The 144,179-nt window shown below is 39.7% G+C and overlaps 6 protein-coding genes across 19 annotated transcripts in view; 3 read left to right on the forward strand and 3 right to left on the reverse strand.

Annotated features, from left to right (window-relative positions):
* Positions 1–8,364: 8,364 nt before the first annotated feature.
* LOC122968508 (electrogenic sodium bicarbonate cotransporter 1-like) lies at positions 8,365–40,951 on the reverse strand. 3 transcript variants are annotated; one of them, XM_044333801.1, is made up of 26 exons: positions 40,433–40,951; positions 35,723–35,796; positions 34,488–34,664; positions 28,864–28,996; positions 27,207–27,367; positions 26,924–27,103; positions 26,598–26,693; positions 25,942–26,018; positions 24,902–25,059; positions 24,707–24,794; positions 22,867–23,021; positions 21,822–21,938; positions 21,231–21,405; positions 19,279–19,412; positions 17,843–18,105; positions 17,289–17,341; positions 16,944–17,129; positions 15,992–16,105; positions 15,119–15,280; positions 14,263–14,441; positions 13,605–13,677; positions 12,763–12,831; positions 11,890–12,063; positions 11,638–11,802; positions 10,954–11,027; positions 8,365–10,810 (listed from the first exon to the last, which is right to left on the reverse strand). In XM_044333801.1, exons 1-26 carry the CDS (start codon positions 40,450–40,452, stop codon positions 10,717–10,719), a joined length of 3,351 nt encoding a protein of 1,116 aa, XP_044189736.1. In that variant the 5' UTR covers positions 40,453–40,951; the 3' UTR covers positions 8,365–10,716. The 3 variants fall into 3 exon arrangements, with proteins under 3 accessions (XP_044189736.1, XP_044189735.1, XP_044189734.1); XM_044333800.1 differs by lacking the exon at positions 26,598–26,693 and adding an exon at positions 11,381–11,474 and having other exon boundaries at positions 8,365–10,819; positions 40,433–40,944; XM_044333799.1 differs by lacking the exon at positions 26,598–26,693 and adding an exon at positions 11,381–11,474 and having other exon boundaries at positions 8,365–11,027; positions 40,433–40,945.
* Positions 40,952–41,613: 662 nt separating this feature from the next.
* On the reverse strand, positions 41,614–48,169 carry dck (deoxycytidine kinase). Its single transcript, XM_044334311.1, has 7 exons — positions 47,960–48,169; positions 47,515–47,630; positions 44,545–44,738; positions 44,240–44,387; positions 43,937–44,052; positions 43,436–43,535; positions 41,614–41,825 (listed from the first exon to the last, which is right to left on the reverse strand). Exons 1-7 carry the CDS (start codon positions 48,054–48,056, stop codon positions 41,799–41,801), a joined length of 798 nt encoding a protein of 265 aa, XP_044190246.1. The 5' UTR covers positions 48,057–48,169; the 3' UTR covers positions 41,614–41,798.
* A 587-nt stretch (positions 48,170–48,756) lies between these two features.
* On the reverse strand, positions 48,757–63,017 carry LOC122968821 (MOB kinase activator 1B). Of its 2 annotated transcripts, none has more exons than XM_044334313.1 (6): positions 62,932–63,017; positions 56,022–56,188; positions 54,124–54,217; positions 53,479–53,612; positions 51,023–51,186; positions 48,757–50,926 (listed from the first exon to the last, which is right to left on the reverse strand). In XM_044334313.1, exons 1-6 carry the CDS (start codon positions 62,940–62,942, stop codon positions 50,849–50,851), a joined length of 648 nt encoding a protein of 215 aa, XP_044190248.1. In that variant the 5' UTR covers positions 62,943–63,017; the 3' UTR covers positions 48,757–50,848. The 2 variants fall into 2 exon arrangements, with proteins under 2 accessions (XP_044190248.1, XP_044190247.1); XM_044334312.1 differs by lacking the exon at positions 62,932–63,017 and adding an exon at positions 58,223–58,532.
* On the forward strand, positions 61,000–83,084 carry tnpo1 (transportin 1). 5 transcript variants are annotated; one of them, XM_044334307.1, is made up of 25 exons: positions 61,001–61,158; positions 61,277–61,396; positions 62,990–63,065; positions 63,722–63,871; positions 64,802–64,908; positions 69,519–69,652; positions 70,309–70,390; positions 70,908–71,030; positions 71,277–71,395; positions 71,727–71,787; positions 72,668–72,836; positions 73,078–73,230; positions 73,349–73,574; positions 73,721–73,892; positions 74,183–74,269; positions 74,391–74,498; positions 75,256–75,414; positions 75,503–75,590; positions 75,678–75,776; positions 75,901–75,996; positions 77,919–77,994; positions 78,971–79,070; positions 79,163–79,237; positions 79,533–79,672; positions 79,808–83,084. In XM_044334307.1, exons 2-24 carry the CDS (start codon positions 61,292–61,294, stop codon positions 79,638–79,640), a joined length of 2,673 nt encoding a protein of 890 aa, XP_044190242.1. In that variant the 5' UTR covers positions 61,001–61,158; positions 61,277–61,291; the 3' UTR covers positions 79,641–79,672; positions 79,808–83,084. The 5 variants fall into 5 exon arrangements, 4 of the variants coding, with proteins under 4 accessions (XP_044190243.1, XP_044190242.1, XP_044190241.1 ...); XM_044334306.1 differs by having other exon boundaries at positions 61,002–61,158; positions 61,274–61,396; XM_044334309.1 differs by lacking the exons at positions 61,001–61,158; positions 61,277–61,396; positions 62,990–63,065 and adding an exon at positions 64,053–64,171 and having other exon boundaries at positions 63,781–63,871.
* Positions 83,085–86,363: 3,279 nt separating this feature from the next.
* On the forward strand, positions 86,364–133,307 carry fcho2 (FCH and mu domain containing endocytic adaptor 2). Of its 6 annotated transcripts, XM_044333335.1 has the most exons (30): positions 86,364–86,620; positions 97,147–97,238; positions 103,227–103,301; positions 103,417–103,558; positions 105,938–106,090; positions 107,254–107,358; positions 108,497–108,595; positions 112,171–112,267; positions 115,734–115,778; positions 115,974–116,043; positions 116,141–116,165; positions 116,429–116,485; positions 117,411–117,468; positions 117,690–117,865; positions 120,578–120,602; positions 121,221–121,265; positions 122,038–122,077; positions 122,300–122,385; positions 123,458–123,541; positions 124,219–124,728; positions 125,167–125,282; positions 125,381–125,510; positions 126,093–126,152; positions 126,701–126,812; positions 127,786–127,941; positions 128,733–128,865; positions 129,759–129,958; positions 130,054–130,118; positions 130,217–130,381; positions 130,467–133,307. In XM_044333335.1, exons 1-30 carry the CDS (start codon positions 86,588–86,590, stop codon positions 130,487–130,489), a joined length of 3,177 nt encoding a protein of 1,058 aa, XP_044189270.1. In that variant the 5' UTR covers positions 86,364–86,587; the 3' UTR covers positions 130,490–133,307. The 6 variants fall into 6 exon arrangements, with proteins under 6 accessions (XP_044189270.1, XP_044189272.1, XP_044189271.1 ...); XM_044333337.1 differs by lacking the exon at positions 126,093–126,152 and having other exon boundaries at positions 86,366–86,620; XM_044333336.1 differs by lacking the exon at positions 121,221–121,265 and having other exon boundaries at positions 86,366–86,620.
* A 7,821-nt stretch (positions 133,308–141,128) lies between these two features.
* The window catches only part of tmem174 (transmembrane protein 174), a 15,080-nt gene continuing 12,029 nt past the window's right edge, over positions 141,129–144,179 (forward strand). The window contains exons 1-2 of one of the 2 annotated variants that reach the window (XM_044332710.1): positions 141,148–142,619; positions 144,021–144,179. The exon at positions 144,021–144,179 is cut by the window's right edge and continues 413 nt beyond it. In XM_044332710.1, coding sequence (XP_044188645.1) covers positions 141,976–142,619; positions 144,021–144,135 — 759 coding nt within the window. In that variant the 5' untranslated portion in view covers positions 141,148–141,975 and the 3' untranslated portion in view covers positions 144,136–144,179. Of the gene's footprint in view, positions 142,620–144,020 lie in introns of both variants that reach the window. The other variant, XM_044332709.1, reaches the window with a different exon arrangement.

Genomic DNA, 144,179 nt, shown 5'->3' on the forward strand with positions numbered 1-144,179 from the left:
ATGTTGTGTAAATTGAATTATATATATATGTGTGTGTTGGAGTATGCACCAAGGATTAGTCAGTGGTTGAGTTGCAGCACCTGCTGTGCTAATTTTCGAGTGGCAGTCTTTTTTTGCAGTTTCTGCAGGTGTAGTCTGCACCTGACTCTGTGGGTGTTGATTCTTCTAATTGTCACACTGTGCAATGACTCTGTACAAATGGGGGGGCAAAGGTTGGACGTCATCAATCAGGCAGATAGGTGTTGGGGAATCTTAGACCAACTCTTACGAGGTGTCAGGCCTCCTCCTCAGTGCTCACTCCTGCACTAATCAGGTCTTCCATGAGTCAAGTCTCACCACTCACCCTTCACATCTTCACTCCTTCAGAGTGGAAAAAGTGAAGTCTAAGTGCTGCACAGAAGTGTCTGTAACTGAATCTGTTTTAATTGGTACATGTCGACTAAAATGCCATTAATGCAGGCTGCAGCACGCCCCACAAATTAAAGGGTGCAACAAAGATACACAATATTGCAAACAGAATTTGTGTTTAATGGCATACATGAGAGAAAAAATTGGCTCAGAAGGTAAAAACAGAGGGATGATGGGTCGAGGGATTAGAAGCAGAGGTGAGACTTAATGAAGGGGCAACACCTGATCAATGCACAGGGGTGAAAGGTAAGATGAAGAGGTCAGGATTAATCGTGCAGGGTGGCCACTGTGCAGTAGGTTGAGGAGGAGGTTTGATAAGTAGATGACTTACATTTGACCTGAGTAGAAATGAAGATAGAAGGGCAAGAAACAACAGTTCAATTAAACCCTTTAAACTACTGCAGTTGCTGTAGAATGCTTAATTAACACGTTGAAATGCCTTGAGCACAAATCCTGTCAAACTGTTGGGATTCTTAGCTCAGGGAGAGGTGAGAGGGAGGAAACGCACTGTCAGCTAGAGTTTGTATGAAGTTTGATAGACGAGGCGTTTTAAAAATAGAGCTTTCAGTGTGTACTGAAATTTCTAATGGTTGTCATGTTAAGTTACAAGAATTATGTTGTGATTGATTGTGTGTGTGTGTGTGAGAGAGAGAGATAGAGATAGAGAGAGAGTGTGTGTATTTTTGTGTGAAGGACGTGGAAAATCAAGGATGCAAAAATGATAATAAGCTCCCATCAAAAAATTCACTCTCAACTTTTCTCATCTCTGCAGTTTTTTGGCTCATTGCCTGTTGGCTTAATTAGTCTCAGGCATTGTTAAACAGCACTAATTAGAAATGTTCTTTCACACACGCATACACACACATATAAAATAACAATAAGACAATGATTTCAAGCAATGCCAGCAAGTTATTTTATGGTCTAATTATGTATTTTTTTCACTTCATCTCATTTAATGAAAACATTGAGAATGTTGTTTTTGTTGTTATGTTAATACAGAAAGAAGGACAGAGAGAGAAAGTTACACCTGGGTCGAGTAACACATGTAACCCTGTCCTACAACAGTGAAATGTTATTTATTTATCTAACCATTGTTTGACCAGGTAAGTCCTATTGAGGTTGGAAGCCACACTAGCAGCTCTGTGAAGCTGTACTGAGGCACAGCGGTGCTTTGAGCTAAATGCTAACATCAGGGTTGCCAACCTTTGACTTCAGCTTGGAGTGAGATTTGTCCCTGGGGGGATGGAGGTTACTCTGAACAGCATGCATGAGAATAAATTACAATATACTCTAATAGATTTGTGTATATTACTGGCTTTCCCCCTGATGGTCTGATTAACCTTTGTTTCATGGTGCTGCTGTTGCGCTGTGCTGCTCTAACTTGTCTGTCCGTGCGCTGTCAGTGTCCTCTTTTCGTGCCGCAACGTTATCAGTTATGAATTTGTTTTTCTGTGTGAGAAAATGGACGTGTGGCGTGAGAGTGTGTGAAAATTGTCAACTGCATGAGTCTCACGGTCAGTGCATGAGAGTTGGCAGCCCTTCTACTAACATTAGCATGCTAACATGCTACAATGATGCTAACATGCTGATCTTTAGCAGGGGTAGTGTTTACCATTTTCGTTGTCCACCATCTTAACTTAGCATGATAGAATGCTAATATTTGCTAATTAGCACAGAACTCAATCTACAGCTGAGTCTGAAGGGAATGTCATTAGTTTTGTATGTATTTGATCATAAACTAAAGTATTGGACAAATTGTAATTTTGACCTGCAATTAACCCTGAGAGGATATATAAAGTGTGTACCAAATTTCATGGCAATCCGCCCAATAGCTGTTGAGATATTTCACTGAATAAGTGAACATTTTGACCTGCTGGTGGTGGTAGAGGACAAATCAGGGGATCACCAAAGACCTTGGGATTCATCAACTGGGGGTCATGAATGTCTACACAAAATTTCATGACAGACCATCCGAAGGTTGTTGAGCTATTTCAGCCTGGACCAAAATGGTGGATCGACTGATCAACAGACAGACTGACATTGCCATCTATAGAGCCATAGTAGCAGCCTTGCTAAAAACAGATAACAACAATACTAAAAAATACTAAAAATAATCTATGGTGAATTAATAAATGGTGCATTTAGCTGGGCCTTCAATTTCTCCGACAAATGCGTGTTAATGATTGCAAGACTATTACATAGTGATCATCAAAAATGATAATTACAGGCAGTTAACAAAAAGTGTTCATGCTGTAGTTTGCCTTGTTGGTTTCTTATTCACAGTGACTCAGTGAGTTAATAATGAGTGATGATGATGAATTATTTAAATGTAAAAAAAAAAATAAAGTAAACTAAAAATAACTATCAAGCAGAAATTGTCCATTAAGGGATTAAATAATCCCATTGCCCTTCCTCCTCTCCTTGCCTGAGGCTATTGGCCAATCATATTTTCTAACAGTGCTCTTTTTTTTCTTCCATGGCTGCCTGCACTCATCTCTCCAGGCAACATTTCTGCTTAGTGTCCTTATATCTTGTCCCCCCACTTAAAAAATGCATGTTTGCAACTCATCATTACCTTTCACCGAACTGACCTCTGCAGGACTAGTGATCAATAGTGATCAATAATGGGCACAGAACATTTTTCATGTGTGTCAAGCTTTTTCATATAGATATTGAAAAAGTATAATTTAATTATGTGATACAGTATATCAAGAAAAGATAATTGAAGTACAACTGCTTACACAAAAGCAATAACTAAGTGGTGCACAAACACCTGAACTTTTATTGAAAAGTCCTTTGTTCAAAATCACATAATCTTAATTTAATTATGAAACATGATTTTGAGTGTAACCTTATTGCCTGCAGATGACACAAAAATTCCATGAAATACAAAAAAATGGTTGAACTACATTACATTACCATGCCTCTTCAGAGCAACATGAATATGAATATAAGTATGTCCTGAGGTGCAAATCCACAAAAAAGTAGAGGGCGAGAGAATAGAGAATAGAAGAGAATAGAGACTTTTATTTTCTAAAACTCACAAGAAGATATGACAGGATTTTAAAACATGACTAATTTGCATTCCCCTTCTGGTTCACATTAAAAGTCTCACAGCAGTTCTAATTCTAGTTCGGCTATTGTCTATTTAGGGAAGAGAGAAAGGAGTGCATTACCTTACTGGTAATAAAAAAAAAAATACATTAGCCTTTCAGTGTTATCTGGAGAGAGAAATATATACAACCTTTTCTATATTTCTGTCATGAACAGCAGTTTTTGCTATGCCTCTAATGGGCTTTTCAAATTTAGTGTCAATGTCGAAACCAAAAACCATACTGAGAGCATTGTCTCCCCATTTGTGCACCTTGCAAACGAATGAAACCCACTAAAATGAGCTATTTGTGTTTTAAAATGCATGGCTTTGTATTTTAGTTTTCAAAAAAAACTGCAGTCTGACATAAATGTGTGTGCCAGTTGGAACTTGGTTAAAATGCAAAATACATGCAGTAACTTTAATACAGCGCACACTAATTCAAAAATGTACAAAAATACATTTTTCAAATGGATGCATTTAGACATATGGCCTGATTAATTGAGTGACCCTTTCTCACAGCAGGAAGGCCATTAGTTTGAATCTGCCATCTAGTTGGGTTCTTTCTCTTTGGACTTTACGTGCTCTTACATGCTCTCTCCATGTCTGTGCTGGTTTCCTCCCACAGTCCAAAAACATGCAACTCTAGTAAACAGGAAACTATATTGCCCATGCTGTAAGTGTGAATGTGTTTGTCTATATAGCTGTTTGACACTGAATACATTTACGGAAATAACCACGTGTTTGTACGATATTTGGTATCGGGTGTGCAAGGGGGAGCAGTGTCAGTGCTGGAAAAGTAATGATATAAAGGAAGAAGAGTGTTTGCTGTTCTCACAACAGTAATAGACTATAAAACTTATTTTTCTGTTAAAGTTTTAATTAATTACCATCATGAGTGTGAGGCACAATCTCCCTTCCTGTCTTTGGAAACCCATTTGTGCCATGAAAAGAAAAAAAAAGATGAAAATACAGGGTAAAAAATAAAAATACTCATGATAAAGTCAAAATCTTGACCTCTTATCTCACAAATTTGACTTACTGTAAGCATTTTTGTTTTCATCATTTTTAAGCATAAGCAGTTCAGAAATCATATTTTTACTGTTGAGTTTTGAATCAGCACTCTGTGCTGGTAAATGTGTATGGTTGGCTTACAATGGAATTCTCTATTAAGAAAGTCATGCATTTAAAATTTTACTTAAAGGATAAGGCTGGCATTTTTCTATATCCTTCTTATTGTTAACAAATCTCACCTACAGAGCCAAGTATTGCATGTGTATCCACATCCTGATATATTGTATTCTTCTGTGCCGTAGACCTCCGTTGTTGTACAAAAACTATTAAAAACACGTCGATGAGCCACATAGTTGCACTGAGTGACCTGTTCCTTCACTACAAAGATTACAGGCATGTTAATTGGTTTAGAAACAGCTCCAAAGACTTAAAACAGCCGTCAAGTCTTAGGGTCTCCAGAGAGTAGTTCAGTGTAAGGCAGACACCACTGCACCACTGGGGAACATAGTTACGTTTACAGTGCTACATTAGCTTGTTTTGCTACATAGCACAACCCCTTGACTTTTTACTTAAGTTCTTTGAGAAATTTACAATGTGGTTGAAAGTAAAAAGTAAAAGAACAGAAAAAACACTTAAAGTATCAAAGGAACTCATTATGTAGAATGGTCCAATCTAGAGTTGTATATTGCTGTATATATTATAGCCTACTATTGAATTATTATCACTAATATTTGTGCTAATCAAGTTTGAGCTAATTTTGGCTGCTTTATTTCCTGTTTAGTAATGTAATCTATACGAATGCATCACAATTTATTAGATGATCATATATTTGTTTGAAAACTCTAATTGTAAAGTAACTAGTAACCAGGCCTTTAGTTGTCAAATAAATGTGGAAGAGCAAAAAATATAATATTTCTCTCTGAAATGTAGTGCAGTAGAAGTAAAAGGAGCATAAAATGGAAACACTCAAGTCCCTCAAAACTGTACAGAAATTGAAAAAATGTACTTAGTTACCTCCCACAACAGCATAAAAGTCATTTATCAAACAATTTTGAGTTAGTAGTTGTTACTGTTATCGATCAAAATACTAAAAAAGACAAGAAAGTGTTATAATCACAGTACAAAATAGTGACCTCATTTTTTGTTTTCAAGGCTCAACAAAAGAAGGCGGGACACTGCACATTAACTACAACTAAAAATCTGGGTTAACAACACGACATTAAATAGAACAATAATTACAGGCCTCATGAGTCAAAAAGAAAATATGTTGCAGTGTCATTAACCTCATTATTAAATTGTCTACCAAAAGTCCCACCCCTCCTCTTATTATCCCTCTGAGAGCTAACTGTAATACGTTTTCTCTCAGTATCCATTGCTTTATTTGGATCGTACGTATATACATTTGCTTTTGTTTTCTTTTACGCATTGTAATGATAGTATAATTAGCATAATGTAGCATTCTTATTGTCTTCAGATCTCACAGTGTGACAGGGCAAAGACAGGGCCATTGAAACTGCATGAGCTGCACAGTTTGTGCTGTGGACCCATCACCCTGATGCCTGAGATTCAACACTTTTCCAACATCATGTTCCTTGCCTGAGTTGGAACATAGGAATATTAATTAAGAGACTAATTATAAATCCATGATTGCCTTCGCTGGTCTAAGTGAAAGACATTTTATTAAGAAAAAACTGACAGTATGGCCTTGATGAACTGCCTACAACGCCCAGAGGGAAAACACGCTAATGGCTCCTCTCGACTGAGAAATGACACAGTGAGCAGAGTCTGGACAGACAATCACAGGACATTGTTACGATCCTTGGAGACCATGTCATGGGAGGGTTGTACAGTACGTGTTGAGAGCCAGCGGGTGCACCGTCAGTTTATTAAGAGTGTTAAAGCAAAGGCGGAGGAAGAAGCTTCAGAGCAGAATGTCAATTTCTATCCCTGCATATGCTGATTGTTTTTTTTCCCCCAAACGTTTAGTTTCCACATCTCCAAATCAATTGATAGCATCCTTTTTTTTTACATTATTTCTATGTAGTATTTCTAGTCTGACCAGGCTGACAAGACTTGAATATGACACTTGTGTCATAAGAGTTATGCTGTCATTACCCCTGCATTCAGATGTGCTGTAAATGTCTCTTGTATAGAGAGCTGTACAAGACCTTATTTCTGTCCAGATATGCTTATAAGCACTCATCTTTTCTTGGTTTCAAATTAGCACAGTTATGCAGACGTTGCCTACGCTGCCTCTGTGATTTCTTGCAGAACATTTCCAAGTGGCAATGCATTTAGGCGAACAAATCAATCTTTTTGAGACTGCTCTAGTGTCTTTATATTAAGGCCGGCATCGAGTGACTTGTTGTTGTAGCAGACTCCTTTAAAATACAAGGTGTTCTCATCTTCTAAAAAGGTAGTAGATATTGTAAGACTATGGTGTTATCATGCCACTAAAATGGATTTTAGATGATGGTCTATTAAAGATACTGTCTCAGCAAAATGTCAACTTTGAAGAGAAGCTGTTGCAAAAGCACTTTTTACCCTGTACACTATAAAAGCAGTTCTTCTTCCAGGACTGGAACTGGAACAACCTTGCACTGCCTCACAGTGGTTGTTTGATTTTCAATGAGTTTCTAAAAGTGTGGAGAAAAATATTAGAAACACCTTTAAGTTGAATCAACAAGCCCCCAACATAGTGTCAAACAAAATGCATGTTTGACAAAGGTATATTACAGTGATATTGGATTGGATTTCATCACACTGCACAGGTTTTCCCATTTTTCTCACTTTCAGATGTTGTTGGATGCCTTAACAACTGATGATCCAGCAGCTGATTTGAACAGTTGAAGTTCAGGTTTCTCAGGGCTCATGTTTGTCACCTGCATTGCACTCCTACAGTACAAGTGCCTTTTTGGAAAGAGTCACTACTGCCCCCTTGAGCCAGAATACAATGCAGTTTGGAAATATATTGTACACCATGCGGACATTATCTGAGCAAAGATAAACCAACACATACATACATTTAAATAATATATTTGCTCATTTTTGTTTACATAGTGAAATGTTTAAAGTGTGAACATGATATTGGCTGGGATGTTACTGGATTTATCACACTTGTCGGAACTGTCTGCGGTTATGTAATCGACACATGCAGGGGTTTCAGGATGTTACTCGTTTGTCTAACTCAGACAGGTAATCCCTTCCTGAGCTTTGGCAGTCATACTGTCATTCATATCCAGTCACTCGGGCAAAACCTGTAATATCTAATAGCGCTAACCTGAGCGGATGTCTGACGTGCTCTCCCACACAGGATTTCATTATTACACATATCTTTCCTCCCAGCAATGACAAGAACCCGGTTACTCACAGTGATGAGCCAATTAGTTTCATTACAGCCAAACGCATGTCCTGTGATCGTGGAAACTATGCAGCCCTAATTTCTCATCTTTGCTGTGAGACTGAGTACTTACAGCAGGATGTGGTGATTGTGTGTACAGCATTTAACCCAGATGATTCCCTTAAAAACACATGTGCAATCCACATGTGCAGTCCACGTTTGCATCTCCCTAACCAGATAATTAATACCCTAATCACATCTTATCTTTATGAATTTCAGATTCAATTTGCTGCAACAATCCTATTGTTGTACTTAAAAATAATAACAGGCACTGTAAGAAGTCTAAAACACTTTGTGACTTCTTAACTGGCCTTTTGTAAAAATGTATATTCACAAGATAAACTCTTTATTCACACTTATTTTGCACAGCATTGTTTCAAGCTCCCTTTGTGATTTGAAACCCCACCCATTAGCAGCTGCGTGGGCTAGAAAAACACACCACACACAATCATGCATTTAAGAATCATTTGGACTGTTTTATTGCTCTCAGTCAAAACACTACTCCATAAAAAAAAAACACTGAGTTCTGCTTTCTTCTGAGTAACCTATGGTTATTGAGCACATAAGATGCTTGTATAAAATTGGTTTCAGAGTTAGAACATCAAAAATATGACATTAATTGAGGAATCAGAAGTCAAAAAGTCAACATATACAGATTACACAACAAAGACGGAAGACAAAGTGGTTTCAGATTTTTGGTTTAAACAGTCTTGTGCTTCACATTTCGACAGCATAACGATGTGATTGTGAAAGCATTAATTAAAGCCCTTATTTGCATTACACATCAAGCAGCACTGATTGTGCACCTTCTCTTCAATCATGTGTGATGGATTTCAGATGACTGAGATGTATTACATTCAGATATGCATTAATATCCTAAGTTTACTGAATCAGTTACAGTAAATACTTCATTCTGCAAAAAAAAACAAAAAACAAAAAAAAAACCCAGCATGATCAAGTCATTAGAGAAATACACGAAAATTAACAACTGGTGCATTTCATTTCTTATTAAACTGCCACTAAAATGGATTTTAGATGATGATCTATTAAAGATACGGTCTCAGCAAAACGTCAATTTTGAAGAGAAGCTGTTGCAAAAGCACTTTTTACCCTGTACACTATAAAAGCAGTTCTTCTTCCAGGACTGGAAGTTACAACCTTGCATTGCCTCACAGTGATTGTTTGATTTTCATTTTAAAAAAAAAAACAAAAAAACAATAACACATATATTACATAGTTTTAAAAAAATTACTAAAAGAATGAAAATTTCTCACATTAACAGCTTTTGAATATGATCACATTGTAAAAGGAAAATTTAAATAAACTCTTAGGCTGAGTTCATGGTGAAGCATGTGAGATCATCAAACTGCATTCATTGTTTGAGATGGGTTAAAAAGAATAGGCCATCACTCCCCCGCCCTACCTACAGTACAGGAAACGTCAAGGGAAAAAAAAAATCAGATAATTCAATTTTCATGTTTGATTTTCCCTGTATCTGTAGAGATCATTAAAATACGTAGCATTTTTGGTTTTGAAGGAAAACCCTAACAAGTAATTTTGATGGAATTACCCTTTAAAAACACTGCAAAAAAAAAAAAAAAAAAAATCATACATATTTCATATTGACAAACAAAAAAAACAAACAAAAATACAATATCTTAAGTGTCACTGAACAAAAAGGAACTCAAAGTGAAGATTCAGAGATCCTATGCAGTGCCAGTTGAAGAAAAATCAGTGTTTGAACACAAATAATTGCACAACAGATGTTTTTAATATATAATGCCTGGCACCTACAGAGAAATAAGAGGTAGAGCTACATACAGATATAATACATCTATATCTCCCTAAAACAGGGAAAAGACAGCTGAGTGGATACAGACCACTGAGAAAGAATATCTTCAAATTTGCACAAATTGGGAAGTTAAGTGGTAAAAGCCATACTCAAGATTCAAATGGCAAATTATTTTGCCAAGACTTTAAATATAATAAATATAGGGAAAAAATGGAAGAAAAGGAGGATAAGAAAACATAAAAATAAGATTGTTCCAGTTTGTATGGTGATGAACCATTTACTTCTTACAAAACTGAAACAAACATGGTATTCTTACATTATCTTCTGGATGTATTTTATGAATATGCAGCCTTAGATGGATGCTTGATAAATAATGAATATGCCCATGAATACAAAATGAATGTCCGCTCATGACTGTGCATAGATGACCTTTTGTTCACTACAAGAAAAAGGAGGATTTTTCATGTGTGTCCCCTGAACATGCAGTACCTCCACTATGTTTTAAACTTAAGACTATAAAAACAGTACTATCAGATGAGAGGGCTGGTTATGTTTGGTGTTCTTTGGAATAATATATAAAAACTGCGAGGAACTCCTCCTAATATGTACAGAGTGAAATAAAAATTGGTCTGGTTGGTATGAAAATTATCTGCATTCTACTGTACAAACCCATCCTGGACGTCTTTACTTGGACGCTCGATAAATTATTAGCATATGCATTAATAAGACATTAATGTCTCGTAAAAACTGCATACAGATGACCTTTTGTAGCCCTTTTTTTTTTTTTTTATGCAAGCAGTCATGCAGATGAAGAATGATCAAACAGATCTTGCCACCCCCTCATTAAAATTCAGTACCGCCAAAGCGTTTTAAATTTTAAGACAAATATTTCCAGCCATTTTGATTGAAAACCTCACATGAGGAATATTAAAAATACCGTTATGAAGTGGTACTACAGTAGAAAATTATGTTTATGTTGTGCTGGTTCTGCTGTATCTTTGGATAATTCATTCACAGATCAGTTTCAGAGCCCTTCTTCCAGAAGAAACCATTGTCCTCAAAGTCTCGGTCTATTCGAATCTGAGGCATGCCTTTATATGAACCTCTGTCAAGACTGAAAGAGCAAGAAGAGATATAGTGCGATATAAACGTGGTGTCGTGTGAACTCAAAATCATACAGCATGAAGTCCTTGTGCATTTCCTTCCACGGAAAATGTGTGATGTGAATGCCAGCTGATATTCACTTACTCAGCCACTGTGGGAGAGTCAAAGTAGCGCTCAGCACGGCGAATGCGTGTTAAGGAGAGTCTGGGATTGATCTCCTGAGGGAGAAGAAACAGAAAAACACTTTTTTTTAAAAATACTTCACTGTCACTCTGAATTTTCAAATGGACTAAGAGAAAAGAAAAGTTAAGACAAGAAAGCAAACGCTGCAAAGCTGATTTTAGGAGTTAGAACATCTTTAACAGTTCAAAGTGGGAGGTTAAAGCAGCATTAAAAGAACAGTCAGAAAAGCACAGTGATCCTTTTAGATGTTAAATTTGATAAAGCGCATGCAAGAAGGACTAGTGTGACAGAAGAAAATTGTGAACACGAAGCCTTTAGAAGCAAAGTTTTGATCAGCCAGCATGAAGCTCGTGTAACTACCGCAAAGCAAACCCTGGCTGGTACTCACTATCCAAAGATTTATCCCCCAACATGGGCTCCTGCTCCATCATATCCATAGAGATTTTTATACTGGGGATCTTTTCATGGTAGGGATAGTCAGACTGTGGGAGGAGGGAGGGAGAACATTAATACGTTGGGACTTTCTTTTAAAAAGGTGAGGATCTACAGGAGGCTGTAGACAATCACAAGACATTACTGGACATACATACATCTACATATAGAGACATTTGGAAAGATTTAGTTTTAAAGAATTTTTTTACTTACAAACTCTATTTCACTGTCGATGCTTCCCTTCTTCTTGTTTTTCTTTTTCTTCTCATCCTCTTTCTTCTTTTTGTCCTTCTCTGGGATGACGTCGTCCAGGTAGCTGAGGTCATGTTGGGAGAACAAGTAGTCCATGGCCTTTCGGACCGCAACCAACGCCAATATCTGTAGACCGGGAAATTGTTTTATGAGCTTTTATCGATCTCTATGCTTTTGTGTTCAGTTACGTGAGTGACTGCAGCCGTTTCTCACCATGACAGGGAAGATGATGGCAGCCACTGTGGATTTGAGGATCCAGAGGAGAGCCAAACACAGGCCCTGGATGAAGGTGAAAAGGTGGATGCGTCTCTGGGGGACGTGCCGCAGGTAGATGAGGTCCGGCTGGTGCTTGGCTGGCATCAGGAGCAGCTGCAGGCGGTCCATGAACTGGCACGAGCAAAAAAGACACACAGGGGTCAGATAAGACTGGAAACTGGAGATGCTGCTGTCAAAGCTTTAACAATATTTGGATATAATGTAGAACTGTGTTATTTATATGCAAGATGCTGCAGACATCTTCATCTTCATATGAGCTCATTATCTCTTTAGGTTATGGTTGTTACTGTAAGTAAGTGAAAAGTTGTACAGTAGGTTTTAAAGCTATAGTGCGGAACTTTTACATATAAATGAATGTCCGTTACATTCAAGCCATTGCCAAATGAGTTCACACAATGCTGATCAAGCCCATCACTGCCAGATTAATCTCTCTGTATCTCACAGTATACAGAGTTTTTAAATCTGGTGTCTGTGGCTACATTCCCGCACTGGCCAGATGAATGCATACTGTGCATGCTCTATGGGCAGGGCATGCGCACCAGAGACATACAGTTTTGCACAGGAGGCGGCTTGTGGATTTTGGCCCCATCACTTACATTATAAAGTACATTATGAAGTGATCTTCTAATCGCCAGTATAAACAGAGGAATGATTATGGTAAGAAAAACTTATTTCAATGTGTCTTATTTCAATTTCTCAATTGTGAACCTGTCTTCGATGAATACAATGTAATGAGTAATTAATTATATTTCTTTCAAGTACTTTTCCCAACACTGGATAGCAAGCACTGAACAGGTAAGACTCACTCACCTGGACACCATTGAGTGACGCCACACCCATGTAGAGGAACACACCATATAGCACAGGCATGGGGATGAACTGAAGGACACAAAGCAAAAACAGGTTTTAACGTGATGTGTAACTGGTAATTTCGTCAACATTGGTAGTATATATTCTTGGTTTAAAAATAGTTCACAAGCAGCTTTTCTAAGAATGTTCTTGTAATAGACACTTGCAACACTTGGCTGCCATTTCTTCAGGTTGTATAAGTGTTACTCAAGAATTATCACTATGGAGTCTTGCATACACACTAACAGAGTGGAGAAATTCACTACAAACTGGCAAGCAAATGCAAAAATATGCCATCTAAATAAACAGGCAACATTTAAGCCAGAAGTAGACTAAATTTAAAATATGACAACAACAGGGAGAATCAGTCTTACTTTACACTTATCACTGTGTACCTTTGTCATCTTATACTATTGTTAAAGCCATAACAATAGTATAATATGACAAGCCAGTCTAGAAATAAAAAATCTCTTCAAGTCTCCACAGAACCAGAAGCGCAATATTCAAAATGTCCACAAGGGGGAGTAGCAGCCCCAACAATCCCCCCTCAGTGATTTAACAGCCATGGTGGGCGGCTTAATGAGGGAATGGAAACTAGAGAAGGCACTCAGCTGCAATCCGATCTTAAGCCCTGATGAACATGCTTATTTCACATCACATTACTTCAACTATGGGAGTTCCTAATCGGATGAATTAAAGATTTGAAATTATTTTAAATTTAAGAGGGGTGACAGGAGTTTGTCCTAAAAGAGGCGGACAGTAATCCATATTTCCATGGAAGAATTAAGAAATTTGAGCACTACCTTGAGGATAGGGGCCATGAACACAGAGAGTCCCGTCAGGATGAACACAAAGATACCGGTGACTCTTTGCTCCCTAGATTGGGGGGAGAAAAAAACCCAGCAAAAACACAAAATTAATCAAAAGATTTGAGTCAATGCTGAAGAACAGTTAATACTATGTGTCAATCTGCTGCTTCAAATTTACACCACATGTAAAACTTGTAGAGCTGTAACGTAATGAGTCGATTAATCAATCAACAGAAAATTCATTGCCAAATATCTTTGGGTTATGGACTGTTGGTCAGGACAAAAGCAGACTTTTGAAGAGGGTAGCATGGAAATGAGGCTCGTCCACTTATGAACATTTGCAAATTGATTGAGACAGATTTTTTTGGCGTATGCAGTTTTGTCAACATGTAAACTTTTGGTGTGGATTCTACACACAACTTTATAAATTAGGCCTTAAAGACCTGGCCCCCGTGTGTTAGTCTGAGGGATTTATTTACACCTGGGAATCCAAAATGAATGCAATTAACTACTTGGCCCAGTCAAAAGCCAACAACACTCTGGGAAAATAGAGAAAGGAGTAGAAACTTCTGCTCTAGCCCGAAACTGTAAGAAACAATTTAATTTCATCATCCAGATGACGTCACTGTGTCCTGCAGCTGTGTTAACTTACCTGACACCCAGAAATTTGGGCTGTTCCCCGGGGGCCGATGTCTCGGTCTCCATTTTCAGAGAATCAATGTGGGCAATGGAGATGACAGTGGCAGCCACATACCAAGGCAGGCCCATGAAAGAGCAGATAATCATCAGGATGGCCACCCAGAACAGGTCCAAGTGATACCCTGCCCCTTTCTGAGGAGAGACAGCAGAGCAGAAGAATGAGCTCATAAGGGATTAAACCACAGGAGGAGAGATTCTCACAGTGACCCAAAGTACAAAGATTTAGTGTGCATCAAGATGCACTTGTTTAATGACGATTTCTCCAGACATCAAAATGACCTTGTGATCATCGTGATCATGGTGCCCTAAAAATGTAAGTAATAGTGCAGTAATAGTGACATAGCTACTAGCATGTCCCGAGTATTCTTTCAGGGAATTTATGAGTTTTACCAACCTTAATGAGAAAACGTTTACATTCTACAATTACATGCAAATATAATACAGTATAAATTACAAAATTACGTTTGACCAAAATTAAGCCAAAAACAAATTCAGATGAAGGGATTTTGTATTTTTCTACCAGGAATTTGCCGCCATGTGTTCCTGGCATTGTGGGGAAGGCTTTGAAACCTACAGACTATCCAACAGGAAGGCAACATTTTCAGAAGATACACATTTCTTTTTATTTTACAGTTTAATTAATACAGAAAGACACATTTAAAAACTTTTTTGGGCAGCTAGTCAACATTTCTTAAATCAGGGCAGGGTTACACGGGATGAACTTTGGACTTTTGACATCATTACGAATATCTAAAAATCTTCAGTACAGCCCTCTTGGAATGGATAAATCTTTGAGGTAGAGTACTGACCTTGAGTTTGTGCTCTTTCCTGTTGACAATCACAGCGGTGATCTGCTGATCCATAAATATGAGAATGGTGACCAGCAGAGCGGGAAGTGCGGCTGCAAGGTACACCCACCAAGGGTTCCCTCCAAAAGGAGGAATAAACCAACCCCTCTGTGGATGTGTGGGCTAGAAAACAAAAACAATAAGAAAAAGATTGTTAAAGTGAGCCATTACAGCTATAGAGCTCAAAACATGGAGACGCCTGGCTGGTGTTGTATCACCTCATGTCTGCATATGTACAGTCCACATCTCCTAGACATTAAATAACATCTCAACTAGAACAGAAAAAAAACACCTAATTTGAAGTGTTACTTGATTACCCTTTCAGTGAGTCTTAACACTGAGCTGAGGCTAAAATTACCTGGTGCATCATTACATGACAGAATTGTGAATTCAGTCTCTGTGGTCAAACAAAGCTGGCTCTGTACTTGCAACTATAAGACCGTCTGTGTTCTCACATCACCTATAATCAAGGTGTTATTTGATGAAGGTTCCTGCTCCTCTAACCCCATCATTCCCTTCTTTTATGTCAGGGGGGAATCTTAAGGCTGGCTGAGGAACATTTGAGCTTAGAAATCTCAAAGAATGACTCTGTCTTAGTTTCAGGTAATGTGTATCGCTTACTGGGCAAACTACAAAGAAAGCATTCTACTGGGATTTTAAAGAATTACAGTCCCTTTCTAGCAGAAACATGGATCATTATCAGAGTAATGAGAAGGAAACTGCACCTGGCAGTTCAACTAAAAAACAATTCAATGCAATGAGATGGCGAGTAGTTTTCTTGTGGATGTGCATCACTTTTCTATTAGAAGTACTTCTTCCATATGTGTTATGTACCTTGAATTCACTTGGCACTATGAGCTTTGGAGTGCCCACACCGACAAAGGCATCCACGCCGCAGAAGAGAAGAATGGTCAAGATGATTGCAAAGTCGCTGATGAGCTTCCTCACCTGGAATGGAAAAAGCAGGTTTGACAGTGTTTTTCAGCTTGCGGCAGTCTTACTGGCTCTTGTGTAATTTTTCTTCATATGTTTGGCAAAGGACTACACCCTGTTAAAATACATGTTTGTGGGTAAACAAACACTGGCAGATATTACCATGCTGAGTGCGTGCTTTTACTACTGCAAGAGTACAGCGAGTGCAATAATAAATAGCATTTATAATAAGTAAACACATTCGCCCAGTAACTGGGCTCCAATACTTTCTAACCAGACAAGAGGCTAATAAAAAGGTAATTAAATTATTTGCTAAAAGGATAATCATGTAAATGGTAAAAAACAGTCAAATATACTGGTCAATACTGGGTTTATATTGGACATGCTAGAGGCATGGCTCTGGGGAAGACGATGTCTGTTGGTGAGTCCACCATTTTGGTCCAGACTATTGGATGGATTGCCATGAAATTTTGTACAGACATTCATGGTTCCCAGTCCATGAATCATACAGACTTTGGTGACACTATTACTTCTCCTCTAGTGCCACCATGAGTTTGACAGTTGTGGTTTTATTGAAATGGTTTGGTTATTTACCAGACAAGTGCTGTTACTGATTTGAATAAAATGCAAATGAAGTAGCAGTAATGTATGAATCTGAGCTGGAGCCTCATGCCGGCTCATTTCAAACACTGTTAACGTGAAAGCTGACCTTCCCACACTGACTCTCTTTGACCATTGAGTTTGTCACCAAAACTGAGAATTGCTAGTTAACTTTTGTTTGGTGAACAAGCCAATTGTTTCAATCCTCTTCACCAAGATTGGAAAAACTTAAGTGACAGTTGCTATCACTCACTTTGGTGGGAAAGAAGCGGCTTGTCTTGAACTTCTTCAGAGCCATGGAGCAGGTGTAGGTCCCAAAGAACAGGATGAAGGACATCAGGGTGATGTCAGGCACGTAGCCACAGGCCTCTCCGACCAGCTGCCCTCCGTACGTCTTACACTGCTGAATGCTCAGGGACGCCCAGGTGGCATTTACTGGCTGCAGAGATGAGGACAAAGAGGTTCTTTTAAACAACAAACAACAATATTTGGGGAAAAAACCCCAACTCTACCAATGAATGCAGCAAAAGTTTTGAAATTTGAAATCTATGCTTTGATGTTAAGCTATTAATGTTACAAAAACAGGAACATCACGTACCAGATCAGTACTGTTTGTCCAGGCAGAGAAATCATTGAGTTCTGATGAGTTGCCTAGTAAAGAGAAACAATATCTAATCACCAAAACACTTCTCTTACATGCAGTATAACACTTGCCATTTTGGATCTGTGTCAACGTCTCTTTCACCGACAATCCTGCCAAGTCATTCGCTACACAGAGACTGATAGGGCTGTTGAGAAAGTAAACAGTGGTATCTACAGGCTGACGCATATTAGTATCATTTGTTATCTCCACTGTAAACACGGAAAAAATAAGTTGAAAGCTTTGTTTAACAGACAATAGTAAGTTGGTGCCAAATGGGACAAAACTAAATAGGACTGGTCATCTTTCACTATCTGGTATCACTGGTGATACTGAGATTCTGATGGCGCCCTGAAACAACATCAACAATGAAGAGTTTTTAGGGTAAAGATGTTTCAAGATTTCGGAGTGGTCCTATCACACACTGCCCGTGTTACTGGATATAGCGAACCACCTCCTGTAATCCATCTTATTTGACCATTCCAACAATTTCAAGAGCGATGGCTACGTACCAGGCATGCAGTGGCAGTCGTACTGAGTGATGAAGTCTGGATCATATTCGGAGTTAATTGGGTTGTGGTGCGCCAGCTTTATCATCTTTTTGAAAGCGTCATAAATGAAGATGAAGCTGATAAGCGCAGAGAAGCCTTCCTCAGTGAAGCGTGTGAAGTACTGCACCAGGAAGCTGGCATCTGTGGCGACCAGCACCAGACAGAATAGACCCGACCACAGGCCGATCCACAGCCGGAACTCAAGGTAGTTGAAGCCGTTGTCTCTGAGGAGATGCAGAGGGAATGGTTAATCGTGTATTCATACACCTTTATGTATTTTATTATAATTCCTCCAAGAATTCACTGTACTTCCTGTTATGCCTGTCTAGCTCGAATTCTGTGAATTTGGAAGCTGTGAAATGATTGCAACCAGAGTCGTCAGCAGGCTGTTATATGGATAAGATGCATCTGTCGTATACATATACACAGTACAGTATGTATCCCAGCAGCTGCGGATGGACAGGCAGCTGCCACTGACTCAGCAACCATTTACTCGAGGAGGCATGGAAACATTTGGAGGACACAGAAGCCACAACATTCTTCACTCACAGTGTGAAATTAAATGAGAGTGAATTATTAATAATGGAACATAATCAGCATGGTGTTTGGTAATGCTAGAAGACTCGCTGGGAGAGGAAGGGAGTACAGTGAGGGAGGAGAGAGAAGTCAACATTTCGATGGCTAAATTATTATACATTCAGTGTTATATATATATATATATATATATATATATATATATATATATATATATATATATATATATATATATATATATATATATATATATATATATATATATATATATATATATATATATATATATATATATATATATATATATATATACCCTTATGTCCTTTTTTATAATATACACCCTATTATACATGTCCTTATGACTTATTAAGACTACATTTTCCCTTTGTTCACTATTACAGGATGTAACGTCTTTTGTTGAATGTGCTTAATTTTACTTTCTCCTGCATCTGGTTCTACACAAGTATGTGTGTGTGGTGCAGGTCTTGTCCCCAAGTCCATTTGGGACAGGAAGTTGACGGCAAAAAATACATGGAAAATTAACAGTCAGTACCCGGGACAATCTGTTACTGCCCAGAGATTTACAGTAAGCACAAGAAGTTCCAGCGAGATATTGTTCAGATAAGTGAAGTTGCCAGCCTGCTTATTTATATGTACTCATTATGTTTGTATTTTGATTGTATTTATAGTAGGAGGGCGGGGGGGATACCGTTTCTGTAAATGCACAAACATCTGACCTTTTGGGGGAAGTCTATAAATATCTACCAGGATACTGCTGCAGTTTTTTTTAGCTTTATTTCACCCTTGCAAAAATATTCATTGACTTTAAAGTGACTGAAGGAGTTTGATCAATTATCACTCACCGGCTGAAGTTGAAGAGGAGTCTTTCAAAGACAAGCACTGGACCTGTGCTGCTGAGAATAGTCAGAGGCTGACCAGCCAGCAAACAGAACACAGCTCCTGTCAGTGCCGTACCCAGGAAACTTTCCAACACTCCCTACAACACAGCACACATGGAAAACACACACACACACTTTAAACAGAGCTCATGAAGCATGTTAGGCCTAGAAGATACGCAGAAGACATGAGACTGTGCATTCATATAATGAGCATCCCTATTAACTATCCTGAACAGAAATTGTTAACAATTCTTTAAGCAGTACTAAACATATTTTCACTTTCTTTGTTTTCTGAGCTACTAAACATCAATGACATAATTCTGCTTACTCAGCTGGAAACTTTGTTTTCCCTATACACACACACGCACACACACACGCACGCACACACACGCACGCACACACACACACACGCACGCACACACACGCACGCATACACACGCACGCACACACACGTTCGCACACACACGCACACACACCACAAAGCTGCAGGGCTGGCCCATCAGGACAGGCCTGTTTTATTTCCAGCCGTGTCGGTAGTTCATACTAAGTGTATTTTACAAGCCTAATGCTACATACAGTAGATAAAGTAAATAAATGAGTGGTTGACAAGTAGGCTGCACTTCTAAGACTTGCACCAAGAAAGGTCAGGTGAGGGCAGGGATTCCCTCTGCGGTGCTCAGAATGGAAAAGGGAATGATGGAGGATTGAGGAGCACTGTTGGTGGGGGTGGGGAGGAGGGGGTTAGTGGAAATGCAGCCATGACGAGGCTGCAGTGGCTGAGTAATCTGGATCTGTGGTTATTTACAGCTTGGGCAAATCCCTGAGGCCCGTGCTCTGCAGGTCTGCAAGGATGCAGCTCTTTGCCAGGATAGAGGCTAAAGCATGTAACTCAGTCAGTAGACAAACTTATACACTAAGGTGTCAGAGGCACCAGTATGGATGCAGAAGTGTATGCCATTATAATGTAATTGTACAATTCTTCCATATGCAATCCTGCCAACAGCCGGTACAACAGATGGATGCAGTATGAGCCTCTGAGCTCCAAATTAGCATGGCTTATCAGCTGAAGTGAACTCTTTTTGTTCATTAGTTTGTAACTAAATAGGTAGTGGATACAACAAAATATTTTTAAAAAAGGCACATTCAAACCCATACCATTAAGGCTATATAGTGCACATACAGTGTGTGGCCAGCTCTTGGTCACTATATTCCATTTTGGTCACATTAGGAAAAAAGCAAAATGTGCTTTGTGATTAAAAATAAGAGAAAAGGAAGAGAGACATGCTAAAAATTTGTTTAGTACTGAGACATTACAGCTATACAAGGTCATCAGCTCTTTATTCTAGATACTTTCACATCACATGTGACCACAATGAAGAAAAAGAATCGCACTTCCGCAAAATACAGCCTACTTGAGCATTAGAATCCGTTTAGAAATTATGCAACAATATGTTATAGGCTGTTTAATTTTAACCTTTTAAATCTCATAAGGGAAGTGCTGTGGTAAATGTCATTCATAGCTGTTAATGCGTTACAAGTTATGCCACATGTTTGTTTTGACATTTACAAGTTAATAAAATATCAATATGCAGTATAAACTATTGTTTGATTCAGTTCAGTGCAAGCTCTGTAGGTGTCAAGGCCACCTGAACCCAAACTGGATCAGCCTAGTTCAGGCCCAGCTTTTGTGAGTGGTCATATTTAGGTCAAGGCTCATCTTTTAGGCATCATGTTAAACTGGTTCAAGGTTAACAGGAGGCTTGTTTTGTCTTCAAGTCAGCTGTAGAAAAAACAGCAGTGTGGAGCTTTCCCTTTTAATGTGCAACACAATCTCTCTACAGAAACAAACCTTGCTCATTATAGATATAGTAAAACCAAATACCATAATTAAAGAAAGAGATGGGGGGGGGGGTTACCTGCATGTTTTCTGTGGCATCTCCAAGTAAGCCTCCAAATGTGATTGCATTGGTGACCGTGCCCAGGTAGATGAACAAGATGGTTGACAGAGACTGGATATTTAGTGCGTCATAGAAGTCACTGGCAAAAAATGGCAGCTTCCGCTTGATATCCAGGATAAGACCTCCACAAAACCTTAAAAGCCGAACCATTCAAGTTAGTTGGTACAACACTAATCCATGTCATAACTTTTTGTCTTCAGCTATATAAATGACTCATGATGTGCATGAGGTGGGAATAAAAGATTAATTTGGAAATGTTTTTGTCAATGTTTCCAAAGAAAGGAAAACATCTTTTGAATAAAGGAAACAAAAGGTTACGCAATAGTGAAGTGCTTTCATTGTTCTTTAGTCATGTGTGGAACATTTCCTCATAGGGAGACTAAAACAATATTTTTCTAAGTTTGTTTTCACTCCATGATACATATTTTCATAACCAACAATCACATTTCCATAAAGGCACATGTATTCACCTAATAGTATGAAAATCACTGCAGTGTTAGAGTGCAGAATTTGCAACAATTTGATGTAAGAAAGTGAAATCCTAATTACTTTCTGGTGCACTGAAGCTCCTCTCCAACCTGGTGTCCTCCTCCCCCTCCATGTCCTGCATCATGAGGAGTGTCGCCATTCATCTGAGGTGGGTCTAATCCAGCGTACATGTTCTTCCTTTGGATAGGAGGTCAGACAAACACGGTCACAAACCACGAGCCATCAATAAATTCAAGCAGGCAGAGAAAACAGCATGAAATCTGAAGCTTTGTCAATGAGAAATTCTGTCTAACTGTATACCCCAACAACAGATCTGTGGGGTCACACACACATCAAATCATTTTTACAAATACATCTTGTAAAACATTACATAAATCTTTCTTTTGAAAAACATTTAACACTGTATGCACTGTATGTCACATACAAGCCATTAAGTCTACAGTATATATAGATGAAACTGAAAACAACAAACCATTTGTCTATGTAAGAAAGATCAGCCATTTCCAATTATGCTATACAGGCAAAACATATCAATCAAATGTAATAAGGAGAGTAGTGTTCTGTGCTGGTGACACATGTACAGCACATAATATTGTAACTATGCAACAGTCTACATGTTTAATGCGGCGGAGTCATTATTTACACTTGACTAAAAGTGAAACTTTAACTTTTGAGAGAGGAGATAACACTTTCTTCCTCTTATGAATGAAAGGCTGAATTCATAAGTGATAAAACACACCACAGCCCAGTTCAATACACTCCGAGGTTTTGCTGCTACAGCTTTACTTGGTAACCAGCAGGTTATGATGACTAATGTTGGCAAACTTTAGGTAAATATTAGGTCACTTTGCTGCCTTTATAACTCCACTTGTGCCACTGTTATAAAAAGCTTTTTAGCCATTTAGCTAAATGCTAAGCAGTTTTGCACTTAGCAGCATCCAATAATTGACATTTCCTACAAAAGTTACATGGTCTTGCTTTAAGAAAGAGAGAATGAGACGATAAACGAATGTTCATGTGACACACTTGATAGATTAAAATAGATTAATGAGCAGTGACATCACTATCTCTTAATTTGGATTAGGTCGTATGAATTAGAGCGGACCTCTTGTCCGAGGAGGGCAGAGACTTGGGTGGCTCTATCCTGATGTCAGGGTCCCACTCGCCAGGAGGCAAGACGATGACCTCATCCAGAAACTCCTCAATACCAGCCAGCAGGTCCTGCCTGTCCTTCGCTTTATAGGCGATATCATGGAATACCTGCCAGCAAACAAACATAACAAACCTATTAGTAATCAACCAATCAAAATGCAACATGTCCTTAAGTTATTTATCTTAGGCTTGAGGGAAAAACCACAAAATGTGCAATTCAACGGCTCAGTGGAAAACACTGAGTACTGGGACACAGAGTGCTGCACGTCATTGAGAATGCAAATCATGGCAACCAACCTAAACACTACATTACTGACAACAACCAAGTATTTTCTAAACTGTTTCACAATGTACACAAAAATAATGATTCATTATCCGTATTCATGCCAGGACCGCAGGCACAAGCAGGTAGAGCGCTACGGGGCAAAGAGGCGGCTGATGACTCAAAAACACAAACATCTGATAAACCTGTGGTACAACTGTCACGAGAGAGCTGGGAGGGTAAAGTTTAACTTGAGGAAATCCTGGAAAAACACTTCCTGTCATGTTGACATACGAGGGTTATACTGGGAAGAGCTGAGGCCTGTGGGAATTTGCGGGCCAGATGCTCTCAGGGTATCTGAGCCGTGTGTTAACATTCCTGACAACACAGAGAGGTTATTCAGGAGATGTGAAGATACACACCAGAGACACAAGGAAGATAGATGAAAATATGAGGAGATACATTTACTACAAGAAATAAGCTAATAAATGATATAAAATGTATATATTAACAGCATATGATGCAAGATGTATTGTACGCTTTATTGCATCATAGGCACCAAAACCTGTCTCCCACAACACACAGCTTAACAATTAAGCTCTAATTTGGTCACTGCCAACCAGACTGGCCAGGCCAACTGCTGTGATGATTAATACAGCAATATCCAGAGAGCTGAGAGATTTGGCTGCAACTGCAGAGAACAAGCAGTGGTGGACAGCCCGTACTACACTGGTACAACTGGATCATATAAATACCAAGATAATGAGGAAAAATTATTACTGATAATGCGTCATCTGGTCATTTTTAGTCATGCTTGTAGTGTTGCTCCAGGGATGGCAATGTCAAGCCAATTGGTTGGTCCATCACTTTGGTCTAGTCTGAAATATTTCAACAGCTACTGAATGTTGAATGTGAAATTCTGTACAGACATTGACGATCCCCAGAGGATGAATCCCACTGACGTCAGCGATCTCCTGACTTTTCCTCTAGTGCCATCACAAGATTTCCATTTGTGGCTTTGAATGAAATATCTCAGCAGTGAAATCACATTTGTCATGAAATTTGGTACGGACATTCATGTTTCCCACAAGTGTAATAACTTCACAATTCATCTAGCGCCATCAACAGGACGAAATTTCAGCTTGTCTAGAACTTCAGTTTATCAACAAACACCTGGAAAACTATTGATATTCTCATTAACTTTAGCTATATTTTGTTTTTAGCACTAATTAACACATGTTAGGAAGTTAAAAGATGGGTTAACATGGTAAACATTAAACCTGCTAAACATCAGCATGTTAGCATCGTCAATGAGAGCATGTTAGCATGCTGATCTGTTAGAGTTTTAACAACCCAACTCATTTATCATTATTGTAAAACTTGAACCATTAAACATGATTTTTTTGAATGCAGCACCTGTTACTTGAGGTTGAGCTAATACGTCTGCCTCACATCCAAATTAGGGCAGTTTCTCTGTCCCAGCTCAAAAGTAAATGTTGGACAAATATGACATAACGTGATCATAACGTACCTCATCTGACATCAGGGTGGCAATGGCTCTTCCAATCTCATGGTAGGACTTTGCTTTACCTTTGGGGCCCAGCAGCACAAAGAGAAATCTAGGTAACAATGAGAAAATGAGAAGAAAGGTTATCAATGAAATCTGTGTCTCTAGCATGAGCGCCTGTAATCTTTTTACAGTTAATGATGCAGCATTTGTGTCTACCTTGTGGGCACGGGGACCTCGGTGAGAGCCCCAAGCATGACGGCGTGCTGCAGACGAACAAACGCCACAAAGGGAGTTTCCAGGAAATCTACCTCTCCAACCAGCACGTTTGATGCCTCAGCATCTCGGGGCAATTTTTTCATGAACTTATTCTTCAGCTAGTATGAAAGAAGAAATGAGGTCAGAGTCTGTATGAAAACATCAGGCAGCATTGTAACAATAAACTCTTGCTCCTTTTCTCAGTCACAGGCGTTATGATCAATGATAAATGTGACATTTTAAATAAATATGCTGATTAAAATGTAGCTATAACAAGACTGGGAGACTGACATGGTGTTTTTACTGTCTCTATATGCACGTAAGAACAGGTAGTACACGCCCTTTCCTACAATTATGTGCTGTACAACAGCTTGACTTTATGCCACCTAATAAACGCGCTTTACTAGAGTGTCTTACACTTAACAACTGACTTGTAAAGTCACACACATTTTTACACTCATTTTGCATTTAGCAAAGGAATATACAACCATGCTGTGGATGACAGAAAAAAAAAAAACTTGCAGGGAGATGATTAACTAAGACCTTGCTGTTATGTCAAAGGCCAGGCCATTGTGACAAATCCAGTTTCATTAACTGTTGCTGGAGCGTAATTCCATTTGTTACAGTTTAACTGCTCCTGTGATCTTTTATCTCTGTGCAGTGTTTCTGTAAACCACACCGCAAATTTACAAGTTAGCCACTCAATCATGAGTCATGACAGAGAGAGAAACTGCATGTGTAGATGATAGAAACCCACACAACAAAAAAATGGGAGACAGTGAGCTTTTGTTGCACAGAGCAGAGAGAGCCAGGGATCTTATCTATCAGTGTGTGAGGCTCACAAGCTCATGCATACATACGGCCCAACACATGACCCTGCATAGTGCTGCTTTGTGAATGTTGACCTTAAGAGTTGTCTGTTAGGCTGCAGAATCTCTTGCAAAGCTCAAAGCAATTCTTGTTTCCAATGCAATAACACGGGGAGAGACAAATATATTTACCTGATCCTTCTCTGGTTTGTCAGAGAAGTCGCTCAGGCTGTTGGAGGTGAGGTTTCGATGGGCAGTAGTTGGGCTACCTGCAGAAAGGTAAGACACTGTTAGGGTCTTAAGAAGGCTGGCAAGACTGCAGAGCTTCCAATTAGACATTTTTGGCTGTGAGGGAAGACAAATCCCAGAAAAGAAAGTAGATGAAGAGAGCCAGAAACATCAGGACCTAGCTAAATGTGGCAAGGCTTAAGCTTTAGGACTAATGCCAGATGGTCATTCATTCAGGCACTCCAGAGAGAGAGGCCGTCTTAGGTTTGCTTCTTACACGTCTGCAGAAACATGCTTCAGCAACTAGGGGCAAATAAGTGAGAATGTAAACTTTGGAACTTCGATACGGCCCATTTACTCAGTCACTGCTGCTGACTATGTTAAGAGGACAGAGTCTACAATAGTTTAACTTTCTGTGACCAAAAAAATATTTGGTTAAGTCCATTAAGAGTTATTAAATGAAGCTATTCTATTTTTGTTCCTACACTGATTTACTTCCGTTTGTAGCACAAATAAACACACTTGTTATATCAGTGGAAGGAAAGGGGAATTCAACAGTTTTCTGATTTTTGGCTCAACTCATATTTGTGGATCTCCATGCGAGCTGTGACCTCACTTACAGAGGTATCCCATGCTGGAGCTCCTCATGACCTCGCATGGTTCCTCTGAGTCTTGTGGGGTTACACAAGGCACAGGGGGCTCAACGGGGTTGCGTGCTATAACGCCCCCGGGTGCAGGAAGTCAAACCCAAAGAGAAGGAAAAGAAGGTTGAAGAGGAAAAGAGGAGAAAAGACAAGAAGGAAAATAAGTGAGAGTTTGTATTAGGAAAGGGAAAAATAGCAACAGTAGATAGCGTCAGAATGGATTTAAGAAATAAGAAATTGGAAGGCAAAGAATGAAAGTGAGTGTATGGGTTTGGAGTGATAAAAAATGAAGGCTTTTTTACCATTTTCCTGGTTGGAAAACAGCCTACTTGCACTGGAAACACTCTTGCCAATGTCTGCAAGGGAGCGCAAGTTGGACTTCTTGGTCTGGTGGCGATGCTTCCGTAGCAGCGTGTACATGACCTTCTCCTTCAGCTCTGCCTTCAACTGACCAGTCTCAATCTGGCTGTCGGTGATCATCTCTGTTAGAGGGACAACAAAAAAAAAAAAATCGAGTCATCCTCAAGTTTTTTTGGTTACCTTCAAGAGTGTGCTGGAATTCGGGGTATAGTCAAACACACTTACCGACAACCTGTGGCAATGTGGAGGCCTCCAGGTCCAGCATGATTGTGCCCTTCTCGATGCACGTTTTGAGCTCCATCAAGCTATGTAAGGACAGCGTGGCCACGTGAGGCTTACTCCAGCGCTCGCCGCCTTTCTCCACTTTTTCCTCAAACTTGATCCATCTGAGCCGAGCATGACAAAAGACACGGACGGAGAGAGAGAGAGAGAGTTTAGTTGTTTTTATAGTTCTGGACTGGTACTGCTGTGTTGGACCTTGCCAGTAAACTTGGTGTTCTTGAAAAAGCCCAGATGCCAGAGTGTGTATAATCATTTTTTCCCCCCCTCTCTCTTTCAGACATCTTCCTGAAAGTAAAAGCTCACTGCAGAGTATAAATAAAAAGTATATAACAGTAGCTTTATAAGTTTCTTAACAAATACGGGCAGCAAACAAAAGGCGCCGAGATGGGTTCTCTTTTCTTTACAAAACAACCCCACTGTGTTGTCAATTGGTCACAGTTTGCAAGGCCAGAATAGGGGATGCAGGACAGTGTAGAAATAAAAAATAAGTCACTAGAGTTGAGGAAATACATGACATGCTGGAAGGGCGACAGTCTTCCGTAACTATCAGACCACACATGTCTAAATCTTGCAAAACGAGACTTGGTTACTACGGATAAGCTTAGCCTTGAAGGAAAGACTGGGGACAAGGATTCTTTTTAATAATCATGCCTCACATGTCACCACTACAAAAGAGCCATTCTCCTGAGGCCTGAGGATGGGGTTTCCTCTGGGGATAGAGTATCCCTCTGGCTATGGTCCACACGTCTGTGACCAGCCGTCTTATTGGGAGGGGCAGCGTGGCCAAAGAGACACCATCGACCTCAAGGAGTTCATTTAACTTCCCCTTCATGTAAACCCCCCAGTTTCACTTCCAAAAACAGAACAAAAGTTATAAGTACTTGCAATAAAAAAGAAACACTTATCACTAGTCTGTAAAGTCCAAGAAAGGCAAAAAGAATGCTATGAAGATGCAACTTAATCACCAGAAATGTGATTGACAAACAATTTTAGGCATTTTGATGCCTTTTTTGTTGCTTTTTAAATATTTCCTATTTTTCATGCATCTCATGTAACCTGAATGACCAACATTTAACTTTTTTATCTGCAATATATTCTTACAGAACTACATAAAAGGCCACTTTGCACATTAACATAAGGAACCATTAAACAGTTTAATGGATATCCACATTTTGATGCCCTTATTTCATGTGCTCCAGACCTACTTGTAACACTCATTCTTGTTCTGACCATGTGGGAGTTTCTGCCTTTTCCTGGTCTCACAGAGCAGGTACTAGAGATCTCAATCTGATAAGTGCAGACTGGGAGTTCACTGAAGTACGGCCTATTTCCCTACGCACACAAAACACGATTATTCCTGAGGGATTGTGTTTCGCTGACTGCACCATTGTGTAGCAGGAAATATTTGACCCGTGCATAAACACTGCCTACTGCTTTTAATGTAAAAGTTCCTCAAATTTGGTCATCCTTAGAGTGACACCTGACTGTGAACGACCTCGGGCATCGTTACTCATTGTGAACACAAGAGATAAAGTTGGAGGTGGGGTGACAGATTGCACGCTTGATTGACTTTAAAAAGACATTTGGCTTTGTGGCTCACCTGGCAGTCTCCTTCCACTCCATCTCCTGCCCGTCCACAGCCAGCAGCTCGTCCAGCTCGGTGAAAAGCTGAGGAGGTGGGGGGCCATCGTCCTCCTCTCCCAGGATAAACCTGATCCTTTCTGCTGGAGAAACTGAGGAGAGAAAGAAGCAAGTTATGGACCAATGCATGTGTATGAATAAACCTGAGGCAGGAAATAAGCCATCCGGTTTCAGAATCTTGATTGATTTCTTATGTATAACACAATCTGAACAGTTGTTCATGAAGTCATGTCATCATGTAAACACTCTGATTCAGTGATTGCCCTGACACATCTATCAGGCTCAAACACAGAGGGTGTTTCCCCAGACTTGAATCTGGCTGTAAAAATTGAACCCTTGAGATATAGTTCAGCTTCACACTGCTATATATTTATAGGGTTTCTTGAGTAGTGTTACATACAACACTCATCACCTCTGCAAGTAAGTACATGAAAAAGTCAAATATTTAGACAGTATCTCACTAGCACTACCGACAGTCACAACAATGGATTTTATTGTCTCAAGAATAATTTAACAATGATTCAACAGTGATTAACTATTCAGGAAAACATGGCCATAAAGGTCATGTTATACTGAAATAGAACAATGAGCAACATTCTCTATTAGCCTTTAAAATAACCTCAAGAAAGTTGAATAATCTGAGTCATAGTCGGCAGATCAAAAGCTGTGTTTTGAACAAACAATGAGGTAGATACATAAAGGCAATGCAGGCATCTTTACATGCGAGTTACTTTTTGACCATCTTGATCTGCAGGGAAGATAAAAACAGCCTCTCTAAGCAGTAAGACAGAAGTCTGTTGACCAGCTTGAACCCATGAATAGATCACTTGTGTTCGAACCAGAAGAAAAGACTTTGGCAACACGCCCTCAAAGGAGGAAGAACTTTGCCTTGGCATATAACTTTTACTTCCTTCTAAGTATTTGTGATCAGATGTTGTGATGGAGGGTGTGTCAAGATTGTTTAACTGATCTGTGAATACTGGTATGCATCACTTAAATGTTTATCTTCCTGATGCTCTCCACTTTTCAGAGATTATAGACATACAAAGATATAGTGACAACCTCATCTCCATGTCTGGAACCCTGATAAAAGTCCCACTTATATAACAATAGGGAGAGCCTCAATGTTTTATTATGCTGTATATAATGGATTATCCATTGTCAGACTTTTTATTCTTGTAGTTACTTCTAGGAAAGTTGTGCAACTCTGAAGTGATGCGACAGTGGAAGTCAGGCGGTAAGTCACAGGAGGCTATTTTTGCAGCTTTCACTTGTACCAGTTGCAGTTCTACAGGTGAATTCCTCAACAACGTAACAGTTCTTCTCACCTTTTAATCCTGACATTGCGCACTGAGCTTAATTTAGGATGCTTGTTTTTAAAAATAGTACAGTGGGAACTCTTCGACTGTAGGCAGAAAATATAACAACAGTTAAGCTACATGAAGGTCAAGGTCTATGTCTTAGAAAACAGCTTTAGGATACAGAACTCCTTGTGTCTCCTCATCTTGTATATCAGCATTATTGCGCAGTACAGACATCAATGTCATCCGACAATGACCCAAAACAGAAACACAACAGATTGTTCCGTTTTCCTCCAATAGGTTTGTCCTTTTGCTGGCTGTCTTACTTGCAGAACTTGACTTTTAACGTGACACTTCCTGACGCCACATGGTGTACACAACACCATTCACCTCTTAAGTCTCATAACTGGTGTTATCAATGAAAACCAGGCCTTTGTTGTGGTTACACACAACTTTTAAGTGGACAGCTCCACAGGGTTTGCCAGAATCAATAGGATTACGGGGATTTGGATGGAGGGCAAAACAGCGGAAAATCCAACAAGTGGAGGGCTCTGTATGCACTGTCAAGGAGTGTGTGTGTTTTGAGTTGGGGCTTTGTTGTTGGCACATGTCAGCCTGAACGCTACCCACACATTAAATTTTGACAGTCATCTTGCATGATGTGTATGTTTACACAATTCCTCAACATGTCCTTTGCACACATGCTGCCATTAGGGAACTCTTATCATCACTTCAAACCTTAAATACACATGCCAATACAAATCCATTATGCTCCGCAGTTATTCGTAATGAGCTGGGGTTGGAAGCAGGGATAGGAGAAGGGTAAAGGCAAGTTGTAGGGCAACAGCAAGAGGCAACATGCCCTCTTATTAAATAAAGGGCAAAAAGCTAATATGAAAATCTTTGCAGGGGGTCACTGAAGTGGTTTACTGCTCAACAGGAGAAAAATGTTTATCCCAACAGTGGCTCTAGCCTCATCATACAGTTGAGTCTGCCCTCTCGTTCAACCTTACAGGACTGTTTACTGTTCAGATCTTCTACAGAGATACAACAGGATGAGAAAGAAGTTGGAGTCTGTGGCCATGTGTGTGTGTGTGTGTGTGAGAGATAGGGGGGTAGCATTTAAAGTGAACCACAGTTCAGTTAAAAACCAACTCCTGTGTTTAGTTTGGTTCAACTTCTGTCCTGCCACCGCTGCCGCCTGATTTACAGTCTGATGGATGAACATCATCATTATTTGCATTTACACACATGTTGCCATGTTTGTACTAAACACATAAAATGCTACAGGGTTAATGAAGGGCACTAATTTAAGACCCCAAAGATGTGGAGAGGTCATTATGGAACAGGCCATATCTTTAAAGCTGATAGCTTCGGAGTGCCACTGACCTTGAAGTCACAATTTATGACGAGCTACGCAATATTCACCGCTACTGTTCTGGTTAATAGAGCAGTAGATAGTTGTAAAGCTGTTATCAAATCAGCAAATAATTTTTTTTTTGATGGTTCTTCCATTACCGCATAAGGGATGTGTAACTATTGGAAAAGGCAGTAATTGATAGAAAAGTACTATGACAATGAAATTTTACTTTTACTTTGGTGACAGGGCTACAGTGTGTAGCTAAACACTCAAACTTTGCATGACTGGTACAGTAATCAGATAGGGCCTACAACATTCAGACAGAGATTAATGTGAGCAAAACTCTTATCATATCATGGCACCTTTGGATGACTAAGCACACAGGCTGGTTTACATCTGAGCATGAGGTGCAACAAAGGAGGATTACAACGTCAGAGGAGCTAGCAGCATGAGGGGATTACTCAAGTGGTTGTCTGCAGTGTAGAGGTTGCGAACTGACAGCTTAATGTGGCGCTGGCATGATCAACAAAAGGTATGATCGTACAGTAGGCGGGTAAATGAATCTAAGGTGTAAAGGATTACATTTTATTCCTGTTTGATATGATAATGCTTCATTTCTTACATTATTATCACCTTTTCATGCTGTTTTATTAAAATCCTGACTAATTCTGCCCATTACAGAGCTTTTAACCAACTGTTACCACACAAATGATGTGGAGGCATCTACAAGGCCCCCCTCATCTGTACTGATCTGGATCCGATTTGTGAAAACAGACCTTTGTGTGATTGAAGTCCTGAATAAACGTTGAGTTAACAGTTATATGTCATGATACCAGGTTGTAACAGTTGCTGCAAATATTAAGAAAAAAAAAAAAAGTTGATAAATTCCTCCTGATACTCCTGATGCTCGATACTGCAACCCCACCCTGATCTGTACCACACAGTGTCCTCCTATTTCTAAACTCCCAATCTATTTGAAGTTCTCCTTGATGATTTGATTTTTGCAAATATTCATTTTTGAATCATACGCCCATATTTCATTTATTTTTTTAAACTACGTGCTTCTGTCTCTGAGATCACCCGAGTGGATCCAGCATCCCCCTCTTAGCCTGAGAAACTATTTTGGCATGCCTCATGGTTTCATGATGTATCTGCTACACTAGCAGTTACTTCATCTATGGGTGTTGCTGAAAACTATGTTCCCACAGCATTCACCTTAAGATTTATCTACTGTATCTCCACCAAAAAAATGCCTATTGCTTAATACACACTTTGTGTCTTTGAACTCTTGTGTGAAGCATTTGCAGTGGTGGTTTTGCCATTAGTCTATCATTATCTCCGCCAGGTGTAAGCCCGGAGGGGTTGCGTATTGGTGTGTGTGTGTGTTTATCTGTCCACAGCTAATCTCACATACTATTGGACCCATCAGCCTAATATATTTTGTGCACATTTATGACTGTATGCTCAAGGACCGCAATTGTTGAAAAACCTATTTTACAGCACAGTTGACTGCTGACAATTGGCTGGTAGGGGCTGCAAGTGATTGCAACAATTGCTTCGGTTTGGAATCTTATTGTCTACACATGCCGTGATGAGTTGGGAGGCAAATCCCTTCCTTTTCCCATCTCAAACCTATTTTGATACCTTAATGGTTACCTCCACCAGCAGTAGTAAAGTGTAAACACCCTCCCATTATGCCAGTTTCCAGGCTGTGCCATTTTTAGGTGAATTCCAGTACTGTGAATGATAATTGTGTGTCTTACAAACAGCTTTTAGCCAGACTGTAATGTTGGGTGCTCTTAGAAAAAATTACCTACCTAAGAGGTTTGTCTGGTAGTACAGACCCTTCATCACAGCTTAGAGATGCAACATGAAGATCCCCCATACAATTAAATGGCTCACTTACTGTACACTGATGATAAATCATAAGGGCTCTTGGTTTAATTCTTTCCCACCTGTATTACCACATGAAAAAAAATGTCTGTTCTCATACATTCAGGAGATATACGAGCTAAGACTGACCTATAAAGACTTTTGGATTTAGAATTCCTCCTGCTCTAGAAAATGATCTTGGGATTAATGGTTCTACCATGCCACTTTTCTAAGCTTCTATATAAAGAAGGACATCTGGTGTGCTTTACAGCCGGAAGAAGACTCTAGAGATTGACAACAATCTTTATGACATTCTTAATGCGCATTTTGCATCACCATCCACATTGTGGACTAACATTTATTTAGTGCTGTTGGTAGATCCTGCTTTTGTCACTTCATATTACCACTTTGACAGATAATTTCACAAATTTGACCTTTATGTGTTCTTTCTTTGCACTTGTCAGTACTAAAATTTTATTAGGACGACATGTAATTCAGCAATAAGACGTTACACAAGCTATTACACAGCAATAGCTTGTGTAACATCTTGATATTTTGCCGTGTGTGTGTGTGTGCTGCCCTTTCTGCTTTACTACTTCACCCCCCACCATCTACCTAGTTTTTAGCTTCTGAGAATCCTCTCCCACAAATCCCTCAAAGTACAGTCTTAATCATCAAGGTGACAGATAATACCCCTCTTGTATTTACTTTACACACTTTAAGACAATCCATCGTTTCCAGCTTAGTATTAAACGTGTTCCCATTCCCTTGTTCCATTAATTCTGTTGAGTTGGTTTTTGTTTTGTTTTGTTTTTTTTGCTTTCTTGGCTGCTACCCCATCCAGCCCTCCCTGTTCTATTTGAATGACTACCTCCTTAAGCACTGATATCCTGTAGGCTGTGATTTGCAGTGTGCTGCTGGACTTCACCCAACTGACTTAACTAACATTAATAGTAATTTATCCATTATTAATGTGGGACCCAAAACTTATATTCTATACATGGCTGCTTTTACCGAGTGTGAGGATTAGTTAGTTTCATAAGAACTCACTGAGAGGTTTGAGGACATTTGCAGTGGATTCATCCGCGTTCTCCCCATCCGACTTGTATCCTTCCGTACTCTGTTCGGGTCGTTCCCGCTTCTCCTTGTGGCTTGACTTGCGTCTGTGGCGTCTCCTCCGGTGGTAGCTCTTGGGAACATGCACACCAATGTATACAGTGTGGTGACCTGCCACAACACAATACAAGGAATGCAAGTCAGATTATACTCTGCAGTTAAAAAGGAGAAAGAAAAAAAAAAAAAAAAAAAAAAAAATCACATTAATCCTCCATGCTGGTAATCAACATCTCTGGAGGGACTGGTTGATCTACAGTGATGAGGTGAGATATGAAATGTTTGCTTATCATGAGGCTTCTTTGACGCATCATGTTTAGCTTGCGCCAAAGTTGAAACTGTTCAGAGATAATTGGTGGTTGCTTATTTCCCAATCAGGAAGAGATATAGTATGTTGTCAGTCAGTCACGCTGCAAAATTAAATTAATGCCAACTACTTCCTACACAGCAGCTCATGCAGGAAATGATGACTTAATGTCTCCAGGAAGTAATTATAGAGAAAGAGAGGGAGAGAAAAAACTCTTACTGGGATTGACTGACAAAGTTAGCATTGAGGCAACCATGTATTTTTCCATTCAACCATGAATTCCATTAACATGTATTGTGGGTTTTAATGATATCATTCATACTTCACTGTGGTCAGTCCTGCTTCTTAGTAGAAGCCAAATACACCTGAGGTGCACACTAAACAACTCACTTCCACCACATTCCCATTCAGGCAAGCAAAGGGTCTTGCAAGCTACTACTGAATACACAAAAAAACAGCTTGACCTAATGCCAAAAACTCTGACGTGGTTCTCTTTGTGTGCACCCTTAAGTGTTGGTTTGTGAAACAAGTGAATGTCTCGGTAAATCCATGTGGGCGTCTCCAGATAAATTCTTTTGTGGCTTTAGCTGACAGCCAGCACTGGACAGGATTAGAACACTTGAAGAAACATCTTCCTGTACAGAAACGTTAGCTTCAGTGGATATTACTCATCTTGTAAGTCTAATTCTGTGCTGATACTAGAAGGAAACTCCCATTTTAACCTGGTCAGAGAACATCATGGGATGAAATACAATGCGGTGGGTATATGTGTGCGTGTGTGTTGACAGACGGGGACATTTATGAAAAGAACGGTTGAACGTGTCCATCAGCTAGATAACATACAGGTATTCATCACTGCTCTTACCTTCTACTTCCTCTTCATCACAGACATGCTTGACAAAGGACGCTCCTCTGTCCAAGACTGCTTCATCTTCCATCCTACAATGCAAAAGAGAAAAATAATAAGAATCACCACATTAGGCAGATTGCAAAATGTTTGCTACTACACACATGGATCCAAGTACAGCTCATAATGTTGAGCCATATTATCCACAACCTTTCCCATCAAAAAAAACAAAACATCCTCAATTTGTAGTCTAATTAATTTGGATATGAATTCATTTGGATTGGATTAAGCAGTGTCATTTTCAGCCCTGAGGCGAATAACCAATGAAATGTTTTTATTCAAAGCCCAATTTTATGCCCAATAGAGTCAAATTTGGGTTACCATGAAACACAATCCTGATAATGACTGCTATTCAGCAACATAATCTCTGAATAACAGCCCGACAAGCCATTTCTCTCTTATTTTGGACACATCAGCCTCCAGTTGTGGCACAACAACAAAAGAGTACAGACAAACCACATGTTACAATGAGAGCAATACCAAGACAATCGTCACATTCTTTTGTTTTTGGGTTGGAATGTGATATTTTTGTATGAAAATAGAAGCAGGAGTTATTTAAAAACATTATGTAAAACTGCATGGCAATATTGCGAAATGAGTTGTCTTGCCTTAAGTGCATCAGCATTTCTAAAGCTATCACCCACATACAACAATCCACCTACTCTGCTGCACACAACATGAATATATTTTTAAAACCGGCTCCTTTTTTCTCTCTGTCATTGCATATATAAATTGCACAACACTGTTTTCACAGCAAGATGGACCTTCGTTATAAGACTGACAGTCATACTGGGGTTTCAAATGCACTCAGACGGCCACATGTTTACTTCCAGGTCCCAACGAGGCCAGAGACATCTTCCTTGGCTACATGACTTGGACTTTCCTTTGATCATCAAGCCTGAACCTTCCGGGAAGGTTGTAGGAATGTGGCTCCTCCAGTCCAGCAAAGTGTGGACTAATCCAGGCCATGAAAAGTGGTTTAGGCCACAACATATTGCAATTCTCAATTTAGGAATATATTTATGCCAAAAACAGATACGGAGCAAACAACACACCCACTTCTAACTACAAAAAGAAAAGAAAAACAGAGGCTGCAATTTCATTACATAAGGAATTCATAACTAGTTTTATCTAATTTCCAATGAGGCTTCAACATAAATACAGACAGTTTGGATAGTCTGTGCATAAATATATATAAGTCAATTCTTTTCACTCTGTAATGAGGAGACGGTGTACGCGTGTCAGCATAAAATTAGCGGTTCATCTGCCGTGGATTATCTGGCCAACCGCTGTATGGAAAGTGTTTTGCTAAACACCAAAAAAATAAATATTTGATTTAGGATGCGTATCAAGAATGTCAATAAACATGAGGACAGTTAGCATTTGCCACTGAACAATCCCCGTCTGAGGATGACACAGTACGAAAAATGAGGGGATGCCAGCAGTGTACACAAACTGCTAAATAAACAAAGTCAGGAAGGATACAACATGTTCCTCTGATTGCACTGCGAGCTCATCTGAATTTCCCTAGTGGATATCATATCTGGCCTTGAGAGAGATAGAGGTATAACGCTGATAGCAGATGTAATGTTGAGCTACCGGCTCCAAGATCAAACAAGTGATGAGGAGTGGCCAAGGTTGGTGCCAAGTTTACAAGCAATACTAATACAGCGATTAGCCCCTGTACCCTCCTTTTGTTGCCCATTGTTGCTCACAAAAAAAAAGAGAAAGGTCGAGTTCCCACAAGGCACCTTATCGTTTAGCTCCAGATTTCTTTGCGTGTTCTCTTCTCTGCTTGTACTCTATCTTCTTTCCCTCCAGGACAGCGCGTACAGAAAATACCACCAGCTTCAGGGAGTTACCTTTGTCACACTCTTTTCTTTCGTGAAATACTTGCACCAGTTCAAGTAATACAACTGAGAATATGATCAGTGAATCATATTCTTCTTTAATTAATTCTTCAAAACAAACATGTGCAACAGAAAGTATGCTTCAGGGTCTTATATTGTCCTAAAGCTTTCCAGGAACACAGCTCAGTCTTATAGCATTTACCTCTGCAACTGGTACCAAGCTGTTAGTGATGGTGTGTGTGTGTGTGTGTGTGTGTGTGTGTGTGTGTATGGAGGCAGGCCATGTGACACAGAGAGAGCGCCTTCAGAAAACCGTCGGCCACACAGGAGAGCGAGGAAAGCTCATGTTGCAGGTTTACTGCTGGTTATAGCAAGTCCACGGAGCCATGTTAATCACTCCACACTGAGGCCTCAGACGGGGGGGGGGGGGGGGGGGGGGGGAGACCCACAGGTGGCACACAGACAGCTAGGATGCAGGAGGAGTGAGATGAGCTCAGCATTCCTGTTTTGAATTAGTGCTAAATCAAAATTAATTGGACTGATATGTAAAAGTGGGATTAAGCAGAAAGGATATTGTAATTTTGGGCTGAATATTTAAAGCAGGTAGATGGAGAGGATAAGAAACTTAAATCTACTCTTCAGCAATAGTCTGCAAAGTCTAAATGACTTATTCCCTAAGTTAAAATCAGATAACAGGAAGCAAAGCAGAGGCTGAATGCATATCTTGTGTCTGTGTATAAAAACATAAGGCAGATAAGATCCTCATTCACGTCACTGTAAATGCAGGAAATCTTCTTGATCTTCTTTTTCATTTCCTGCTATGACTTCCTCTGCCTGATTAATAAAAAAAAAAAAAAAAATCAGAGATGAGTGAGGGTCAGAGAAACCATCTGCATTCATCATTCATCTCATGCTGGGGTGAACTTCTCATTTTGCTTCTGTTTGCATGGTGACCTGATGAGGCTGGATAAACCTGTCGGTGCGTGAGGAGCCAGGATCAGCTGCTCAGGATCAGGGATCATCCCCATCTCTTCTCTTTAACAGAATGACGCACCCAATCCCACCAGCAGGGTTCAACGAGAGCACAGGTGCCCCCAGCCACGGCCAACGCAACACGCAGTACGGTGATGATTTATGAGCCTTAAAGTGACGCTAGACTTGGAAAAGGTGGCTGTAAAATATTTCGCTACATACGGAACAGAGCCAGCAGTCAAACATCAATTCAGCCAGATAAATGAAATTCAGTGTTGAAATGTAATAAACTTTTGAAGCAAGTAAGAACTTTTCACAGCCACCTGTAAGTCTGCAGTAGTTGAGTGATGCAATATTTTTTAGGGCTGCAAAAAAAACAATGATTTTCACTATTAATTAATCTGCCAATTATTTCAATAAATCTTAAATCAATCGGTTGGGTTATAAAACATTTGCATTACAGCTTCCCACAGTCCAAAATGATATCTGAACAACAGTCAAAAACCCCAAAATATTCCATTTACAGTGATTTTAAAAAAGAGAAAAGCAGCAAATCACCACATTTGGAGTTTTCTTCTTGTAAAATGATTTCAAAGATTAAATCAATGCAGATTCATTTTTTGGAACGACTAATTGATCATTCAACAACTTGTTTCAATTATTTATTTCCTCATTAATGGAATACAGGATGTAGCAGTTTGTGTGTTTGCACGTCAAACTGGCAGTAGAGCAGAGAGATGACAAAAGGAGGGACGCCATCAGGTGATTATGTGTCTTTTAAGCACCAATTGTATTACAAATAAGCTGCCTGCTGCTCAGGTCCGTCTTGACTTTTGGAATTTTCAACTTAAATGAACGAGGAAATGGATGGATGTCTGATTGCTCACAGATCATTCAGCAAAACACAAAAGAGCATTCATGCGCCACAAGATTCCAGTTACCACCGAGAAGGAAGAGTCACAAACATTAAAAGAGAAAAACATTTCCCCGTTTCGCAATCTCTACAAAAGATGCGGAGGAATGAAGGATTGCTTTGTGTTTTGACAGTTTCTGTAGCCATTTAAATGAGTCAATGCTATCTACTGGTTTCACTTGCTGCTTGGAGGAGGGGGGGGGGGGGTGTTAGTAACACTGAGGGACTGAGCCCCACATAGTAAATATCCTCATACTTTAAACCTTAATACCTATAACTACCCCACACTGGCTGCAAATGAAGTTGAATTTCTGCCGCATGTAGACTCGTGCGTGTGTGTTTCCGTGTCTGACAGTAACCCCCGAAGCCTGATTTGTTGCGGCTCTGGCATGCGCGTCATTGCGCAATGTGGACGCACACGCTGAAATGTGGATTTTTGGGGTTTCAACTCACGGACCACATGGTCTGTGAGTCATACTCGCAACTTTATTCATAAAAGTTGTATTGAAGACAAAGATCCCAACCACTTGGCCTGCGCTCCCTGCGTCTCTTTAATTGATAGTGACAGGTTCTTGGAAAATAGATTACCGGCAGTTCGTAGTCACAGCGGTGCGGCAACAGTGGCGGCCAAGAGTATTACTCTAATCAAATGAATGAAATATTTCCTAACGTGATAGTAGCCTAATAAATAGTCTACATGCATTTGACTAAAGGTATGTCACTAATAGCAAATTAACCCCAGATGAACCCAGATTTACGCAGAGAAAATCCTCTAAAGACACCGGATAACACACTGAATGCGTCCGATTTGAAATTAGTTGGTGAGTTTCACCTGTTGCGTTATTTACCTAGCCAGGAAATCGCTCTGACGTATGAGCTGCAAGCCATAAGGTAAAGTTTCACAAGGAAAGAAGAGAGAGATTATAAACTTACTTGGTCTTTTCGGAACTCATGGTGGCAAGCTTCGCTTTTAAAGTTGATCAGTCTGATGTTCAGTAGACTCAGTGTCTCTTTTAGTCTGTGTTGGGAAAAATCTTCTCCTACTCTGGATGTCGCGCTTTTCAAGTGGATAAAAAAGTAAGAAAAGATAAGTAGTCGATGAGCTGGTGCTATCTCGCTGGAATGATTTCTTCGGCTCTACAAAACAAACTTAAAAAAAAAAAAGACACACAATCCTCATATCGTGCTAGACTCCTTCAGGTTGTGCCCAGGTAACATCTTGGGAGAAGAGACTCGTGTTATGTGTCCCGCTGGAAGCGTGTGGAGACTCTCAGTGTGAGCGCAGCGTGTCTTTTTCCATATTTAAAGTGCCATCCCTCCTCCTGCGTGACGCCACCGGGAGGGGGGGTGGAGGTCATAAAGTTGCTCTTGGGTGGCGCACCAAACCCTTAAATTCACAAATGGTTTCTCCATTGTTCACTTTGCATTTTAAAAGAAGCAGATTATAGTTTCAGTGGATCTGCTAAAGTATTTGAAACATACTAGATCATTGGAATTTGCAGCACTTTACTGAGTGAAGTTAATTGCACACAATCCCGACAGTTTCACTACTTGGATCTTCTTTTCTGGCGCTTCAAATTCGACCATTAATTACGGATAATTGCACCATGTGCCGGTATATTAATTTTAAGCTTTTGCCACACAGTCTTAAACATTAACTGGACGTATAACTACACTACTGCAGAATTTTAAATACTATGATTTTTACTTAATTGTGCACCAAAAAGTCCTGGAGCTTGACTTCGGTATGCATCCTGACCTGATCTCTAATTATAAGTCATTATAAGAGAAAGTTGAAGCACCTATTCCAGGTAGCTTTACTCAAATCCTATTGGAGCTACCAGGTAAAGGCAAGCTCAGCAGTCAAGAATAGCTGACTGGACTGTTGTTATGGGGACTGGCGACATCTTCTGGAAGACCAGTATGACTGAAACATAAAGTTATGTGAGCAATACTTTATGTGTCTGGTTTTAACTTTTAACTAAGATGCTCTTTCTTCTCAAGACACTTTTTTTTAACAGCAGCGAAGGTCACATATTAGAAAACCAAAACTCAAAATGATCAAGTATTTCAAGTTTATTGTCATTTTTTAATACCAAAAAAAACCACACACATCATTTGCACACAAAAGCATTTATAAATATATTACAGATGATAAAAAAAAAACTGCTGATCATTTTTAATGATCTTATAGAGGAATTGTGATGTTGAGGCATTTCATTGTTTCACAAGTAATACTTCACTTTTCCTTCTTTTGAGCACCATTTATATTGTCCACCAACAGGTGATCTTTACGTCTTCACAAGGTGCTCAAGAACTCTTTCACCTGAAAAAGAAGCACAACAGGTAAACGATTAGCATTAGCAGTGAACGCTAACACTGGTGACAATCATAACTTTGATTTCCTTTATTTAGTTGCAACACTGACTGAAAAACAAGTCGTGTTGTGTCATTTATGTTAAGCATTGTGTGTACAACTGGGTTTAATTCTTTGCCAGTTTCTTTTGAATGGGAGGGGAATCTCGAAAAAGCGTCTGTGTTTACCATCAACACGAAACTACTACGTAAGCAACTCTTCAGGCCTCATTTCCATTTCCTTGTGAAACCTGTGTGTGTGTGTGTGTGTGTGTGTGTGAGAGAGTGTGAGTCTCAGTATCAGAGATCATACTCAGTTCAGTGCATATAACCTAACAAATTTTAAATTCCTCATTTCAGCCAGTTTGATCCTGATGATAGCGCAGTTTACAAATGTTTTAAAGGCTCCAGTCAGTTTGTGCAAAAAAAAAACTATCTGATGCAACATGTGAGAGTTTTTATTATTTTAAGTAGTGACCAACTTCATCAGAAGTGTACAAAGATAAGCTGGAATCAAAGCTCAAGTATTCAAATTCTTCACACAATGTAAAATACTACTAAAGTCAAAACATTATTGTAGTATTAAGTATTATCAGAGGCAGAAAGGCGCCTCACTGCTAAAAACAACATCTTATCAAGTACATTTGTCCATTATCAAGTCCCAAATGTCTCGTTCTGCTAAAGTGAAAGTGAAAAAGTTTGCCAGTGTGGTGAGATCATTTCTACATGTTTCCAACACAAACCAAATTTGTAAAATCATTTGTGTCATTTTTCTTATTCTGTCTTCTTTCAAAAATACTGACATTTGTAGTTCTTGAAACAAGTTGATGTGTATTTGAAACATGTTTCTACAACTGTCAGATTCTTTCACTTGGTTTAAGAAAATACGACTTTTATGGCTCAATAATTGACAAAAGATACTTAATAGATTGGAGACTTTTTGAAGTGCTGCCATTGGTATATTTTATACATATAATTAGGATTATCATTATTGATGCCTTAACATATAAGCAGCATTTAAATGTTGTAGCTGGTCAAGGTGGGGCTTGCAGTAGGGTAGTTTTACGTAAAACAATACCTTATTTATGATGCCAGATTATATTTTTAGATAAATTATTAAATCTGCAGGTGTCAAAATACATGTGAAGTACAATTAGATAATCAGAATACTGGTTTCCGTTCTCTGCTGCCTTCCTGTTGTCTGTCGTTATCGATACTTCGCTTTTCCTGTCTTTGCAAGTTTTTTTTTTTTCCAGCTTACTTAATATGAATTGTTAACTACTCTGTATTGTGTTGTGACATTGTTTCTTTCTGTTGCTCAATGAGCATTCTCACTGTCAAAGAAATGAAATGAAAATCAAGTAAAAAAAGTACAATATTTCCCTCTGAAATGTAATAAAGTAGAAGTATAAAGTAAGATAAAATAGAAATACTCAAAGTAGCAGTAATCCAGCTGGTGGATGTTGTTTATAGTGAACAGTAAAGTGTTATAGGAAACATCTACAGGGTTTTTGATTCAACGTCCTTTTGGAATATTTGGATGGAGACAAATCCTAATGCACTATCGAACTCGTTACTCACCTTCTCAATCATGTCAGCACACTTCATTTTATTCCCCTTAAAGTCTTCATTCACATCTATTGTCAGGACTGGCACGTCACTGAGGTAGTCAAACTCCATGCTGTGGGTCAAAGGTGACATGGGACACGCTGTTAGTGATGTTTAACTATTTATTTCCATGAATCAGCATCTTTTTTTCCCCCCCATCATGTTTAGGTTATATCCTTCAGGAAACATTTGTCTATGTAAGGAAAAGCTTACACACATGAATGGACTAAAGAAACAACTAATTTCCGGCCTCATGCATTTCTAAACTCTATTAATGGGGGGAGATGCAGATCACATGTATGAGAGACGGTTTCGATGACTAAGTTGCCCCCAGGTTACTTCATGAATTGGGTCTTTTTCTAATGCCCACACACTCTTCTATACTGTAACACAAATACATCTGTTGTCCTCACAAACACGAGTACAGTTTCTGGTGCCATAAAAGTTAGCATGTGTGTGCGTGCGTGTGCTCACGTCATGGTCTTGTGCTGCAGCCAGCTCTCGTGCTTGAAGTGGAGTTTCTCCAAATACTCCAAGGGGATGTCCTGCTCTTCTTCTCTGCCTCTCAGGTGCAACCTCTCTAAACATCTCTGCACACGACAAGAGGAAGGAAATTATTGACATCTTTGTGTAGTGACATTTCAATTCTTTTTTTGGGGGGGGGGTCAAGAGTAAAATTAAAAATTTCTAAAGCAAAAGCCTTTTTTATCTAGATGTGATTGAATAACAATGCAGTAAAAGAAGCTGGAGAGGTGGGGGGGGGGGGGGGGGGGCTACCTCCGGTGGAGCTCTGAGGTAGATGATACCATCCAGCTCGATATGCTTGCCAAACTGGCTGTGCAGCCAGCCGTGCCAGTCCTGGTAGACGGACCACTCTGTCTCATTCAGACACTCGCCCTCATAGAGGTTGGCTGCAAAGATGTACCTGTGACATGAGGAACACAGGGAAAGCAATGAACATGAATTATAAACTTACTTTCTTATCTTTCAAAAGATATTTTCAAATTAAAGTCATGAGCTATGAGGTCAGGAAGTTACCAGCATGGTCCTTCTCATTAAAAACTCACTGATTTCACTGATACCTGTCACTGTAGATGGACCGCTCGAAGAACTGCACAGGGTTCTCAGCCTCTCGGAGCTTCCCGTTGGCTGACCTGATCTGGGCTCGCACCCGGCTGATGCAGGCGTAGCTCTGGAAGGTGTAGGCCCACCTCTCCGGTTTCTCATACATCATCTGCAATACATTCCCTCCACTCCTCTGAGATGTGGTCAGCTCCTGGTAAATGAGATTTAAAATTTGAGTTTAATACATTTGTTGCAATTGAGATGTTTGAAATTTGGTTAAATGTGGTATTTCATCATTTGAAGTGGCTGCTTGAAGATTTGTGTATACAAAACTCTTAGCCGACATTTCATGTAATAAATTGTCATTAATTCTTGCTGACTCTTTGTATTACATTAGTGCAGGTATTTATACTGCTCCGTACAGCTTCCTACTTATTGTACATTTGCAAACAAACATTTTTCAAAACTCTCGGTTGACATTTGCTTCTATGAACTCTGTCCAATGATCAGCAGAGGGCGCAGGATCAAACTACTGTAGCTGTACGGTTCATAGTTGTGGTGGCAGATGAGCGAGGAGCCTTGTTAGAGGACTTCATAACAGTTGTATATTCTGATAATAACCCTCTGCTATCACTTTACACTTTACTACACAGTGTGTAATGTAGCATAAAGTGCAGTGTGTGTTACAGTATACACGTGTAGAGCAGAAAATAATCTTTGAGATGAAAATAGTTCTGCCTTTACATTATTCTTATCATGGATTTAAGAAAAGATCATTTAAGACTGATAGATTTAATGAAAGAAAAACTCAGTTTAAATATAAAAAAGTGTTTTTCTTCAAACTGGTCACGCTCGACTAATTGAGTTCTGAAAGACAACTTCCCATTTTTTTGTTATAAAATTGGTCACGTTAACTGATTTAGAAAGCAAAAATAATGTTAAAAATACCATAAATGCAGAGCTGCAACAATTGGTTGATTGAAAAAAAATTAAATAAAACTACAACTATTCTGATAATCTGCTTTTTTTTTTTTCTTCTTCTTCTTCTTCTTCTTCTTACACAAAAATACCAAACATCTGCAGGTTTCAGCTTCTCAGTGTGAGGCTTTGATGATTCTTTGTCACTCATGGTAGTAAACTGAATATCTTAATAAGCAGCAAATATCTTTTGGACTGTTAGTCAGACAAAAGACGACATCTAAAGACTGTGGGAAATTATCACAGGCATTTTTCATTATTTTCTGACATTTTATAGACCAAAAAGATTAATGGATATCATTAATCAACAATGAAAATAATGGGTAGATTCAGCCAGCCTACATAAATGCAGTCACATATCCTTAATACAGAGCCAATGCATGTTCAACATGATAAAATCTATTTTCAACTGATATCTGAATGTTGTTTTACATTTCTAGAGCTGCAGCTATTTTGATAATCGAATAATTGTTTCAGTTATTACTGGATGTAAAATACAAAACATTTTCAGGTTCCAGCTTCTCATAATTTGCTTTTTTGTTGTCATATGACAGTGAATTTAATATATAATTATACATATAATATTAATATATGTTTTAGACTGTTAATCAGGCAAAACAAAACGTCGTTGTGACCTCCAAGAATTTGTGAATGCAAATTTTTCACTATTTTTTTTCATCGACTAAATGATTTATTGAGTAAATACTTGGCAGAATCATCCGTTGCAGCCGTACTTCAAAATACATACTCTAATTTAACGAACGTGCTGCTTTATGTCAGATCTACAGCAGCAGCTGTAAACTGTTTATGGGTGCATTTAACCCCTGAAAATGAGGCTGAGGGTGAGGCTCGGCCTGCAGTTGTGTGGGAAGTAGAGATGTTTGTCCTTATGATGGCATGTTCATCTGTCCAGAGTGAGACCATCTGTTCCTCTGAGTATGTGCTGCTGCTGCTCTAGCAGTAACCAGTGCATATATAGGGACAGATGGCAGCTGCACTCTAAATACAGATGAAGACTCTTTCAGACAGTTATCTTAACAGGAGCACACTGCATGTTGAATCAGTGGCAGTGAGAGGATTGGAGGATCATGTTCCTCTGAAAGGGCAATAATGAATAAGGCTTGACCAATTGCCCGGGGCAAGTAAAATGCCACATTGGGCTAGTAAATCTAGCAACTCATTTGCCTGTTTGGGCCAGTGTTAAAAAAAATAAAAAAAATAAATAAATATTTCAATAATTTTTTTTTCAATCATCGTCGTATCACAAATTATGTTCTCGTTCTCTGGCACACAGCATAGCCCCCCTCCCCTTGCACGGATCGGAGGGTATTGGCAGGCGCAGTCGGCCAGTCAAGAATCGAGTAGGCTAGTAATGTGATGTTTGAAGCAAACATCCTTCAGGATTATGTGAACACTGTCAAACAGAGGAATCAGTGGAGCGTGTCGTTTTTCTCTGCCTTAAATACTCTTAAGAACGAGAAACATTAAAAAGAGGGAAATCAGGAAGACTGGAACGGACGAAATTAGTCTAAAAAAATGTATTTGCCATCAGGTTAGAGAGTCTAATCCCATTATTTTGAAAGAAACTGGGTTGATCAAAAGAAATTTAGTGTTCAGTGAGGTATAGGGGATGGGTCAAACCATTTTCAATATGCAAGAATGTCTATGACACTCTGCGCCCTTGTTCTGTTTCATTTATTGAACTAAAAACACTAATGTTAAAAGCTATCTACCTGATTTGACCAATGTGGACGGTTGATGCTTCATATTAGCTTTAGATAAACTTTTAGATACATTTTTGCACAGGAGGAGGCTTGTGGATTTTTGCCCCCCCCATCACTTACATTGCATGTTCATTATAGGGATCTTCTAATGGCCAGTATGAACAGGAGGAATGATTATGGCGAGGAAAAACCCTATTTCAATGATCATTTGGGCGCCTGGCTTTTGTTTTAATACCCGTCATTTAAGACCCTAACCTCTTAATGCTGTAATATACTGCATCATACCTCAAAGTCGCTGCCTTTTGTTTGTACATTGCACCACCTGGCGATGGGCTCTGGCACCACCTCCCAGTCCGCGCTCTCCTGCTCCAAAAGGCGGACAAAGGTGGATTTGCCCGCCGCTGAACACAAAGGATGCATAAATTAAAAGTTCAGTCATATTTGCATTTGACATCTATGCTAACGTTACACACTACACTGCAGGTATATTAACTATTAGTACTTTTATATACAGTGACAAGAGTCTTGCAGTTGGCGCTAAAATTGTAAGTTACCTTTTAAAAAAAAAAAAAAGTATCAATAAAGGGTTAATGCCTTTCTGAAGCCACCCACTATTACACACAGACTGACAAGTTTAGTGTTTACTTGCAAGTTAGTTATGTCAGCTTGCAGTTTAGGATTTAAGCCAGTTTGTAATATAAATTGTTCCAAAACCAGCGTATTAACTCACCGATGTTCCCCTCGATCGATATCCGCTTTATCACCTTCTCCATGGAGTCGTTCATCGGGTCGGGGTCGGGGCAGGGTCTCTTCGGATGAAAAGACATTTCCAGCAAATAAATGAAACCTTTTTTTTGCTGATTAAAGCGGACTGTGCAGCTGGTGCAGGCTCCCTTGTTGTTTTAAAGTTTTGGCGGCAACAAACGTCAGGAAGCGGCAGTTTGCACAGATGCGTCTCCGCCCAGGAAGCAGCAGCTGGTCCTCACGTGTGTCCACAGTCCGGCAGTGGTGGGAATTCCGGTTCTGCTTAGTGAACCGGATCATTTGTCTCAGTTCAGCAATAACGACTCTTTCGGCTCCCAAACGGCTCTTCATGTCCAATGTTTTGACCTATGATTGGTATGTGTGTACATATATCACTTAAATTGTTCAATGTAATTATACTAAACCTTATAATTTACATTATGTTAAGTATTAAAACCTTAATGTAAAAACATCAAACACTATTATACACATGTATTGAGCATTTTATTTATATTGAACTATCAAAAACAGTGTTAAAAATGCTAAATGAAATGAGTAAATCAAAGAGAAAACACAGGACAGCTACAGTCCCTCAGAACTGTAGACCCCCAGCCCTCCATTGCTTTTAACCTGATGATATGATCTCTGCTTCATACAACACAACACTCAGTCAGTGCATGGAGCGTGTGCGTGGCAAAAAGTATTATTCTCTTGTATTAATATACTGAAAATGAAAGGAAAAAAAATCTGTTGTGAACTTGTAAACAGTAAACATACAAATCATTCAAAGAGTCAAGACCATCTTTATTTGCCTTGTAAACAGCATAAATCAATTCAGTAGCATTGAAAACCCCCTACCAAGCCATTATTTACAAACATTTCATCAATTATTACAGTCAAAAGGAGAAAAACTGTAGGCAATAGGCTATGCTGTGGGCATTTCATAAGGATGAGATGCTTTCAGGATGACATTTTCAGACATCTGGTGAGCAGTAACATTCATAATAGTTAGCTAAGGAAGTGGGGGGGGCGAAGGGGCGGGGGCGGGGGGGGGAGAGAGATACTCAACAATTAAAACAAACAAACAAGATTTTAATATTCAAAATCGGAGGAAGGGAAAGCAGCCTCTAAAAAGACTCGATGCATTCTTTTAACCAAACGCTACCACTCCATGCTCGCTGAAAATTATTTTTAAAGACAGGTCTAACCCTCAGTATTTACATGTGTGCATTGAAGTATTACACCTCTCTGACAAATTTCAATAGTAAGATATATAAAATGTTCATGTCACTGATTTTGAAACCAAACCTGAAAGAGAAGCAAATCTATTTCTATCATAAACCAGAATTTAAGCACTATAAAAAAAAAAAAAAGAAAAGGAAAATGAATATTAGATAAAGTATGAATGAGCCAACTGGTAACCCTTTTTAGTGTTGTGTCAATTATTGCATAGTAAACTACACTTTGAGATTGGGAAAGGTACATGCGTTTGTTGTTTGAAGCATGACGACAAACAACTCGGACCATAAAAAAGCGTAAGAAACCCTCACTTGTGCCTTATAGCCGATTTCAGAGGAGCTTAAGCAATTCGACATTCATTTTGGGGAAATATGGGGGGAGGAAAGAAACTATGATCAGTCACATGATACAGCTTCTCACAAAGCACGGTCTATGCAGAATACACATTCAGGCGAGAGAGGTCAGGAAAATTGTTCAAAGTGCTTTATGGCTAGTGAGATAACAAGGTATGCAGCATAATCCAATTTTAAAAAATGCTTGATTTGTATATTTAACAGCAGAGGTTGTGACTTTGAACATGGGTCTATACTTCTATTTATAACCCTTTATGTACAATTTAAAGTTTTCGATGCCTTGGAGACTTTTTTTCTAAAAAATTTCTACTTTAAGTTGTAGGGGGGGGGGGGACTAGTACGCAGAAACATGTCACTAGAACGCGCTAAAAGTTAATTTTCAGTCCCTGCTACGACATAATCTAGCCTCACTTCTATGTCCTTCAACACATTCATTTATCATAACCTGCACAGAACACTGGGTGACATAGTAAGGATGATGTTGAGGAGTAGTGTGGTTTTAAAGAGAAGGGAAAAAAAAACAAAACAAGTTAAAATACAAATAGAACAGGAGTATAAACTTAAAGGGAGGTGGGGTGTAAAATTTGATGTTGTGTCAATCATGTCAGTAGTGTATGGCCTTTATCTTCTTACAGTTCTCACTGTTGATATAGGGCAATTATGAGCCATGCTAGGCACTTAGGATTCTCTTGTATTGACAGATGTGGGTAATTACTGATGAATAGCAAACTGCAAACCCAGCTCATTCTGTGCAGATTAATAGATAATATAACTAGCTCTTGAATTGGCTTAAAAGGCTGGCTTAAATTCATGGTCATAACACCAACAAAAAAACCTTCCTGTTATGATACAGCAACTTTGCTTACACACTATTCTTCCCTGCAGGCAAGCTGGAAATGGGAATCTTGAGAGCATGAAAATGCCTCTTGTTGCCATAAATCCAAGTGAGGAAAAAAAAAAAATTCTGTGCAGTTTAATATAAAACTAATCAACATAAATCTATACTAACCTAAATGTAAGCCATGACTGAATACTGGGGATTTTTCCGTACAGATAAAACCATTTTCTCTTATGTTGATCTGTGGTTTGTTCAATCAAGTGTGTAATCCCTGATAGCATTAGTCCTGGTGCCTTAAACCTATCAAGACCCTTCCTTCTTCCTGGCCTTATTAAAAACATTTCCCCAAATGGAAATATAGTATATACTGCATACATATAGCCAGGGTGGGGTGGGTATCTGTGCAAAAACTACAAGACCAATAAAATAACAATTACATTGCTGTTTATCTATCCTTGGTTGTCAGTTTTTCAATCAGCTCCTGTAGTGGGACCAGCTCTTTCCTGTCGATGAGGTTGAACTCCTGGACGAGACAAAGGAATGGGAGTGAGTTTACCCGCGGCATGCTGTATTTTATACTGGTAGGAAAAATAACATCACATCAATACGGTTTCTTTACCTGAACAAAAAAGATGAAGTGTTTGAATGACGTGTTGAGGTGGGCCTCCTCTTGCAGCTGCATGACGGAGTCAAAGTGCTGGTGGTAGATGTGGGCGTAGACCCTGAACAGGCGCTTCAGAATGGTCTTCGCCACGGACATAAAGTTTCGCTTAAAGGGGACGCCTTGGGAACAGAGGAGGACAAGAAAGAGGAGCTGTTAGTCAGACCCTCATCACACATTCAACCAAAGATATGTGTAATACTGTCACTAGTCAGATTGAGCAAAGTACTTGATAGAAACAGGATCTCTTTGAGGAATACTTAGGATTTTTCAACACTGTTGATATTAGCGATGTGCAGGTATACTGTTACTATATACTATGGTGAGAATTCTCATGGTAGAAATACCGCCAACCATTTCTGTTACCACCATTACCATTTTTATTAGCAGTTTTAGTTTGATAAACCACAAGAAAACACCTTTTTGCCACTCAAACAGAGACACAGCAGGACCAGAGAACCGGGCTCTTTGTCTGTCTAGCTCCTGCTAACGCTACTGAAGTGCATCTAGCTTATAGTTAAGTGAGTACAAGTGATTGACAGTATGCAGGATTTTTTTTTTTTTTAAAACTATTAATACCCAAAACATATCAGAACATGCACAGAATCTAACAGAAAGAGACACTGAGCTGCATTATAAGTCATTTCCAGTCAACTGTCTTAAACTTTAAAAACAACAACCTGCTTTTGTTTGTTTTTGTTTTTTTTAGTATTCTTGATGTTCGTTTGCAGGGTAACGCAATATACATTTCTCTGTTCATCTGACGATCATGTTGTAAAGTAATTTTACAACATATTATTTCAGAAAAGTGTGATGACTGACTACAATAATCACAGTATGAACATTTGATACCGGCACATCCCTAGCGGATATGTCAACTTATTGTATGTGCTTTCTTCAGGAATAGCTTAAATACAAAGCAAACACTAGGAGGAGTGAAGGATTGAAAAAGTTCACTCAATCACTCATTCGAGCTGTGCGTGACTGTTTTTCCTTTTTATCTCTCTGTTGTCGCTGCCCCATCTCAATAAGCTCGAGAGGCTCAAAGCGATGAAGGCAGATGCGGATACACCGTGTTCTCCTGGACCGCACATGTCTGCACAGGCAGGCCGCAACATGAAGTGCAAACAATCATGACTTAACAGGGAACCTTCTCGTGGAAACAATGTGTTAAGTGTTGCTCTGTAGTTAGGAAATTTTGATGTTGTTGCAACAGCAACACCGCCCCCGCTGTACCCTGCTGATGTGTTGTGCGGTTGTGCTACTATCCCTCTACTGTAGGGGTGCAGAAGCCTTCTTCTCACAGCTACCTACAGTATAACTCAACATCAATTATTCAGAAGAAGCTGGTGACTGACAGGCGGAGGAGTTTTTAAATGAATGCTATCACCTAGGGCTGGACATGCACATGGCCCGCTCTTTGAAATACTTAACTTTTCCATTTTGGTACCAAACTGGACTATTCCAGGAACATCAAACATTTACAGGTTAGAGAATGACATTAGTCCTGATAAGTTTTAAAAATTTTAACATGTGCAACAGGTTTCTGTGCATATTCCATCATAACATGGTGGGAAAATGTTCTTTCCCGTGCTGTTTACCTCACGGGATACTCCCAGCTTGAAGACGGTTAAGAGGTTTTGAGGTGCTGCTGGCACAAAATGAATAACAGATCTATTGATCGTGGACAATGAAGTAAATTCTGTCACTCCGGGGGAGCAACTTTAGTCCTTGGCTCGTTCCGCAGAGATGTACTGAGGGATAGATCAGACGTGTATTTGTGCTGGCTGCCATCCAGCTCTATTAAAGCTCCACCCTAGACAGCACAAGCCTCAGCTAGCTTCAGGGTTGAGAGTTGGTATGTATGTAAACGCTTTTCAGTGGCCCTGTACACTGTTTATGTTCTTCACAGCCTTCTAGAGAAAAATGTCTTTTTTTCTCAGAGCTCATGGTGACATCTTCATAAGTCTTGTTTTGTCAGATCAACAGCCAAAACTTTGTTTATTTATGTAACACTTATTCCCTCAACGATTCCACATCACACAACTTTAATATACTCCGCTATTTATTCTGCATTAACTTCAAGCAATGGTAAAAATGAAACCTCCATATTTGAATTAGTCTACTTGATTACATGCAAATGACAAACCAAAAAACACTGACACTGTCTTGCTGCCAAGATATACTTGCATAATCTATATTATATTAGTTTAACATCCATTCATTTTGCATTGTGGTTGAATTTCACAAGAACTAGAACAACTTTTTGCTTTTTTTTTTCCTTTCTCTGAGTGAAACAGTTACTTGGCACACACCTAATCACTGGATATTCTGCAGGTGTATGAAAGATGCTCTCCTTAATAGTTGAGCACTAATAAAAACCAGGAAGAGAACAGACAAGACACAAAACATACCGATCTTTGAAGGGAATAGTGTCTCATCGTCGAGCTGGTCTTGCACCCAGGTCATGAGGTAATCGATATACTTGGGAGCGGAGCATTTGATTGGCTTCTTGATGTTGGTTCCGTCGGCCCAATGGTACTCATACCTAGAGAAAATACAGACCAGTATGTTTTAAAAATATTTAGAGCAGTCATTCGCGACCGACGTCATTCCGTGTCCGACAAAAAAATGTCAGATGGAGCAGATAAGATGCCTCGTTTACAAAAGACTGATGCGAGTCACCGTCATTCTCACGTGGACTCTTGCAACACTGCCCAAGCCAATCTAAATCTCACGAGCTCAGTTTTCCCTACGAGATATCAGCATGTAAATCATCCAGAGTCTGGCAGCTGGAGGCAACACTACTGACTATGGCGGTCTGTGGTGAGTGTTTTTTCGACAATCATGACAACAAGTGCGCTAGATTTTTGAGTATAAATTTTATTTTAATTGTTTTGTCTGTTTCAAAAGTCTAATTGATCCAAGTTATTTTGCTGTATTCCCACTAACTCCATCGCCCTGTTGAGTCATGTCAGACCATGATGATGACTATGCAAAACTGGTGGGCTGGTTTTATAGGACTGGGAACCTTTTCATACCTGTAATGATAAACTTACTTAGGACCAGCAGACATGACCGGACAGCTTTCCTCTGTGCAAAAGTCTGTGATGGTGCCGTACAGCATGTTGATCTGGTTGAAGAAATCCACAGCTGGAAAAAAAAAAACAAAAAAACATATTCAAATCAAGTGCACATGAGACCAAATAGCAGCACAACTAGCTGGCATCATGTTTCCCCCACAGCTTTCAACCCGCCCCACTTCACTGCCCAGTCCAAACCCGAAGACCAGTGCGCACTCCAGTTATCTGGCACAAATGGTGTTATCACTCATTCCCAGGGGCGTACAGCCAACTTTGGCTTTCCATCAGTCGGTCAGATCCATTTAAAGAGTTGGCAGTGTTTAATGTTGGTGCTCCATTTGCTAATCTCACAGGGGGGGGGGGAGAAAAAAAACAAAAACATATTGAACAGCTGATGTGTTTTGTGTGAAGTCCAGTTTAAGGAGACATCTGCTCTCTTTTATGTGTGATTATATTCTCCCTTGACTCCCTTGCGGTTGTTTTTGTCCAAAACATTCTTATTCATAGCCAGGTGACAACCTGACAATAATAAAAACATATAGGACACTGTAGATTTTAGTGTCTTCCAAATGCTGCTGGTCAAAAGCCAATAAGGTTGCTTGCTCAGTGAGGGAAGAAGAATGAGAGATACCTCCAATAATACAGAAAAATGCACATTTCAAGGCAGTACTGATGTGTGATCTTTAAGCTTTTTATTGCTCTGCCAAGTCACTGAGTGATCTTCAGATTCTTCATAAAAAAAAAAAAAACACTGGGTGGCAGAATGGGGAAAACTATAAACAAAAACAAGTCTGTTGTCTCCGTCATGCCCTCGACTGGTAAACATGTTGACTTTGCCATGACAGGTGCCAACGTCCTCATCACCATGACAGATTTTTCCTAGAGCCTAGACTGAGAGCCGTTTGCCACGAGATGTCAGAGCCACAGAGACGTCAGGTGATACGGAATAAGTTGCTGGTTTTGTTTAGTTAAAATAACATGAAAAGCGCCGGTGGTTTTTACCATATAACCTCCCCACAGTTCGATTCTAGTCGGGGACATTCGTTGCATGTCATAACCCTCTCTCCCTCTAATGTCGCTATTGATTGTAGGCGAAATGCCAAAAAAAAAAAAAAAAAAACAGAAAAAAATGACTGACGTGCTTCTCGTGAATAGAGATCATGTGGAGCGTCATTAGTGGTGACAGAAGTTATACTCACAACTTCCCTTTATTGTGCAAATGAAAATAGCCTGTGTGATACTGACCAACATCCATCCATTCTAACTAACCTTGTTCTCTATTGCGATGCAATGTCACAAAACTAAGCCGGTTTTGCAGCACAGTTTTAAAAAAAAAAAAAAGCTAGAAAGTTTGTGAACTTGTGTGCGGAAACATGAGAATTTCTGTTAACATTATGTCAAAACAGTCCCTTGTTTTAGTTCGCACATTTTTTGGGGCGACAAAGTTTTATTCTACTTCAAATAAAAGCTTTATTCAATTGACATGCTGAGCCGCTCAACAGTTCAATCCCTAAAGGCGCTGTGTCCTACTGACCAACCATTAGTCTCAATTTAGAGGAAAGTAAACAAGTCTCTCACAGCTCAGACAATAAAGTCTATTTAACATTCACAGTGCTTTTTCCAGCATGAATGCACATGGTCTTTAGAGGGGACGCCAAGATCTCACACCGTGATAGTTCACTTTCAACTGATTCTTGATGTGGATTCATTGAGATTTCGGGAACAGGACAACTGATGCAAATAAAAAGAAAGACTGACAGATATAAATAAATAAATAAATAAAAGGCTTGTGAGGTCATTTTTCCAGGAAGCTTAACCAAGAAAAAGGGGTGTATCAAAGGAAAAAGGGGGGGAAAGGTAAACTTGGCGCTTACTGTTGACTGCGACCCACTCGTTTAAGTCTTCACCCTCGGGCAACATGACTGCCATGCGCAGGTTTCCACTTCCCAGTGTAGCTTCTGCATGTTTCAACAGCTCGTACTGGTGAGAACCCTCCGGGATATTCTTCTTGGGCTTGAATGTCTTGGATGAACGATTTCCACTGTGTGAGTCACATTTTTTAAAGAGAAAGATTAATAGTGTGACAAAACACAGAGGTAGTCAGATATGATGACAAATCATGAGTTCATGGGGCCCTTAGGTGAGGCGCTTTCATTAACAAGAAGTCAAGATCTTTTTTTTTTTTTTTTTTTTTTTTAATGCTGGCAAAAGAGCTCTTGTTGACTTCATGTGTTTGGCAGAAACAGAACGGTTAACCAGAACAGAGCGTCTCTCTGTGTATATTGTGTAATGAGGCCATTTGGAGAGGTGCTGTATTCAATCTCTCTCACTGCCCCATTAAACAAGAATTCATGCGAGTCATCACAACATGGTAGGTTACACACTAAGATAGTTTTTCTTTTAATTAGGGCTGAACAAATTTGAAAAAAAAAAAAAAAATCTAATTGCGATTATTTGGACTGATATCGCAATTGCGATATATAGGCATGTATATTACAGTGTTATCTCTGACTCAAATTAAAGGATAGGTATACAATTTTTCAAGTCTGTCTTAAAACAACAGTCAGGTGTCCATATGAACACTGAAGGAGGTTTTCCTCGCTGTAATCATTCCTCCTGTTCATGCTGGCCATTAAAAGATCCCCCTCAAATGTTCTTTCAATGTAAGTGATGGGGGCCGAAATCCACAGTCATTTTGTGCAAAATGCATTTAAAAGTTATTCTGAAGCTTACATGAGGCTTCAGCAGTCTGAGTTAGTCAAATCAAGTGGGTATCTGCCACATTTGCAGACTTTTTAGCATAAAATTCCCTGTGTTTCCCCAGACAGTGTTTCCCTGTTGAGCTGCGGTGCACGTATAGTAACAAAAAGAGGGACTTTGGCACTAAAAGGACTGTAACTTTGAAAGATATCTACTTGATTTCACTCAAGTGGACAGCTGAAGCGTCATATTAGCTTCAGATAAACTTTTAAATACACTATTGCACAGAAGGAAGCTTTTGTGGATTTTGTGTCCCATCAAAACAAAAGGAATGATTACAGCAAGAAAAACCGGTTTCACTGTTCATTTGGGCTCCTGTCTGTTGTTTTAAGACATACTTGAAAAACTGTGAACCTATCCTTTAAAGCCAACTTATATCAACATTTCACTTGAAAGCTTAATGTAAGATGTTATTTATGAAAATATGAAATTCTATTGAATTTGGTAGGGCAAGAGAAGATTGTTCTATTGATACATAACAGTGGTTGGAGTAAAATGTTACCTATGACCTCTGCATCAAATTAAATGTACTTTTAATCAATTTAGCATTAGATGAACCAGCTGTAGCTCATCAAATGTGTCCCTGCTGTACAACAGAAATGACAGAGGTTTGAATCCATTTCAAACGACTCAAATGAAAACTGAATGTCTCATAAATTCAGCAGCTTGGATTAAATGAAAGTACAAAGTGGTGACCTATTCAGTAAGAGCTTTTCTGGGGTTGCGTGTTGGGTTTTTAAACTCAGCTTCTCTTTTTTTTTTTTTTAAATTACCTAAAAATACTCACATCCTCACCAGAGGGCGCATTCAGAATTTATCCTCCGCCCTTTCATTTCATCCACACACAGGCTTTTTATGTAACTACCTAAATATCAATATCACGCAGATAATCGTGTTACTTTGACAAAATATTGGGTCAAAGATCGGTGCGTCCTGCAACATAAGGGCAGGATTAGCCCATGACAACAAAGTGTTCACACCAGCAACTACCCAGGCCAAACATCTCTCAGTTAAATTTTACTCTGGGGTCGCCACTATAGAGGTTATGGTTTTGTGACAGGACATAACATCAGCTATTCTTTAATTACTATTAACACATTACTGCCAATGATGCTACTTTTCATTTTAAAAAAAATCTACGGAAAGCAACGCGAATTACATCAGTCATTCGGGGTTAGTTCAGGAAATAGTCTTAGCCCGTACTAGGCTATAACAGCTAGCACAGCTACTTAGCTTCGAGGCACTGACATTTTCCAAACACAGCTGCATGGCAAGTTAAAAATAAGCAATCATCACACAATCAGCTGTAACTCACAAAAGAAAGCTCATGTTTCCTCGGACCGCAGAAAATGACTCTCTTGGCAAATAGCTAGCGAGCAGAGTGGAGGCGGACCAGGACCAGAGGGGTTGTTTGACAAAACTCTCACACGTCCTCGGTACTTCTCGGGCGTCCTTGCTGTTCTTGTTTTTTAAAAAAATCCAAAATAAATATTACAGTAACAGAAATGACTGCACGTTAGTGTGAACGAAAATAGGTTAATTTTAAATACAAGCTGGTCCACCGGCTGCTGCTCTGTACGCTGAGAGGCAGCAGCGTACTGAAGGCAATACTGACTTCTTCATGTGACGCTTCGAGGCAAACTAGACGCATTTCTGTTGTGTGCTGCCACCTAGCGGAAAACAATGTAAGCACAGCCGATCTTTAAAGGATGAGTTCACTATTTTTCACGTCTGTCTTAAAAAATAGTCCAAACATTGAAACAGGTTTTTTTCTTTCCGTAATCATTTCTCCTGTTCATACTTGTAATTATAAGATCCCTTCATAATGCACTGACAATGTAAGAGATGGTGGACAAGATCCACAATCTTCCTTGTGTGCAAAAATGTGTTTAAAAGTTTCTCTGAAGCTAAGATGAAGCTTCAGTCGTCCAAATTAGTCATATCAAATAGATATCTTTCAATGTTACAGTGTTTTTAGTGCAAAAGTCCTTCTTTTGTTACTTTTTTGGTTTTGTTTTATTTCTCTGTCTTTTTATACTTTATGGTATTGTATTTTGTGAAGCACCTTGTAACTTGTTATAATTATTATTAGTATACTTCCACTGCAGCTCAGCAGGGAAACACTGTCTGAGGAATGAAGATTGTAAATGTGGCAGATATCCACTTGATGTGAGTAACTCAGACTTCTGAAGCCTCATATAAGCGTCAGATAAAGTTTTAAATGCATTTTCTTTCCCACAAAATGACTGTGTGGACTCACTGTGGATTTTGGCCCCCATCACTTACATTGAAAGTGCATTTGAAAGGGATCTTTTAATAGCCAGTATGAACAGGAGGAATGATTACAGCGAGGACAATGTCTTTCAGTGTTCATATGGACACCTGACTGTTGTTTTAAGACAGACTTGAAAAACTGTGAACCTATCTTTTAGTTTGAGTTGGAAGTAACACTGTAATATACATGTAGGCTCTAGAATGGAGAATTGAAAATGATACCAGCTATGTTCACTGACTTTGTTGACATATGTGAACACAATATACACCCTAAATATATTTATTAGGCTGGTAATCAGACCAAATTTTCAATTAGTTGTTCTTTCCAGTCCATGTAATCCCAGATTGACTCGATGATGTTGAGATCAGGGCTTTGTCGCGGGGACCATATAATCAGTTGCAGGACTCCTTGTTCCTCTTGTTGCTAAAAATAGTTCTTTATGACTCTGGCTGTATGTTTGGGGTCGATGTCATGCTGCAGAATAAATTTGGGACCAATCAGATGCCTCCCTGATGGTACTGCAAGAATGAATAAGAATCTAAACATCTAAACTGCCGAAAACTTTTGTACAGTATTATATATCATTCTACATTGAGTTTCTGTTGGCATTCTACTGGAACTGCAAAAATTAGTCTATTGCCAGAAAATTAATCACCAACTATTTTGATTTCTGTTTTTTTTTGTAAGAAAAATTCTCATTCCAACTTTTTAAATGTGAATATTTTCTGTTGTCAGTGTTGATTTAGACAAAACAACACATTTTAGGTTGCACTTTGTGGTTATGGAAAGTGGTGAGTGACATTTTTCAACTTTTTCTGACATTTTAAAGACCAAATGACTGATGGATTAATTGAGAAAATAATCAACCGATTAATCGATAATAAAAAATAATTGTTAGTTGCAGCCCTACATTCTACCAAGCAATACAAATTCTTGATCCAAAACAAGAAACTCTCTGTTATATTCCTTTTAATCTACCAAAATGTCTGAAAATTTGGGCAAAACCAACATATATGGCCAAATTAAGCATGATGTTCACTGCATTCTCTCCAACATTTTGATAACACTAATAAATTATATTTAGTTTGTTGAATTTGTGTAATAAAATAGAGATTGAGATGGGGAATATGAATAATACGTTATTACATTGTTTTTTTTATAATACATAGATATAATACAGAATATATATATATTTCTGTGTCAACGTTGTAACGTTGTAGTTATGTGTCTATTTTGTTCACAACTATAGCTGTTTTTAGATTATCTCAATTTTTCCAGTTTTCAACATTGAGCTAATGTCGTACTACCAGGAGAAAATTAAAAGTTGTGCTCATGAAGAATTGAATTAGAGAATTGGGTCTGTTGGATCTTTTACTCACTACATTGTTTATATATGTATATTTTGCTAGTACTTTATTCTCTTAATTTACCAGTAAACAAAAAAATGTAGTTTCTTATTATTTGTGTATTTGTGTGAACAGCCGCTAGATGTCGCTGTCTTATGTACGCAATTTATAAACCAACGATGTTGAACACAATAGCGACATCATGGGGCCTTCAGGTGAGTCGTGCTGCGTTCAAGTGCTGTCAGAAATATGCATTTTTTTAAAGGCTGCATTCCAAACCCTTCTACCCTCTCCCATAGCCACTCCTTATCTGACTGAATGGGGTTTGAGAGTAATCCCATGCCAAAAACCCTGTGAATGTATAGGTATTAAATCATGATAATAAAAATGGCGGTTGATTTGTGAACATGTTTGACTGAAAAAGGTAGGCACTAGGACCACCCAGCCCCGTGTCAGCTGATGACGCAGCCCATTAAATGCGACGGGAGTCTGTATGGCCCGCAGCTTTTCCAGCTTGTTGCGAAAACGGATGTTCCTGCCGTAACAGGCCCATGTCTGAAAACCCAGACAGACGGTCACATTTCATCAGAAAGTCAGCTACACTCGAATACGTCGGCTAAGTCAAAACAGGTAAAAAGCCTCTCTGTATCTTCAATTAGTTTACGAGTCTAGCCAATGTAGTAACCAGAGCATCGTTTGATGACAAATCCTATGTGTTAGCTAATGTTAATGTCTTTATCCGCAGCAGCAGCAGCAGAGCAAGATGGAGTGTGCGTGGAAGCCAGACGAGCAAGGACTTCAACAAATTTTACAGCTGCTGAAAGAGTCTCAGTCGCCAGACACGTCCACACAGAGATCCGTCCAGCAAGTATCCTTTCCTGAGCCACATTTGGATGTTAAGACATGTTTTGTTACGAGTTAGTTAGCGCTTAATAACGGTAGATAGACTCAACAGGCTAGCTATAGCCAACACTAGCCGGGGTGGTTACCGTTATGAGCAGGTACGCAGGTGCTGACCGTTTGGTGCTTTTTGTCTCTAAAGCTCAACAACTCACCCATGCTAATAGAAAAAAACAGGCCTTGTCCTCCTGAATTAACTGTATCTGGTCATATTTAACATAAGTCATATGTCAGGTTTTACTTTACATGCAAGCAGCGCTAAATGAGGCTTTTCATTGTGCTTCAGCAGCTAATTTCATTAACAGCTAATGCATGCAACCCTCCTGTAAAACCTCTGCACATAATCTTCAAACAACATGTTTCCCTGCACTGGGTGTTGTGCTGTTCACTTTGGATTACAGTCTGAACTAATGAGGTATCAGTTGCACATAATATTAATTTTACACAGCATTATATAGAGCTTTGCATGTGCAATGTCACAGATTATATGTTTCCAAGCTACCAGACATTTGTGCAGTTAAAGTCTAGTGTACTGTAATAATGATGTAATGATTAATGATGACAGGTAAGGTGCTCTTATACAGCCAGCGGGCGCCTGCCCCCATAAATCATCTTACACTGTAAACACAACAGCAATCTTCAAAGAAATGATATGGTGTAACCCTGAAAAGCAGGAGAGAAAGAGCAGTCTATATTAACGTGAAATCCCTTGATTTGATACATTCATCAGCATCCAAAACATTCACAATTCTCTCGTCACAGGAAAATTAAAACTAGAGAAAGGATTTGGATGTAAATCTTTTATATCCTCTGGCAAGAATAACTTGGTTAGCATTAAACATGAATGAAACGTTAAAACCTGAATGCTGTTTATTAAAGCTTTCAATGACTTTTGCTCCATCTCACTTTATAGAGTACTGTCAGGATTTGTCCATGTTCAAATCCTAAAAAATCAAACATATTCGACACACTACGACGGCCCCCCAACCCGCTTCATCTGCAGGCATTATACCCAAACAAGACTGCTATGCAAACATGTAAAGTGCATTATAAATCTGTTGTGTAGCTCATGTTCTGTTTTTGTTATTGTTGACGCAAATGCACTACAGTTTATTTGCATAAGTCAACTCATTCTTTTGCATCAGGGAACAATTACTATTGTCTGCTTCGCGCTGCCGGCCCTTATGTTTTTTTGTCTGTTTTGCATACTGAAACTAAATGATTTGCTTATGTAACGCCTCATATGCATTGCATCATTAACTCATAAATGACCTGCTGTAATAAATACACCATCTGGCTGGGTTCAGTCACACCAAATGACATATTTATGACCACCTACAAACATACACTCACTCCCCTCACACACACACATGCCTTTACAGTGTTACATTACATTACCACTTGACCACATAAACACTTGCTATTTCTATGTTTCTTCAGATGGGGAAAAAAAAACAAGTTATTGCCGTTCTAACCGTGTTACAGTGGTAATGTGCTTACAACCTTTTTAACATGCCATATGCGCCGTTAGCATCTTGTCTTCCTCAACCACTTCTCCCAGAGACTCGAGCAGCTGAACCAGTATCCAGACTTCAACAACTATTTAATATTTGTGTTGACAAAGTTAAAATCAGAAGGTGAGCCGTCCGTCTGTTTCAGTATGTTGTTTTGTTGTGTGTCCGTGTTGTGTCCTTAGATCATCTGATGGTACTGGACAGCGTGGGCGTCACACATGTCATTTTTATGTAACTGTTCAGTGACAGGTCTGTTTGGCCGTGACTCGGGTGACCCGATGGCATCTTTGCCACAGATGATGTGGCACTCAGAATATGGGTCACTCTAATTTTAAACCTAATTCCTGGCACCACTCAACTTTTGGCTTCACTGTCTGCACAGTAGATGACCCAAATGTTAAGTGGTGTTAAGACATTTTAGAATGCCGTCGCACTATTGCTTTTAAACGAGTCACAACGAGCTGGAAATATTCAGTCCAAAACAACTATTAATAATGGAAATATATTGCCGTTTATTTATACAAATATATTAACAAGTGGCAATATTTTTCAGTGTCTAGTTAAGCATTTTTTATTATGTGGCGATGCTTGCGTGCAGCATGTTGTAGAGCAGGAAAAGAGAAAGAGGAGGTAATAAGATCCTGTAAGCAATTAATGACTGAGTCACCAACCTGCACTGTAACCTTTGTCTCCACTCTACCAGTATATTTATGCTCAGCAAAAACATTACTCAGCCGTTCATTCATTGGTCCTTTCTCCCACCCCCCTCCCCTTCTAAGATGAACCAACGCGGTCCCTGAGTGGGCTGATACTGAAGAACAATGTGAAAGCCCACTATCAGAACTTCCCTAATGGCGTGTCTGATTTCATCAAGAGCGAGTGCCTCCAAAACATCGGAGACTCTTCTCCACTAATCCGGGCCACAGTTGGTAAGTCACATCCTCTGGGTCCGCTGACTGTTTCTGATTTCCATACACATTTAGACCGGTAGCAACCACTACTCGATCATTCATGTCTATAAAAGAAAAATATCCATCTCAATACTGAAGTATAGGGCTGCTAAAACCTTTTGTTTTTTGTGATGTACCTTGCGTTATTTGTCTTGTTTAGTTGTCTGGTGATGCAGATTTGCTGACACATCATGCTGTCACATCGAACCTACGGCTTAATTCAACAGCTTCACATCAATTATGTCAGCATCTGCAGTAAACAAAGCAGGTTAAAGGAAAGTGAGTCTACCACGGAAATGAATCACCGCTCTTAAATGCCAAACCTCTGGTCAATACTGAATGTTAAATATTGATTATACTGTATATCGTGGTGTAAATGTGTCTGGAGATGGAAGATTAGGGTTTTTGGTTAGAATAGGACTTTCTGCTTTGTATGTATCATTCTTTATTTGGGTCTGGTATTAAACACAGCACAGCACTTCTAAGATGTATTAGCACTGAAAAAAAAATATCCCCATGATTAAGGCCAGCTTTTAATGCTTCACCTCTCAGTCAAATACATTTACAGAGAAGTCAGTCTCTCAGTCTCTTCCTGTTATTATGATTATTGCTGCATTCAACTTTACTTGTGACTGTTGCAACACGCTGATACTGTTTATTTATGCATGCACAGGCAGTGGCCACGCAGTCAGTCGACCAAAGTTAAAGCTATTTAATTACTACATCAAACATTTTGTTTTTGCGAATGCTCATCTAATGCATATTTATTTGAAGCATATCCATACAAACGGATAGCAGAAAGCGTCTCAGCGTGTTTCCTGGATTTGTTTAACTCTCAGAAATAGCAACGTCTGTGCCTTCTTTGTAGTTTTGTCACAACCGGCGTCAATTATTGTTCCCCAAAAACAGGTATCCTCATCACCACCATCGCTTCCAAGGGAGAGCTACAAAACTGGCCGGAGCTTCTGCCTAAACTCTGCCAGCTGCTGGATTCTGAGGACTACAACACATGTGAGGTGAGGATACACACAGGAGTCTGGGATTATGAGTTCACTGGACTAATGATGACAGAAAACATGCCCCCACCCCCACCCCCTCCCCCCCCCGTACAGACATTAGTGCCTGTCTGTCTGTCGAGACCTTAAAAATCCTTTCACCCTGTAACACCGTTATATGCAGGATGTGCAAGATTTGATAAATGCAACAGCAGCTAAAATCTTTTGCAGAAATCATATTAGATGATAGTTGATATCAGAATGAAATATATCCTCTGACAAAACTGGTGAGCATTAAAAATGGATGAAAAATTGAACGCCGCTACATTTGTCGATGCTTTATTGTAGTTTTTGTAGTGGGAGCTGGCAGTACGAAGGTTTTTTAAATATAAATTCTCATCAGAAGTTGGTTAAAATGTGTTTTTGCAACAGCTTTTTGCCATAAGGTGTGTGTGTGTGTGTGTGTGTGAGATGGAGGCAGATATTTGCGATCACCAGTCACTTATGCTATAAGTAAGCATGTTTCTATGTCTGGGCACAGACCGCTGCATGCCTGTTCATTTGTTTATTTATTTATTGTGGAAAGGAAAGAGCTGGGTCAGCTACAAAAGCGGCATCTGGATAGCATCCCGTTGGCCAGATGAGCTAAAGGCAGTCTCACAGCTGGAGCAAGCAGCCACAGCTACAGATTATTCAACACGGAATCATTTTATTCTCTTTTTTTTTTATCCTTTTTTACCAGAAAACCATATGACCTCATTTTCTGACTTTGGCTCACACCATTACCCAGAATAGCTTTTTTTTTTTTTTTATAATGCGCACATCAGCAAAAACAACAGTGATTTATCCTTTTTGATCAAGGTCGTTTTTATTTTTATTTATTTTTCACCATATGCAAAATAGAAAACAGTATCCAAACTAATCCCAAGTATCCACCCAGCCAGCCCGCCTACCCACCCACCCACCCATCCACCGCTAAATTAAAACCACACACTTGCCGAAGAGGAGAAACACACAAAGCAACAGACGGACAAACACACAGTCAAGAGACAGAATCTCAGAACAGGTGTTGCCGTAATCCTTCATTATCCTTTATTGCTCTGTAGTATAATATTTATCATCTATCGCATCAAGTAGAGCCTTTTCTTCTCAGTAGAAGTGCTTGATGTCATCCGTCGCCGATGATATCAAACACTTCTCCGGTTACAAGATGGGGATGGTGCATAAATGCCCCCATTGTGGCAAACGCTAAAATCTCTGTGCCAGTACAGCAGCTCGTAGTGGATCATCTGATCCGTGTAATGATACCGCACCCATACTTAGACTCGCATAAACTCCGCGGTAGTTAATTGGCTGTCAGCTGCATGTGCCTGTGACATCAGCCTCTATAGGGAAGGTGGATACATTACGTCGGAGAACACACACACACACACATACACACACAAATTAAACAGCACGTCAAACCAGTCGTGCTATATTCGGCTCTGTCGAAAAAAAGTATCCCGGACAGAGTTGTTCACCACAGCTTATCTGAAATTTAAATTTGAGGAGTGACACAAAAATGGCTCTCGGTGGAGCACCACAGCCCGCCTCTCTCTCTCTCTCTCTCTCTCTCTCTCTCTTCTCTCTCTTATAAAGCTCATTCAGAAGCAGAGATTTAGGTCAGCTATTTACTGCAGAGGATCTTTAAGTGTATGTGTGTGCAAGGCTTAACACCGAACAGCGACCGAATGTTGCGGCTCCTCATAAGACTCAGTATGTTTTTTTTTGAAAAGCAGCTTGCGAGGCTGGAAAGCTTCTTAGCATCTGATGTTGAAGATAGTTCAATTGGCGCCGGAATGAAAAAAAAAAAAAGTGTCTTCTAATTATATAGTGAAAATGTTTTATGTCTGGTGTCATTGAGTTAGGGAAGCAAAGATATTTTGCAGTGCAGTAGGTTTCGTTTATATTAAGTTTTTTAATACTTTTATGGTCATAGTTTAAATGGATGTGGTGAATTTTCCCAATAATGATAATAGCAATAATGATACTTAACTATAGATTTAAAAGATTACAAAAAGTGACCGCTTCTGCCTAATTTTAAAGGCGCAATGAAGAATATTTTCAATGCGCTTTAGCACATGCTAGCTAGCTAGAGTCTTCATTTGGAAACCATCCCTCCTTTTTGCTCTCACATAATGAAGTGAATGAAAATAGACAATGTTAGACCTCAAATTGATGGAGCTACTGCTATACTGTTATCTGTTGGATATATTACCTGGGGGGAGGGGGGGGGGGTTTAATATGGAAAGCTCTTTCATATCTGTTTTCACCACGCTTTTTTTTTCCTTTGTTGTGGACAATAGCCTAATCTGCTTTGTTTGGCTTTGTGAAGGAATTAGTAGCTGCTTGTTTTTTCTTGCTTGAATATATTTTTTTCTCAGTAAAGCTTAAGTGGATGTCAGGGTTTATCTAAACCAGGAAGAATACAGTAGACTCTTCTGCACACCATGTAAATGTTCCAGCATGCTAATTGTTGTAGCAAACCATAAATAATCCATATCTATTTTGGGAATATTTTTGAACTCTGCCACAGTAGGGTTTGGGAGATGTATGCCAGCACATGTGAATACAAATATCATATGTTGACTTCAGGCCTTTTTTGATCAGTCTACATGTTCAGCATTGTGCAATATATCTGTTATCCATTTGTATCTATGCAAGATGACCGTCCTTATTATGAGTGTGCAAAAGTCTCGCACTGAGCCATAATTCCTGCTGATGTCAGTGGAAAAAGGAAGGGTTGGGTGGATACACGGTACTGTACGTGCACACATGCACTGCCCCAACTGTAAATATACACGGCATAAAAAAGGCAATACAAAACCAATAACATCAGGATTTGCAGCTGCACCACAGGTACCGTCATGTTTGTGGTTTAACAACAGCAGCAGCAGTTGTTGGAAGAGCTCCCTGTGCCACCGCGCTGCCGTGCCCCCGTCTACACGCTCTATAAAAAGACACCAGCAGGTGTGTCGGATGCCAAGTGTGAATATTGGTGGTTCGCTTTATATAGGTTTTTACCCGGGAGCTGTTTTACTATTTTGATTAACAGCAGTTTGAAAGTGTTTGCCATGGTGTCGCGAGGGTCGAGTTTGATTCCGCTCTAGAGGGCGAACGATCACGCATGTTAATGTTTTTTTCACCTTGGTGCTCGTTTCAACAGCGGCACATTCAAATTTCCAGAGCAGGAGGAGTCTGAAGGAAGGAGCTGTTGAGTCGACTAAATGCATGCCTCTCTTCGCCCTGGCTCGCTGTCATCTGCATGACTTACATTCTCGCGTTTAATGACCTTCCATAGCAGGACTCGAAGGGAGGATTACACTTTAAACACTCAGCGTCACTGGAATGCTTGAAGGCCACTCCCGTTTCTCTGCCCTTCTCTGTCCACATACAAAGACACTATATTACATTTTTAAGTCAACGTGAGCGGTCCTGCTTCATACGTTTTCACAAGCAGTTACATTTCAGCATATTATTGTTCCCAGAGCCCAAATATGATGCTGATCATTTATAAAACTAAGCAAAATTATAGAATTCTGCTCCTTTTTTTATTGATTGGGGAAATTTAAGGCTGCTTTTTAGCTTCACAAGTATCAAACTTACTCTTTCAGCTACATCAGGTCTACATCACATACTTATATTATTATATTGTATTTCAAAGACTCGACACCAGCAAGCAAGTCACACACGCTTCAGGTCACTTAATACTTTTTGGGGATTTTATATGCATAGTTGCTGTAAGGATCAATGACTAAGGTGTTTTTCTAAATACGCTTTCACCTTGTCTCCTCCCGTCAGCGACCTTGACACATTCTCAGCCTTACCCTCCTCATCTCGTTTCATCCCTTCAGCTCCCCCACATATTTTTTTTTTTTTTTTTTTTTAAACCATTCTGTATCTGTCATCTGAAAGGAATGCCGACACAGGAACAGTTTCCATGGAAACACATTTCAGACAGCGTCGGTGTCAGCGCCGTGCTGTTTCTTGTATCTGTTACTCCGACTGCATTTTTGTGGGAGAGAGACTGACGTCTGCAGCATATCGTGAGCGTGCATACTAACCATCAGTCAAGCAGCTAGTATTAAGAAAGTGTTGCAAGAGAGATCCTGTATGTGTGTGTGTGTGTCTGTGTGTGTGTGTGTGTGTGTGACTGCTTGTCAACTGTTTGAAGATTATTAGAGCAGAAGTGGATGAATCCTATTGAAGATCACCGTGCAAAAAATTCTAGCGAGGTCCTTTGACCTATCTGTATGTTTACAGGGTCGATAAAATATGAACATCTGTTAACAGTGTGTTGAGAATGTACCGGAAAACAGGATGGAAACACAAAACCAAAAAAGGCTAAACAGAGTCTTCCACCTCCACAAGCCCTTCTGTGTATAGCTGAGCCTGCAGTTGAACCTGCCTTGAGGTTGGGTGGGGGCTGAGCTGAGTATTATTGCTGTTATTATTATTGCCAGTGGTATCTCAGTAGTTGGGAGAATAACCTGCCTACTAGAATAACATAGTTATGGAATTTGTTATGGAATTCTCATCACTTTCTTTGATTTTTTTTTTTTTTTTTTTTTCCTTTTCTTCTCCTCCCTCAGGGAGCGTTTGGAGCCTTGCAGAAAATATGCGAAGACTCTGCTGAGATCCTGGACAGCGACATGCTGGATCGTCCTCTTAACATCATGATCCCCAAGTTCTTGCAGTTTTTCAAGCACAGCAGCCCCAAAATTAGGTATCAAATTTTCCTCCGATACTTGCCAATTTTTGGCGACTATAAAGCAAACTTTAAATCGTGCCTACATCAAACATGTTGTTTTCCAAAGGTTACTGCTACAATACTCTTTTAAAGGATCTATTGCATTGCAGTTAAAATGTTTATGAATTCCAGTCATTGTTAATATACTGTATGTTTAGTTAGTAAAGAGTTTATTAGTTTATTTTGCAGATATTTTCCTGACTTCTGCTCTCTAACTGTATGAATTACAGGTCCAACATTTATTGTATTTGTTGCATAGAATTATGAGCTATTAAGGGAAAATTACAAGTTATTTATTTATTTTTAGTCCCACTTTTTAACTTATGCTTTAATCATCAACTTGTGAGCATGTTTTATGCTGCAAATACATTTATTTAGATTTGCATATCGTACAGTATACGTGCGAGAGCGGCTAAACGTCTAATTGTGCAGGACTAAAGGTCTATATAACTATACAGTTGAAGACTCTAGTCTGTTCTTCAGTTGACAGAAGAAAAGAGTTTTTTCATATTAGAGGATTAAATTAGAGGAGATGGTGTAAAAAGAAGAAGACAGAGGCTGCATTCATAGCGTGCAACATGTGAGGAAAACATGTTTTTCGCGACTGTTAAGTTGTGGTTATTGTGTTGCAGGTCTCACGCCATCGCCTGCGTCAATCAGTTCATCATCAGCAGGACTCAGGCTCTTATGCTGCACATCGACCCTTTTATTGAGGCAAGTCTGGTTGTAATATCACAATAACATCTTAGCGTATGTGTAGCTTCCTCTTTCAGGTCACTGTCACTTCAGCAAATAATACACAAGCTACCTCACAGTTTGCTTGTGGTTTTGTTTTGTAGTTTCCATCAAACCCTTTCTTTGTAGTCCCAAACTTTTCTTGGCATTTTTACTTAGTTTCACAATTTTTACTTCTTGTTTTTATTTCTGAATGTGTCATTCATATTTAGAGGTTTCACAGTAGAAACAACTCGCAATAAAATGCTAGCCTGATATTTTACCCACAGTAACATGTATCACAATACAGGCAATTACATACCGATTTTATTTATTCATTGTATGAACCCACAGTACCAGTCAAAAGTTTGGACACACCTTCCCATTCACTTGAATGAGAAAGTGTGTCCAAACTTTTGACTGGTAAAATAGCTAGAGTTTTAGTGCTTTTTAATAGCAACATGTACTGTTTAATTAACCAGTTATTCATATCCTGGTGTCTTTCTGTCCTCTATAGAACCTGTTTGCGCTGGCGACAGATGAGGAACCAGAAGTGAGGAAGAATGTGTGCAGGGCTCTAGTCATGCTGCTGGAGGTTCGTCTGGACCGTCTCCTGCCACACATGCATAACATCATAGAGGTGAGTGAAGCCGGGGGGGGGGGGGGGGGGGGGGGGGGGGGGGGGGGGGGGGGGGGGACTGCAGGCTGAGGTGAGGCTCAGCTAAATACTTATATAATGTGCTATAAAGATTAAGAGTGTATATGCCCTTGATGGCACCATATGGAAGATGTTGTCTCAGTTAGGATGCAGCAGTGATTTGAGTTTGGTACTTTAAGATTATAGTGTTAAGGATATAAAATTCAATTTCTCTTCATTTCATCTCAGTACATGCTGCAGAGGACTCAGGACCAAGATGAAAACGTGGCGCTGGAGGCCTGTGAGTTCTGGCTTACTCTGGCAGAGCAGCCGGTGTGTAAGGAAGTGCTGTGTGGACACCTCTCCCAGTAAGAATACACACACACACACACACGCACACACACACACATCAGCATACAATTCATAGACTGACACTCCAGTCCAAATATTGAAAGCTGTTGAATCATAGCAACCTTGGCAATAAGTCAGTGAAGACCTTGTCCCAGGATGATATTCTTCCTCCTCACCTCAAGACGGCTGATTAAGAACCTTGGCTGTTGACCTCAGCCGTAACATCTGTCACCCTGCTGTCACATTAAACTGTGCCCACAGCAGGAATCAGATGTGAGTGATCGCTCGTGGGCTTTAACCTACCCTTGCCCTTTGTTCTCATAATTTTTCCTCTGGCCTCCTCTCCAGGCTCACTCCGGTGCTTGTCAACGGGATGAAGTACTCTGAGATTGACATTATTCTACTCAAGGTCAGTTTATATAGCTTAATATTTGTACCTGTAGGTAAGGCGATGAAATTGCCCCATGACTCAGGATGACATACAGTTCAATTAAGCGGTTTGTAGTGACTGTGCGGTTCAAGTACATTTGAGTTAAATATATTTTTACCGCAATCATTTGTAGATGTTGGTACGTTCTGATGTTTGTAGATCATTCAGCCGTGTCAGAGGATAAGTTCACAATTTTTCAAGTCTGTCTTAAAACAACAGTCAGGCGCCCAAATTAATATTGAAACAGCTTTTGCTGGCTGTAATACTTCATTCTGTTCATAATGACCATTAGAAAATCCCCTCCAAGTACGCTTACAATTTAAATGATGGGGAACTAAATCCACAGTCCTTGAGCAAAAAAATGTATTTAAAAGTTTCAACTTTTAAAAAGCTTCAGCCATCTGAGTTAGACAAATAAAGTGGATATCTTAACCTTTTTAGTAAAAAAAAAAAAAAAAAACTCTTTCTGTCTCGACGGACAGTGTTTTCCTGTTCAGCTGCAGTGGAAGGATAGTAATAAAAAGAGGGAATCTGGCACTAAAATGACTGTAAATTTGAAAGACTTGATTTAATTTGGGTGGCTGCGAGCCTCACATTAGCTTCAAGTCAACTTTTAAATACATTTTTGTATGGAAGGAAGTTTTTGTCCCCCATCACTTGCATTTAAAGTGCATTATGAAGGGATCTTCTAATGGCCACTATGAACAGGAGGAATGATTACAGCAAGAAAAACATGTGTCAGTGTTCATTTGGGTTCCTGACTATTGTTTTAAAACATACTTAAAAAATTGTGAACCTGTCCTTTTAAAAGTAATGCTCATGCAACATATGAGTTTACCTCCTGTATGTTCATCGTCAGGGGGACATCGAGGAAGACGAGGCCATTCCCGACAGCGAGCAAGACATCAGACCCCGCTTCCACCGTTCCCGCACAGTTGCCCAGCAGCACGAGGGCGACGGGATAGAGGAAGAGGAAGATGATGATGACGAACTGGACGATGATGATACAATCTCTGATTGGAACCTGCGTGAGTTCAGTGCCTGTGTAAATGGAGCTGTCTAGATCTCTCTCCAGCGTCGGGCTCCTTATTGATATAAATCTTCCACTTTCACAGTCTCCCTTCCCCTCATTTACTGAATCAGTATTGGGATGTGTACTGATTACCTGTCTTGTGTTTGTGTTTACTGTACCTGTGATGTCTGTATGATGTTTGTCTGCAAACATCTTTGTTTGTATGTATGTCTCTCTACTTTTTCTCTAAATGTTAGGTAAGTGTTCGGCAGCAGCTTTGGACGTGTTGGCCAATGTGTTCAGGGATGATCTGTTGCTGCACATTCTGCCCCTACTCAAAGAGCTGCTCTTCCATCCAGAGTGGGTAGTTAAAGAGTCTGGCATCCTAGTGCTGGGTGCTATAGCTGAAGGTAAGAAGGGAAAGAAAATGAAGTAAGGGACTAAACATAGGGATTAAGTTCCTCCACGGGATATGGAATAAGAAATGCCTGCTTCAAAAGACGACTGTTCCTATCCTTCTATCTCCAGGCTGCATGCAGGGCATGATCCCATACCTGCCCGAGCTTATTCCCCATCTCATCCTGTGTCTGTCTGACAAGAAGGCCCTGGTGCGTTCGATCACCTGCTGGACGCTGAGCCGCTACGCCCACTGGGTCGTTAGCCAGCCGCCAGATATTTACCTGAAGCCTCTAATGACGGAGTTACTCAAACGTATTCTAGACAGCAACAAGCGTGTGCAGGAGGCTGCTTGCAGGTGAGCAACAAGTCCCGATAAGGCCGTGCAATTTTACAGCAAATTAGGAACTCTGCTCTGCATTTGGACCGGTGCCACCCACTCGGTTTTCCTTCAGGTGTTGAAATGCATCCAGATTTCTTGGTAACAGTGTGTTCTTCCCTCAGTGCCTTTGCCACTTTGGAGGAGGAGGCTTGTACAGAGCTGGTGCCCTACCTGGCATTCATCCTGGACACACTGGTGTTTGCTTTCAACAAGTACCAGCACAAAAATCTGCTGATTCTTTACGACGCCATAGGAACACTTGCAGACTCAGTGGGGCATCATCTGAATAAACCGGTATGCAGAACAGAAATGAGTAGTCAGTTTCACTTCACATTTCCATGTGAATCTAATATTAGCCCATACGATTTACGCCTTCTTCCTCATTTTACTTTTGAAGTGCTAGTCGTGGTAAGTGTACTTTCAGAAGTTATAGTTCTAGACAGGATATCCAGAAGGTAAACCAGTGTCAACAAATTCATGCTTCTAAGATTCATTTCTTTGAATGAATTACTGTGTAATTATCATACTCACTCATCACTTGCATACTGTGTTTTTTGTAAAGACTAATTCAATTTAATTATTAGGAGTACATCCAGATGTTGATGCCTCCACTGATCCAGAAATGGAACCAACTGAAAGATGAAGATAAAGATCTCTTCCCTTTATTAGAAGTGAGTTTCTTAATGCATAATTAGAAGCTGCAAAAATCTTCGCTAACATTAACTTGGCATAGCATCAGTTGTTTCAGGCTAAGTTGTCTGACTGTATGTACTCCCTGTCTGCCTTCTTCAGTGTCTGTCATCTGTAGCCACCGCCCTGCAGAGTGGCTTCCTGCCCTACTGTGAGCCTGTGTACCAACGCTGTGTTAACCTGGTCCAGAAGACCCTTGCTCAAGCCATGGTAGGTGTTTAGTACCCTCAAACACACTTTACTATTATTTTTAAATACAAGTTATAGACCCCACTTCCTGCCAAGCCAGGTAAAACTTAAAGCTGCCCTAATCTGTAATTTTTATATGAACAATGGATCAAATAGCTATGTATAATGTGAAAGGAGACGCTTGTAGTGAAAAAAAACACCAATAATTATAACCTGAAACTAGTTCCCCTCAGCTCTGCAGAGCTTTTGAGTCTCTTTCAGCTCATTGTTTTGGTTTTAAGGCCTGTAACTTTTTTGGTTCAGTCTCACTGCTCTCTGCTCTCATCAACCTTGTTTTAAGAGGCAGCTGTTTTTGGTGAAAAGGCTTTGATATACCCACCGTACACTACCTGCTCAACACTGCACAGATGACAGTTAAAGTTGGCAACTAGCTGGTGAACATAGTGGAACATTTAGCAGCTAAAGAGCCAGATATTTTCCTTGGGAACAACTCTAAATGTTGTTTACACATTTTATATGAACTTTATAAATCGACAATGTGTCAGTGTTGCATTTACTGTTGGTTGAGCTGCCCCCAAGTGGCCAAAAATTTACATTACTGCAGGTTTAATATACAAGTGTACAGATAAATTATACCTTCAATCACCACCACAGATGATGGGAACTACATCTTCAGGATAGAGAACTGACTTTGTAACTCACGCTTTTTAAATAAGTATAATATGATTATCCAGTAGTTAATTAAATTCAACTCATCTACCATCCTTTACTCTTCTAGCTTCATCAGTCCCAGCCAGACCAGTATGAGGCCCCCGACAAAGACTTCATGATCGTGGCTTTGGATCTCCTCAGTGGACTGGCGGAGGGTTTGGGAGGCACCATTGAGCAGTTGGTTGCTCGTAGCAACATCCTGACCCTCATGTACCAGTGCATGCAGGTGAAGACCTGTGAAAATGTGCAACATGCCACTTATCTGATAAACTGATTGCATAGTTCACCTTTTGTTGTTCTCCCCAACCATTCAGGACAAAATGCCAGAAGTACGTCAGAGTTCTTTTGCTCTGCTGGGGGATCTGACCAAGGCTTGTTTCCAGCACGTCAAACCATGCATTGGTATGTTCTTTTAAGTTGACTATGAAGCACTGATGTGGCAATAAATTGTTAGTCAATTGCTAAATTGACTCACTTTCCTTCTTCCAGCTGATTTTATGCCCATACTGGGTACTAATTTAAACCCAGAGCTAATATCAGTGTGCAACAATGCTACATGGGCAATCGGAGAGATATCTATACAAATGGGTGAGTGCTTCACTTGTAACACATGTTCACTATATTTCCTGTATATTGTGCTGCAAAATACAGTCACCAGAGTGAACCGTCAACAGATTTCTTTCCATCAATTTTTATTGTTCCTACTTTCTAGGGGCTGAAATGCAGCCGTATGTTGCCATGGTCCTGCACCAGCTGGTGGAGATCATTAACAGGCCCAATACCCCAAAGACTCTACTGGAAAACACAGGTACCACTCTGTGGCAGTGCTGAGCCAGCCAGCCAGGTTGCCACACATGCAGGGAGGTGCTCACACACTTAGGTCCATTCAGCCAGGACTCACCACACCTACTGGAGTGCCTGCCCTGCCCTTTAATCTTTGTCAAAAACCCTTCCCAAGCCGTGAGCCTTACAGGTTTCGCTGGTTTCTCCAAACTATGCAAAATATTTCAGCTACTGATTTGTTACCTGGCAGCGTGGCCTTATAAACAGAGATGAAAGAAAATTAAACCCCGGGCATACCCTGGTGTGAAATTCTTGACACTCTTGAATCGAGCGAGCCATGTAAGTGCCCAGACTTGGAATTAACCAATGTGGATTGACTGTGCACCGTCAGGTGAAGTAGAATATTGAAACAGAACAAAATGCAAGGCATAAGCAGTGTGTGAGATAGATAGGTAAGTTCACAGCCTCACATAGTTAAATTTTACCATAAGACTTAAGACAGACATATTTACACTGAAACAATAACTACTCATCAATGATTTAGAGAACACCTAACGTGACTAAATGTAGGGCAACTAGTCTAGAGCATTCTTAAAAGAAAGGTTACACTCTGCTCTTGTATCACAGATTTAACTGGAAATTGTGATTTGATGAGTCAAAGAGACCATCCCATTTAAAAAGATTCATGCAAGGGTTAAGTGTAACCTGCCTAAATAAAAGAAAAACTAGGGACTCAGTAGATGTGTTCCTGTTTGTTTGCTGTCAGTTTATTTGTTGCTTTTATTTACTGTTCTTTAAATGTGGATGCATATCTGCCAATAGATGTTAAATGTTGTTAAGAATGGCCAATGTTTGATGCAGGATACATGATATTCATAACTGTGTCACGCCAGTGGAATTTCATAAGACTTCATTAAAGTCTGCATCTGACCAGTGAACCTTTTCACCATTTGTCGCATGTTTTCAATGTATTAATTGAAAACACGACAGTGGATACAAAGGATACAAAATTAATCAACTAAATTGTACGGTTTGGCCTTTTTTATAAATTTTAATATTTGCTTTAGAGACTTCCAGTTTATTGCTGGAACTAATTTTGAACAGAAAGCCATGTAAAACCACAGCTAAAGGTGGGTGTGGCGACGCATTTTTGGAGTGCATGGCGGCACTTTTCAGCTTCTCTCTGATCAGCTGATCCTGCACTGAACTTTATTCTAATGAGCATACCATCTGCTTTCTGCATGTGTCATTGGACTGTTCATAAATGCCTGTTTGTTAATGAGAATGTTGCATAGTTTTGTGTCTTTTAAACTTAGGTCCTCCCTCCTCTCTGCCTCATAAGAACCTGCTGTGCTGGATACTAGTCTCCCTCCATGTAGTTGGCTTGGAGTAATCTGTCATTTCTTTTCAAAAGAACAAAAAAAACAAAAAAAAAACATTTCTGTTTCTTATGTAAAATTAACATTTGTGAGTTTAAGGGAGAAATCTCTGAAAACCCAAGTGAACTGCTCTTGTTTAGGCCAGTCACATACACATGCTACAGCTTAGCTAGCCTGTGTCTTTACATTTAAAAAAAAAACCTATATTTTAATTCAAGCTAATGAATTTCAATCATCAAAGATTTGAATAGCTGTTTGATCCATATGATTTCTGAAAGCAGATGCCATTGTTTGCCTTTTTCTATGAATGTCTTGTCAAAGTTGTCAATGTGTTCTCCCTTAAACGTGTTGTATGTTTTTTTAGAGTGTCATATTTTACATTCTCCCCCATGACTGAAGGGGCAGTAATAATCAACACTAGTGAAATCTTCTGTTTATTATCATACACAGATTCTGTTGATTTATGTCTCTGAGTTGTTTGTTTTTTCTTTATTTTTCTCCTCCCCTCCTCATTGCTCATGTCTTGGTTGGCGTTTGGTGGTGTGTAACCGTGATTGCGTTACCTTAGCAATAACAATTGGTCGTCTTGGTTACGTTTGTCCTCAAGAGGTGGCACCCATGCTACAGCAGTTTATAAGACCCTGGTGTGTATTATTCAATCTTTTATTTAATTCATCTTCTCTCTGCTTTCTTCCTCTCTTCTCGTCTGTCTCCTGTTGCTCCCCTTTTTTCTTCCCTGTTGCTCTCCTCTCCTCACTTTCCTTCTCAAAAGAAGTCTTTTCAGTTTTTTTAGTTTTTTTTTTTTTTAGTTTTTGTTTTTTTCTTATCAGTTTGTAATCATTGCCAACCATGTGACTAACCCTGTCCTCTTTTAGGTCCTACTTGTGATTTGTTTTTTGCCTCAGTAGCACCTTCATGTATTATACATTAATTTGTTTAATTTCTAGTTTTTTGTCATTGTTAACTGTCGCTAACAACCTAAAAGATGCATGGGATCAGATTTGTCACATGCCTGCTGGTTCAACAACAGAGAAAGGATGCAGTCTTTGCTGCAAAAGAGCATTCCTAAAGCCCTTTCTCATTTAGTAGTCACCCAGCTGCATGTGCCTGTCCCAAAAGTACCCCAAACCTTCTCTAGTCAATCTGTCAAAAAAGTAATATTTTCAAGGTGCTATAGATGAGGTTTTGCTGAACACACTGCTCATAGACAAAATTTGAAAGTTCTTAGAGCTCAGAGTAGTTGTGTTTTAAAAGTAAAATGTTTGATTTGTTTTTATTTTGATCTGTTTTGTGTGCATGCTTGACTTTTTGTGGTTATCTCGGGTCGTGATAGACACAATTTTCTCCTCACATAGAGTGTAACATGTATTTGTAAGGAAGACGAGTACTGATGATAAGAAAACACCTAAATGTTACATTTGTATTAAGGGTAGCAATAAGCTATATTTGTTACATATCTCTTACATTTCTTACAAATGTGTTGATATTTTTTATAGAGATATTAATGTTTGCTTTAGTCATTCATAGTGTCAGCTGATAGATTCATACAAGTTTCTAAAACTGTTACTTGAGCATTCTTTTGATATGTCTGATGTTAAATTTGGCCGTCCCTGTTGTCAGGTGCACCTCTCTACGAAATATAAGAGACAATGAGGAGAAAGACTCTGCGTTCAGAGGAATTTGCACTATGATCAGTGTAAACCCGGGAGGTGTAGTGCAGGTGAGGTCAAGCAATAAGATGGTAGCGTGGTCAATGTGTTGTTAATCGCTCCGGAAGTTGAAAAGTTGCCTCACCTCTCTTTTCTGGAACAGGATTTTATATTCTTCTGTGACGCAGTGGCCTCCTGGGTAAATCCAAAGGATGATCTGCGAGACATGTTCTACAAGGTAAAAGCTGAAAAGCTGCGTTTTAAACACAAATGACTCAAATTCAGATGACTTGGAATGGATTTCTTACTCTGTTCAAATTAAAACTGAAATTAGAAAAACTCATTTAGGCTTACAATACAATTCACTCAAGCATTCAATAATTTGTTCATTTACTGACTTAGTCACCCCTCCTGCCCCCCAGTGGCCAACTGGAAGAAGGGCAGTGTCTGCAATAAACCTGTCATGCACTAGATCTATTTTGACAGGCTCGGTTTTAACTTGGTATGAACTTCCCCCCGGTGTTTAATTTCAGATCCTTCACGGGTTTAAGAACCAGGTGGGCGAGGAGAACTGGAGGCGCTTCTCGGATCAGTTCCCCATGCCACTGAAAGAGCGGCTGGCAACCTTTTACGGGGTGTAACTGTTTCCACAGCAGTGTGCCTCATCACTGGGGTCAGTTTCTTATCTGATATAATTTGCTATTGTACTACTTGTACTACTAAATACTACTTATTTACAGTGATGTAGAAGAAACGTTGCTGTAGGAGTGTGTTCCAGTCTGACTCCGGTCTCTCTTTTTCTGCACAGGTCATTCATGATGGGAGACAATATAGGGAACCTCTTTTACCCAGGGAACATGTTACCCTTTACTGGGGGGAAGGGTCTGCCTGATAAGGGGAGGGAAGGGGTGCAAACCCCTCTCCGACCTGGTGGACGGGGTGGGAGGGAGGTGGTACCTGCAGTGCCCAGTGCCCCTATGCACAGGCAAAGGGGGGAACGGGACTGGCAGAACAACCTTATCATGGGAGGAAAATTCATGTAATCACATCTCAATCAGAAATAATGAAATTTATCACCTTTCTTCTCTACATTTATTCCTCAAACATCATTTTCTGTCACTTGAACTACTGAAAAGAATGGAGAAAACTTTGCAAAACTCTATAGCATTTGCTCTTTAATTTTGGTTAGATAAGGAGTTTGCACATATTGAAAGGTTTAGTGTTTAAAATGGTCTTCAGAGTAATCATTTAAGCCACGTAAATGGCATGTGGCAGTACAATGAAACTGAATTCTACCAGTGGAATATAAAGACTGTTCTTGAAACGTGAAGTTGAAGGTTCATCAGAAGATATTTGATAGCTTAAAGCTAAGGGAGAGCAGCTGACGCTAAGAATGCATCCTATTGGATCCAACCCTGGAGAATATAGTTTTATAATGCTGCATATCACCAAGAATAAGTTATCATCTTTATAGTTACCAGATGATTTCAGTGTTCCTATTCCTTAGCAGGGCAAAGGCTGTTAATTATGTCACTGGAGGCACAAGATTTTTCTTTTTAAGAGCAGCTTTTCTGGGAATAGGTAGCATGCTTGTATCATTGTGGAAAGCTGTAGAACATTAGTGATGTATGTTGCGTTTGACAGCTGTCATTGCCCTGTGATAAGGTTCTTCTTTGACCTTGTAATTTATCTATTTACAGTACTTTTTTTGTTTTGTTTTATTTCCTCTACCAGAGAATTACAGCAATCAGCTGTAACGTAGCATGACTGGGTTTACACACCAAAATTTAGGAAATGTGTCAAATCTTGACTGTGATGTAACGTCGGAGTGAATCTCTCAGTTTGGTCTTGTGGTGTGAATGTGACATGGACATTCATCAGCAAGCATATCAGAGCTTTAGATGCTTACAATCCTTAACACTGTCTGAGCCTCATGAAGGAAAAATGAAGGAGAAGCACGCAGGTTAACATCCTATTAGCTGGTCATCATCAGTCTTGTTTCTTGGACTTAAACCGCTATGACGCAAATCCTGTCTTGGTGATTTTTGTGACTTTGGCTGTCCGAACCATGCAAACCACCGAATCAATGTTAGATATGTTTCTTTTACAATGTACTGAAGTTTTGTTATCGGTTGTTTGGCTTCTTGTGCTATAAGCATGATCTTGAGGATGACTGTAATGTTTTGGGTGGTTGTGTTTCGTGGGGTACTTGGATGCTTTCATCTCTTGCATGTTGGTGGCCCCTCACACCCCAACATATAGTGGGAAGGGGATTAAGGGAGGGAGGGGAGCTTCAATTAAAGGTTTAAAAAGTACATAGTGACCGTTTATGTATTGCAGCACTGGGACTTTTATAACTTCACATAAATCTTGCTGGAGTGTTCTCCCTTAACTTTTACCCCTTAGCTGGATGTATAGTTTTTAAATACTGTGAAACCACAACAATGTTATTGTCTCTGGTTGTTTTGCGCTGTTATATTTTTTAAAGTGTATAAGTTACATGTAGCCTGAATGTATTCCATGATGGGTTGGAGAGATCAGAAGATTTTTTTTTTTTTTTTAATATTGTTTGGTTTTTTAATGCCCAGCCAGTCATTTCTCCTCTGCTGGCCAGAGTAATAATTGCAGTATTTTAACCCTTTGCGATGCACATGACAGGCACTTAGAATTTAAATTGCAAGTGCTTGAATTTAACAATGTAGCCAAAACCCTTCAGAATATGACCTTAGTGTTAACACAAATCATTAATAAAGTAATTGCTGCTAAAATGTATTTAATGAATGCAATAAAAAATGTGATGCAATTGGGTCACTAGATTGTACAAGTAGTTCAGTGTCTTAGATAAAATTTTATATATTTCACAATATGAAATGTATAACTGGTCTCTGAGATTTAATGAGGTAAACAATGTTGAATACAGGATTTAATGCATCATGGAATACAGAGGCAAATACTTGTATGTGCCACATCATTTTGTGTTTTTGAGGTGATTTTGTCTGTCACATTCCAGCTGTTTGGCATGCAAAAAAATGGAGTAATCACGGCTTGATGGGGTGTGTGCGTGTACACAGTCCTTTTATTCTTTCACCGAAAGAGTGTAGGTCTATAGAACACACATGAAACAGTCCCCACCATTACTGTGCTGTATTTCTGACTTGACTGCTGCTATACATTGTAGGTGTGTTTCACTACTTGAATATGTGTTTTCTATGTGTTAACCTCAGGTTGTCCGTGTTCAGTGTTGTTCTTATTTGTTTTTATCATTTGCCCAATGTGTACGCCTTTATGCATCTCCTTTAAGAAAAAAAAAAACTGAGATTAGTAAAACTTTCGCCCTATGTATTAGAAATGGATACCCATGGGTGTTAATTGACATTAATGTTATATGTGTGCAACACTGCTAGCTCTAAAATGTGACGGTATGATCAAACACTTAAAATTACAGCTGAAAAGCAGAGGGGAAGAAGGAATTGTGCTAACTTGTACATACTTTATGTACCTTTTGTCAAAAATGATTGTTATCAGACTACATATAATATATAGTGTAATGTGTACACAACGCCTTGAGAGCAAATACTTTGAGGTTTTGTTGGTGTTTTGCAATAGTTATACAGTATACTGTATCTGAAGAGACAGGTAACGCCTAATTTAAAAGCAAAGAAATAGTTCAACAACTTGGTATAAACATAATGTTTGCAAATATAAGTTTGACTTTCTATGAAGCTTTATTGAAAATTTGTATTTTATAAAGCACCCACCAATATTAAGGAATGTCTAGTCAAAGAACTCCTGTATTCTCATCCTCACTTAGCCTTCAGACTTGATTAGACTATCTGCCTTCATCTTTTTTGCTAATAAAAGCAAAAACATAATTTTGATAGACACATTTTGATTTTTTTTTTTTTTTAAATAAGCTGCTGAATTTTAAAAAAAGTAATACTTTTGGGGCCACCAAATATTTTGGATCATGCAAAGAATCTATATTGTACTGTAGTAATTTTGTAATATTTGTAAGATGATATAGTGGGTGTGACTGGTTACCATTGCTTGAATCTGTACATTGTTCCAATAAATTGTTTACATTATTACGGGCCTCTGTCTTGTTTTTTCTCAAATTTTGCAGATCATTTTCGTACTGTAACTGCACAATGTTAACATGCAAAGAAACATGGAAGATGTTGATGTTCAGCAGCACCTCTCTTAAGTATTTCTTCTAACTGCTGTGTCAGACCTGTCCTATCTTTTATCAGTTCAGACAATGGCTGAGGCTCACGTCACCTGACGAGGGTTAATCACAGATTCCAGCCCTAGATTTTAAAGTTGCATTTGACTTTGCATACATGTCACATTTCACACTGTGGGTCCACTGTATGATTATAATCAAATGTTCTGTGATAGGCTTTAACTGTATCATCATAATAGTTGGACAGATATGAAATAGTTTAAGGAAAATCAGAATAAAAGCAATATAAAAAAAAAGAAATCTCTTGATGACTTCTAAAGATTAATCGCAATAAGGAGTCAATAAACAAATTACACGATTGTGCAGGTATTTATACTGTAATTAAACAACAAATCCACATATTTTGACATCACAGGTTATACCTGCATGAAGCCAAATACCATTTTTTTAGTACATCTAGGTAGAAAAAAAAGAAGAAATCCATAACACAAACACTAATTTGGGTATTGCATATAATGCTGTGATTTGGTCTATGTTTATTTTCGTTTATAATGTTTTTTAATAAATTTTAACATAAATGTTTCACCTAAATCACAGTTTATCCTCCTTAACATTTTTAACTTTATTTAGAACAATACATGTACAATTTCTTATAAGAATATTGATTATACATTCTTAAAAAAATAGAATCAGATATAAAACAACAGCAAGGCTACATTGACAATATACAAAAACAGATACATAAATAAAAATAAAAAATAAAATAAATACTTGTACATGATTAAAATAAATGTACTTAAGGATCCCCTCCAGACATGTTTTAAAATGTATATGAAATACTCTACTTTGAACAACAACTTGTGTCTGATAAGGTTTTTCCACAAAAAAGTTCAATTACCTAGTGAGAAATCCTTAAAATGACATCTACTCTGTTAAAAATCTATGAATATGTAATTATTTTTCATTTTAAAAGTTTGACTGTTAACTGACACATGATGTCTCCTACTTCACTGAGAAGTCTCAGTGTCTGTACACTAGAGGCTTCAAGTTTCCACATCACACTCGTGAGATACATACCGGACCAGGATCAGCTTCCAAAATAGTTGTGATGTCACAAATCATGCTTGTAGGGAACTTAGATTCTCAATGAGCACAGAGAAACTTTCCACTTTTAGTAGATGAATGTGAAAGGTGAAGCTCAAACATCCAACTGAAGGGAACAAGAAGAAAAACACATCTTGAGTGGAGGGGAACTATAAGGCAAAACACATTTACATAACAGCAGTCAATGCATCAAGTTTCGATTAGATTTCAATACATAACTAAAAATATACCCATTGTATCATAAATCATTTATGTATTTAGATCGTTTCAAGGTAATTAAATGAATAAATAAAAGCATACAGTCGTGGTCAAAACACCAGAAAACTGCAACATAGCTTTGCTTTTTTTATCCTTCCCAATCTGCTGCTGCAACATTTCCAGTCTACATGAGTTTTCCCAGCAACGCAGTACTTTTATGGAGGACCACAAGTGCCTCAGAGAGGCTAAATGGAGGAACTAAATGGAGAGGCTAAATGGAGAGGCTAAAAGGAGAAGCTAAATGGAGAGGCTTAATGGAGACGCTAAATGGAGAGGCTAAAAGGAGAGGCTAAATGGGGAGGCTAAATTGAAAGGCTAAATGGTTCAGCAAATCAATGAGCTAACATGTTAGCTAATAGGAACAGGAAATGCAAATGCTAATGGTAAACGGAAAGGGAGTTGCCCTTTTAAATTAAAAGCTTCTTAATTCAATTTACAAATGTAGTTATTTATTTCTCTTTTTAAACTGCATTTTCAAATTGATTTTGAAGTTCCATTATTCATTTATAAATTCATTAATGTATTTTTAAAGTACATACTTATTGACTATTTTATGTTGTTTTTGTAAATCCCTTTTTAGCTATTTATTTTATTTACTTTTGAGCTATTTATTGATGGATTATTATTTCATTTGGAAATTCCTTTTCTAATTCCACTTTTTATTGTCCATTTAAACAACTACAAAGAGTTTTTAACTGGTTATTAAACAGTCCCAATTTAATACTGATGCCTCTATATGAGCTACATAAGCAAATGAGACCATCAGCAAGAAGACTGGCTATTTCCATATAGTTATTCTAAATGCCTGCCACTGGGTCGGATTCCCTTCAAAATCAGACAAAGTGATTTACGTCATGCAGAGCAGAAGAGTCTATGTTTACAATACATTTAGCATTGTAACATGAGGGAGTACAAATACATTACTAGGACGAGGGGAGGACATTTGTCTTTGTTTGATAATGTTAAAAGTAAAGTTAGACTTGTTGTCAGCTTCCTGACTCATTTTAAAAAAGACGAGAGAAAAAGAGAAAGAGCGCGAGTGGCTGAGAACATGAGCGAGAGAGAGCATTGGTGGTTGAGCAAGCTAGAGAGTGACTGAAGAGAGGGAGTGACGGTAGAGAGAACAAAGCGGTGAATCAGAGAAGCAAAATATTATTTTCCTATTGTTTCACAGTGGTTACATTCTAGAGCACAAATAAACACACCCACACCTCCACACAACTCAGCAGGAAGGTGCTGCATTGCTGGGTTTAGTGTGAATGCAGCCTAACATGTAACCTAGGTGTATGAACGGTACTAAAATAAAGTTTACTTTGTTTCACCATCGGGATATGTCACAATTATTAATTTTACATAGCAACAAACAGATACATTACCTCATCTCTATGCATCTTGCAAACAGCTGTTTAAAAGAGAAACACTATTAAAAATAAGTTGCATCTTTCTTTCACTTGCTTCCAAAACAAATGCATGCTAGTCAGATCAAGGTGGTGGTGCTCATTATGGGAAACACTACTGTTTTGTCTACAGGGGCTGCCGAAATGAACACAAAATTTAAAGTTCCTTCTAGTAACTTTAAAATATTAAATAAAGAATTTAGTATATTTAATTATGGATTAAATAATTAATTTGTAAACCAATTTATTAATCCCTGTTTTATTGTACAATTAGTTATTAATTTTTTTTAAAAAATGATTTATTTCATGACACTTTTGGTCCTCCATACACTTTTACCCAGCGACGGCTCGTCGGTTGGTTGAGCTGGTGAGCTGTGTATTTTTTCAATCCGCCATCTGCAGCGCTGTTTCGTCCCCTAAAAAAAAAAACTCCATTTCTACTGGAAGAAAGCATAGAGGAGAGACGCAGTAGAGTACAACGGAGTGGAGGTGGAGTCTGAAAGGTGGGGAGGGAGAAGAAAGGGGAGAGGAGGAAAACGGGGAAAGGCAGATACAACAGAAACGGGGGGAGGACGGCGGATGAATTACGCTTTAAAAGTTGCATTACAACAAATTTGACAGTTGCGGCGAAGAGGAATAAAACAAGATGATAACGCCCTACTTCCTAGAGAATTTCTGGGTAGGTGGTGCTTTTTTTATTCACGGTGTTTACACCGGTGCTATTCCTTATTATTCTCCTGCTTGTGTTCCCTCCCTACCATGTTCATGTCAGCTAGGAATCACGTATTATTGACTTTGCTGAGGTAGTTGTCCGCTTTACAGGCTCACTCCGGTTAAAGCGGCGGTGTCCGGTGCCGCCAGACTGACTGGTCAGCAGCCGGCCATCGTTCATTTTCTTCGGCGATTATTATTTTGCCACCCCCGGGGTTTGGGCCTCTGTGCTGTAAACCCATCTAACTTGAAACCTCAAAGAATACACCCTCCGCCTCCGCTAATTGGCCGGCGCAGGCTCGCTTGGAATGTTTATGGTCAGTTCCATGAAAGCTATTGGTCGCTTCGGCTGTCAGTCACAGCCGTTGGACGTACGCGTCATTTTTCTTCCGTAACAAAGTTTCAGTGAGATGCCAGATGTTTAGTAAGTTAGCGAACAGGTTTTTTAAAAACACTAATTCAGCCTGATGCTGTGTTGGACATTTAGCTCACGTACAGCCGGTGTTGCAGCGTGTGTGCTGCTATTTCACAGTACACAGTGTTGTCTTTTCCCTGCCCAAAGGTCACTTCTCTCTCGATAATTATTTGACGTGGCTATGTTATAGCAAGTTAAAAAAAAAAAAGTACATACATTACTGATTGGAATTTCGTCTGCAGTTCTGCTTTCACTTACCTGTTTTTTTCAGCGTTTATTGTTCTTTGCTAAACACTAAATCCTTGAAGGAAGGATTCACAATTTTTCAAGTCTGTCTTAAAACAGTCAGGTGCCCAAATGAACACTGAAGTAGGCTTTTCTTGCTGTAATCATTCCTCCTGTTCATACAGGCCATTAGAAGATCCTTTCATAATACGTTTACAATGTATGTTATGGGGGCCAAAGTCCTTCTTCTGAGCAAAAACGTATTTAAAAGTTCATCTGAAGTTCACCTGTCCAAATTAGTCAAATCAAGTAGATTTCTTTCAACGTTACAGTCTGTTTAATGCCAAAGTTCCTCTTTTTGTTCCTATACTTTCACCACAGTTCAAAAGGGTTACATGTGGAGGAAACACAAAAAGGGAATTTCATACTAAAAAGACATAAATGTTGCAAATATCCACTTGATTGGACTAACTCAGACTGCTGAAGCCTCATATAAGCTTCAGATAAGCTTTTAAACACACTTTTGTACAAAATGACTGTGTGGACACACTGTGTATTTTGGCCCCCATCACTTACATTGAAAGCGCATTAGAAGGGGATCTTTTAATAGCCAGTATGAACAGGAGGAATGATTACAGCGAGGAAAAAACTCTTTCAGTGTTCATATGAACATCTGAATGTTGTTTTAAGACAGACTTGTAACAATTGTGAACCTATCCTTTAAAAACATCATTATTAAAAGTGAAAACAACCCAGGCTACAACGTCATTAGAGCTACAGCTGCAAGCTAAGGCCATGTGTTGCACTGTTGCCACTGCAGCAAGAGGTCGTGTTATTTCTAGTCATATATTGAGTCATATCTGAACTGTTATACATGCTGAAATCTCTTTGGTTGACCACATTTTTTTCCCCCTTTGAGCACAAAATGTTTCAGACAAAAGCTGTAGACAAGTGTGATGACAGAAAGTGGCGGATAGGCTAAATGCTAATTAATGTGTTATTGATTTGCTCTGCTGTTTTTCAATGATTAGGTGCAGTTACAGCTACAGAAAATGTGGAATTTAAATTGCATGTTGCCAAAATATATATATTTTACTTACCTTATGACTGCAGTGCTGATATGTTTAGCTTGTGCATTTGTCAACCAGTCGCTCAACTGGAAATAACCTCCATTATGGCTGCAACTAACCAATATTTTCATTATGGATTACTCTGTCGATTAGTTGTTTGGTGCATAAAATGTCAGAAAATTGTGAAAAAAGGTCGACCACTCTTTCCCAAAGCCCAATGTGACGTCTTCAACTGTCTACAACTCAAAGATATTCAGTTTACTGTCCTAGAGGACTATAGAAACCAGAAAATATTCACATTTGAGAAGGCGGAATAAGAGAATTTTGACTCAAAACGATCAATCCATTATCAAAATAGTTGGCGATTGATTTAATAGTTATGTAATCTCAGTCTTCCATAAGGTGGGAAAATTCAACCCTAAGTTTTAGCCTCAGTTGACCTCAGTTCCAGCTGGTGAAGGCTGTTGGGAGTCTGCCGCTGACGAAAGCTGATAAAATGAACTTTGTTAGCGAAAACTACATTAAGCGTCTGAAGCAATTTGGAGATTACAGTGCTGTCAACCTCCAAAGCCTCTTTTTTTTTTTCTTTTTTTTTTTTTCTTATATATATAAAGGAGACTTCATCATTAACTAAATGGAAAAGAAGGGAGCCAACACACTCCTGATTCTTCAATCTGCCCTTTGTGCCCCCGCTGCGAGCCACAAGAGCATCCAGTGATGGCAAAGATCAGCTGTGTGTTTAACATGCAGGACACACACACACTTGGCATTAGGGGATGCATCCATTTCCCTTTGACTTGACTACAAATCATCGACACAAGCAGAGACGCATACACACACACACACACACACGTTAGCATGTCAAGATTCGAAACGGATCTCTTTCACTTTTGCACAGCACGCATGAGAGCATGCGCACGTAGATTTTCTCCATACCGTTCTCTCTTTTCAACTCTAGTCTTTTTTAGAGATCTTTTCCTTGTATGTAACCTTAAGCTTGAGTCTCTCATTCAGACAGTATCTCCCCCTCAGCTGAATAAACAAGTTCTTTAGGAATCAGGACAGACATGCTACTGCCATGTTGTTTTTTCTGTCAGAGTTGCAGCACTTGATTGGTCATCGCTGGCTGCAACATTTCCGCTCGCTAGATTTATTTGCACGTCTCAAATAGCCATTTCCCCTTTTTTTTTTTTTTTTTTTCTTCTTTTCTTTTCTCCGGGTGAAATGTGCATGAGTAGGTTTGTTCCCTGTTGGTCTGTTGATGAAAGTTTTCATGACACAAGTGTGGTGTATGTGATTGCTCCCACGTGTGCTGAAATGTTTCAGTTGTTCGGTTGCAGGTAATAGACCTAATGCCCTACATGTCTGATGAGCTTAACGCAGAGTCTTCCTCAGCGCTCCAGCAGTGTCATGGGAAAATAATAAGATGCCAGTGTAATAAGCAAACAGTGTTGATACAGCCAAAGAGCCCCAGGGCATGCCTCTTCTCCCCGCTGTGTGTATTGTGTGTGTGGTCTAATAGGTTCTCACACACAAGTCACGGTCGCAACGCCAGAAGTGACAGCCTGACATATGAAGTGTCGCAATAAGAAGAAGAGACGGACAGTAGTGACGCATTTCCTCCATCTGAACCTTAAACACACAAACACGAGCTATATCGTTGCTTCACGTCTTTGTCTTTTAGAGGAAGGTCTTGCTGAGTTTTTTGCGACCGGACTGAGTTGCGAGGGTTTTTTTTTTTTTTTGTGTGTGCGTTGTTAACACAGACTCTCAGTTGTGCTTGAAACAAAAATCCTGCCTCACGGTGGTTGTTTTGCTTTTTACTGCTTGTGTTTCCAGCTCTCATAAACTCCTACATGTGAGCTGGGTTTAGAGGTGGTTATATGGGGCATAAAGCTGTGACAGACTTAAGCTCCTCTGGGATTCATCCAGTAAGCCGTATACTCGATCTCACATCCCTAACCATAAGTAGTGGTCAACTTCTTTGTGTTTATACCACAAACAAGGCCCGCTGTGTGTGTGTGTGTGTGTGTTGCTGTTGGTCTGATGAGTTGCGACAGCTCAGTGCACCGCTCCCAGACCTCCCTGGTCACATGACCGAGGGCAGACACTCTGATGTCATTCTGCTGTCTGCCCGCCGCTCTCTCTCTCTCTCTCTCTCTGTGCTCAAGGCTCTGGGGTCCACAGGCTACACTATGTTTTTTTTACAGCCTGTCTGGATAAAGAGAGAGAGAGAGAGAGGGGAGTCTTGTTTATCTGTGTTGAAACGCCTCGGTTAAAAGTGTGCGGTCATACATAATTTTCACCGCTTTCACCTGAACATTCATTCAGAGCATGAACACTCTTGATCCTACCTGACCCCCCCCCCCCAGTTTTTTTTTCGTTTGCAAGTGGAAATTATATGACCAAGACTTCCTAAAGCACACTTAGCCTTCCTATGATACATTTTGCACCATTATGTGATGAATACATACACTATATACACCACAGCAGTGACTTTAACAGCCATCACAATGGCATTTTTGTTAGTTCTCCTTACAAATTAAGAGGAATAGGTTTGTTTTGGAGGTAGCCCCACTTAGCAGCCATATTTAGTGTAATTTCTATACATACGCTGTGTTTTTGAGGGAAATCATAGGTTACTTGGCAATCAAGGAAAAACAAATAATCGAAACAATCTATCAAGCTGATTTCATTGTGGTTATCGTTTGTTGTTTGAAGAGGACGGTATAATACGGAGAGATAACCAGGGCTCTTTCCGTGTCATGGGTTGCATTACTGTCTGTCAGGCAATAAACGTTTGATTCCCTACACTCAGGATATTGAAAGTGGTATTACTCTCTAAAACAGAAAAGAGTAAAAATTCCTGTCCTCTTCTGCCCAGCAGATGTTACATGATAAACTGTGGCATTGTGGTCTGGCTTATCTGTCCTTTAAGGTGGCATTTCAGATTAGGGATGTCGGCTTTCTAACTGTTTCTCTTTTTTTTTGTGTGTTGATTTTACTGTGTAATAACGCTGACGTTACGCTGATGTTGTTCTGTGTGAAAACAGTACAGTAATTATTTTAATAGAGGTTTGCTGTGTGTTTTCTGGCCATAGATGGATATCTCTTATTGATTTAGGAGTCTGTGTGCTGATGAGAACGCTAAAGAATACAGTAATATCTTCATATAAGAGCAGACGTTGTCCTCTGGGGTTTTGGTTATGTGATACATCTTAAATAGTTTTTTTTCTTTTTCTTTGTTATTGAAAGACAAAATACAAAGCTTTAACATGCCAAATAGGTTTGTAACTGACAATTATTTTCATTTAGCGCTGCAATGATTAGTCCATTAATCAATCACACAGTCGCCAGAAAATTAATCTGCAACTATTTTGACAACTGATTAATCATTTGAGTAGATTTTTAAGCAAAAATGCCAAACTCTTCTTCTGTTTTACATCAACACAAACTAAACATCTTTGGGTTTTTGACTGTTGGTTGTTTAAAGCATTTGACATTTGAAGGCATCACCAAGGACTCTGGTGAAAATGTGATTATTGTGAATTGTGAGGGTTGATTTGGAAACAATTTTCTGACATTTTATACACAAAATGATGAATAAAGAAAATAACTGGCTGATAAATAAATAATTAAAAGCTGCAGCCGTATTTTCATTACCGTAATCTGCCAGATATTTTGTCTGTTAATGGTTTGATCCTTAAAATGTCGATACAACTCTCTGTAGACCAAAAAGACGTCTTCAGGTTGCTTTTTTCATTTTTCATCGTTTTGTCTGACCAACAGTTTGCAACCCAGAGACATTCAGGTTGCACATTCTCACATCTGAGAGGCTAGAACAAGGGGATGGACTACTCGTTGCAGCTTTAATGCCAAACTTCAAGCGATGTGTGTGTGTGTGTGTAGCACTGTGTGTTCTTCTGGTCTAAAAGCCTGATAAACATGCAGGTGAGACATCGTCTGATCTTTCCTTTCCTCTCATTTCATCAGGAACCGTTTAACCCGCTCCTAGTTTTGAGTAAATATCATTTGAACCATCCAGAAGTCATGCACACATTTTATTAGAAATTAAAGGGTTAAATTGTCTTCAGGAAATAGATGTAATCACAGATGTTAAGCTTTTGTTTGCATAATAATTATAACTCCAGTTGAGAGTTCCTTGAACCCTCAACAGTCAGTGTTCAAGGACCTGAGTCTTAGTAGCTGTTATTTTCCAAGGAAAAAACAGAGCACTTTTAGTCTAAATACCACTATATATAACCTGAAGCTATACTTAATTGCTGCTGTATATTAAATCCTGCATTTAATAGCGAGTGAAGTTGCCGCTCTTTCCATCCAAGCTCACCTTCTCCCTGCGTTTGAGTGAAAACAGTCTCTCCTCAGCAAAAGCTTTAGGGCACGTTCAGCCATGACGTAAGCCGTCTAGTTGCCCTTACCTACTTTTTTTTTTGCAGCCTAAAGCATACAAAGAAGCTGAGTCTCCTGTAGTCTGTGAGTGTTAGTGATATAGTGCAGTATTTCACAGCCAGTATTGAAGGTTCATGTCGGAATCTGTGATAAATATTTGCACAAACTGAATATTGGACAGCTTACACCCTTCTCCCTCTCCTCCTTTTTTTTTATGAACTCCTATCAGTCTGTAGTAAAGCGATCTAAGCTGCAAACTGTGCTGCAAACAAACCCGTGATTGACACATGTGCTAACCCCACAGCGTGTTATTCTCCTTTGGGGTGGGGCAGAGAGCTAAAAAACCTCTCCATCTAAATCCAAGCATAATAAGTCCTTCTGAATTTCACAATGTGTGGTTGGAATATTAAACAGCCCTCACGACGGCTTTCATCAATGAGTCTCCAGACGAGGACATTGAGAAACTGTGCGGGACTCTGGTATCACCCCCCCCCCCCCCACCCCCCCCCCCCCCCACCCCCACCCCCCCCTCGCTGCCGCACAAGTACATGTAAACTAGCTTGTAGAATGATTAGAGATTCGTAGTTAATTTTAAAGGATAGGTTCACGGTTTTTCAAGTCTGTCTTATAACAATAGTCTGGTGCCCATATGAACACTGAAAGAGGTTTTCTAATGGTTCCTCCTGTTAATACTGGCCGTTAAAGATCTTTTACAAGTGTGATTACAATGTAAGTGTTAAAAAATTCCCTGTTTGTGTCTCCCCAGACACAGTTATGTTGCGCACAGAAAGAAGAGTAACAAAAAGAGGGAATTTTGTAATAAAAAGACTTTGAAACTTTGAAACATATTCACTCGATTTGACTAATTTGGACAACTGATGCCTCCATATTAGCTTCAGATAAACTTTTTAAATACATTTTTGCACAGCAGGAGGAAGGACTGTGGATTTTGTCCCCCATCAGTTGCATTGTAAGTGTATTATGAAGGGTTTTTTTTAATGGTCAGTATGAACAATAGGAGCAAGACACTATTATTATTATTAAGACAATATTGTTTCAAGACAGGTTTGAAAACCGGTGAACCTATCTTCTAAATCTCAGACGTTTCATGTTTTGTTTTTTTTTAAAGGTGATGCTTTTATATTCTCGGCGACTGCTTTGTAAGATTTTTTTTTAGAATGGATTCCAGTATTGTAACTCGGTAAAACGTCAAAAACGCCCAGAACTGTTTCCTGTGTTTGTTATTATTTTTCTTGTGTATTCACTGATATCAGATTCCACATGAGCACACTTTTACACAGAATGGACTTTCTTCCTGTTGCCGTTCTGCTCTGTTTGAGCCTGTGTGGGTGTGTGTGTGTGTGTGTGTTTTCACTCACTTTTGTCACTTCCCTGTTTTGTGGACTGATTGGCCAATTGTCAGTGCGTCTTTCAGTTTGTGTTTCTTATTGTGTTGCCAGTTTAGTGTAAGTATTACGTAAGGTTAGTGTAATGCTTTCTGTCTTACCTTTCCGTCTTGATATCTAATGCAGTAGTTCTGTAGCTTGCGTATCACGCTGTTTGCTGTAGGCAGGGTAACGACTACACATGTACTTTTTTATATTTATCTTGTTACGACAGGAAACACATATCAGTGGTCTGCTCGTTGAGGTAAAATGTAGGGCGGTGAGCTGTAGCGTTGAGAGGGATACTTTCATTTCAGTGTCTGTTTGTTCTGTAAATATGGTCCTATTGAAACTACCTCTGAGCTTCAATTTCACACAAACCTTCTGACCTTTCATCTTTGTCAATGGAGGGAAAAACAAGGCTAGACCCTATGTGTTAAAGCTGCACACTGCACAGCTGCACTGATGTTGTAGCTTGTATACTGCTGAGTGTGGATCACTCCAGGAACCAGGAAATATCTGTTTGACAGTCTGGGGTTGAGGTGGAAAAAAAAAAGTTGACAGGCAGAATCAGACAAGAATGTGGATGAACTGCGGTGTGGACTGTGGTGTTGCTTATCATGTTCACTTCCGTCTGCATTTTCGCGAAAGTATGACATTTTCTTAAAGGGGACATATCAAGCGTTTTGTGATTTTCTGTTATTTTTATACTGTTATGATGTCGGATACCTATGTTAAACATGGTCAAAGTACCAAAACTTGAGGTGAATGTGTGTAAAAAAGCTCCCTGCAAGTCAAAAGCCAAGGTTTCAGCCGATTTGTTTACAAAGTTACCTCTACTTCCTCCTCGTGATGACATCAGAATGTTACGTAGCCTGTGATGCTAAGGTTGCTCCACGGGTTGTTTGCATTGTCCACTCGCATATTTCAGATCGGATTCAGGCTCAAACATGTACGGATGTATTTGTGAAGTTCTCATTTAGAGTAAAGAACGAGAAAAAAAAGTGAAATCCTGCTACTGTTGTTTGATTAAGTAGCCTTCCAAGCCGTTAAAAGTCTGCCAATTCGCAGCTCTCAGAAGCTAACCAATGCGCTAAAACGGCCTGTTTCAGACAGAGGCTGAACTGAGAGGCTGCATAAAGGTATAAGATATATAGGCCCACGTTTTTTTAAAAATGTAAATTATGCAGATATATTCCAGTAGAGAGCCCCAGAATATAAATACAGACCTGGAAATGTGCATGATACAGTATGTCCCCTTTAAAGTCTCCATTTGACACCATTAGGAAGAGCTAATGCTTAAGTTCTCCAGATATCTATTAAAAGAATTGATAACATTTAAAGCATTTGCCTAACAAGATGTCACAAATGATCCCAATCAATTATTGTGATTATTATTGTAATCTATTAGGCCACATGCCTGATCTAAGCGTATCTGTTCTCGGAGACAATTTATGTTTCAACAAAAGGGCATTTCCTCAGTTCAAGCCATGATTTGTATGTTTCCTCCTTTCACTGAACCAGCCTAATGGAGGGAGATGAGGAAGTAAAAGGATTCTTGTTCTTCTCTTTTCAGAAGTGACAAGAAAGATTTGAATTTAAGCCGTGTCATTCTGCGGTTATTTTCCAAACGGATGGAGCTCTTACAAACGCATTAGGGCTGCAACTAGAGCTGCAAAGATTATTTGATTAATCAAGTAGCATAAAATGAATCAGCAACTATTCTGATAATCGATTAAGTCATTTTTTAAGTATAAATACAAAATATTGCCTCTTGAATAGGAGGATTTGATGCTTTTCTTTGTTTTGTTTGCTTATGTGATAGTAAACCTGAAGATCTTTGGGACTGTTGGTCAGACAAAACAGGGCACTGGATAACGTCACTATTGATTTTCTTGATGTTATATACCAACGCTCTAACTCTATTAATCAAGAAATTGAATCAATCAAGAATGAAAATAATAGTTGCAATTCTAGCTACCCCTTTCACAAAGCCCAAAAGTACTTTTTAATGTTGCTAATTTTGTACGACCAACTATCCAAAAACAAAAATCCTCAATTGACATTCATAGAAGACTAAAATAAACAGCAAATATCTACATTTGAGAAACAACAAAAACTAGTGAATTTGTGGAGTTTTTGCTTAAAAATGACTGATTAATCGGTTATCGAAACAATTGAAGAATAATTTTCTGTTTGAACTAATTGGTTCCAACCATGGAAGTCATTCTAGCAAAAGACATTTGACATCTATCTAGTATTACAGCTCATAAATGAGGTTCATTATCTGATTCAGCCAGCTGTCTAACTATGTGATTGATTATGCTGAGCCAACTTCCTTATCAGTCCCAGCGTTTGATATCAATCTGTTATCATGCAGGATGTAGCTTAGTAACAAAGTGCTTCTTACTGGAAGTTCTTCTATGCAAACGTGTTGGTATGACATTGTGATTGTTTTGCTTTCTATAACTAATTCATTGTAGGTTTAATTCACTTTCTCTTTTATTTTACCTTTTATTTAACATGTAAACCATTGTTGAGTATTTAATTTACTGTAAAGGTATCATCATTAGCTTATCAAACATTTTATCAAACCTAAACCCAACGTTTTCCTTTATTATTAATTATTCAGAGGTATGTTTGCATTTTTAAAGCATCTGTGTAACTAGACACCTAGTGGCATGGTTACGGCAACACAGACAGACACCTCCCTGGCTATTTCTGGTTTCTTATTTGCTTGAATCTTAGACTGATCTACAACAATTTCAGATATTTTTTAACATCCGTTACCCTCAAACATGGCCAAGATGAGTATGGTTGACCAGAGTCTACTTCAAATGCAGCTGGAAGCCATGCAGACAATGAGATTGCTGCTTGTAGAGAAAGCCTTCACGGTAATGTACGATCAATAACTGAGGTAGCGTTGTCGTTTGTTGGTGCTTGTTTACTGATCTGTCTTCATTCTTTTTCTTTTGTATCTGAAATACAGGGTGAAAAAAACAATGGCTTCGATGTGTTGTACCACAACATGAAGCATGGCCAAATTTCCTCCAAGGAGTTGACAGACTTCATCAGAGAACGGTAAGTCACATCAACAGCAACACATCTGGTTTTATTATTAAGAGGTGGCCCTTTTCCAAACAGTGTGGTTAATCTATCACATACTACAAATTACTCATTAACCTATTATAAAGTGCTTCAATAAATGTCTTACCTGTCTTTGTTCTCTGGGTATTTAAATCAATCAGCACCTGCAGGTCTGGTTCCTTGTATTGTGCTTGTAATAACACCCAAAGACTGTGCTGAGACTGCAGCTAATCCACTCTCAATTTGCCTGACTGCTATAGATGTACAGACCGGTGACAAATTAAAGGAAAATATGAATACGGAAACTTAATTTGCCCACAGTTTCACCATAAGACATGCCATAAAAACATAAAAACATACATATAACAATACATCCTTTCAGCATAGTTCCAAGGAAGGACGATGGGACTTGATTTACTACAATCCTAGTTTTATTTATTACCATGAAACCACTTGGGACAAAGGATTTCTTGTAGATATTTATATTCGCTATCAGTAATCTATAACGTCTCCTTGAGGGTAAAGGTTCAAATTCACCGTACAGTGGGTGAGAGGGGTCATTAATAATTCTTAAGAGTTCATCATACATACTATTCAGCTGCTTTTGAGGCTTCACTAAGATTTTGGAGGCCATGTTCACTGTTTTCTGCAGCTTGTTCCTCCTCTCAATGTTCAGATTACTGTATCATATGATCATGTGAAAAGATAGGATGCTTTCCACTAGACTCTTATTCACAGTTTCCAGAATATTTTGACTCACTCCAAAATTGTTGACATAGCAAGTGGAGGCGTTGTGAACATTTTTTAAAAATGTGGTCAGTATTTTCCTTGAAGCTAAGACTACAGTCGATATATATATATATATACCAAGGTATTTAAATTTTATTATTTTATTTATTGGCTGCATTAAATCTTAACTGTTTTGTATGATGAGCTCTCAATATAAAGTGTCTCAGTAAGGTGTTGGGCCTCCATGTGCCAGCAGAACAGCTTCAATATGCCTTGGCATTGATTGTACAAGTCTCTGAACTCTTCTGGAGGGATGAACACCATTCTTCCAAAAGATATTCCCTTATGTGGTGTTTTGATGATGGTGGTGGAGAGCGTCGTCTAACACGTCAGTCCAAAATCTGCCGTAGGTGTTCAATTGGGTTAAAATCTGGTGACTGTGAAGGTCATAGCATATGATTCACATCATTTTCATACTCATCAAACCATTCAGTGACCTTTTGTGCCCTATGAATTGGTGCATTGTCATACTGGAAGAGACCACTCCCATCAGGTTGTAAATGTTTCATCATAGGATAAAGGTGATCACTCACAACTACTTTGTATTGATTTGTAGTGATCCTTCCCTCTAAGGGGACAAGTGGACCCAAACCATGCCAGCAAAATACCCCCCAAAGCATAACAGAGCCACCAGACCCCCTCACTGTAGGGGTCAAGCATTCAGGCCTGTACCGTTCTCTTGGTGTATGCCACACATGCATTCGTCGAGAATATGGTGAAGGATGACTCATGTTGACCATATCACTTTTTTCCACATCTCTGTAGACCAGTACCTACAGTTTTCATTCATCTTTGTAATGAGAGGTTCATACATTGCAACCCTACTATAACATCCCTCTCTATGTAATTGTCGACAGACTGTTCTTGCCAACACAGTCTGATCACGTCCTGCTTTGACATTCTCAGTCACCTGAGGAAGAGTTGCTCTTCTGTTTTTCCCCTTACATATCGCACTAAAGCACGAGCATCACGGTCACCAAATGTGCACTGTCGACCACAATTTCTGACCCTATTTACTGATGATGATCCCATAGATTTAAATGCAGATGTGACTTTGGCCACTGTTCCTATTGAAACACCAGCCAGTTGAGCAGTCTTTGTTACTAAAGCTCATGCCATCCGTGCCCCAACAATGAAGCTCTTTCAAAGTCACTTAGCTCAGCATTTTTACACATGCCACAGAGCATGATTGGATGTTAATTGCTTGATTGTACCACGCACTGCACCTGTGTGGAAGCGTCTGCATTTGTTATGTTTCTCCACTCATTTATTCAGGTTTTTTGCTTTAATTTGTCACCTGTCTTGTACATCTCTGACCAAATGGTTTTATTCCATCAAAATCCAATAGAGAGTCTCCATATTTACCATGAAAATTAACCAGTAAAATTAGAGCAAAGTGTGAATGTTACATAAACTTAACCTCGCTGTGGAAGGAGCTTAAACCTGCGCCCAACCCGTAACCTGGCATTATCTTACACACCTCCTGCCTCTGCAGCTTGATAATACCATAATAATAGCTCCTTTTCAAATTTCAAATTCTTCCCACCTCTGTAAAGATTAGCTTCACTGTGTGAGAGGGGTATGTTTATTACCTGCCCCATGATAGATGGTCTACCACTGGAATCCAGCACTGGATTCCATTGTCTACCTAACTCTGAGGAATGCACTCAGTCACTCGGACAGCTCGATGTTACATTGGGTTTAATATTTGACATGCTTGATCACCTGTGTCTTATTAAGTCTTATGAAAGCCAAGTAAAATCAGCTTCTTTTTCCTTTTGATAGTGGTTTTAAAAGGCAAATTTTCACCCTTACATACTATTCATATTCTGACCCTTCACAGTATCCATTCATAATTAGTCTCTGTACCAAACTTCTGAACTACAAATCTATTTTTCATTCATAAATACTTTATCAGTCATCATAAATGGTTGATTCATCCTTAATGAGGCTTTCAGAGAGCAGAGATTGAGGGGAAAAAAAGCATTCACAATCACATTATATTATGGTCCTAAAACAGCCATCATGATTGCAATGAATGTTATTTGAATGTGAACATATTTGAATGGGGATTTTTACATTTTACGGGTCAATTTCTTTCTATAAAAATGTGTATCAGCTGCACACAAATGGAAACAAAGTTGAAATATTTCCATTTTTGTATATTCTGTGTTACTTTATGAAAAGTCATAAAATTTCAGGCTAAAAAAAAAGCATTCAGAGTGTTTTTACTGCTCTAAAAATGTAAAAAATGGGTCAAATTTAACCTGAACTGATACGTAAGGGTTAATCACATCCGCATTTATTCCTTTGGTGACAGGCTGCAACAAAGGAAAAACACACAAAAATGAAATGTGACTCTCTATTGCTGATGATGATGATGCTTGTTATTGCTAGCGCACCACTTGTAAAGATTACCGCCGCTTAACTGTTCAAACACATTCATGTTGTAATAAATCATCGTTTAGCTTTTCACTTTGCTTAAATATTAGCTCTCTTCACAGCCTGCAAGCATGTAATTGTTTATACTGCTATCATGTATTATTCATAAGGAAAGTCATTTTTTTTTGGGGGGGGGGGGCACAGAAGGTCAGGTTTTAATTTATTGTGTTTATATTGTTTAGGAGTATCGTAATTCTTATCGCACTGTGCCAGACTCCAGGTTTTAAGTTCATATGGTGGGACTAGTGATGATGTTTCATGGTTTACCTTTCTGAAAAACAACACAATAGCTCCCTCTGGTGGGGGAAACAGCTCTTTGCACGGTGGTAATCTATCCCCAGCATCTTTCCCAGCCACTCTATCAGATCTCCAGGCATTTTGAGGCTAAAATTATATTAGCAAGCATTATAAATACTTAGGCAGGAGATTGTTCAACAAAATTGTCAAACATCTCACTCAAAAACTAAAAATTCAAACTGAATTCTTGCACTAGAACAGAGTTTTTTTTTCTCATTTCAAAGCAGAGAGCAGATCATGCAATCTACCACACTGTCCACATTAGATTATGGAGACATCCTGTGTGCTCATGCTGCGGCCTCCACCCTTAAACCCCTGGATGCCATCTACCACAGTGCCATTTGATTCATTACAGCTGACAGCTATAACTGTGAGTTATATGAAAAGGTTGGATGGTCGTCACTGGCGTCTAGAAGACACCAGCATACCTGTGTCTTCTTTTATAAGGCCTTGCTATTTAAGTCGCAGAGTTATTTAACATCTTTAGTTGAGCTCAGAGCTAATAACCATGACACCAGATCACAGAGCAGGTTGGCTTTAATAATTCCTCATACGAACTCTGAACTGGAACAGACTGGTTTCCAGCACTATGCATCTCATTACTGGAATGAAGTGCTACACAGCTTGTTCCTCTGAGGGACTTTAAAGTTTTACTAGCTGCTGTTCTTCATAATGTTTGTGATTGTTTGTTGTGTGTCTGAGAGTACATAATGATTGTTTTGTGATTGTGATGACATCCTATTGTGATCCTGTGTAGATGTAACCTGCGTAAGATCTCAATCTCAATGAGATGTCCTGAATAAATACAGCTTAATAATAATCTCCAAGAGACACACACACATCCATAAAATATAAATATTTAATTTAAAAGACAGAAAAATATTTGCTTGCAACTGTTTTATTCTTACTTTACTCTTAGTGGACATGACCACAGATGGTCAGATGGTACCAGAAGTTGTCAGTCTTGTTCACATAGAATGAAAGGAGAACTAAAATAATTTCAGCCAACAGATAAACATTCAGACTAGAGTAGAGCCCTCTATAGCAACCATTGTAAACACAGTAGTTTCAATTTTTAAAAACAAGTAAAAAGTTGTGTGCATATATGAATATGAAAGAAAAGAAAAGGAAAAATCTGACTGATAGTAAAATGTAGGAGAAGTGTTGTGGCTGTAGAACTGTAATAAAACAACAGGAAATGAATTGTAACTAGGCTAAAATTCTCTGGTTTCAGCTTTTTAAATGTGAATATTGGTTTCTCTAGTCCTTTATGATAGTAAACTGAATATCTTTGGATTGTGGGCTGTTGGTCGGGACAAAACAAGACATTTTAAGTTGCATCTTGGGTTTTGGGAAACAGTGATAAAACATTTTTCACCATTTTTCTGAACTTTTTCAGACCAAACAACTAATCGATTAATTGAGAAATAAATCAACAGATTAATCGCTAATGAAAATAAGCGTTAGTTGTGGCTGCCAAGTGTGTTTTGCACATTGGGTGTGTGCCCACTCTGTGAATGATAATCCTCTTGTCTGTGAAACACACACACACAAGTAAAACATCAGCCTTCATGAGTCCTGGTTTTGAAATAGAAACATTTACTTTTTACACTGTTGTTAAAAGGCAGAAGTTACTGCTGGCACTGTGGCAGAATGTACGACATGATAATAGTAACAAAATAAACTGCCATTGTGAAGTTGTGAACTCACACAAACATGCTCGTCTTTTTTAGCTTGTCTCATCCTCCTTGCTGTTGTTGTTGTTGTTGTTGTTATTGTTGTGTTACGGGTGAGTTTGTTTGCCTGTTCCTCCACTGGAGGTGTGTGTTTGTGTCTGTGTGTACCTTTTTATGTGTGTGTGCGTGCACGTTTGTCCCGTTTCCCCCTGGCTGACCTTGTTCCTGTGACGTGACTACACAGAGAGGCTGGTTAAATGAGACATGCATAATTCAGGCTTTCATTATAACACGCCTGCAGTTTTTTTTGGTTCTTTTTTGTTAGTTTTGTTTTTTCACTCCTGTCACTTTGCTGCAGAACGAAGGAATTAAAAAAAAAAAGGGGGGAAACTGAGAGAAGCAGGGGATTCAAACACTAGCTTTCACACTCTGTCAGCTTCAACATGGGGTTTAAGAACTAATCACAAGCCAAACCACACTTATTTGCCCACACACAGCGCATGTGGTCAAACATTTATGTTGCAAGTTCTGTGTGGGTATTTTTGGCAGGGATCTTCATTTGTTCAGCGGCATGCCCTATTTGAGCCATAACCTAGTTGCAAATACTTAGGAAAAACTTTGTCATACTGTATAATAGAAGGATTTTTAAAGGCAGAGTTGTTATCTTGACACTATTGGCACATCATACTTATAAACCTGAGAACTTGAATAGTTATTTTTAAATCATTTTTTATTGATTTAATAAATAATCTCTCTGTTTTTCTTCGCTCTGTCCTAGGAGTACTATCGAAGAGGCTTATGCCAGGTCGATGACCAAACTTGCCAAGTCAGCTGGCAACTTTTCTCAGCTTGGGTGAGTATAAACAGCTTTCTGAGTGTAAAAAAAAAAAACAACAGTGTGAATGAATGGCTTCGAAGTCCATGTCCTGTCCTAGCCTCTGAAGTGTCTTGTCGTCTTTTTGTCCCAGGACGTTCGCTCCGGTGTGGGATGTGTTCAAGACCTCGACAGAGAAGCTGGCCAGCTGTCACATGGAGCTAGTGAGGAAGCTGCAGGAGCTTATAAAAGAAGTTCAGAAGTATGTGGAAGAGCAGGCCAAAGCACATAAAAAGGTAAGGAGATGTAGAACAAAACTGTTGCACAAATGTAGAAGTTGGAGCGGGGTATTGTTTGAAAATGTTTGATACTAGCGCCGTTTGATCAAAGAACAGATTTGAGCAACTATTTGATTCCAGCTTTCAGTACTTGAGTACAGCTTTCAGCCAACTATTTTGATAATCAATTCATTGTTTTGAGTCATCTTTCAAGAAAAAAAATCTCTGGTTCCAGCTTCTGAAATGAATATAATTCAAGATGAATGAATATTTTCTTGTTTCTTGTAGTCTCCATAGATAGTAATCTGAATATTTGGATTTTGGACAAAACAAGACATTTGAGGACATCTCCTCGTGCTTTTGGAAACAGCGGTTGACGTTTTTCACCATTTTCTGACATTTTATAGACCAAAAAAAAAATACCGATTGAATCGATAATGAAAATAATCGTCGGTTGCAGCCCTAGTTTGATACCCAGCCCGAATCAAAGTGCAAACATGTGTCTGACACTCCTTTCTTTGAACAGTTTTTCTTCTTCTTGTCACAAGTAGTTTGCAGCTCCAGTGTTGCCGCAATTTAGTTTCATTGAAAAGAGTTAAATATAGACCCATTCTCACGTCTTGTTTTTTTTTTTTTTTTTTATCAGATGTTTCTCACTCTAGTTATTCCCCCTTAGATTGAAAGAAGTTGACAGTTTGACTTCTTTTAATAGATGATTCCATCTTGAGAAAACATAGCCTGCAGTATTATTTTATGAAGCAATTTTTTTTTAACACCTCACTCCTCTATCTCACCCCCCCTGCTAAGACACACCATTAACTCATATCTCATGCATGAAGCCACAGAACACACAGAAAAAAAGAGGAGCTCGGAATTAGAGGAGTTGTGTTTGTGCTTTCAGCTTGACAAAAAGGCTGTCAGAGTTTCTCTCAGTCACCTCCCTGCACTCCCCTGCTCTCGCTCTCTGCTGCGGTGTTAACGGTCAGATATAGCGCACACTGAACTTAAGCGGTGTGAATAACACCCGTCCTGAAGTAGCCGCCCGAAATGTGTGCATAATTTAGTGTTGCTTATAGTTTATATTACACAATAACCACGTCAAAATGGATAACAAAGTGATGATAAGGAGTAAAAACAAATGAACAACCAAGTTTACTGTATAGCCACTTTCGTTTTAAGTCATTACAACTTGATCATATTTCTCTTTTTATGGCTTAAAGTAAGTTGATGTGAGGAGCAATAGAAATAGAACAAACACCACTATATTAGTAGCTTTCATTGTTCCTGTGTGTGTCACATGCTGGTGAGTAGTGTTGAACCGGAGCAATAAGAGACTGAAATTGTGCGTTACGTTTTGTTTTTAAATCACATAATTAAGGCTTAGTAGTGGATGAGCGAATCATCTGTCGGAGACTGAGATTCAAGTCGAGTCGAGTCTTTTTTTTTGGTTTTGTTTTGTTTTTGTCAGTCAGTGTGTATTACAATAACAGGATGAAACAGATAGAAGCTTAGAAAAATGCACAGGGATAACATTTCAATGAGGAATTATAAATAAAGGGAATCATAAATATGTTTGAAGAGGAGAAGTTATTATTTCAAAGCAGATAATGCTGTGAATTTATTTAAGATAGTCAGGCCTACTCTTTTTATTTTCATCTAAAAATGATTCAAATCTCAAATAATTTCATTTGTTAATGTATTCTTGTTTAGATTTATTAGTTTTTATGCCTAAAGAGCAATAAAGCAGTAGGCCTACCCTGTTGAAGAAGAGATGTCAGTTATTTCACAGCAAATTTATTTTCACAGTGAATTTATTTTAAACCGTTTGTTTATTCATTTACACGTTGTTTTTAATGTTTAAAGTGAAATTAAAAATAGAGCATAAGAGCTGGATTTAAACACATACATGTGTGCCGCCTGTCTCGTTATTCCAATAAATCCATATGGTGGCCTGACATTATATGTCGGTAATTCAAAAAGGGTGTAATTCAAATCTTGCATCATATGCAGCTGTCTTTTATTGATTTTTTTTTTTTTTTTTAGAATGCTTAAAAATATGTTCCCATGACTCTGTTTCATTTGACCATGTTAATGTGACTGAAATCATCACTGAAACTCATGCCAATGGATTTTCTGGTTGCCAGATAGTCTATATGAAAAAAAACAAAACAGGAACGAATAGTCGAATCTTTGTATTGAACAGCCAAATCGGAGTCGGGTTCGGCCCTACACATAATAAACAAGGGTATCCGAGGACAAGTGTTGAATGTGTATTATGTTAACGTGAAACTATACGAGAAACAGCTGCATAGATAGCAGAGTAATGGGTGACACTCGCACATATTGTTCAGCCCATTGTTAGCAGAGTTACTGTACTGGACATGTGTGTCTTGTTAGACAAAAGAAGAGGTGGCGTCCACCCTGGAGGCTGTCCAGAACATCCAGACCACCTCTCAGGCGCTGCAGAAGTCCAAGGAGATCTACAATGCCAAAACTGTGGAGCAGGAGCGCCTCCGCAAAGAGGGGGCCACCCAGAGAGATGTGGACAAGGTGGGAGGTCACACTCACACGTACGCACACCCACATAATCATGGTATGGTAATAGGGCATGATGAAGTGCCTTAACACCCCAGTTTATACAGAAACTTTAACCCCAAAAGCCTCTTGCCGTCAGATGTTAAGTGGAGTTCGGTTTCCCTCTAGCTGATTTGTCAGCTGATCCCGGAAAACAGAGAGCCATTGTCTACAGCTCCAACAACACAACACAACTGCTCAAAATACAATCCTGTCTTACAGATGTTTAAAAACTGGCTCTCTCGAAACTTTCTTCAGTCAAACTCAGATAAATCAGAAGCCATTATCATAAACCCAGACCCCCCTTCCAGTGAGCACTTCTCCTCTCACTTCTCTATCCTGTTGCATCAAAAGCCGCTGCAGAAACCCGGGCGTTATCTTTGATAACAAACTGAACTTTAACCAACCGGTGAAGTCAGTCGTTCGATGGTGTTTTCTGCGACTTCATGATATCTTGAAAGTTAGATCTTTTTTTATTTATCCGCTAAGAATCTGGAAACTGTCATCCACACTTTCATTACGTCCCACTTAAACTGCTATAACTGGCTGTATTTCTGTCTCACTCGATACAAACTCTCCAACCCTCAACTAGTTCAAAACACTGCAGCAAGACGACTCACAAAATCCAATAGAGGAGTCAACATAACGCCTGTTTTAACATCTCTACACTGGTTACCTGTACATTTTAGAATTGATTTTAAAATTTTAATGGTTACTTTTAAAGGATTTTTGGCTTTGGCTCCTGATTAAATCACTGACTTACCAACTCCTAACGAGCCTGAATGCAGCCTGAGATCCTCCAGCACAGGTCTGTTAGCGAAGGTCAAGGCTAAAAACCAAGAGGAGACTGAACCTTTAGAGTCAGTCTCTCTTAAAAATACACTTTTTCAGAATTTCTTTCTCTTGAATCGGTTATTCTTCCGTTTTTACTTTACTTGTTTTTACTGGTAATTATACCTCGTTTGTCATTATTACTTTTATTTATTATCTATCTGGTAATTTCTCTCGTTTTTAAGTCTTTGTAAAGCGCTTTGTAACTTGTTTTTGAAAAGTGCTATATAAATACAGTTATTATTAGTGTTATTATTACAGTGTATAAACAGATTATAGCCATTTATCTTTCTGTTTGTACTTCTCAGGCTGGAGTTAAAGCCAAAAAAGCCACAGAGACCTACAAGTCGTATGTGGACAAATATGCCACAGCTAAGTCAGAGTTTGAACAGAAGATGGCAGAAACTGCACAGGTAATGTGTGATTTTTCTCTCTGTGCTTTCTTTTTTTTTTTTTTTTTTTTAAATGTGCTCAAAAACTCTGTCTATTGTCTGTCTGCGTGGTATGCAACACTTTCATTGTGTAATCTGTCAGTCCTGTGTGTGTGTTCCACATTTCGTGCCCTGTATTATCTCCAGATTGTGTTTTTTCCTCTGTAACGGAATCATTGTGGAAAGACCCTGATTGGATCCATCTGAAGGACTGATTAGATAAACTCCAAATTAAAATCAGATCAACAGAATTTGGCCTCCATATCCTCCTGCACCGCAGAAGCTCCGCCACCATAAAAGGTTCCAGTTAGCCCGGCGTTTTTTTTTTTTTTTTTTTTGTTTTCCCCCAGAGAAAGCGGCGTTGCAGATTTCCTTCCCCGGGATCACACAGTCTACGGCTCATCTCAAACGCCGCACATGTGGATATGAGTTATAAACACTGAACACATGTGCTCTCTGACATTACCGGGGCTCCTACATGTGTGTTCTCTTTGTCTGAGTGTGTCTGCGGGTGAGTGGGTGTGTCTGCGTGTGAGCGTATGCTAGCTGTTATTGCGGTGAATGACAAAAAAAGCGTATTATATTTTAGTGTGCACGTCTCAGAGACGCAGGAGTGAGCGGCTCTTTATCTCTGTGTGTTTGCGGTGAGAAAGGCTCATCTTCCTCTCCATCCCCACTGTGATTTTCCAGTTTATGATTATTTACACTCATTCTCCATGGTTTACCCCAAAAACCCAGAGTCAGACTTAAATGGAAGTATATACTAGCATTTAAGGTTGTGTTTTCCCTCATTCATCTACGCCATACTGCTGCTCAAAGCCAGAAATAAAACCCCATCAACGCATCTCATGAACAAAATAATTGACATCTTGTGGGAGGACCCGTAACCATCCATGTGCGTGTGTGTGTGAGAGAGAGCGCCGTAGACCACCCAGATGCATGGGAAGTGGCAATGACAGAATAAGGAAGTGCTGTTTCCTTGGCTGCATTTTGTTATCATGCCTGTTTAATGAGTCCGACACCATGATGCAGATTTGTTGCCATGCAGTTAATTTGATTTAAGCCAGTGGATGATTTGTAGCATCGCTAGTGCCATAACTACCCCCGCCCTGTGTTGCAGAAATTCCAAGACATTGAAGAAAACCACATTCTCCACATGAAGGAGATCATTCAGTCATACTCGCAGTCTGTCGACGAAACACACGTTCAAATAGGAGAGGTAAGTGCTCACATACATACTCTCAAACATTCCTGTGGGTGGAGTAGGTGTCTTGTTGACCTGAGGCTGTGCTCATTGGGTTCACTGTGTGTCATATCAATTAGTGTCATCTTTGATCTCACTAATCATTTAACTGAGAACCAGGAAATGGTCCATTCAGCCCTTTATGCCAAGCAATTAAAAACTGATCAAAACTCCCTCTCAGCCTATCTAAAACACCTCCATAAGTCCAAACACTGGGCCAAATACCGTGTCTGACGAGTTAAAAGCGTTGAACAGGCCCCTGTTTGTTTCTGGAAGAGCGTGTTTAGATTTTTAGAAAACGGCGTCAAGTCCAATTGCGAAGGCTTTCAAACACCGTTCACAAATATATTAATCAGTATTCAACATTAACCAGAGATTCCTTTTTCATGTGCTGCCGCTGTAGTTCCCGTATCGTCCGTAGAGGGCGACGCAGCTCCACCGTGAGAATGTCTCGGTCCTGCCTGCGGCTCGTGCGGCAAGTTGGAAAGAATGTGGAGCGACAGGCTACCACAGGTTATTCAGCCCCGCGGTTCCTGTGCTTCTGAGCAGGAGATGGGCAGTGCTGCTGCCTGTTGCTGAGCTAAAATTAAAATACAGCTCCAGTGTGGTGGCCAGTCTCACCAAACCAGACAATCAAGCAGTGAAAGAAATTATGATTTGGTGATAAATACTCTTCAAACCAGGGTGTGAGGGACTGTACAGGTGAGGTAAGAGGGAGAAAGAGGAGAGAGCAGGACTAGTTTTAACTTATATTGTGCTTAGCATTAGCTTAGAAGTTTCAGCCATAAGTGCAATAAGAGAAAACCTACACAAGGAACTTTTATTGGTTTTAACTATCTATAGCTTTTCCAGTTGTTAATGTCTACTGCATACAAGAACAAGTGATGAATTACAACATCAGTTTCTCCACACAATAGAAAACCAAAAGTAAACAAAACCTGCCCTCCCCAAGCTTTTCAATGGTTGAATGTGTTATGTGTGCTAAAGGAGTGCAGAGAAGCTGAAAGTAAACAAGGAGGAGGTCACAGAACTAATATCACTATTATTCACTCTAACATCATAATGTGCATAAGCTCAAAAGTGTGTTTACTGACTCTGCTAAAGAGCCTAAATTCCTTTTTTATAGTGTATAAAGTTGTTAGACTTAAAGAACAATTTAAGCTTGATCTCAAAGATGTCTTAGTATGCTCTTAAAGTTCATCATAGTGAATCTAGGACTGATAAATAATATATTCATATAATGTATATATGATATATCTATCACTCAGGCCGAGTAAAGTCAGCAGCTATGGTGCTTCTAACTTAGCTGGCTGCACCACAGTTGTGAGCAAAACTATAAGCGTCCATTGGTTGGAAACTGGTGAGCGACCATGTCCTTGTTGCCGCACCAGTGACTGGATACTGGATGGGTCGGAGCACCTGCAAAGAGTCTTGCACATCTGGGGCGGGATGAGTATGAATCTCTGCACGTGTCAGACCCTCTCAGGGAAGCTCCTCGCTGCCAGGTGAACAGGAACGTGTATCGGTGTATCGGAGGAGACACGACTGTTTACGCGCACACAAGGCCAACAGTGGACTTGGCGATGACTTTTACCTGTGTACAAAGGAAATTTGGGGGGAATATACAACAAAACAACAAAATTGTTTCCTTACATGTATCTCATCCAAGAGTAGAGTCCAGCGTCGGAGCTGCTGTCAGTGCAGAGACTTGCAGTGTATGAAACTAAAGCAAAAGGGTACCTGTATCTGAAGGTGTCACTAAAATCAAGGAGTAATCATGTCAACGTGACAGGTATTTTCAGACAAGGCTCAGCTCAGCTGGGCATGAAGTATAAGAGGGTTAGAATGAAAGGATGGGAGGGGAAAAAAGTAAGTAGTGTAAAGAAGAAAACACCTTATATAGGTATATTAAGTTCACGTTTGAAGTTGAGAGGAGTGCAGAGTGCTGTTCCCTGCGTCGAGAGCTTTAAAGTCACATAAGGGCAGGTGTATCTGTCGGTGCGCACGCTGTGTTTGTTTTTATAATGCGTGAGCGTTTGTGTGTGAGCGAGGATCCCTTGAAAGCAGATGCATGTTTCGAGGATGTGGGCGAAAATTCTCCGCAGGATGAGGTTTGTGTGTGAGTGTGTGTGTGTGTGAGAGAGAGAGAGAGAGAGAGAGAGAGAGAGAGGCCAGCGGGGCACGCAGGTTGAGTCCAGTGTTAGTGCCCGCCGTCATGGCAGCAGCACCTGACAGATCGCGTGTGCTGCAGTGAGCATACTTCCTCACCGCGGCAACCTCCCTGTGCCCCCCTCTCCCCCCACCACCACCACCACCTCACCCTCATCACCCCCACCCCCCCCCCCCCTTCCCAACATCCTCTCCTGCTAGGACATAGAAGGCTAATGCACTCCACCTCGCCACAGGGGCTCGAGGGCGGGGGTGGGGTGGTGGTGGGGGGGGGAGACACATTTGTGTGTGTGTATGCGTTTACAGTATCACGCACATCTAAATGGTTTTGGCGAGATGGCACAGAGTCAGCCGCTGTTCTTCATCCCCATCCCCTATACGTACACACATCACTTTCACTTCCCCCCCCCCCCCCCCCCGGTAAACACACAAGCACACATGCACATTGAAAACAAACAAGCAAACAAACACTACGCCTCCTCTGATTCCGCCCAAAGGGCATCAGCGCATCGCAGTGCCAACAACAATGATTCAACCTGACGCAATAGAATGACAGTAAAGTATAGTATCTCTCCACAGGCCAAAACACAAAGTAAACGTTAAATAAATATCAACTAAAGGCTAAGCAGTGTGAGTTAGAGGGAGAACTAGCAGCAGCAGATTGTGTTTGTCCACCGTCCTGTATATCACAAAAACAAACACCCAGACATCTCACCGCTCCGTCGACCTGTCACACTAATCCTCTGTTTTTCCTTTGAAACACACAAATATAAGAAATCTCTGAACAATAAGTTTAATGTTACTTAACACTGACTTATGTAACTGCACCCATCCCCCACCCCCCCCCCTCCAACATGGGATGAACATTTTACATTTTAATCAATTACTGGTTATGATGATGGTTGATAATGTCAGTTCCGTTCTAGCATACAGTGGAAATACACGTCCTCACTACAGTAGATGGCTGATAAGCTTGAAAACGTGGCATAGTAATTCCTCCAGGTCAAACAGTTTCACTTAACGGGGCTTTAAATCGTCCACAAACACAGTATATGTTGTATATAACTACAGTAAAGTTATTATATAGCATTTACAAAACCACCACCAACACCAACAGCTGGTATCTTTGCTGGTGAGTGTGAACATGCTTGTGCTGCTTGTACTTGGGTATCTAGTTAATTGCACTTGGTTACACACCTTTGTCAAGTGAGAATACAGGCATTTATGGCAAATACTTTTTATATAAGAGAATTTGACCCCATTAACTGACTTAAAACCAACTTTTTTTATTCATTCCATTGAAGTGAATGTGGGTTTTATAAGAGATTTTGCTGCAGTTTTCACATGTACTTAAACATGATTCATTGTTTTGCATCCCGTAGGTCCACAACGAATTCGTGAGGAACATCGAAAACACCTCGGTGGAGAGTTTAATACAGAAACTGGCCGAGAGCAAAGGAACGGGCAAGGAGAGACCAGGTGAGCCCAGCCTCGCTCTTGTTTGTTCCATTCCACGATAACACGTGTTTGTCAGCGTCTTGAGTTGCGCGTAAACAAAACCTGCGGTCCAGAGATCGGGGGCCCTCCATCTGTTTCATGCCTTGTGTGGGGAGGGGAGGGGTATATAGAGAGGGGCAATTAGAAGTAGGAGAGGACTATCAGAGTCAATCATAGTAATCTGCTGTAAAGGTAGGCAGGCTTTGGCATTCCAGTAAGCATGTGACACAGAGGGGGCTTTGCTGTGCTCGCAGGCTAAGCAGGCAGAACCAACCTTTTCAGGAGGTCAGAGCTCAACAATGACTCTTGTGTAAACTTTGCCATGCCACAATAATCAAGGGAATACTCCTCAGACTCCTTTGGCTCTACCCCCCTCACCTCCCTCTTTTTTTTGTTTGACACACACACACACACACACACACACACAGCTCATTCATTGATATTAGGCTCCTCGCGGTCTTTGTAAAGCCTGATTTTTTATTATTATTTTTTTTTATACCTTAATAAATATTGATTAGTCGGCGAAGCCCGTGAATAGTTTAAAAGGCCTCGTCATAAATATCCAATTACTTCACTAGTCTCTGTACTTGTACTACATTACGTCAGGTCACAGGCACAAAGGGTTCACCTCTGCTGTGTTTGTGTGTACACAAACGGTGACCCCTGTGTCCAGACGCTGCGTCCAAGGAGTGGTGGCCTTCATTTGTTTGGACAGCAGAATTAATTGAGGCTAAAAAAACGGTCAGAAAATTCCTCTTGTATCAAGCTGTTCATTAGGGATTGCACAGCAGCCCCGGCCCTGTCAGAAAAATAACCTGTCTGTCCCCTGATTAAATAGCTGAACGGATGGCCGGTCCAGTGCCTTTAGAGAGAGAGAGGTTGAATAAACTTTCTATTGCGGAAACAATCCCAAAGTGACACGCTGCGAGGCAGGGGGGTTCGGAGTGTTCAACGATATCCAGCTGAGCTGTCAACTGGCGGCGGGCCAGACACGCAAACCCCCCCCCCCACCCCCCCCCCTCCTCCTCCTCCCCTTCTCCCACTCCCAGTGCCATGTGAAGCATATGCAATTTAAAAAACCATTCTCCGCTCATGCGTGACTGCATGCTTCCCTCACAGAGAGTAGAAAGAAAAGAAACATCTTCCCCTGTATAAACAAAGTCGTCTGTCTGTTTAGGAGATGTTTAAACAGTTCCTAATGTCTGCCCAGATTTAGGTAATATTCATGTGTCTGGTGTTTAGACTTTTTTTGCAGTTGGTGTGCATAAATATTGTCAGATGCAATAGCAGGATGCTAGCGGCAAAGGGTTCCTGCTCTGCCTGGGCCTGACGTAGGTTCACAGCAGCTTTTGTTAAACATCCCAGATTTTGAGTAAAGAATCCAATGTGTAATTTTCCATTAATTTCACCCCCGTTCTGGGTCCTTTTTTTATTACTTTTGTTTGACAATTCCTACAACCGATGCAGTTAATGAAATATGATGGCTGATGATGAGATAATGATGATGAGTTTCCTCTCCAGGAAAAAAAAAGATACACCTCCTGACTTCAAATACCTGTTTAATGTCAGCACGACGACCGAATGAGGACGAACGGAATTACCGTCGTCTGCGTGCGCCTCTCTCACTTCCTCCCACGAGAGAAAGTTCTTGAATGAGCATGCCAAGTCGTTCGTGCCGCCGTTGTGTATTCGCCGGCGGTGAAGAGGCCTGATATTGCACAGTAGAGTAGATCGGTCATTGGTGTACTTTATCCACTTCACTTGGCGTGATGCATGCCTCTCGTGACTCGCCGCTTCCCTGCGCTTCACTCAGCATTGCACACGCCAAACAATGCGTCAATGCTGCTCGCGACCGGCATCCTCTGGGGAGGCTGTATCGGGCCGCTGCTACCGTATAGGTTTTTTGAGTTTAAAATATCATTAGCTTTGTTGTTTTCAGGTCAAGGCATGTTAGTGTATCGGAAATATTGCCAGAGGGTCCTTTCCCCATCTCTCTCTCTTTCTTCTGCTCATCTTACAAAGCTATTAGGTTTCTAGTTAAATGCACTCTGTTTGGTCTGATAGCAAACACAGACTGCGTGTCTTTAAGGTCATGTAATAAAACAAAATAGTTAGAAACACTTAAGCATTGATGCAGTGTTTTCTGTTGTGCAGCCAGTTCTAGCCGCACCAACTCACAGACTGAAGGAATAAAGCACATCTGTCCACATGTATAACTGAACAAAACACATCCACAAATGTAGATATTACACTAATGTAAGTTTCAGTTTGTTTCATTATATATCTGAGGTGTCACTCTTTGTAATAGATGATAAAATCACAGCCTCACAACCTCCCTGGACTACACACATCGCATGTCTTGCCTCTGGTTTCCCTGCAGCTTTTAGTGTGTGTGTGTGTGTGTGTGTTTGCGCGTGTGCACGTGCACGATAAAGCGGCGACCCCTTTCGAAAAAAGCCTCCATAAATGTTTCTGGAGGAACGATCGAAGCGTGAGAGAAGCGCGGGGGCCTCGGAGGTAAATGTGTTTAATTGATGAACATTAAATTAAGTGTAAACTTTGTTGTTTTTCACTGTTTTCTCATCATATAAATGATGCATCTGAATAACCAAAAGCTATGTTTTTTTTTTTTTTCTTTGGTTGTTTAAACTAAATTCATTGCTGGTCGTGCTCCAAGTGATATCACGGTCATCGGCTGGAACAGATATGACAATTTGTTACTTCCATCTATTGACCGGGGTTGTGTTGTGCATGATCATGTTTATTTTATGCTCTCTTCTTCTTTTTTTTTTTTTTTTTGCCTTCTTCTGGACAGTTTGCACATGCCAGAGAGAAGCAGAAGAAAAGGGCATCTCTTAAGCCTGAGAGCAGATTTGTCCATGTGGATTTAAACACTTCATCGCATGTAATCTCAGACTTGTTTGTCTTATTGTAATAGGGTTAGCGACTTTGCGTGTACCGTGCGGGCAGGGTTAGTTTCAGCTCAGTTAAGTCTTCATACCTGCTGTGTGCTGTGAGCGCCAAGGCTCCTCCTGCGTTGATTAATTGGTTTATGAGTCGCAATTTATGCGTCCCAGGTGGGGTTTTGTGTGTGTGTATGTATGTGTGTGTGTGTGTGTGTCTGTTAAGAAGTGTTGTAGAGTGTTGTTTTCTTTATGTCCGTTGGAGGGAGTGTCATATCTCTGTTAGGGCCACCAGACACACAGTTGACTCCGCTATTGACCCTATCTGCCCTCTGGGACCAGCCTATGCCTGTTTGTATACACACTCAGTATGGCACGCCAGACTGCATGTTGTGTGTTTGCCAAAATGTATGTGTGTGTGTGTGCGTGTGTGTGTGTGTGTGTGTGTGATTATTGCGTGATGTACGTTCACAGCATTCACAGCAGTTGGTCATTGACCCTTTCCGTGCCAAATGAACCTAAATGATTTTTTTTTGTCTCATTAGGACCCATTGAGTTTGAGGAGTGCAATACAGCTATTGCTACTGAAGGTAAGGTGCAATATATAAGATTCACAACTAAAAAAAGTAACAAATAAACTGCAAGAAGTATAAAAAATCTTTAATGTGCACTGCAAGTTGTTAAACCAACACATTTCAGACATGATTTATAACAGATATAATGTGTGTTTTGTTGTTTTTTTTTTTTAAATCTGTGGTTAAAAAATGTTCTGTTTTTGTATTAAGGTGCCAAACCCAGGAAGAGAAAACCATTTGGCATCCCAGGTCGTAGGAAAGACAAGGACACAGACTCCACGTGAGTGAAGATTGCATCTTCAGTGCACCAAAAACAATTTATGCAACTTAACTTATTGAGGCATTTCTCATCATCATGTGAACATTTTGTCTTCCAGGGAGTCCACAGAAGTTGAAGCTGCTGTGAGTATCATTTTCAACAGAAACATCCAGGGATTTTTATTCTTTTGAGTTGATACTTAACTGTTTATTTTATTTCTGCTTCGTATGTTATTTTCATTTCAAACAGCAGGAGGTGGAAAAGATCCTCCTTGGTTTTTATTCTGCTATTGAACATGTGACTCTCTCTCTCTCACTCTCTCTCTCTCTCTGTTCCCTCTTGTTTGTTTTGTAGATTTGCTCATTCATTCATTCATTCATTCATCCCTCTCTGTTTATGCTTGTAGAACACTGCCAATGGTGCTCCCCCTGGATACTATGGGGCCATAGACATCCAGAACGCTGTAAGCAAGCTAATACATAAACTAAATATTCATGGGTTTTTTTGCTGTAAGTGAGAATATATGTTTCATAAATATTCAGAAATAAAAAAAAAGAAGGCTTCTTTATTGCTTCCTTGCAAGAATTTACTAATCAACAATACATTTCAGCAAAACATCTCACTGTTTTGTATTCATGTGTCCTTTTAAAGTAGCAAATCTGAAATATAACAAGTTGTAAAAATGTCAGCTAGCAGCACTAAGCTCTCGGTGAACTTTGATGACGTTTGTTCAGATGTGTGTCGGTCAGATATGATGTGTGGATGTATGGAGGGACGGTTTCCACAGCAGCTGGGATACTGGGATTAAACAGACTCAGTGGGTTTGAAGTTGTTAAAAATGTTTCCAGTATGCATCTGAACATACTGAGAGAGTTATATATTGTTTTTTTTTTCTATGTGAAATGTTAGAAACAGAATTCCATGAATGAAAATGAACTTTCCATCTATTAACAGACTTCATGATCCAGGTGTGATGAGCTAATCGGCTTTGATGATTTTAAGAAAATATACATTTTCACTAAGTTTGAAAGTTTTGACTATGTTGAAATATAGCATGAGGAGGAAGTCTGATTAATATGCAAAGAGGAAAATGATTTAAACCATCACACATGTACTAGTTTAACATGATTAAAATAATTTTTTTAATTACATGTTTTGAGCACTTTAAAAAAAATGTAGAGTTTTAAAGCAACAATGACATTAAAGAGCAAAATAATGTGAAAATGTGATATATAATAATTTATAAATACAATTTGGTTGTCATTTAGCTGCTTCTATATTAATTTATAAAGGATACACATATAAAACATTTAACATTGTGTTGATTTAATAGTGCAAAAAAAGTTTGATTTTAAACTTGTTTTTTTCTTTCTGCTTGTGTTTTGCAGAATGTTCCCCAGGTCGACGCAGAGGGCTTCTGCATCAGACCAGAAGCAAATGAAAACGATATCCTTTCCATTTATCTTGACTCACACTCAGCACTTAATCGCTGCTCAGTCCGGCTTCTCAGACATCCAGGATTTATTTCAATTTATCTTCACACCCACCTGCGTCTGTACTTCTCTGTCGCCCCTTATGGCCAGGCTTAAAAAAAAAAAAAAAACAACCCGTCGTTCTTGATGATCTCTCTTGTCGTTATCGCCTTAACTTTTTTTTTTTGTCCTCACATGCCAAAGAGAATTCCTTCTACTCATCCAGCGATTCCGAAGACGAGGACGAACCCAGGAAGTTCCACGTAGAGATCAAACCCGTTCAGCCGAACAACGGCACGCACCAGAACCGAGCCACCATCGACGAGCTCAAAGCCTCCATCGGGAACATCATCCTGTCGCCTTCGACCTCCGTACGTATGGATTTAACACACACACACAAACGTGTCAAACGCAAACCTGTTGCTGTCCTGCTCTGCTGCGAGCAGACGTCTACTCTACTTCTACAACACCAGAGGGCAACAGGAGAATGTCTAACCTCCGATAGAGTAGACGGGAATGCCATTTAACCGTAGTATCCGTCCTGTGGATGAACGCCATTAGTCACTCTTTCTTCAAGCTTATTTTATTTACCTTGGAAAGTTACATGTGTTATGTTTAATTTACTTCATATGCCAGATTGGCTTCTGATACAGTAAAGGTCCTGTTTGCACACATGTCATGTTTTGTTTTTACTTAAAATTCCAGTTTCATGTCTGTTTTTTCTTTTTTTTTTTTTTTTTTTTTTTTGGTTTTGTTTTAAATAAGAAATATCAAGAACTCAGGAACAATAATTTCAGAGTTTTTGATGTTGTTGGCCGTTTACTTTAGACTCACACACACACATGCACGCTGCTCTGCTCGCAGGCACTTAAGGGAACACTTTGCGGCAGACACTCACACACACACACACACACACACACACACACACATTCACACACACACACACACTGGCCGGTCTGATCCGTGGCCTCAGTCAGTCATGGAGCCTTTCATTCAGCTCCTTGTCCCTCGCCATCACTCAATCTCTGAATCACTCTCCGCCGTTCTATGAAAATAGCCGCCGCCATTAAAATTTAAAACCACTACCGCTTGTGTGCAAACATGCGTCGTGTGTGTGTGTGTGTGTGTGTTTGTGTGTGCAACACCGAGAGCTGTTGTTGTTGTTAATGTTGTTGTTGTGGAGCGGCTGAGAGGGCACGCTCGGTGTGGCGATAGGGGGGGGGGGGGGGTCTAGTGGGTTTCACCCGCCACACACTCTCTCTCCCCACGGTTACACATGAAACGAATGTCACGGCATCTTCTCTCTCTCTCTCTCTCTCTCTCTCTCTCTTCAGCTTCTCTCTTCCTCTGCTTTCACCACTGTTCCTCCTCACTGTTTGTCTTGTACCTCCAGTCTTTTTTTTTTTTTTTTTTTCCTCTTTTCTTTGTTTGCTTTCACTCTTTCGGTTTTATTGGAGCCCACTTGTTCTAGACAGGACTCTGTTGTGGTTATTTATGAATACTTTAACGGGCTTAGTTGCCTAGTTTTTTTTTTTTTTTTTTTTTTTTTTTTTTTTACTAATGTTTTCTTTTTTCCCACTCTAGGAATTAACGGTAAAGATAAGTTACAAGTTTATAGAGGATGTTTTTTGTTCTACTTTTTTTTTATAACAAGATCGGAGGAGGAAAGATGTTCTCTTTTAAACCTTTGACTTTGTTCATTGCAGTTTTGGTTTTCGGTCGTTGTTGAGACTCAAACCCACAATTACCGTCTCGTACTAAAAGTCCAAAAAAAAAAAAAAAAAAAAAACAACACAGACCACAGTTTGTGTGTTCATCCCTGATTAGCATCTAAATACCAGTATTCCTGCCTTCCTCGCTGTCTGTTCACATTAATTTTTCACACCCTTTTCCTATTTATATTTATAGAAATGTTCTGGATTAAAGTTAAAACATACATCCAAGGTGATGAGGAACGTTGCATCATCTGGGGTGAATTATTGAGAGATTTTCTCTTTTTTTTTTTTTCTCTCTCTTTTTTTTTTTTTTCCGCAGCGCTCATTTTTCTGTCTTTTTCATTTCTCCTCCTGTTTGGTTCTCCCTCCGCGGTGTTCCTTTATTGAAATAGCAATGGAAGTCGTGTGTGTGTGGCCAGCAAGAGCCGTAATTGAACCCATTTGCCGCTTAGCGCCTGTGGGACTAAACCCTGGCCTCACAGCTCTACCGTGGTTAAACGCTTTTGCTATGTTCCTTAAACCCATTTTGTTTCTCTTTCTCCCCCTCCTCCCTTGACAACCCCCCACTCCCCCCCCCCCCCCCCCCCTCACCTCCACTTCCCCACCACCACCACCACCCCCCAAACCTTTCTCCATGTGCGAATACATTCTTTATTGAAATTGATGTTCTAAGTTTCCATCGGGCTGGTGGCCCTCAAGAGCATATCTTGCATATCTTGTGTTACGCAGCATGACACAGCAGATTTATGGCCCGGAGAGAGAAAAAAAAAAAAAAAAAAAAAAAAAAGGGGGCTGTGTGAAGGAAGCTGGTGAAGTGTTGGGGGCACGCTCTCTGTTGTCCCTGACTGATCGTTGTACGGGCTTAGATGCATGGTTTGGAGCTGCTGAATTTTTCACCCTAGGTTTAACGTCTGGTATGTGTGAGTGGAGAGTAGTCCTGTGATTTACTGTCTTTAACTCTGAAGTGGAAAATTCCCTTTGCCACTGGGAATAATTAATAATATAGTTTTCAACCCTTAAAAGGGTTTACATTGTGATGTCATATCTGAAATTTTATATATATATATTTTCACATAAATAATTGAAGGCTTAAGGTTTCAACCTGTTGGTAAAAAGTAAAGGAGAGAGTTGTGCAAGTTGCACCGAAGCAGAGAAGAACATAATAACCCATAAAAACTCACTAAAAAGTCTTATTTATGGGTCATGTAGTTTGAAGAATGATCATTTATGTCTTGTCAGTCATGCAGTTTTATTTAGAACTTTTTTTTTTTTTGCACAAGTTGACAAAGTCCCGCTGAGTAATAGTTCAAAAAATTCTTGGTGGGCCGTATGCGTCTTTGATTAATTAATGTCTGTTTTTGTTTTCAGGGACAGATGCGGAGGAACCAGTCCAGTGAGTATTTTCTCTGTCTTCCTGACCTCTCAATCTGTGTGTTGCTGGACGGCTGCGAAGGGGAGGTTGACTGTACAACCTCTCAACTACGTTTTTCTTGGCCGGCGTTGTTTTTAAAAGAAGTTGTCTTTAAGAAAGGAAAATTCAGAAACCCTGCCAAAACCAACATATCCAGAGCAAAAGTAAATAACTGTTCTTCTCTGTAAAATGTGAGCTTGTGGGATATTTCCCCCCCTATGGTACAAATAAGATTAATTGCTTAATTAGCTGTTTATATTTTGACATGTCAGAAGTTATCTTTTTTTTTTTTTTCCCCCCCTCTTCTGCAAAACTGGCAGAGTTTTTGTGTGTTTTGCTGTGCTTGAGAAATGCTTTTAGCATAGCAATACCCCACAGGTCATGTATCATGCTCCATGAGGTTTTTTAAAAAAAAAAAAGTGTTTTTTATCAATTGAGCAATTTTTTTCATGAGTTATTGTTTCTTCTTTCACATACAGTGTTTATATGCAGCTAAACAGTAATAATATCCACATTCTGCAGCTTTAAAACATTAATAGAGTTTCAATCAATTTACATAAGGTAATTGCATTGATAGATGTATACTCTACATACGCTCAGGGATCAGAGGAGTATCTACATTAAGCTCTAAGGCTCAGGGTCCTGGTGAGTATGTTTTCACTACAGTAGTAAGCCTACAACCCTTCCTTCCCCTCCGCCACAGCCCTCATCTCTATCTCCCCCCCCCCTTCATAGGAGCCCTTCACACAGCTGCTGCAGCCAGCTAACATCACTGACACCGTGTTCTCTCACCGCAAACTTTCACTATCTCATTTTTTTTTTGTTTTTTTTTTTTTTAAAAGAGAGTTTACTTACATGTGTGGGGTTTTTATATATCGGGGGTTCCTCTCAGTTCTGTCTTCTTACATCTGGTGCTGCTTCAGGTTGCTTGTTATGGATCTTTGCAACTTTAGACACACAGGGCACAAAAATTAACAAAGCAATACCTGACTTTCATTTTAAGTTGCAAAAATCACTCCATCCCCTTTGTTTTTTAAAGTGTTACCACCACTACGATAGAAAACGCACTAGAAGGTTTGCAGTAAGAGTTTGAACTTTGCGAGGCAGAAATAAGAAAAATGTCTTAAAACTCTCACTGCAAATATATTTCTCTGACTTGTATGACTCATGGCAGATGGTGGTTCTCACTTTTTTTTCAATCATAACCTCAGTTTATATTTCTGGTTTAAGGTGTGATGTACTTTAAACATTACTTTTGGCAAATGTGTCGGAATATCGGCTGGCGAAAAACCCTCTTGTGTTGTTGGGTTTTTTTGTATCATTTTATTTTTTACTTGCTGTGAACATGTATTTGCTGTCATCGCTCTCCGCAGGTCTGTGGGTCTTCAATTTTCTGTTTGTTTTTCTCCCACTGCAGGTGATGAACTGGCAAAGACCAGAGTGCCAGCGTCGTACGAGTAAGTAGAAGAGAAACTTTAAAAAAAAAAAAACAACCTTTTTTCTGCATCGTTTAACGTCTGCTCGGTGCAAAAAAATAAAAGTACTCTTCATGTTTACAGCATCTATGCACTTAAAACAGTCTGTTTTGTATGCATATGTGCATGTTTTTACTTTACTCTGATGCTTTCCTGCTCTCTCTCTCTCTCTCTCTCTCTCTCTCTCTCTCTGTCGTGTTGCAGACTGACTAACAACGACCTTCTGTCTCTGGACCCGTTCAGCCCGACTGTAGCAGCAGGCTCCTCCTCCTCTATGTCCTCATCCACAGGTAATCAAAACGCCACTGTGCACATATCTTTCCCCACAACCTCAACCTTTATCTTTCCTTTAAATATCATACAGTATCCCTCAACATCAAGAGGAGACTGTAATTCCTTTTAAAGAGCAACCACCCTACAGTTTTTTTTTTTTTTTTTATTCATCTACTCAGTTGAGCCAATGATCCAGTCGTTTTTGCTCTGTCTGTTCCTTGATCTCATCATCTCTGTGTGCGCTGCGTAGTATCCCCTCTCCCTCTCTTCTTTTTTTTTTTTTTTTTTTTCTTTTTCCAAGCTACTCAGTTGGAAGCCGTTCCTCGCAGGGCAGTCCCAGATGGAGGAACTGACCCCTGAACTCAAACTCAATACTTGACTTTAGGGAAATAAAACGGCAGACTACAAATTTTCACTGTTTAGCCTTTTTCTTTCACGCTTAAATAGCAGCAGCTTTTATATTTTGTTATTCAAGCTGTACCTGTCTTAGTTTCCGTCTTTCATATAGATCTTCCCTAGTTTCACACTTTTGAGAGTTTGTTTTACTTAACTTTCGAGGGGTTTTCCGAAGCGCGCACATAGCCTCGACAGTGGGATTCTCATGGCTTTTACTTGCATGACACCAGTGTTTAAACAGAGTGACATTAGCGCTGACCCATTGCCTAGGCTAAGCATAATCCACAGTTAATTGGCACCTAGTTGAGGTCAGAGGGTCGGCCGTAAAGCCCGCTGGCACGTATGTTGTGAAACAGTGTCTCGTTACTGTCAAAGGTCTCGGCTTAAAAGTCAAAAGAGCAGCGTAAAGTGCCCCGATTTAAGATATCGTGATGGGAATTAAGTCCCTGCTTACACACTGTTAAATCTCTGTGTACAGTGTAGCTGTAGTACCGGCTCCTAATGCACACATGACACGTTCAACAAGTCTAGTCTGTGAAGTATTAAAAAGATTCAAACATGTATGGATGTTTTTCATTTATTTATTTTGTGTTTTACTTTACTTTTTGTTTCATTACATCCCCTGAGTTGAAATAACTTGATGTATTATTGGTTTGATTTTTAATTTTTTGATTTTCCACCTGCTCTCGTTAGACCTCGCCTCTATTATCCTCTCAATCCCTCCATCTCCATCTTTTCTGATGAATGACTCAGACGTGTTTCTGCCAGAGACACCAGGTAAAACGTGTGTGTGACCCCGTTTATCAGACGGCAGTTTAGATTCAAACCTTTGAAGAGCTTCATCGGCTACTGTTTTGCATGGTATTTATGTTTATAAAGCATTTTTGTTATAGTATAGCTGATGCATGTGACGATATGTGATTGCACTTAACCATAAATTGTGTAGCCAGGTTAAATTATACTTAGATTATCAGGATGTGATGCTTTGTGTGTTTGTTGCTGATAACTGGATGCATTTTATTTTGTAAATATGCATGATATGTTCCTGGATTTGACACCAGAACTGTGGTTATGCAGAGTTTCAGTGTCTATTAGTCTATTTTTCATGTTAAAAGAAGAACAATATGTCATAACTGTAGGTTCTAATTCAAGTTTTTTTCATGTGGATATAGGTTTAAGCTCCACCAACTGTAATATAACAGGGTTTAGATAAAATGTAACAGTTCATACTGATACTGAGTGACTTGGTTGTCTTTACCAATAAAATCTTCATTGTTTATGTATTTTGTGACAGTTTTCAATGATACGGTGCTTCTCTCTCTCTGACATCAGCAGCAGATGTGTGTCTTAATGTCTACCTTCTATACTCTGTTTTGCATCTGTCATGTCCCCCACCCCCACCCACCCACCCACCCCCCCACCCCCCCAACCGTCATACGCATCGTCCCCTTCAGCTGAGACGGTGGTACAACGGGAGCGCTCTCCTCCCTTGGCAGAGAGCCAGCAATCCAAAGATGTCTCCTCTTTCTCTTCCTCCACATCCTCCCCCTGGGACTCACCAGAAAACCCTTTCCAAGCACTCAAGCCCGTACCGGCGCGGGCCCAGAGCGCCCCCATCACCCTGCCGGCCGAGCCAGTTGACCCCGTCAAGAGCCCGGTCGCTGCAAGCCCTCCAAAGAGCGTCGACGCCTTCTCCTCCGTGTCCTGGTCCCAGAGTCAGTGGATCGCCTTCAATGATAATTTCGCTCCACCTCGTCGTCAGGGCTCGGGGTCGTCCGTGAAGGAGCTCCAGAGGGCCCAGTCCGGCTCCGGCAGGTCCAGTCGCTTCCTCTCTGATGACTCCGCCGACGCCGACTGCAAAGCGGCGGGCGGCAGGGAGGACAGCGGCTCTTGTTTCTCTGACGTCTTTTCTGGGATTACAGATAGGGCGATGGCAGCCGCTCCGTCAAGCAAAGTGTTCAATGGTAACATTATTATCGATGCTAGAGACGTGTCTCATGCCTGAGATTTGGAGTTTTAGTTTAGTTTTGTTTCATTTTAACTGTATTTTCTTATTTTTGTGCATTTGTTTCATACTTGAGACATATTTTTTTATATTTTCTATTGTTTTTTTTTTTATTATTTTATTCGACTGACATATGGTTGTTTAACTGACTGCCTGGTTTGCCACGTTTTTTTTTTTTCCTTGTTTTTCTGTTTTGTGATATTTTGTTTGGAATGTGTTTTCCTTGTTTCCTGTTATGATTTTCACTATATAATTTTGCTACTGTGGTTTTCATATTAGAGGTCTTGATGCATGATGGTTTTGCATCTACTTGAGTGAACTTCCCGTTTCTGTTCCCAATTTCTCTGCTATTTAACTGTCACCAACCAGTCACATTTTCTCGTGTTCTTCCTCGTAGTGCCAGTACCGAACAGACCTACCACCCCTCTGACAGCCGGAGCCCTGGTGCCCCCACCACGACCCTCCTCCAGGCCCAAACTCCCCACCGGGAAACTCACAGGAATCAATGAGATTGTGAGTACATATGTGCAGTAACACACTATTGATTGCTGTTTAAAAAAAAAAAAAAACATTGTGATATCATCTCTATTTCATTGACTCTACTCATGCAGGTACGGCCGTTCAGCCCACCCAAGACATCCAACGCCAGCCCGCCTCCCACCGCACCGCTCGCCCGGGCAGAGAGCTCCTCCTCCTTGTCCTCGAACGCCTCACTCAGCGCTGGTAACACCCCGACTGTCGGTAAGAACGCTTCCTCGGCGTGCCGCCGTTAAAAGAATATCTCTTTTCTCGGACTGTTTCTTCTCCTTTTCTTCGGCTCTTCACCGAAACTGTCACATGCCTTTTTGTATCTACACCACAATGTCCCCACCTTGCTTCCCACTTCCCTCACTCTCCTCCCTTCCTTCACTCCTCTCCTTACAGGAGCTGAGCACACCTTTGCTCTCCTCCTCTCCTCTCCAGAGCCAGAGCTGCTCTCCCCCTCTCCTTTCTTTCTGCTAAGCCAAAGTGAGTCTGCCCTTCCAAACTCTTGTTTTCCCCCTAAGAGACACTCCTCTCCCTGTGTGGTGCTTACAGTTATCATCTCTGCATAAATACATTTCGCTAATGCTAAGAATTTCATCATTAGGGCCTGTTAGCTCTTTGTTCATCTCTGTGCAGTCATATCAGCCTTGTCAGCTTAGGGCTCACCTGCCACCATCACACATCATTTAGAAACTGGCTTACAACTGTGATCAGCGTCATTCTCTCCTCACATTTGTGCTCTCTGGGTCTGTTTATCTCCTCCTTTCTTCTTTACGCCTTTTTTAATTTGGCGTAAAGAGGACGATGTGTTCATAGCAAAGCTGCCTACCTTTGAGAAGCGGTGTGAAACACCAGCAGGTATGGTTGTAATTCATACAAGAGGACTCTCCTCTATATTTAACTAAAACTAACTCTCAGTCTGTCGGCCGGGCCGGACGGACACCTGCATTTTATGCTTTGCAGTGATTGCATTCCTCTGTCTTGTCTCCATATTCACCTTCTCAACTTGTTTCTCACATTCTCTTACTTTCAACGGCATCGACTCCTAACACGATGAAGTAATGAATGAATTGACTCATTCTCTTGTTTTAATATGCTGTCTGAGGTCATTCTGACTTTCTAATAGTACTTAATTTTAGGTAAAGCAGCTGCAGCGCAAACTGCTCTAAAAACATATGCTATTTCTGTTCATCTGAGAAATAACAGAATGTACTGATTTGCGATGTATGAATGACTGACTTCATGAAATGCAATAATAGAAATATTCTTAATTATGTAACGCATCTTTGCATGATCAAACCTACCTAATGCTGATGTGAGGACCTCGCTGTTATGAAAGTCTGATCTGCAGCTGAATCAACAGACCCACAACTCTCTGCCTTTTTTTTTTTTTTTTTCATTCTCAGGAACGTCTCGCGGTCCCAGCCCTGTGACCCTGGCATCCCAAGATGCTTTGCCCATTGCCGTGGCCTTCACAGAGTCGGTTAATGCTTACTTCAAAGGGGCTGATCCCACTAAGTGAGTCTCACATGACCTCCTGCAGCTCAAAGGCCCCGACATGGACCTGCACGCATACACATTTTTGTCCATATTTGAACTATAACAAGTATGACGTTATGAGTTATACAGTGCACGCTGGTGTACAGCACGGTTCCTAGTGCAGTGTGCGCTGCACCCACACGTTTTGGTTGTGCGTTTTCGCAGAGTGTGTCTCCATGTCGGTGCGTATGTGTGGAATGTTTTGTGTTAAGTCTGACACCATTCTTTCAGACTGGATAACCTACATGGGGCAGATTATAGTCTGGGGCAGTGAAAACATACAGCCTTTTATTGGTTAACTGCTGTTAAATTGCTGCTGTGCAAAAGGCTTATTTTTGCAGGGATTAGCAAATGGAACATTTCATAAGCAATGCAGCAGACACACGGTGCAAGGTTGAGACCCACTGTGGGCTGTTACCACTGCAGCCAAGGCAGGACCCCAACGAGCAAGACTCTTCCTGCCCCAGATGTACATTAGACTACAGAAGAATGTAGATATACTGTATATTTAGAGATGGGGATGTGTTAAACCTAGAAACTAAAGCCAATGTTAGACACTACAACAGGTTGAATATCTAGTCTTAGGCTTGATTAGATCTTCGTATAAAGGGTGGATTAGTGGGTTAAAATACCATCCAGAATAAGACCAAATATGTCAAATGTACCTTGAAATGAATAATTTTCATAATTGACTAATTATTTAAGTTATGTCTCAATCAAAAATGCCAGATATTCTCCTGGCCAAGCTTCTCAAATATGATTATTTCTTTATATCTTTGGGTTTTGGACTCTTAGTCAGACAAAACATGTGATTTGAAGATGTCAACTTGGTCAATTTGTGACTTGTGATTCATAGTTTTCTGCCCTTTTTACAAGCTATACTAAGTACTGCTAATACTAAGTATTAATTGATGGGAAAAAAAATGATCAACATATGTCTGCACTTCGCAAGGTGTATCGTGAAGATCACAGGAGACATGACTCTGTCGTTCCCCGTGGGCATCATCAAGGTGTTCACCACCAACCCCTCCCCGGCCGTGCTCACCTTCAAACTGAAGAACACCAGCAAGTTGGAGCAGATCCTTCCCAACCAGCAGCTACTATACAGGTGAGGGTGTCCAAGGGGGGGGAAAGTTCACAAAAAAAACCAGCTAAAATATAAAGGTTTGCAAGTGAAGAAGTTTGCAGAGCTGATGAGTTGATGACTTGTCCGAGTTGTGGTTAGGTAAAAGAGGGATTTGGACTTGATGATATGAGTGAGAATTGAGGAAATACAGAGTGCGTCAGTGAGAGGAAATTCAATTAGTAATCTGACATAAACCTATCATTAAGCTGTCAGGGAAGTATTTTCCACCAGACTTTAACAGCCAGGTTCTCAACAGCCCATGTCTCTTCTGAAACACTTCACGCCCTAAAACAGCAAAAAAAGAACAGCAAACTTCTTATAACAGCTGCTTCATTTAACCTACGTTATTTTACCTCTCACCTCTTTTGTCTCAGTGAGAGCTGTTGAAAGTATCTTGTAGCTCACATGTGCAAGTTTCAAAAAAAATGGCACTAACTTTGTCAGGTCGACTCTTTGTGACCAGTTTAAAAAAATCTCTCCCAAAGCTAAAGAAAAATGAATATTTTTCTGTTTATTTGTTTCTTGCTCTGGTTCATCTCAGTTATCCCCCAAGACCACATGGCTGGACTAATTGAATCAAATGGAATTCATGATTTAGTAGCTGGTTGGATATAACAGGGTCATTTTTTCCAAGCTATTGGAGCTTTGCACACAAAGCCAAGAAGAGCAATGAATAATTGAGCCTCTGATTATTCCTTGTGTGTACGAGCGCGTGTGTTCGTGTGCGTATCCTTCTGACTGTTTTGTCTTTTATCTGCGTGTCTTTTATTCAGCGATCCTTCCCAAAGTGACTCCAATTCCAAGGACTTCTGGTTCAACATGCAAGCACTGACGTCCTACCTCAGAAAAGCCTTAGATCAGAATCCTTCAGCTTCCTACTACAACGTGGACATCTTAAAATACCAGGTCAGTCAGCTGACACCGAACCGAGAACATAATCCAGATGAAATAACTGTGTTTTAAAGAATGCTTTTCTAAAAAAACAACATTTCCAAAAAAGTGCTTCACAATCCAGACAAGTCCTGAGAAAGACGTAATAAAGCAAATGAAGACGAGGTTACAGGAGTGAACATGTTATTCCAGTGATCGTACTCTTGTAATCTTTAAGTTTTCTATATTAAAACTGGTCAATGAATGTATTTACGTGTGATTTTGATATGTAAATACATCCATAATGGGAAATTCCACTTATCAGCCAGTAAATGCTGTGGCGTCAGTTGTAGGTAGGAGTTAAATATCTTGTCAAGGGATTCTTCAGCTGGTTCGGCCACACTGTCATCAAGCATCAAGCGTTGGCCCTCCAGTTGATGGATGACCTCACAAACCACTAAAGCTGTCCTGCCACCCCATAATCAGGCCCCGCTTTTTTTTTTTTAGAGTCATCTTGACACAAAAAAAAGACTTAGTTTACGTACGGTTGATCAAGAAATATAGGAATATAATGAAATGTATAAAATCATAGAGTTGTAAAACAAACAATCCAATAATCAACTAACTGAGCTCAACAGACTGCTTTGTTTATGGAACAACTGATGAACAGTTGATGTTCACTTACGACTTTTGAGCTTTCCAGGAAACCTTGGAGGATTATGAGTTTTGTTTTTTAGTGTGCATTCGTGTTTTAATCACAGCAAATCAGCTAAATATGTTGTGTCAAAAGTATAATACCAAAATGAACCTTGAAAGTTGAGTTTCACAGTGTAATTCCAACAGAGGATATGAAGAAAATCACTCTAATTACTCAAATTCGAAGCAGCTTTGTCTATATTTAACGTTTAACTCTGCACTGCTGCGTTCAGGTGCTGTCTGACGGGATTCATTCCACTCCTCTCAACCTGGCCGTTTACTGGAAGTGTGCACCGAGTACAACGGACCTGCGGGTGGACTACCGCTACAACCCGGAGTCCATGGCCTCCCCCGGGCCGCTCACCAACATACAGATCTTAGTGCCTGTCGACGGAGGAGTCACCAACATGCAATCCCTACCCAACTCCATCTGGTGAGATGTGTATCAGCAGTAGCACAGAAAGTATGAAGCATTGAACAATAACTCTTAGCTTTAGCTTAATGCGTTATTTCATTCTCTCCTTTTAGGAATTCAGAGCAGAATAAGTGTCTTTGGAAACTGAGTGACATCTCAGAAAAGTCTGAAAATGAAGGTAAGGTTTATACAAATTTGTTTGCCACAAGAGACAGCTTCTTTAAAATCGTACTTGTAGACTCAGTGGCAAGTGAGTGTATTTGCGTTTGACCCCAGGCGCCGGGTCTCTGAGGGCCAAGTTCGAGCTGTCAAATGGCCCGTCAAACCCCTCCACCATGGCGGTGCAGTTTATGAACGAGGGGAGCACCCTGTCAGGAGTGGACATGGAGCTGCAGGGGAGTGGATACAGACTTTCTCTCAACAAGAAGAGATTTGCCACAGGTATGTATTACCCTTCATCAGCCAGATCAAATGTTGGTTAGCGCACCAACAACTCAAATTGTGTCACTTTTGTTCTTTTCTGCAGGTCGTTATATGGCAGATTTCTGAGGTGACCCACCACTCTGCTTCTCAAGAAAGAAAAAAATCTCGCTTGGAACAGAAGTCATCAACTTTGCAAGGTCTCCTGAACCTCCGGATCTATCTGAGCACGGTTGTGCTTTTACCTGGGAAGCGAGAATCTCACTACAATAAAAACAGCACTGAGTATTGAACACTGTTTAAAAAAAAAAAAAAAGAAAAAAAAAAAAAAAGACAAATAAAAGCAAATTAAGACGAGCTTTCAGGAAATGTGTAGATATGAAGTCTAATAATGCTTTCTGATCAATTCACTTTTGTATAGTCAGAAACGATTTATTGATTAGATATAAATCTATATTGTATTTGAAATCATAAAAAGAGAAAAAAAAAGTGCACTAAAAATCTCTCAGACGCTCTTCTTCCCTTTATATTCATTTTTCAAGAGCCTATAAGGAATCTAAAACAAAACCATGCGTGGAAGAGAAGAATAACCATGTGGTTTCTCCCTCTGTCCCTCCGCACTGTAAATATTAACACTCGACCAGCTCTGACTTTACTCTCAAATCAGTTCTGTCTTACTCTTTTTCTTTTTCTTTTTTTTTTTCCCTCCTTTGCGAATTGTCTTTTTTTTTGATCGTGTGCAATGAAGCAATGAAGGTAGAATCTGTCTCACACACTCGTAGCACAAGTTTGATCTTTACAACAACATTGAAGTGCTTTCAAACAAATGCAAATGCAAAAAAAAAAAAAAAAAAAAAATCTGACCTCAGTGCCTCCTCTTATACTGTGGATCAATAGGCAACAAAAGTGCGTCAATGTTTTAGCCTGATTTGGGTCTCCAGATTTAATCTTTTCTCTATATGGAGTTTTTTTTTTTTTAAACAATCACCCTTTAATGGGGTCTGTGATCAGTGTGATCTTTTTTAAAATTCAACTATTTTTCCTTGTAAATCCCCCTTTCAGTCAAGGCTTGTATTTTTTACATTTTTAAGCCCTTCATTTTTTAAATCTTTATTAAAAAAAAAACAACAGCTCAGTGATCTTGACTGTAAAACATTGTGTCAAATGCTTTAAAAAAAAAAAAAATAATCAAGGGACGTTACCCCAAACCTAACTTGCAACCTTTTTTTAAAACTTAAAAGTATTTTTTAATCAAACTTTTGTGCCCTATTAATGGAGAAATGTGCCTGAATCTTAACTTTTCTCTACTCTTTTTTTTTTTTTTTTTTTTTTTTTGTATACTACAGCACAATTAATGAAAATAGCACCAACATTGTGCCAGTTGTGTTTTTTTTACTCCTTTATTTGGATATTGAAGGGAAAAGACTTCCTCTTTTTACAACCCAACTGTCTTCCAGAAATGATAAACTCTTCGTTTTTCCTTCTGTGATTTGGGTTTGATCATTGAACTCTTTTTATAACTTTTTTTTCTATTCGATACTCGTCAGTCGATCTTAACCTCTCGTTCGCTCGCCGCGCGGTAGACGATGTTAGTGAGAAGTAGCACAATAAGGCCAAATTAATGATTGAAATGCCTTATCGCAACTACTCGACACTGAGTAATCCAGTGTTGTTGACTGTGGTTAGATATTGTGACAGAGTACTGCCATTGCCCTGTGATAGACTGGTGAAACTGTCCTGCCTCTCACACCCATTGCATGCTGGGAAAGGCCTTAGCCCCTCGAAACTATTGACAGCACAAGTGGGTGAATGGAAAATGGATGGATGGTTGGAAAATTGCCACGTTTGACTCTTGGTGTTTCCATTTTTGTCTCTTTACTAATGGAGGGCTGCTGCTGTAGAGGCTGTTGTACTTCTTGATGGAGTATGTTATGTTGTGTAGGACCTTTTTTTTTTTTTTTTTTTTTCCATTGACCACGTCCTTGCAATGATCATTCAATGATGTGATTAATTGCTTGGAAGCTGTGATTGAAAACTGATGAAACTTTTTTTTTTTACGACTGGAGTTTCATACACTGTGCATCACTCGGCCAACTGACCTCTCTGATAAGATTTTAGGAAGTAATTTTCGCATCAGGCTAATTTTTTACTACAAAAAAACAACTCATTGGAGGTTTTAAATGATTGGATAACAGGTGGTGAACAGGTGATGACTTGATTCATCTGATGTCTCACTTGGAAACTGTTGGAAACTGATTTGATTTCAGCCATCAAGTCCAGCCAGGGTAATTATATGTAATCATCAGTTTTTAAAATACCTTTAATGTTTTATATGACTCTTTAAGTGGACATCTGTAGCTGGTTTAAGACTAACGCCTTTTATAATAATTTAGAGACACTTACCTTAAATGAATGATGGAAAAGTTCATTTGAGTTGTGTTTTAAATGGACTTAAATTTTGTATATCACACTGAACTTTAATCAGCCAAATGTTGAGTTTACATAAAATCCTAAAATTGTAGCACCAGACATTTGTACAGTGAGAAATCAACACATCGCTTAGTGTTTTCTCTTCATTAATTATACCAGTGGTTATGGTAAGATGAGCCGAAAGCATTAAAAAAAAATAAAAATACAAGCAGATTCTGTAATTGTATTCAGTATTAGCAAGCTGGTTCTTGCTTCCCTTAAAAAAAAAAAAAAAAAAAGAAACCTTTCAAAATGAATTTACAAGGCTCCTTGTTTGGTCACTTTCACATTCTTTCTTTTCTTATTTGTTGTATTAAACAGAGTTTAAAAAGAGCAAAATTGTGTAAATGATTCTCATAAATTGTACATTTTTACCAGTATCAGCCACTTTTTGTCTCTACTTTATGATTTCTCATTGTGCCTGTATTAAATGTGTAATATATGAATATATACAAATATATGAAAGTGACTACTTTAAGTGTGTTCTGTGTGATTTTCTTTAAGCTTGTTAACTTTAAGATATAGTGTCTAGAGCATCACATTCACTTTTAGGAAACTGTGACAGACGTTTTTTCTGTTATCTGGCATTTCCAGAGACAAAGCGGATAATAGCTAATCGGCAGATTAACTGAGACTGAAAACAATCATTATTTGCAGCCCCGGCCCTGTGTTCAGCAAACTTTATGGGAACATTTTTATCCCTTTTGTGTGGAGACGGACGGTTGTGTGTGTTTTTGTAGAAATTAGTGTTATGGTTCAAGCATTTTGAATCAACCTGGAATTATGAGGATTGTTAGATAGATTTAGGGGTAGCAAAAGGCAAGTTTCAGAGTTTGGGGGTGAACTGGCCATTTAAAGGCCCTGAAAACATTTTCTCTCTCAGCTTCATACTAGACAGACAAGATACAACAAGAATTTTCTCCAAAGTTAGAGCAGTTATGGTTACTTTTGTTCATTAATCAGGATTTTTTTTAAATCACAATCTGATGACAGTTAGTGGGCTGTTTGCTCATGTTTCCAGGTCACTGTCAATTAAAATTTTAATTTTGATTGTTGCTTATTTAGTCATGATTCTTTATGGATATAGAGACATACTTTTTTAGATTTTAAACCAAGTTATTAGGGATTTTAAAGCCTTGAAATCTCCCCAATATTCTTCATGGACAAAATGTAGGCTGAGAGGTCAAAACTTGCAACACTGCAAGATGAAAATTACATTTTTCACTGTACTATCTATCTATTGTCAGTTTTACATTTAAAAAAAAAAAAGACTATGATCCACATCAAAAGGTTTGCATTAAACTTTCTACTGACATGCAGAATGATAGAGCATGAAAACAGCTTGAAGACACCATCACACATGTGTTACTAATGTACTGTTTGCACTGCGCGAAGCTCATGCAGTGCTTTGCCTAGGAGGATGTATGCATGACTGTGCGTACGCGCTCAGCACTACATCAACACCTTGTGCATATTTACACACTCAGTCATGCCTTGTGTCCCTCTGCCTGAAGACCTCCTCCACGCTGTTTGAAATACACCGTCTGAGCTGCCTGTTCACAGCCACATGTGTGAGCCATCAGTGTTGACTCTACTTTTCCCTGTCCGCCTCACTCAGATGAAGAGGAGGAGATCTTAGGGTCTCTTGTGTGTGATGTTATTCTCTGCAAAACCAAAGTAAGATATGTGAGCTGAAGTCATATCCAGAAACTGTGTTGATCCATATGAAGACTCTTGTGTACGGCCAAGCACTTTACACAACTTGAGAGGATTTGGGAGTTTGAGTGTGAGAGCTGTACAAGTATGAGATATGATTGAGAGAGCCTGAAGGAATAGATATTTTGGTAAGCTTTTTGCCCAGATGAGAAGATATACTGTCTGTAAAGTAAATATGAAGCACTAGCCAGCAGCAAATTAGCGTAGCTTAGCATAAAGACCTACCAACAACTTATTTACACGTTTTATCTTGCTTGTTTAATCCGTACAAAAAACAAAGTGTAAAGTTGTGATTTCACTGTATCTTTCTTATGTATATTTCTTGGCTCAATGAAACTCTTCTCATTGGCTGGACTTCTCGCAGTAATGACAAAACTCCAAGAAGTCTCTGCTCCCGGCGGTCCTTCACATAACACCCTGTAAAACTCAGAGCCCAGCATTTCCTGAGTTTTAGAGAGTTCAACGTTTTGGGAAATACACTTTTTCACTCTCAGAAATGAAGTGAGAAGATTGATACCACTCTCATGTTTTGAATGCTTAGTATGAAGCTACAGTCAGCTGCTGGTTAGCTTAGCTTAGCTTAAAGACTGGAAACGGGGAAACAGCTAGCGTGATCTGGTCCAAAGGTAACAAAACCTGCCTACCAGCAGCTTTAAAGCTCATTAATTAACATGTTCAATCTTGTTTGTTTAATCCGTACAAAAACAAAAGTGTAAAAACTGCAAGTCGTGATTTTACTGAGAGTTATGTGCAGGTATGTTTCTTGGCCGGGAGCAGTGAATTCCTGGAGTTTTGTTGTCACTGTGACAGGCAACCAGCTGAGATTCACTGTACTCAGTCCTGCACATAATCCAGTGTAGTTGTAGTTTTTTTTTTTGTCGATTCAACAAAAGAGTTTTAACTGTTGTGTTAATTAACGAGCTTTATAGGGCGTGAAAGTAAGAATAAGTGTATTTCCCGAAATGTCAAACTATTTCTTTCATATTGAGGAAATTCTGGGTTCTAGGATGGTCGAGCCATCTGTGCCTGGTATCGATTGAGAGATCCTGGACGTCAAGAATCAGCTCCGTGAAACAGTCAGAGCAGAGGGAGCATTTAGTCTGTGTTGTCCACCATCATAGTCATGTTTGTTCAAAGGCCCACTGGAGCCATAGAGTTGAGTTATTCTACAATCCAGAGAGCGAACCCCACATCAGTAACATTTATGGACAATTTATAATTGATGTGCCCATTTGATCTCGCTCTTCACCACGAGGAAAACCATCTGAATAAACAAGGATGGTGTAAGTTTATTGCATTAATATGGATTCCTCTCCTCTGCTTCTCTTGCTCGCTCCAAAACCCAGAAGACCTCTTTAGAATAACTCAAACCCTGAACATGTCAGACTCACATCCAGCGGCATCTGTCACATTTTCCACTCAGCAAGCAGAACTCTGTCAACTTTTCCCCCCGGCAATAAAATATGAACACAATTCACTGTTAACAAAACTGACAGGGATTTTATCACTATATAAGGACTGAGACTGTATGGCTTTATCTGCCTGACATCGGTAGACCACCAGTTTCAATCAATCCATCAATCAGTCCATCCATCCATCCATCCATCCATTAATCAATTTAATCAAAGCAATGCAATGTGGTTTACAATAACATGAAAAATCTAATAAATTACATTAATGCAGACAAGAATAACAAAATTATAAAACAAACAAAATTGTTGAAACAGAGAATCTATGAGAATAAATATAAGAGTAAACAACGACAAGAGAGGACAGAATTTTGGGAATATCTATTGAAGTCAGGCTAGATATATTTAAAATGTTTTTAAAGTTTTCGGCAATCCACAAGCCCCATGGTAAAAAATTGGTCATTTTAATTGGACATGATCATGCAAACACAGTAATAGCTTGGTTTCTTTCTGTCTCAAAAACAAAGCAGATTTCTAACCGCCAAAATGTGGCAACTCTGCTGTTTACTGCTTTTTATTGATAAGAAATGATGATAGAGGACATATTTCATACCTACTGGTATTCTAAAAGCAATCCAACTTCCTAAGTTGCCCACAGCTCACGTCATAACTGTTTAATGAACAAAGTGGTACATGTTTTGTAATGTAGAACATGTGAGTATTTTGCAAGCACTTTGGGACAGCAAACACAATAGTTTAAAACTGAAACTGTAGTGTTAAAACATCCAAACACCTTACCTGAGATCCTCTTGGAGCCTGATTAAAGAGCCAGAGACTAGAGGAGCTACTGGTTGCCTCACCATAGGTTTTTGTTTTTGGCTTTTGGAGTACATAGTAAGTCATATGAGGCCTTGAATTGTCTGCCTTGTACCCATCCTTGTATTTGAAATGTTTCCTAAACATATCTCAGATGCCATTCTTTGAATAAATGTAGAAACAAATCTAGATCTTGATATTAATGCTAAAAAAAGACAATTGAGAGATAGTAAAATGGGGCTGATTATTTCTATCTGGTCCCTGGTAAAACTCTCTGCAGCATTTTAAATGAATTGTTATTCATTTAATCCTGACCAGCTAAAGGTTAGTCACCACAGGCCACCTACTTCTTATAGCCTAGGCCCCCTCGGCGGCGAAGTAGGGGGCCCCAGCCAACCCAGACAGCATATAACTGAACTGGGTAAGGCCATGGTCTAACTTTGCAGGGGTCCCCAAGCAACAGACCATCTGTACACTTCATTCACGGGAAAAATGCAGGTGTATCATGTCCAGTCAGGTGAAACACAGCTGACACACATACACCCTTTTCACCAGTCTGTGCAGGCTGCTGGACACCTCTCTCCATGTGGTCTCAGCCGAGGCACTAAAAGCATAACTCTTAGAGGTCAGTGCCAGCATTAAGGCTGGGACATGGGACAGGCAGAAGCAGCGTCTCCATCCCTGGAGAAAGCTGTTCAGCGGGCAAACTCACCAATCACTGAAGAAGAAAGGATGACAGCGGTGACTCTCCCTTATATACTGTAGGCTCCACACGTATTCAGGTAGGCATGTCCTGATTGGCCAGCTACGTTTATGCAAATTTCAGTGGGCAAATACATGCGTGTGATTGGAGGAGAGTATTACCCATGGAATCCAGTGGAAGGCTCTGCCTGTGCTAACAGAACTAGGGTTACAATAGCGTAACCTTCGCTAGCTTACCTTGCCATAAAGACTGGAAAAAAGGGGAAATAGCTAGCCCGACTGTGTCCAACACACCAACACGTTATAGGCCTATATGTGTTTAATCTGTACAAAAACCGAACGCTAAAAACAAGAAGTTGTGGTTTTATGTGCTAGGCTACCTCTTGACCAGGAGCAATGACTTCCTCGACTCTTATCGTCACTGTAAGGTTGCGCTAACCCAACCAGCATAGACTCCAGGTAAGCCATGGAGGTGCTAGTAGATTTTCTTACCTTTTGACAGAGCCAGGCTAGCTGTTTTGCCATCTTTTCAGTCTTCATGCTAAACTAAGCTAATCGGCTGCTGACACAGCTACATATTTAGAGTAAAAACGTGTGAATGGTGTTGATCTTTTCATGTAACTCTCGACAAAAAATAAGTGTATTTCCCAAAATGTCAAGTCTTCTTGATACACCAGCATTGAAACATTGCAGTAATATAGCCTGTTTGTTAAAAAAAGGAAGTATTTAATCTTCTAATGTCCCCTGGAGAGAGAAACAACCTGACCTTTGCAATGAAATGTTCACACACCAAGCCTGCTCTCCATAGGGAGGCTGTCATTTAAATAGAGGGTCTTTCTGTCTTCTTCCTGTCTTCTAACACAACCCGATTTTTTAAATCATTTCTTGGACTTAAATTGTAGCTTGGAGTAATTAAATCATGCATTCTGATTTACATCGGTCCCACTCTGCACCCCTCCGCTCCTTTTGGACATTCAAGACACTAAGTCGGGTGATATGTTAAGCCAAATCAGGGAGAGATGACGAACGGCAAGAATTTTATTGCTGGTACCTTGAATCTGCAAACAGACAGACACAGAAAAACTACTGTTGTGACTGCACAGTAGATTTTTTCCTGACCGCTGCTAGAAATGATTCACCGGAAAAAAGATCCAGTGAAGACATACTCAGACTCCACCGCCTTATCTGCCCTGGGGAGAGGGAGTGGACCCTTCCGTGCCATGTTCACAGAGGCACGTCACAGGCTATTTGTCATGGTAAGCATGTGTGTGTATGTGTGTGTGTGTGTGTGTGTGTGTGTGAGTGTGTGTTTGGGGGAGGGGATGAGTGAGAAATAGTCACATCTTAATTCTTATGATGGTCCTTTTGGTCCTTCTTTATTGCCCTGTCAGAATCTGCCTTTAAAATTACTCTTCTTGGGGGGGAATATGATACTGCAGCAGTTCTTTAAAATTTGAACAAACAGACTGTAAAGATAATTGGAGAAACAAAAAATCATCCTCTGCATGCTCCAGTCTCCACCAGGTAAAAAGAGGGATAAATCTGGGAGCACAGTGTGCAGCTTTGATGCTTTGGTGTGCAAATAATGATTATCTTTATTATCAGTTAATCTGCAGGTTGCTTTCTCGATTAATCAATTAATTGTTTGGTCTATGAAATGCCAGAAAACAGTGAAAAATGTCTGTCACGGTTTCCTAAAAGCCAAGGTGATGACACAGGAGTTTTACTTCTCCAATCTGTTAGCATTTAAAAGATATTAAATGGCGTCATCTGTGAAGAGGCATCATTGTTTAAAAGAGTAATTTTATAACTTCTTCTCCTGCAGGTTGCTGATGTTAAAAAAGACAGTATACTGTATAGATGTTGGACAGATGTACTTTTACAGTATAGTGGCAGAGCTGAAGTGAAATGAAGCATAAGCCCAGGGGATCAATACACCCCAGTGTGAGTCAACTGGAGACACACACACACACACACAGAGCTCTCCTTCCTTCCAGAGAGGAAATGTTCAGTCCATAAATATTTGGAGTTTTCTAATTGAAAGAATATGTGCAGCTTCAATTCTGGGGGGTTCTTTAAACACTGCGCTCATATGGATTCTTTGTATAGTTATCTGTCCCTTTGTTCATTAGTGCCAAGTGAAATGAGGCTGAGGCTATGGTAAACATAAAGACAGACAGATGCACACATGCAAGGACACACATATCAGCTCATAGTCACTTTTGGGGACATTACATAGACTTACATTCATTTCCTGGAGACTTACCCTAACCCTAACTATAACTACTACTTGCCTAACCCTAACCTTTAACATAACCTAACCTTAACCACTCACCCAAAAATCGTCTTCTTCCCAATCGGGGACATGGCTTGTTGTCTCCAATTGGACAAGCTGTCCCCAATGAAGTGGTCCAAGTCTGAAATTTGTCCCCAAAAGTAGCCTATGACAGACCACTGACACACACACATACACACAAGTTATAGGTTTGATCAGCCACTGGCAACCGGGGCAGCCGTGTGTGCGTTTGATAGTTAGTTGTTTCCCCTCTGAAGACCTTTTGTTTTGCTTTGCCATAAGTGGCGCATGATCTTTCTTTCCGATTGGCGAGCTTGTCACACGCAATGCAGTGCGGATGCGTTTCTTATGTAGGCAAATGCAAGCTGTCTGTCAGGAGAAGAGCAGGCTGCTATAAAATTCTACTGAAAAACATGTTTGCATGTCACTGTGTTTGCATTCAGGATGAAAAATTCATGAACATAGGTGTTTTTTCACTGTAGCATACACACACACATACACATGTCTAGCTGTTTTTGCAGGCTGCTCTGCTGCAGCCTATGGAGGACACACACTGACAAAAGAAATTTTTCTTTGTCTCACAACAATGAGGAGAGAATTAAACTAAAAATACAGACATTTAGAGAGTAAGGTATGCCATACACACTGTAGATACTAACACAATTTACCTTGGTAGTTTCTCATATGAAAAGAATTCAATTAAATACACTTTGACAGGTGAGAAGAATTATGTCAACCTTAAAGGAATGATTCACAATTTTTCAAGTCTGTCCTAAAACAATAATCAGGTGCCCAAATGAACCTTGACGCATGTTTTTCTTGCTGTAACCATTCCTCCTGTTTATACTGACCATTAAAATATCCATTCCTAATGTGCTTCCCATGTAAGTGATGGGGCACAAAATCAACAAGCTTCTCTTTGTGCAAAAAGGTATTAAAAAGTTTACTTGAAGATAATATGAGGCTTCAACCATCCAAATTAGTCAAATCAAGTCATATTTTTCAAAGTTACAGTCTTTTTAGGGCCAGATTCCCTCTTTTTGTTACGATCCTTCCACTATGGCTGAACAGGAAAACACTGTCTGTGGAGACACAAAGAGGATTAGAGAGGGAGGTTTTTTCTTACTAAAATGACTGTAACAGTGGAGGATATCCACATCAATTGACTAACTCAGATGGCTGAAGCTGGACGTTATCCTCTGATAAACTTTTAAATATTTTTGTTTGGATTTTGTCCCCCATCACTTACATTGGAAGCACATTTGAAGCGGATCTTCTAATGGTCGGTATGAACAGGATGGAATGATTACAGCGAGCAAAACCTGTTTCAGTGTTCATACGGACACCTGACTGTTATTTTATGACAGACATGAAACATTTTGGAACCTATCCATGCATAAAGCCCACCACCTTACAGGATTTCATTGAGGGAATAGTTGGCTTCAGCAGACTTCACTCACACCCTGGTTTGAGTGTTGAGGCTCTTTCGGTGGGACGCCTGCGTGTTACATGTGGGCTTCACTCTGTGTGCAGCTCATTTAGCCTTTGACTGCAACATGTATAGCGTGATGTGTTTTTAAGCTCTTCCACTTAACATGCTAGACTGATTGTTCAACTATTGCAGCATGAGCTGTCGCTGATAAGTTATGCATAACAGCGTAGTTGGCAGAGGTGTCCGTGTGAAATGACATGTGACGAGGTGGATTTCGCATCATGTTCCGTGTGTGCAGGAATCTCACTTTCCTCTCATTTCTTTGTCTCTTTAGACTGACCCGAAACACACCAAACCTTCTCTCTTGATTATAATACATCACACAGGATTGGTGACAAGCCTGATATCCAAAACATTAACTATTAAGGATTCATTGTAAATATAATTTCATCATTTGACTGCATTGTTACATTTTCTTGTATAACAGCATGTTTATCACATCAAAATTGTTCTGTAATTTGCCCAAACAGACTTTTCTGCTATAATCTGCACCCAGCACTACTCTAGACTATAATAGTAATCTTGTTGTCCACATGAGTTGATTCACACATGCTGAAATAGAGGAGTTGCCATTTGAACACAGTGCCCAGCAAGTGCAGGTTAACTTATAACTGGCCCCCTTTAGCTGATAAGTATCTTCAGAGTTACTCAGTGTTCAGTCAGTTTGATATCACTGTGAGAGGCTCAGTTACAGTGTCTACACACATATGAACTCATGGACCAACAAGGACCACAAGGTGTCTGGACTCACATGTTGGGACAATGGCCTATAGTGGACACTAACTGTGCTAGAAATCCTACAGTAGTCCTCAATGGGCCACCTGATCACCTGCCACCTGCTCCACACCCTCGTCAGTCAGACAGTTTGCTGGATGGCGAGAAGACCGGAGCCACCCTGCTGTTCTCTGGAGTCTTCCTGGCCCTGATGGGTGTCATCTTCACCACCATGGGATGGCAACAATACCAAGTCAACCTAAGCTTTGAGTGGCCCCAACTGCTGGGCCCCATCCTGATATCAGTCGGAGGCACTTTCGTGTTTACCAGCGTCTGCAAGTTTGGGATCGTCTCCTGCTGTCGCTGCAGACAGTGGGATGAAGAAGTGCTGGTGATGCCTGTCATGGAGCAAACCTCTTTTACCTTAAGAGGCACAAATCAACCAATCGTGTTACGTGGTGGCACAACAATGCTGTGTATTCCACCTCCGTATAACTTTATAACCCAGGAAGTAAGCCAGGCCAATGAGTTCCAGCCTGGCAGCTCTGTGAGTGCAGCCCTTCCTCCACTTGACGCTGCGTGCTGTGCGGATAATGCAGCTTTCACAGCAGAAGAAGCAGACAGCTCAGACGTTAGAGGAAGCAGGTAGGGAACAGTGCTTACATGACTGACATTGCTCCAACTTTTGAGAACACATAAATATGAGAAGCAGTGTTTTAGTCCTGCTGGGGTCCCCCATTACTTAAACATGCTGTTATGATGAGCGTGTGGTTTTGGAAAACAGAGGACAGGTACATGCATCATTTTTTTTTTTTTTTTTTTTTTTGAAAGATAAAAAAACCAGCTGTCATCCACAGGCAACGGATCCCCGCGAGGCTGAGTTTTGCTCCTTACCCAGCATGCAACATGTTGACACTAGAGCAGATAAAACCAGCAGAGGCAGAGACTTAATCTTAAATCAGATTTGAGTGCGTTAAAGACTCTCAGCTTCTCACAGTGCTCATTAAAACAGTCAAAGTGTGCCAGAGTTCGTTTCTTATTAGCCACAAGATCACACTTAGGCCCAAAGCGTTTTTGGCCGTCAATACTCTCTCAGCCAATTATGGTGCAATGAATCTCTCCGTAATAGTCAACACACTTGGAAGGATTCACGTAAATCACTAGTGTGCTGTGAGCAGTATGAGTCACGTGAGCTCTAGTTACTGTCGCTCTAAAAAGGAAGAAAATGATTTATTTTAGCAAACAGGGGAAAATTAATAATTAATTTTTGCTTCATAGTCCAAATGAGTCTTGTGTCAATGAAATGGGGACGATTAATACCAAAATAGATCCCCATACTCTCATATAATCACCTTTCCTTAATTTATACTGCACCATTCATTCATAGTGAAACTCAAAGTACTACAGTATTAATAACATAGAACTCACAACATAAAGAAAACAGTAACTAGCTCCTAAACTAAGTGGATCATTGCAGCAGGAAACATAACGTTACATGCTGTCATTTCAAAAAAAAAAAAAAAAAAAAAAAAAAACTGCTTTCCTTTTCCTTTCTACTAATTGCAGGATCCCATTTATTTAAAATCCAATCAAATAACCTTGGACAGACGTAGCGGTAAACACAAAGCTGCATTCCATTAGCGGAAAGTTACAAGTTTTCACTTATTGTTTTTAGACGATTACTCCCAGCAGGTTTCCAGGAAAGTAATTCACTTTAATAAAAGCAGACAGCAGGAATAATACAGTTAACCTAGGATAACTGTAAACTGCTGCCCTGATCATATGAACACATGCTCAGCTCACCAGCTCTCACTTATGCTGTCACAACTTCTGACCTGTTTCGCTGTGTTTCCAACGGTTAATGCCAAATAGAGGAATGATCAAGGGAGAAATTGCTCAACGTCAGTGTTTTCCTTTAAAGATCAGTGAGCTTCCTAACGCGCGCTTTAAGCATAACCAATTGGGCCTGTAAACATTTGGATATTAGCCAGCTCTTATCTCTTGTATCCAGCCTCCTTGAGATATTTTGTTTAATTTCCTGTATAGGATTGAGAGGACAGACGATGAAAGAGGACGCGGTGATGAGAGCGGATCCCCCTGTGCACGTCCACCTGCGTACGAAGACATATTCCCGTCCTTTAACCAGCCTGATGTGACATAAACGTATCCTGAGAGTTGTTAGGAGTTTCATGTGTGGCTTTACAG

Source organism: Thunnus albacares, chromosome 18 (assembly GCF_914725855.1).
Source record: "Thunnus albacares chromosome 18, fThuAlb1.1, whole genome shotgun sequence".
Taxonomy (NCBI): Eukaryota; Metazoa; Chordata; class Actinopteri; order Scombriformes; family Scombridae; genus Thunnus; species Thunnus albacares.

Bases quoted from the DNA above. Each gene is read 5' to 3' on its own strand.
- dck (XM_044334311.1), bottom strand. From the start codon at position 48,056: ATGTCTTTTCATCCGAAGAGACCCTGCCCCGACCCCGACCCGATGAAC. The intron at 44,053-44,239 runs GTAGCCCCCCCC...TGTCGTGTGCAG, and splicing joins ACCTCAGAGCTCCACCGGAG to AGATGTTTAGAGAGGTTGCA. The intron at 41,826-43,435 runs GTGAGTAACGAG...CTTCTTTTTCAG, and splicing joins GTGCTGACATGATTGAGAAG to GTGAAAGAGTTCTTGAGCAC.
- LOC122968821 (XM_044334312.1), bottom strand. The intron at 53,613-54,123 runs GTAAGTTTATCA...TATTTTCTCTAG, and splicing joins GTCATGTCTGCTGGTCCTAA to GTATGAGTACCATTGGGCCG. The intron at 51,187-53,478 runs GTATGTTTTGTG...TCTGTTCCCAAG, and splicing joins ACTATTCCCTTCAAAGATCG to GCGTCCCCTTTAAGCGAAAC.
- tnpo1 (XM_044334307.1), top strand. From the start codon at position 61,292: ATGGAGTGTGCGTGGAAGCCAGACGAGCAAGGACTTCAACAAATTTTA. The intron at 71,031-71,276 runs GTGAGTGAAGCC...ATTTCATCTCAG, and splicing joins ACATGCATAACATCATAGAG to TACATGCTGCAGAGGACTCA. The intron at 75,591-75,677 runs GTATGTTCTTTT...TCCTTCTTCCAG, and splicing joins GCACGTCAAACCATGCATTG to CTGATTTTATGCCCATACTG.
- LOC122968508 (XM_044333801.1), bottom strand. From the start codon at position 40,452: ATGAGTTCCGAAAAGACCAA. The intron at 19,413-21,230 runs GTAACCCCCCCC...GCTGTGTTGTAG, and splicing joins ATGCCACAGAAAACATGCAG to GGAGTGTTGGAAAGTTTCCT. The intron at 14,442-15,118 runs GTCAGTACTCTA...GTCTCTCCTCAG, and splicing joins GGAAAGAGCACAAACTCAAG to AAAGGGGCAGGGTATCACTT.
- fcho2 (XM_044333335.1), top strand. From the start codon at position 86,588: ATGATAACGCCCTACTTCCTAGAGAATTTCTGG. The intron at 115,779-115,973 runs GTAAGGTGCAAT...TTTTGTATTAAG, and splicing joins TACAGCTATTGCTACTGAAG to GTGCCAAACCCAGGAAGAGA. The intron at 126,153-126,700 runs GTATGGTTGTAA...TTTCATTCTCAG, and splicing joins GCGGTGTGAAACACCAGCAG to GAACGTCTCGCGGTCCCAGC.